A 144,179-nucleotide genomic window follows, 5' to 3' on the forward strand; every position below is an offset into this window, starting at 1 on the left:
TCACCTGAGGATATTTTTCCATTGGTTTTAGAGAGAGTATAAAGGAGGGGGAGAGACAGAGAAAGAAATATCAATGTGAGAGAGACACATTGATTAATTGCCTCCCTCACACACCCCAATCAGGGCAGGAGAATTGAGCCTGCAAATGAGGTACGTGTCCTTGACTAGAATTGAACTCTGAACCCTTCAGGCCCCAGGCCAATGCTCTATCCATTGAGCCAAACCAGCAAGGTCCTGCACTGCTTTTCTACTTGGTTTTGACTATTAAAATGATCCTCCCTATATTATGACAACTGTTGGCTTCTTAGATTTTTAGCTATTCATTCCACAGGGAGTAATTTCAGCCTCTTTAGGTATCTGAAGAAAACCTCTATTTAGTGTCAACGTCAATTCTTTCACCTAGTCCTCTTTTGTTTTACTTCTTAACTCCTTTACAATTCTGATGGCTCTCATGTGTGAACACATCCAGAAAGTGGATATTCCTCTTAAACTGCAGTAAGCAGAAATGAACTCAGCACTCCATGTGGGTCTATCAAGAAGGACAAATCTTGTACTGGTGAATATATGTGTTCGTTTTTAGACACAAGTTAAAGACTTCACATTTATCTCTGTACTTCTTCTTTTGATGTGACAGAGATGGAGATGTACCGCCCAAAGTCTTTTTAGTGCTGACTGTTCTGTCTTTGAGAGATGACCTCAGCTTCAGAGAGATACTTTGCTCAAAAGTGTGACCTACCTGGGCGTTTGCATCCCATGACTGATCATGGCAAAGCTATAAAGACCTGGCACTTCTGCTCACTAGGGGCTAACTCCAAAGGACCACATTGTCTCTGGGGTTCCTTGTGGGTTGGGCTGAAACTTTGTCAGACTGCATCACAGTTCAACTTATCCCTCGGTTCATTTGCTTTCTCATTGTTGCTTCTACAAGGTATTGATACCTAATAAATATTCTGCACATCAAACTCCATTTCAGAATCTGTTTCTAGAAAACCTAATCTGACATTTGGTACCAGGAATGGTCTAAGAAAGAAGTTAATGACATTTGGAGCTGCATTTGCATTTGCCACTTGGCTGGTAATGTGGACCCCGTGACTGATGGTATGTGGAACATAGAATTTCCTCGCCCAAGGTGGCAATCCAGTGGGGATGACAGAACTCTGAAATAATCGAGGATGGGTGGTGGCATATAACTGCTAAAAACCAAAGGATGTAATTATCATAATGAGCAGCAGAGTGGCAGCCAGAATGTCCTAACCCACAGAGATTTATGACAGTGGTTAATAGAAAGGGGTATATTTAGAGACAAAATAGATGAACAGCCAACAAGGCTACTCCTCAGTTTATACCATCACAAGAAATTAGGTTGGATGACCCGGAACCTGAAGGGAATTACCCCAATAAAATATAATATCTCTTACCCACTTTCCAGACCTGAGTTAGTTTTCAGACACAGGACCCATTAACCCAATAAGAGGCCAGGTCCTTAGGAGGAAAGACCCAGCTACAAGTAGACATGGTAGTGATTGAGCAGTGCTTCCAAAAAGGTACCTACAGCCATTTATGTGGATGACTGTGCACCAGAAAAAGGGGAATACCCAAACACTTAGAGGATGTTTGATATTGTATTAGATTTGACAATTATCTGGAAGACTGAAGCCTTATCATGAGCTCCCTGTTCAAGAGGGAATATATAAGAATCAGGTAATAAACAGAGACTTGGTCAAATCCATGGGGTTTTATACCCATTCAGCAGTCATTTATCCTATTTCCAAGTACATTATTGGGATTGAAATATTTGGTATATATGTATGTAATCCCCTCAGTCGACCTTTGACCCATGGGATAAAGACTGTAATAGTGGGGAAGTTTCTGAAACTGTTTCTGCCCCATTCCCCAGTCAATGTAAAATAAAAAAAAAAACAAGTTTGCATTTCAGGGGCAACAGGGGAAATGAGTGATACCCTTAAATACCTAAAGGATGTAGAGGTGGTGGTCCCCATTATATTCCCATTTAAGTCACCTCAGTGCAATGAGAGGCCCCTGCAGAACAAGGAAGAATTCCAGAGAATGAGTATATTATTGTCAACTCCACCAAGAGGTAGCATAGGGTGCAGTTGCTGTGCCAGATATAGTACCTTTGCTAGAGAAGGCTAACCGATATCACGGACGTGGGTGAGGCCATTGACTTGGCAAACTCATTCTTTCCTACTCCAGTTAGAAAAAAGGACCTAACGGTATGTGGAACACAGAAGTTCCTTGCCCAATCAAGGTGGCAACCGGATGCATTTACATGAGATTTTGTTATAATACATTCCAAAGAGATCCAGACTCTAGACATCCTACAGGATACCACTCCGTTTATATTATGATCCTCGGGGCAGAGGAGCAATTAAGCTGTCAGCATGCCGGAGGCCTTGGTAAAACACATGCATGCTGGAGGGTGGGAGATAAATCCTTTGAAGATTCAGGGCCTGCTACATCACGTTAATCTTTAGGGATCCCGTGGTCTGGGGCAATTCAGACATCTTCACAGTAAAGATAAATGACTGCATATTGCACCAACACAATACCTAGCAAACCTCTTCAAGTTCTGGATTTAGCACATTTCACACCTGGCCGTAAACAGGGCAACGTGAAAGACTGCCAGCTTTGAGAGGAATATGGAGCAGACAAGGTCTGGGCAGAAGGTCTTGGCTGCAGTATTCAAAGCCCTTCTGCTTGGGCCACATGACCCACAGACACTATGGTATTACAGGTACTGGTGGTGGCAAAAGATGCGGTGTGGAGGTTATGGCAAGTGCCAGTTGTAGAATGACACAGAGGCCCTGAGATCCAGGCATTGCCGTTCTTATCAGCAATGTATGTCCCTTTTGAAAAACAGCTCCTCATTATATTAGGAGGCCTCTCCCAGAGGCCTTGGAGAGACGAGGTGCCTGAATGTGGGATGCCAAGTGACCATGCCTCTGGAAGCATGCATCGTGAGCTGGGTTCTAACAGAGCCACTAAATCAGAAGAGAAGACAGGGCTAGCAGCACTGTGTTGTAAGACAGAAGTAGAAAAACTGGGATTGAGCACCAACAGGGCAGGAAGGCACAGGAAGATGCATGGACGGGTAGCCCTGACGTCCATGTCATCCACCACCCTTGGAGCGGCACCTTTCCCTCAGCTCACCTCTCACTCCACAGGAAGCATTCCCTATGGCCAGCTGATGGGGAGGAGGAAACATCAGTTTTCTTTGGTAAGTGGATGCAGTTGCAATGCAGCCAAAAATTGGTGGCTACTGCTCTGCAGCCTCACTTAGGGGTACTTTAAAAGACAGTGGCCAGGGACAACCTTTGAAATGTACAGAGTGTTGGTAGTATACCTACTCATTCTCTTTGTGTGGCTCTGTTAGAATATATATATGGACTCGTATCCAGCTGGAGTAGCTCAGTGGTTGACTGTTGGCTGATGAAGAAGGAGATCATGGTTTGATTCCTGGTCAGGTAACATCCCCGGGTTGCAGGCTCGATCCCCAGTAGGTGGCGTGTAGGAGGAAGCCAATTGATGTTTCTATCTCTCTATCTCTCACCCTTCTCTCTAAAAAAATCTATCTATCTATCTATCTATCTCTCATCTATCTGAATATATATATATATATATATATCCTATATAATAAAAGGCCAATATGGAAATAGACCAAACAGCAGAACGACCGGTCGCTATGACACACACTGACCAACAGGGGGCAGGTGCTCAATGCAGGATCTTCCCCCTGGTGGTCAATATTCTCCCACAGGGGGGAGCACTGCTTAGCTAGAAGCTGGGCTCACAGCTGGCGAGCAAAGCTGCGATGGTGGGAGCCTCTCCCACCTCTGCAGCAGTGCTAAGGATGTCCCTCTGGGGAGTGGGCCTAAGCCATCAGTCAGACATCCCCCAAGGGCTCCTGGACTGAGAGAGGGCACAGGCTGGGATGAGGGACTCCCCCTCCAAGTGCACAAATTTCGTGCACGAGGCCTCTAAAATTATGTATATATATATATATATATATACATACTCATGCACAGAGGTGAATGGTTTGGTTGACTAGTCAGGGGCCTGAAAGGTGAGATATTAGAAAATTAGGAAAAAGGAGGTCTGGGATATGATCATGTGGATAGACATATGGGAGTGCACACACAATGTGAAGATCTTAGTATCACATGTTAGCACTTACCAGAGAGCATCTACTATGAAAGGACAGCCTGGACCTTTACTCTGTCCAGTCCAAATGCTCTAAGTGTAAAATATACACTGGATTTAAAGACTCAGTGGCTCAAAAGTAATGGAAATAAAATAACAATTTTTTTTATTGATAACATCTATACTAATAAAAGCATAATATGCTAATTAGACCAGAGAGCCAAACGACCTTCTGGACATCCTTCTGAACAAAGCTACAGGGGAGGAGGCTGAGGCCAAAGCAGTTAGGGGCAATCAGGCAGGCAGTGGAGCAGTTAGGGGTGATCAGGCCAGCAGGGGAGCAGCTAGGGGGTGATCAGGCTGGCAGGCAGAGGCAGTTAGGCACAATCAGGCCAACAGGCAGAGGCAGTTAGGGGCAATCAGGCAGGCAGACAGAGGGGTTAGTGGCGATATGGCAGGCAGGCAGGTGAGCAGTTAGGAGCCAGTGGTCCCAGATTGTGAAAGGGACCAGAGTTGGACATCCCCTGAGGGGCCCCAGATTGGAGAGGGTGCAGGCCAGGCTGAGGGGAGACCCCCCCCCCCCCAATGCATGAATTTCGTGCACCGGGCCTCTAGTGTTAAAATAATATTTTTATATTAGGTTAAATAAAATATATTGAAATTAATTTCATCTCTTTTTTTCTCCCCCCTATTTTTAAATATGTTCTTATTGATTTTAGAAAGAGAAAGGGAGGAGAGATAGAAACATTGAATTGAGAAGAACATGGATCAGCTGTCTCTTGCACGCCCCCTACTGGGGGCTGGGCACACAACTCAGGCATGTGCCCTGACCAGGAATTGAACCAGTGACCTCTTGATGCGTAGGTCAATGCTTAATCCATTGAGCCACATAGCAGGACTTTTCTACTATTTTTAATATGTCTACTAGAAAATGCAGCTCACCCTTGTGGCTCACACTGTATTCGGTTTGGAAAGTATTGATACAGACAGAATATCTTGGCAAACAGCAGCAGCCAGTCTCAGCCATTGGCTATTCCAGTGCTGCCATGATAGACACATGAATAGGTGGTAGTGGGAGACATAAAGACTGTGCCTGGCCCATGAGCATGGCCTCCCAGTTACCAAGGTTAATAAAGCTACTGCTTCTGCCAAATTCATAGATTGCCAGCAACAGAGACTGATGCTGAGCTCTCAATATGGCACTGCTCTTCTGGATTCTGACCAGACACTTGCTGGCAGGTTAGTTACATTAGACTTCTATCCTTGAAGGACAAATGGATGTATGTATAGGATTGGGCAAAAGTTGTTCAGATGGAAAATACAATAATTCAAATAATACAAGAATATATATATATATATATATATATATATATATATATATGCATCCCAAGTATGATTTTGTCTTTCTTTCTTAGTTGCAGGGCTTACAGTGTATTTGATCTATCCATATGGGACCTCACATAATAACATCATATCAGAGCAGGTAAGTTAACTTACAGGAAAAAGGTATGGGAATGAGCCCATGTCTCAGAAGCTGGTGGCTGTTACACTGCAAGTTTGGAGGTGGGACTCTGCAGGATGGGTACCATGTTTCAGGATGCAGTATGTAGTTTTATTTTTCCAATAGGAACTCATGAGTTCCTTCCCTGGGGGTGAAAGCAGGAGTGGCCCCATTTAACATAAACCACTGGGGAAAATTGTGTCTTCTATCCCACAACAATATTGGCTCTGCTGGGTTAAAAGTCCTAGTTCCCAAAGCAGGAATACTGTTATCAGGGGATTAAAGATCCCCATGAACTTAAGCTACTGCTGCTACCTGGGCATTTTAGGCAGGGAGAAGAGTCGCCATTTTGGTAGAGGTAACTAACCTTGAGGTAATTAAAGAGATGGATCTACTGTTGGACAATGGGAATGGGAAGAAATATCCACTTAGATGCCTCTTGGGTCTGGGCCATACCACAATGTAAAGCCACTGAGATGAGCAAAGCCATTGCTGAGGCTGAGAAGAATGTAGAATTTATAGTGAAAGATGAGATGATGAGTATTCATTGTGGTTCTAAGACTGGCTGGAGTGGCAGCCGTTATAGTTTGTTCTACTAACCAAGCTTTTCTAAGTTTTCCCGAACCCTGGAGGGCCTTCTCCATGAGATTTAGATGAAGTGGATTGAGGGGTGGGCTGTGGAAGTCACAGAGTGGTGCCACCTGTCAGAGTTCCCTTCAAGGAAGGACTTTCCTGGCTTCTGAGAGCGTTGTCAGCAGCCTCCAGCTCTCAGCTTTGTCCAGGCATCTCCTCTACTGCAGGTCCCCAACTCCCCCCCGGAGCACTCCCTTCCTGGGGTGGATGGCATCCAAGGACTGACTGATGGTGGGGCGATTATTAAGGCCCAGCATGTTCAGCCCACCAGCTCTGAAGAGCCCTTTATGCCCCAGGGCACCCAAGTGGGGATGGCCTGGTGTGGCTTGTTGGGTCTGCATCACAGTATGATTTCTCCCTTCCCCAGCTTCCACAGTATTGATTCCTAATCAATATTCTGCTTGCTAAACTCCATCTCAGCATCTTCTTCTGCGGAAGACAGGTTTCAAAGATTCAGTTCTCTCCATTATGCTCTCTGTCTCTATAGTCTCCTCTTAAAACATTCACTCACTGCAAGTCTTATATCCTTACCTAAGCTCCTCATATTTCTTTTTTTTTTTAAATATATTTTTACTAATTTCAGAGAGAAAGGGAGACAGAGATAGAAACATCAATGATGAGAGAGAATCATTCATTGGCCGCCTCCTGCATGCCCCATACTGGGGATCGAGCCCACAACCTGGGCATGTACGCTTGAGGAATCGAACCCGGAGCACCTTAGTCCACAGGCCGATGCTCTATCCACCGAGCCAAAGAAGCTAAGGCTCACATTTCTTTCTGTCCATTATTTTTATTGTGTATTCCAGCATCAATTCTAATGCTATATCTGTTATGTTAACTCCTTCCCCATACTCCACCCACAGTAATTTAAGCGCATAATCTTGTTACCTTTCATCTCTCCCACTCAAGTAGGCCTTCTGATAACTGACCCTTTCTTTGCCATAGTCACCCAGACCCCTACACTTGCTTATCTGGGAGGACCCTGTCTGTTTTGCTCACTGCAGCCCTCTGGTTCTCTAGCACAGTGTCCTAAACAGAGTAGGACCTGGACAATTAGTTTCTCATGAATAGTGATTGCAATCAGAGGACTTTTACTTTGGAAGTCCCATCTTCCCAAATTGTCTGTGTACTGCAATCAGATTCCACACGGCTAAACATCACTCTTGTTTGGTTGAACTTCCTCTTCTAATACTTTCAGGATATTTGTAGGTCTCTAAGGATACAAGGCAGACTCTTTGGACTGGTTCTTTAAAGCTCTGCAATATTTGAAAAGATTCTACTCAGCTGATGGCTCATTTGTTCCCAAAGGTAAATCGTCTGCTCTTAGCAACCCCCTCTTGCCCCACACAGAAGGGGGTGACTTAATCGTGACTCAGCCTTTCCTCACACCATCCCATCATGTCGAATATGAATGTCCCCTGCCAGCTGAAACTCTCCCTCCTTCTGCCAGCCAGCCATCCATCCTTCATCTGCACGCCTGCAAACACACCTCTCATTTCTGCACTGCACATGTATCAGTAAACATGTTTTAAGCACCTACCATGTTCCAGGCACTAAGCTGGAGGACAATAGAGAGAGTAACAAGACACATTTTCTGTTCTCAGGAGTCCTGCGGAGGGAGTAGACACATACATAAGTGTATGCAGTGAGACCTAGAGAGGCTCTAATAAATGTCTTCAGATGGGGCATAAAAGAGCAGGTAATCAATTCTCAGGAGAATTAGAAGGGAACCTAAAAGGACATTTGAGTTTTCTTTTGAAAGATAAGTAGCTGATCATTAGAATTGTGCTGTCAGAACAGAGTTGTGTGGTGTGTACTCTGAGCAAAGGGGACATGCTGAACAGAAGCAGAGAAAAATGGAGCAGCAGGCAAAGTCTAAACAGTCTTTTCTGTGGGTAAGGAAGGCCATGGGAGGCAGTGAGAGTTTGATAAGCAAAACTAGGCTACAGAGGTTTGCTGTACCCAGAGCTGGTGGGGCATTCCAAAGAGTTTGAATTTTATCTTATTGGCAATAAGGAAGGAACACTACTGAAGATTTTGTAAGTAAGTGATTGGATCAACATGATCAAATTTGAGTTTTGGGATAATCACACAATCACACATTACTATTTAACTGTCAAAATATAGATCCAGTGTCCAGATGTAAGATGTAAGTTATTTGAGGACAGTGACTTGCATATAATAGATTGGGAAATATACATTTTCTTTTTTCTTCATTCTACTGCTAATAAAAGTACTAGTAAGTTTGGTTACCTTCAATCAGTATTGCTAAACAGATAGGCATATGTATGTCCCTATCTGTACACATGTATTCTAAATGCCAAATCACACAGATCTTGCTTTAAGCAAGGCAAAACTCAAATACTACTGAGCAGGTGAATTACAGGATGCAACTTAAAAGGGGTTGGAGTTGTCTTTGTAAAAATATCATCCTCTATTTAATTTGAATAGGGGGCTTCCTCTCTGGCCCCTGTATTTATGTATACATCATTTCTTGATGAAGGAGTTGAATAGCTGAGGAAGAAAAATGTTATTAAGCACCTCCACTTAGAGATCAAACATCATAAAGTTAACACATCTTTGAGGTGATAATATAATGAGCCATTTCACAGGAACTGGATTCACTCACAACTTTTCAAGAATGTCTCTGTTACACAGAGGGAGGGAGGTTTTCTTGAGTATGTGTGTGTGTGACAGCTCAGAATGTAAGAACAAAGGGCTTACACAAAATGCAACAGTAGATACAACTTAGAAACCAGTTTTACTCTGCTGCAAACAAATGGACAAGATATTATACAATATATAATAAAAAGTACAGCATAATACAAGTGCCACTAATAAAAGAAACTTAAGGATAAGACTTAAAAATGCTTGTTTGTGATATATGTATATATATATACACACATTGCCATAAAAAGCCACAATAAATACACAAATTTCCATGTCATTCATAATAAATACTGAAAATATAAATACAGAAGATTATAGCTAATATGAATAAATTATTACAACATAAGGTCCAGGTTAAGTTTTATTGAATAATATTGTAGCTTATTTTATATACCCTTTGGCATCTTTGATGTTATAACTTATACACAAGAGAAATCAGTCTAGAAACTGTGACATATAACATGACATCTTAGAGTATAGTGATTGTGTGTGTGAACTGTAAGTTTGATTTTTCCCCCTTCTGACCTTTCCATTTGATTAGATTGCTATTTAAATTGAGTAAAAATAATAACAGAAATCAACAAAAAGATAAAACCAGTCAAATGTTAAAAAATTGTTACAGTTTATCTCACTGAGTTTTTAAATTACTCCCCCTCCCCTGAAGTGAAAACAAACAAAAGCAAAACAAAATACTCTCAAAAGACTTCCCTTGTGTAAAGCCTATTCCCAATGTCCTACAGTTTAACGTAGACTGAAGGATAACGCCCGGGTGCTCTAGAGCATTCGATCCACCATCTCATTCAGCTCACTAGGTTTCACTAGAATCTGCAAATGTACCAAATTTCTATGGCAGCTGGAAAGTGGAGACACAGTTGATGTCTAAGACTATGATCAAGGTCAAGATACTGCAAAAGGTGACATCTGTCTATGCAATGGATTATACAAATATATTTTAAATGGGGAAAATGCATTTTTGACCAATGTCAAATGATCTTTTCCTATCAAATTGATATACCCTGTGACATTGAGGGAAACACACCGAAATAACAAAGTGCCATTTTCTGCATTAACAGGCATTAACCAGTACAAATGTATTAATAGTTCTACCTCAAGAGGCTATTATTACACCAGAAATGCAATAAACTAAATGAAAGCAGATCAACTTTACTAAGACACAATAAAGGCTGAGGTTCTCAGGAACAGAGTCATCATCTACAGGTTTTTAATTTTTAAAAACTATTTCTGCACTGTAAATGTCTAGCATTTATTTTACAGCAAACACTTTTGAAACGTTTCACAAACTACGCCTCAGACTTACTTCCATAGAGGTGCCTAAAGTCAATTAAAACATGGGCCAAATCATTCAACCTTCTTTACATAAGATTCTATAACTTTCTTTCTTTCTTTCTTTCTTTCTTTCTTTCTTTCTTTATTTATTTATTTAGTAAAAGGGTTATTTCCCCTGGTGGTGTTGGTGGGGAACAGCCACACTGATGTGGCTGGCGTTTCACAAGGGCATCCTAGTCGGGGAGATTTTAAAAATCCCATGGAGAAAGGAGACTTTTTGGGGGTGCTCCTCATCATAGGCTAGTTCTGACTCCTAGTAGGAAGCAATTAAGCAAACAGAAAAACAAAAACAACATTCTGAAAGCTGGCTGCAGGGGGTGATTGGGTCAAGCGATGCAATCAGAAAAAAGTCACCATCCTACAGGACTCCTCCCTTGGTTTTCAGGCTTTGTCAGGATGATAAATTTTTAAATCATTTTGCTGATCCCTGGGAAGGCGAGCATCTATTGTTTATAGAACATGGGAAGACAGGCTGGGATCAAATGGAGGGTGAGCAATTCTTTGGAGTAATTTTATTCCACATCAGACTCTCCCAAGCTAGTCCCAACTTCCCCAGAAGAAGTGGAAAACCATGAGATTCTCACTTGTCATTTTAGGGTAAAGGGAGTTTAATGAGAAGGTATTTATTTAGAAGCAAGAAGGTAAAAAAAAATGCTCATTTTTTGTAATTGTAACTTCTCAGAAACAGTCACTTTTCCTGAAATTGTCTCCTGACATCTCAGTGATGAAAAACAAAACACACACACACAAAAACTAACTAAAGTCATTATTTTCCAGGGCAGGTCATAATTTTTGACCTGACATAATTGTTTCAATACCCACATCTTTATTTTAAAAAATCTAGTTTCTTAGGAGACTTGTGGAATCATCAAATATAATAATTATCAAAGGATGGAGAAATCCAACTTTCTTTAAGTCTCCCAGTACAATGGCCCAAATCACCACAACTGTTGCCAAGTGCCTAGCTCACAACGACTGGCCAAGATATTTTCTTATTGTGAGAAAAACCTAAGAGATCTGGATTGTGTTGCCAAGGAAACTGCATTCCCTGGAGATGTGAAGAATAGATGGGTATCTCTCTCCTGTTGTGCATGCCTGAGTGACAGTCCTCCCTGGAAGTAGATGGATGAGCCAGATGACCCCTGGAGATCTCTTCTGGTCTTAGGACTATAAAATTTAAAGAATATAGAAGAACCTCAAACTTTCCATTGTTCACACACAGTTGGCCATTGTGAGTATCTTTGAAAAGATTAAACTATTTTGAGATACCCCTTCGGCATGACTAGCACTGATGAATCAAGATTCAGACAGTAAACTTTGACAGTGGACCCCATTTGATTATGGTACAAAGGAAATGACTTTGCCAACTGCCAACATTTAAAGTCTGTCAAGTTCAGATATCATTTTGGTATTATTAAATCACCCAAGGATCAACAACACTAAGCAAGCAAAAAACAAACAAAACAAACAAACAAAAAACAAAACAAAACCAAAAACAAACAAACAAAAAAACTAACCTCAGGCAAAAATAGATATTTAGGTTTTCCTGTATAGGAAAATTCAGATTTGGGTGGATTTTTGTTTGTTTGTTTAATTTCTTTTACTTTTTCCTTCTCTTTCATATTTAAGTAAAATTTCAAAGTAATATATAGATCTTTGAATTTGTTTTAAAGATGGTTGGCTTTATTTATGGCTAAGGAGACTAGCTTAGTTGTCAACATAAAAGGAGCCAAACAAAATTGGATAAATCATGCTATAAAGTTAGAAATTTTATTCTCTTTTAAAATAAGGAAGCTAGACCTCTGAGAAGGGGGTTTCTGATTTTACCTAGAGTGGCACTAAGTCTTGATGAAAATCTCTGGTGATAGAAATTCCTAAATAATTTTTAAAGAGATATTTTCCAATCCAATTTTCTTTCAAATATTCATTAATAAATAACTTTAAAGATACTCCCAACCCAGGTAAAAAATATTGGAAGAAAGCCAAAAGAGAAAAAGAGAGGGGTACCTAACAAAAAAGCCATTCCAAAATTACAACTGAAACCATTCTATGAGGTCACATAAATTAACGTAAACAAAGGCAAGGCTGATTTCTACTATAAATTTGTCTTCTCCTGAATCCTTCTGATCAATATACATTACCTTAAAAATATTTAACTGGCCTCACACATCACAAAAATGAGTTATTGAACTGACATGACTATTACCATGGTAATGAGTAACACAAGGAAAGGAATGGCATCATTAGCATGTTGAATACAAATATTGTCCAAAATATAACTTATATTCCTTTGAAAACTTTAGTTCTGCCAGAAACTTATGAGATGTAATAAAATGACACACTAGAGCTGGCTTTTCTTGAATTATAAATGTCAAGTATCAAATTAAAAAAAGATTACCCTGTAGAGTGATATATTTATCACAAGTGAAAGTAGTCAACAACATGATTTAAGTCCTTGAAATTACCTCATTTTCTATGAATGTAACAAGCACCTGTATTTACTGAAATTCCAAGCCACCTGTTAATTAGATTACAAAAAACTGCACACAGAAAATGAACTCGTTTAGGCTTTGACTCTGTATAATCCTGCTTCCCATCCTTCTGTCCGAGTCACCACTGTCAGGATACAAAGCTCAAGACATGACATTTCTTATCCAGACAGTACAGTTAGACTAACCCCAGGACTGCTCACCAGTAACACCCAGCTTTTGAGTTTGAATTTCTGACAAGAAAAACAAAACACAAGACCTGTATTGGTTAGGAAGGGGGAATCTCATGGTCTCGATTGAAAGATAGGAAAAGAGTTAAAGTAAAATTTAGAAAAGTGACTGTTTTATAGAGTCACACTGAATATGCAGATTGGCAAGTAAAATATTAAAGAGCCCCTTTATTTCCATATTTACCATTTGTTTCCATACTACTTCTGACAAATAGTCTGTCATTGGAATATAAAATGTGTTTAAATCTTAAAAATGGTTTCTTTAGCATGTTCCAGCTGTTTTTATCTTTTAAAACATCAAATGATTGTTGGATAGGAAGATGGGATTGGTACGAACGGTGGGCAGCAGGCTGAGCACCACCAGGGCTGTTCAGTGTCCACACTGTGGCTGCCCTTCTAGAATCTGGGCTGCCATGTGTGAATCTACTTTTTTTCTATTATAGTAACATTTTAGTTTTTCATCTCTGCTGAAACTTGTGGTTTCAAGGACACACCATCACTTATTACGTTTATATTCCATCCTCACCCCACCCTGACACTTCCATAATTCTAGTGAGGTTTCCAAATGCAGATGATTCAGTTAAATTTAGTCAATTAAATTATCCAATGCTACATAACACATCTGATGAGCTGTGCTATTTGTGCAAAGCTGGAGCATTTGGCTTAGGCATTTAGGTTTCCCTTGCACACGTTAGTAGATCTCAGAAAGAATAATGTAATCAGAAGTCATAATTTGTGTTAGAAGCAGGAGTAGTGATTAAGGCTTTAAACTTTTGGCGCTGGTTGTGGTCAGGATCTATGGAGAGTTCCGGTTTCAAATGGCAGTACAATCTTGCCTTTGAAAGCACGCCAGTACACCCCGTTTGAGTTTGGTATTTTATACACTGACTACAATAATGAGTCTCTAAACTCTCTGAGAGAGAAGGAGCAGATGCCATTTGAAAGAGGAAGATTAAGTCATATTTGGAGAAATGGAAGGCTTTGTGGCACCTTCTAAATAGGCAGTCTCCTGTTGACTTCTGACGATGTCAATTCTCCACCGGCTGATTTGATGGTTTGTAACCCCAGCGAAGGTGAGAGGGCAGAATGACCTTTCTGTTTTCTAGGGGCTGCAAGGCAATGCCTTTGAAACTTGGAACTAGGGCTTTGCTATTTTGATAGGCTGTTTATAAACAGAAGTGTGATTGCGTTCCTTATTGCTGTTTCAAAGGTTTCCTGAAATGCTTCCTGCCTCATGCATGAGTCAACCCGCCTTTGTAATTGTCTAGTAGGAGCTTGCTGGTATAAATTTAGCATCACTTATATGGGTCTCACACTGAAAAAGCAATTAGCTGAAAAATCTCTTTTTCATTCGATTCAGTTATTCTCACTGGGTCCAGATTTAATTCATAAATGTCAGATAAGAGGAAAGGAGGAGGATACAGGAAGTCTCATTAATTTAGAAAATAAGAAGTTTCCTTTTAGCTGCAGTTTGCATATAACTAGACAAGAACTGATGTCCCACTGTCTATCACTTTATAAAATCACAAATTAAAAAGATTATAAGGATTATTTCATGCTACTCTTTATCATCATAACCTTTAGAAATTGTAACGGTTTCCCCTGTTTTTTACCATCTCTAACACAATAGATGTTCAATAAATATTTGTTGAAAGAAAGAATTGTTACTTAATAAATTCTAAATATCACGACCAAAGGGTTATATAAACCTGTACAACAATATCAGAACTTTAATTAAAGACCCAGTGATATATCATATGCTCTTCTGCTTAATGGTAACCAAACCAGATTTTTGCCCAGAAGTCAGCTGAGTATAAAAATTTAAAGAACATAATCGCTTATAATCTCTTTGCTTCTGGATTAACTTGTGGCCTGTGTGTCTGTAACTCATAGTTGTATATGTGTGTGTGTGTGTGGGGGGGGGTGTGTGGAGGGGGGATGTGGCTATTGCTGAGTTATATATGGTTGTGAAGATTTTATCACTTTAATAAGTATTAATTTCGCATTTTATATGTGGCTCACACAATAAGAAAAATATAGTTTTATCACAAAGAAAAGATTGCCTTTTGAAAAGTAAGTATATTATTCAATTAACCAAAAGACATGAGACAAGCAGATTTTACTTATGTCTTAATAATCAATGTTCAAGAGATGGGGAGACCTTAAATGAATCTCTTTCATTGACTTCTTTCTCTCATAAAAGAACCCTAGAATGTCAAAGAAAATGAAAGCTGCTCCAAGTCACTTGACTTGCAAATCAGTTTGGCCTGGATTCTAACTGGGAATTAAGCTCCAATAAAAGGTAGAGGGCTGGTGCTAAAACAACAGGGACCAAAGCAGGAGGCTTTGCCCTTGACAGTGAATGACTAAAGAGCTGTGTGTCAAAAAAAGGCTGTAATTTGGTTAGATAATGCTATGGGAGCAATGAAAGAGCTGCTGGTCTGGTTAACGTGGCTTGGTATAATGATCTTAAGTATCCCCACTGTCTGTGTCTAGCTTGATCCCCATTTTAAAAAGCTTTCCTGGTATGTGGGCAGTATTTGTTGAATAGAAGGGCTATTAATGGGGAAAAAAGTCAGAACACTGTGCTCTCTCAGCTTTTCTGGGAAAGGAAGTAACAATGAAATGATTCCGTCAATAACATTATTTGCAACTTTGAGTCAATCTTTTCAAACTATAGCTTCAGAAATTATACTTTTTCCAATCACATTTTTAGATCATAAAACCCAACCAGATTCTAGGGTAGGGAAAATTCAGATCTCATTGGCCATTGCCTAAAATCTACTGTTCTCCAGTGAGAGAGAGAGAGAGAGAGAGAGAGAGAGAGAGAGAGAGAGAGAGAGAGATATGAGGGTGTTTTAATAGGCAATCTGTGTAGGCAGCTTATGGGAGATGTTTAGGGGTTAGGTTATGTACATAAAAACTTGGAATGGTTGGAAGGCTAATCCTTCTGTGTAGCAGTGACTTTTATCCCCAATTGGACAGATAGGGAAATACGCTCTGGTGTGTGTGTTTGTCTGTTTGCTTGTTTCTAGGTTAAGCATCCTTTTGGAAACGAAACTACAAAACAGAGACCAATGAAACATAACCAAGTAGGCATCAGCCTTCTTGGGAAAAATGAAGCTGAACGGAATTAAATATCTATCCTTTCAGGAAGTGAACTGACATTCTATACCCTTCAACTCTGCCCAGCCAGAGGCGCCTCTTCCCCACTCTGCCGCACTCCGTGTCCCAAGAATAAGCTGAGTGCTTCCCACGTAAACACTGCAAGGACTTGCAACTGGTCCAGCAAATATGGCACATGTGATTCTTTTACGTGCTTGAATAAGGAACAATAGCCTTTCGTCAGTATCTCTTTGGGTCTGTGCTCTTTGCATTGTATTGGTAGGGGGGTAAATTTGAAGATCAAACACGAAAAACGGTAACTTTGTAGACATACCCTATATGCTACTGATCAAGCAAAACCTCAGTCAGATTACCAAGGGGCTTATCACTCAAAAGGAATATCCCTGCCTTCCTTACTTTACCTCCATAAAGAATAAACCCAAAGATCCTTTAACGTTAATATTAATGGTTATAAATTTGGCCCATTGGTGGGTAGAGAAGGGGCAGGTACCAACCGCACAGCGGAGAGCTGCAAGTAAACACATTTTCCCCAAGTCAAGTTTTAGTAGAAACTTTTCCATTGGAGGACTTTAGATCAAACATTTCCAAGTTCAGTGAAGTAAGATGGTATTTTTTAAGGAACTGAGATCTACGACCTAGTTATGTCCATATTTCTAAACATCCACGTCTAAAAGACAGAAAAAATAAGTAGCAATGCAGTCACTGAATAGCAAGGCATGTCCACATTTCAAAGAGGCAGAAACTGTGAAATGAGATCACAATAGGTCCAGAATCTGAAACGGGTTTAGCATAGCCATAGTGTATTGAAAAAAAGAAGGGAAGACGCGCTACCTAGCTACCTAAAGTAATTTACAGGAAAACAGGATCTTAGAAGTCCTCCGACGAGCCATGTACAGATAATCTAAAGGTGGGGAGTGCTTGTTTTATTTCTAACTGTCCCCTTTAACAAGAGAACGTGAGGTAATTAGAAAGTATTCAACGCTTTCTGGACTGTTCTGTTAAATGTCCCAGGCAAGATAAATCAAAACGCTGCAGAAAAGTAAGGCCCAGTTGAGTATTTGGGTAGAGGCCCCCGCTTCGATCAGCTAGTCACTAAATGGCAATCTCATTATACACTCATCCTGTAGAGATGGATGGGTCTCGCTGTAGAAAAGGCTGGTTGCTGAGGGTGTGTCTCTTCCATGGTCCTCAGCCTCTTCTGCGTTTACAGAGTTAGGTCTTCAGAGCGGCGAAGGAAAACAGGTCATTTTTCCTTCACAGAGTACCATTGGATGATTCCTCTATATTAAGTATGTGAACCTTATCAGAGTTACAGATTTAAAAAAAATTGTTTTAAAATTTGTCATCTCAAAGAGTCCTCAGTCCCCACCCCTCACAAGTTACCATGAAGGGGCACTAAAGTGCATTTTGATGTAGGGGAGTAGAGTTTAAAAGTGCTGTCCAAGGTAAGAACCAAGATGATGCTGCTTAAAAAAGAAAGGCAATTCCTTCTACCTCCATCTCTGGAGTCAACTGAGGGAGGGCAATGAACGAGACCCTCCCCAAAGGATTGTCCTAACTCTTAACTGGAGAGAAAACTGTGTAAGGACCTGCACATATAGACTCATTTATTTGTCCAAAATAGCAAAAATAGGCCTATTTCACCCTTAAGAAAGTATTTGCAAATTTGATCAGTTATGATCGTAAAAACGTGAATGGATTCCAGATGCAATCCATGTGGGCATGCTCGGTGGTACTAACTATGCATCTTCAGCTTAAAAGAACATGCGGCTGCTCATTTTCATCAAAACATGACTTCGAACTACCATAAATAAAATACACATGGGACAATTAAATCTTTTTCTTACAATAATTATGTTTACATTAAAAAGTCACCATCATCTTCAGATAATATCGAAAAGTAGGACTCTAAATCTTATTCTCTCCCAGTCTTAGTTAACAATTTTGCACAGGCCCGATAATCCAAAACTTGGAGCTCTGGTCTACACAACTTGGCAGGTTTCACACAGTTTGACAGGTAGGCAATTGTGATCTATGCTTTTTTAAAATTAGCATTTTCTATCAAAACAGTCTGAAATCGTTTAAAATCCTCACAGAGACTGTATTTGTGCAATGCCACAGACACACAGCTAGAAAGGGGGAAACAAAGTACAGTCTGGAAGATTCATCACAGTCCAAGTTTTCTTGGTCCTCAGTTTAAACAACCACGAGCCCAGGAAATCCAATTAAATACAGTGCTCTAAATAGAAGACTTGGTCCTAGAATAACTTAGGCGACTAGACAGGGACGGTCTCCACCACGGGTGATTTGATGCACTCTTCGTGCAGTCTGCTCTTTTCTGCAAGGCTCAAAGGATTTTCAGCAGAATGCTCTGAAATGTGGCTGCCATTCAATGTAGAGACAAACCCCTCCTGGGAGGGGCCTTTCAAGTATGAGTGAAATTCCATTTGAGGGTGATTGGCCCTGTGTTCGGGATATAAGCTATTGCAGGCCACACCGCTGTCATTTTCCGAGGACGAGCAGCAAACGATGACAGAGGGGTTGGCAGCTGGGTAGTGGGAGGTGCCGTAGGCCTCTTCTGCGTGTCGGGCGTAGTCAACGAACTGCTCTGGGGTCATGGTGTAAGGCACCAGCGAGAGGGTACCATTTTTGACAGTATCTCTTTCAGCATAGTTCTCAGAGATCTGGTTAGGAGTTCCTGGAATGTGGCTATCTATTTGGTAATACAGAGTTGAAGAGTTGGCATAAAAAGAAGCATTTTTCGCGTGGCTTTCGTGCACGGCGGTGCCATCAGAATAACACAGGACGGAAGGGAGAGGGACCACTTCAGCATGGGTACCCAAACCTTCCATGAAACTGTCTCCTTTCTCCTCCTCCTCCTCCTCCTCTTCCTCCTCCTCTTCCTCTTCCTCCTCCTCATCTGACTCACTGGGTGCCAAGCTCTGTGTACTGGAATCGGTGACCCCGCTGCAGAAGCTGCTCCCATCCTCCTCCTCCTCCTCCTCTTCCTCCTCCTCTCCTTGGCAATCTAATTCCTCAGCGGACTGCAAGTGCAGTACTGCAGCCTGGGGGTCAGTTTCAATCTCAAAATTGTCTGTGATAGAATATTCTACGGAGTGAGCGACAGGGCCCATGGAACTACTGTGAGCACTTATCTCCCCATGGCAGCCGTTCAGCGTGGGGAGCTGCTGCTCTCGGTTTTTCTCCAGTTCAAGTTTCATGATTGTGTGCAAAAAGTGAGTCCGGACACGGATAGGATTAAATTCAATTCTACCTGCTGTGTTACTACATCCTTCTTTAGTGCAGCCACACGGGAAAGACATTCGATCCACCTTGGAAGGAAGGACACAGATTAGCCCCATGGAACTCTTACAAACCAAATACAAGTCCAGTACCTTCCAACGACCCCTCTGAATCTGCGATTACTTAATTCCACTTTGGCTAGACCAAATGACAATCAAATCGCAAACAGAAATGAAAAGGGAAATGGAGGCTTAAAACATAAGCGTCAACCCAGTTTTAAAACCTACCTTTAAAATCAAAGTGAGTTACAGTATTATACTGAAAATATACTGCATATTTTGAGTTTGCTGACCCCTCCTTGTACTTTCTCTACTTCTTCCTCCATTCTTCCTTTTTCCCTTCTCTTCATCCCATTCTCTTTGCTCCCTTTCTAAAAATGTTTCTTCCTGTCCTTTCCCCAAGATGCCTTTCTTTGCATGCCAGCTCATGCGTCCAATTTTAAACAAACTTGCCACCCTCATCTCCACCTGCTATTTTTTAATCTAAATTTTATGACATTCTCCATATTAGTCATCTATTTTTTTCTTGGCTTATTATAAGATGAACTTCTCTGTCCAAGGTGTCCAGATTGACACCACTCAGTATATTGTGTAGCCTGATGATTTGTTTCCATTGGTTTGCCTCTGTGCTCGGAGCATGTATGCTGACTGCAGGGCTGCGATGGATATGCACATTCATGACTTTGACTGGTGGACCCCTGTGCTTAGGTCCTGGCTCCCTCCTTCCCCACTCCACTCCAGTAGACTACAAGTTCCTCAAGTAAAGGGGATGCTCATTTCATCAATATCTTAAAATCATTCAAGTGATTGGATCCTGTGGATAGAGTAGTGGGTTTCGGCAAGTGTTGTTGGACTGAATGCTTAAATAAGCGATATGTGGAATTCTGGGCAATCCAAGGGTACTCCTAAGATATTTGCTAATTGTCCCAGATTCCTCCAATTAGCCTATATGTAGACCAGAGCACAGGCCACCAGAAAGAACTTGCCCTGTTAGCACCTTATCCAAATGTGGGGAATTTCCTATGCAACAGAGGAGAAGGCAGACTCTCATGCAGTCATCTGGGCCCAATAAAAATTAGTAGCAGATGTCAGAACCAGAATCGACAGCTGTTTTCTTACTCATGAATCCCTTTTCTGTGAATCTACCTCAAACAACTATTCAGCTGATGAGAACTAGTCTCTCCTTCTGCCTGTCTGAGGAGCTCTCCTTATTAAAAAAGCCAAGTTTCTGCCTAAAATAATGACACCTAACTAATCATGGAGCATCCGTGCTGTTATAGATGAATGGGGACCTGAGAATCATCTAATCCAGGGGTTGGCAAACTCTTTTGGTAAAGGATCCAAAGAGGAAATACTTTAGGCTTTATGGGTCATAGGTCTCTGTGGCAACGAGTTGGCTCTGCTGTGGAAGGGTGAAAGCTGTCACAGACAGCATACACACGGTGTGTCCACAAAACTTTATTTACAAAAAAAACAGGCGACAGTCCAGATTGGGCCTGTGAGTTACAGAGTTTGCCAACACCTGATCAAGTTCAGCCCTTTCACTTTAGAGGTGGGGAGACTGAGCCCAGAAAGTTGACCTGCCCTGCCAATTTCACGTAGCTGGCAACAAGCAGAGCCAGGAGTAGGACTCAGTTTTCTCCGAGTCAGTCTAGTGATTTTTCCACTCGTCTATACCACCTCTCCCCAATCATCATTTTAAACCCCTGGATGGATCCGAAAATAGACACTCAAATATTAGGGAAGTGATGATCTGCCTGAGTGCTTGTAAAAAGCCTAAGTAAACTAGTCTAATCAACGGGTCCAAGAGCAAATAATGTCAGTTAACTCAGCTACAGCTTGGGTTGCCTTTCATAAAGGCAATAAAGATGCGCAGCATTGCGCGACTGGGGTTATATCTGAGATGATGAGCATGTTATGTGTGCCCATACATGTCCTTGGATGGGGATTTCTTCTTTTCTTGGATCAGGTGTCTTGCCTCACCCAACGTTTTCTTCCACCCGTGGGAAACTTCATTACATGGAACACGACGGTCTCTTTAGGGGGTGGTGTGCTACCCCCTGCCTTTGGATTCCCCGAGATGCAAATCCTTACCTGACACTTAATGCCTGCCAGGCTGCAGGTGCAGGTTTCTGGGTCACAGAACACGCGGCAGTCACAGCCGCAGTCCTCGCGCGACAGGCGGATGGCTCGCAGCTCGTGCTTTTCTTCCACATCGATCTTTTTCACTCCGGACGCCCGCAGCAGTGCTCGTCGCTTTTTTGTTGGCAGGGGTTGTAGGAAGAAGTATTCGTCTACCTCTGTGTTGTCTAAATCAATATCATCATCAGAGATGTCATCCACGGTCAGAGTGCTAGCTTCTTCAGACTCCACCGTGCCGTTCTTCGTCATCTAGAAGCACAACGCAGCAGATAAGAGACCGCGAGGGCAGAGGCTACAATCCTAACGTCCACAGTTCAGAACAATGAGACTACTCCATCGCACCAGCTCCCCATAATCAATAAGTGTTTGTGGGTCCAATCACTTCCATTTATATTCCTCTTTAGAGAAGTCACAGGGAGGAAAATGAAGGCATCAACATGACAGGCTTTTAAATGCACAGAGGACTGTTAATTGGGTCTCTTAACCTCCTAATGGGAGAGCTGGAGTTGTTAGAGCTTTTAGCCAGGGCAATGTGAAAAGGACCAAAGGTTACAGATGCCCATCAATGAAAGCTATCTTTAGACTTGGTTCGTGATGGGCGGCTCTGAGGTTGGAATAAATTCACCCTTGTTCAGAGATGGTAACACCTTCGTGGGAGCCACTGCCACCAAAGTCAGCAAACACGCTGTCCTTGAAATGACCACCCTGTCTTTGGGAGTCCAGCAACAGCACGTACTAGGCAATAAACACGTGCAGCACTGCGCTACTGGGATTAGGAACGCGGTTACCCTACAGAGCATTCCAACAATGAGCCCTTGATATGAAGCAATCAGTCGGGTCGCTGTGACCGCAGTAAGACAAGGAGCAGAGGGAGGGCAGTGCTGGCAGGAGCTGGCCAGTGGGCACTGAGACAATAACCTCGCCCTCAAAGGAGGTCCCACGAACCTGTGCCCAAAGCAAGCGCTTCCTCATTACAGCCCCTGTGGACAACTGTCTCCTCTCCCCATAACTGTTCTGCTGCTATTTATGTTTCTTCTCTAATTAATTCCATCCATCAGTAAACCCTGTATCAGTATTTCACTTGTGACTGTCCTATCACCACATATTGTTTCCTTCTTAAAAAAGCATTTAGAAAGAGACGTTTTCTCGGATTATGAGCAAAAATGTATTCTGAGGGGTAGCACAGGAATACATGCCAAAGCTCTGTAAGGGATTATTCAAAAAAAGTTTTAAATATGGAAGCTTTTTTGATCCTTTAATTCTAAAATTTATTCATAAATGTCACTAATTGTAATCATTACCATGCTATTTGATCTTAACAATGGCTCAATCATGACACAGTTAAAATGCTCTGGTGACATCAAACATCAATCTCTCAACTTCATAGAAAAGGTCCGACATTTAGATTTGAGTATTAATTACTGACCCCAAATCCCAAACTGGATTACTCTGAATGTACTGGAAAATGAATAGAAGACTGGTCTTTGTCTTCAAGTAGAGGAAACAATACAGTAGCAAGTGTATATTAAAATGTATTTCAAAGGGTCCCTGAAATGCATTTAAAAAAACTACTACATTGTACTTTTTGAATATTTTAGAACTTAAATCTATTTTCTTGCAAAGGTGTGCATTCCCCTTCATTGGGTTTTGTTTCTTGGCATGATCTGCAGTTTTTTCCTTCCTTGGCGTTTCTTTATAAAGGTATTGGTTCAGCTGTTTTCATGTTTCCGGATGTCCACTATTAGGATGTTATTTTGAGTGGTTTCTGTTACCATTTGTGTTAATTCTTATTTGCAAACAGAAGCATCTTTCTGTCTGTAAGGATCTGATTTGCTAAGGAATTCAAGTGTGTAATTGCCTAACATCTACTCAATTCTCTGTGATAGGAAAAGCTGCATTACCACACAGGAAGAGTTACCTTTCTCATCTTGTCACCTCTGTGGCACTTAGATGTGTTTCCATTGATTCTTGGCTTGCCTAAGTGAACCTCATCAAACTTCTGACTCCACGGCACATGAATACCAGAAATATTCTGGAAGAACATATTCCTTTTTTTTTTTTTCAAAATGCTTGTTTTTTTTCATTTTTTTAAAATTTTGAATTATTGTTTAAAGTATTACAAATAGTAGTATACATGTCCACCCAAGCCTGGAGCACTGATCTGGCCCCCGCAGGTGACGCTGATGCAGATGCCCATGGTGGCCCTCCAGCAGCCTCAAAAGTGCGAAGAACATATTCTTAAAGGTATTACATTTGCCCAGGGCTGAAGGCCAGTCTCCCGGTCTCCATCACTTTGGTTAGGCATATTTTCTCTGTACTTGTCAAAATAGGTTGTGCATATGACATGGCAAGTATTTGGAATATTAAAGTTTTCCATTTGGTGTTGGAGCAGGCCTCCGTTTGGGGATGTATTCCGGGGAGGCAAAGCAGGAAGTATGCCCTTGAGTAATCTCTGTAGTGTTTAACAGCGAAGTTCGGTAGGGATAAGTGGAGTTAAAAAAATACCAAGGTATTAGAGAAAACTGAGAAAAGTGTATAACCCTGGGAAGACATTGGAAATGGTACCAGAGAGGAGATAGGCCTAATCTCAGGAAGAAGAGGAAGAACAATCAAAGGTTGAAAAAACATTGAGAAAAAGAGGCCAGTCAAAGCTGTGAAAGCTAAATTAAATTTCCTAGAACAAGGTAGTAGAATCCAGTAAGATATAACCCAGAGGCAACTGGAATGCCAAGGCTCTTTGAAATGTTCAAATAGCTGCCTACTGCATTTTACAGATACATGTGAAACGGGAATAAAGGCTAATGTAATTGTTCAACAGTGTGGTGCTGATGATGAAATCTAAGCACTTAATTTGGAAAAGAGTATAGTATCAAGATGACTGCATTGATTACTGTGAAGAGTATGACATGTTTGAATGCGCTTGACAGAGAAAAAGAACTGTGCTCTGTAATTTAGAAATCTAAAGGTAGTTATTTCTTCTGGGACCATGCATTTTATTTAATCAGCTTTCTCTATTGTTTTTAGACAATGTTTGGAACATCAACAACAAAAAGGACACACTTGAACCCTTAAAATAAAATTGTTTTTTTTTCTACAAATCTAATTATACATATTATTACTCAATATATCTATGTCATAATTTGATTGAGATGAATTACTAAATTAGAAGAAATTTTATAATGAAAAACGAATCTCTATTCTTAATTTGTCCTCAACATATTTATTATAAGGAAGCACTAAGAAGTGTGGATGTTTCTTTTCACTACTTCTCCACTATGAAGGCCCCACTGGAAGAGGTGCTATGGAATACGCTGGGTTGGGGGCACAGAGGAAAGAGAAAATGTCTCTTTACTGCTTTGGGGCTGTTGGTTCTCCAATAAGTAGGAGGGAAACTGCCTGGTTCCAAGTCAAGTGGGTTTCCTGTGGTGCTTATCTGGTCTCTGTAGTGAGAGCTTTGGAAAGTGTTTGTCTTGTCAGATGCTGCCTTCTCTCTGCTTTACTCAACAGGCGTTTCACTGCCTCTCACAGAGGACCACCTCCAGGCAAAACCAAAGTGGCAAAATTTGTTTGCTGCAATCCTGGCTTTCTTCTTTGGACCCTTTCTGTGCTGTAAACCTTCCTGCTGCCTCAATGAAAATAATAAAATCACTTTAGCTACATTTGTTTTGCTACTTACCTCAGAGGGATTTTTATTTCAAAACAAATGTTGCTAATATTAAAGGTAAAATTTCAAGTATCAGAGAGAAATTTTTGGACAGTTAATGTTTTGTTTTTTCCCCAGTTAATGTTTTTCAATAGCTAATTTTAGATTTTGAATAGGTAAACCTTATCCCAGTAGAGTCAGTGATATGTCAAAACCATAAACGTTAGTATGCTAGAGGAATCACAATGAAAATATACAAGCTTTCCTCCATTAATTCTCCTCAGTTGTTTTCGGTTTTTTTAGCAAACTGGTCCACATTGCTGTGATCTCTTATTAGGTTCATGTGATCATGTGATGTGTGTTTCTGAGCTTCTGAACACTTTCCGTGTAGTGAGGCTAAAATCAGGCCATCTTAGAATCCCATTATCGTTTTTGCTTGGTATTCATTTGGAAGAAGCTATGCTACCCAAATGATTTTTGTTTGCATCGTCACCAAAAGAAAAGGCTGCATGTTTTCACCTCTCTGCTTATCAATGACAAGCCAAGACTTGCCACCTACTCATGATTGCCTCTCCAACTTCCAACACAAAGCACAATGAATAAAGTGAATCAATAATAGAATGCTCTTTTTGTTTCTTCTTCAGCTTGTTAAAAAAGGCATAGAACTAGCTGAATACAAATGACAGGGTCAGAATATATCACTGCCTGATGTGGAGGAAGGTTCCTGTAGTTGTGTGGCTCCCCCTGATATCCATCACATGCACAATCTGCTTCAAAGTTCACAATAAATCTTCTGGTTTTCAGATAAAATTATAGTTCCCCAGCTGTTAAAAACCACTGCACACAGTACTAAACCTCAGAAAGAGACGGCTCCCTATAGGTACACAGATTGTCTTTCCCAAGGTCTATAGGGGATAATCAATTAATTTTAGAAGAGGAAGTAACAAGATCATATGACCAGTTTCCTGCCGAGTGAGCCAGCTATATCACATCTTGGTGGTGCTTCTCCTTAGATGTACACACGGTCTCATAATTTACCTATTCCACTGGGTCTTTGTTAATATTAACGTAAGTAATGCTTATAAAATGTCTGACAAATAAAAAGCACTGAATGAATGGCAACCATTACTACTGAGTTTGAGGAATGACTTCACTCTTTTGAGTAGGATTTAGAGTCGGTTTGTAGTGGGTTAGAAAGGCAGAGGGTGGATTTCACCAGCAAATCTGCATATTATTATTAAGTTAAACAACATGCAAAGCAGTCACGAACAACAATAACAATAATGGATTGCCACCAAAAAATCTTAAGGGACATTTATTGAAAGATGGCAAAAGCACCTCCACAGGAAATATGAAACATGCTCTATGCTGACTGTGCCCAGCTTAATTTAAGTACCTGCCTTCTTGTGCAGTTGGTAGCAAAGCACATATATAAATAGCAAAATGCATAGAAACAAGGGATTTGGAAGCACACATCATATCTCTGCCAACTTTATACTAGAACAGCCGTGGGCAAACTACGGCCCGCGGGCCGGATTCGGCCCGTTTGAAATGAATAAAACTAAAAAAAAAAAAAGACCGTACCTTTTTATGTAATGATGTTTACTTTGAATTTATATTAGTTCACACAAACACTCCATCCATGCTTTTGTTCCGGCCCTCCGGTCCAGTTTAAGAACCCATTGTGGCCCTCGAGTCAAAAAGTTTGCCCACCCCTGTACTAGAAACTAAAAACTAAAGATATAGGTAATAATGGTATGCTTATGGTGCTTCAGCTATTTCATGAATAACCCTTTATATTAAGTACTCTGGATTACCTGGATTTTTTTTTTTTTTTGTCATTAGATAATGATGGGAGAGCATTTCATATATATTGGTAGGTTGATGAATCATTGCAGATATAAAAAGAGCCTCTGGTCTATGAAAGAAGTTTTCTGAGCTGTGTTTCTCTCCAGTTAATCTCTAATGTGGCAGAACAATGGGTATCTCCACCTGGACACCTCCCTGACATGTCTTAAATAACTCAAAAGCCTCTGAAAATTAGTATGTCCAAAAAATATCTCATTATTTACACCCCCCCCCCCACACACACCCACCCAGCCCCAATCTGTACCTCTTCCTGGATTCCTTGTCATATCCTTGTCATAGAGGAAGATACTATCATCCACAACTTACTCACTTTTGTAAGCCAGAAATTCAGGAGTCGTTCTTTTCCTTCCAAATCCACCCATTATCAAGGACTGTTGATTTTACTCCCTAAATTTCTCCCTCTGTCTATCTCTTTTCATCTTCCTCACAATCAATCTAATCTAGCTCACCCTCATCTTTCTCCTGGACTGTTGCAATAGCCTCTTACCTGGTCTAACTCCATATACCACAACCCCTCACATGGCTGTCCCCACTCCCTACCCCTAAAATATTCTCACATCAGAGCATGACCAGATCACATTACCCCACCAACCCAAACCCATGCTGGGAACTGCTGGATGACTTCTGATGGCCTTAGGATGAAGAGACAAAGGAAAAATCTCTAACAGGGTCTACAAGGCCCTGTCCCAACTCCTTCATGTCACTCCACTCTTCCTGTCCCTGCTGTAGCCACACCTGTCTCTGTGTGCCCACCCAGCTTCTTCCTGCTACAGGGCAGCTCCGGGCCTTCCTGCTGCCTGAGCCAATGTTGCCACCCCTTTCGCCTAGTTATCTGCGCAGTTTTCAGTTCAGTTGTCATTCCCTTGAAGAAACCTTCTGTGACCTTCAGATCACAATTCTCTATTATGTACTTTTACAGCACCTTGCAACTCTCCTTCATAGCACTTAATACAGCTGTGACTCTATTTTGTCTACATGATTAAAATTTTCCTTTCCTATTAATATATTAATATGTAAATTCCAGGAGAAAAGGGACCATATCTACTTTTGATACCAGTTAGCCCCAGCCAAAACACAGGGTCTATGATCTAGAATTACTCAATAATACACCTTTTCAAAGTGTATTTTTTTTTTAAATAAACCTTTTCAAAAAAAGGTTTCATTATATCTCACTACCAATTTTACACACACACACACACACACACACACACACATTGAGCATCCCCACCCTCCTTGCCCTCAGGGGCAGATTTCTGAAGCACTTTTCCCCCTTTTATTCTTAAGCCCAGAGTTTGAAGCCCAGAGAGGGATCAGCCTTCCCCCAAGCTCACACAGCGAGGGAGGGAGATGGATAGAGGAAGGGGACCTAGATGGGCAGGCAGCCCTGCACTGTCTCCTTGGAATCCTAGGGAGTCTGGGCCCCGGTTGCGGTTGTGGGGGAGAACTGCTCCTCACTTCTGGGCCAGTAGATGCCTTCCACCTGGTGCTTCTCCCGCAGTTCCCGCACCTGCAGCAGCAGCCCCACGGCCAGAAGCAGGGCAGCCAAGGGGGAGAAGACCACAGTGACAACAGCGGTGGCCTCCCTATAGAATGAATTATGCATAAACAACATCAGGTAAATTTTCCACATTACTTCATTACTTTCAGCGAAGACACTATACCGTTTTTTACTTTAAAAAAAAAATAAAAAAACAGCCGTAGCAGGCAGTCTGTTATACGAAATGCCCAGTTTGGCCTGTGGATATAAATATGAAAATGCTTAACTCAACTAAATCGAAGAAAAGACACGGGGTTTTGCAAAAAGTGAGTTTCAAATGCTGTTTACCTTTAGTTTTAAAGAGTTCAGTTTTTCCTCCCTGAGGTGTTCTCTTAACATCTCCCGGTGGATCCGCTCCTGCTCCCGGGCGAATTCGCCCAGCGTGTACTGGCGCACGCTGTTGTGGCGGCTGGACATGCCCAGCGTGCTGCCCCCCTGGCTGGGCACGCTGGTGAAGCCCTGCCTCCTGGTGAAGTAGTAAACGGTGACGCAGCTGAAATGCACATTCTTCGTCCGCAAACGCTTCTCCCTTTTGAGGATGGAGGACGCTGAAAGAGAAAAGAGCGAGACAGTGAACACTCGGGGCAGCAGTTTTAGGTGAGGCCAAGGATTAGAAGCTGTCACCTGAATCTTTTGGTCAATCTTTTTTGGCGGGGAGACACAAAAAAAGGTCATATCTCAGGATTAGCGCCCATTTCTATGTCCTTTCTTTAATCTTTCTCTAGCTGTGGTGGAGTAGACTTTTAAGTTCCATAAATAGCAGTAGTCTAAACAAAACTTTAGGAAAGTTGCCAATAGTCTGTGAATCTGTAGCAGAATTTAATTTTTCACTTCCCCAAACCTCTGAAGTTTCTGTTTTATGGTTTTCACATGAGTTGCATCAAACTTTAATCAGAAAAGACATACTACAAACCTTCACACTTTGGGTCTCATTTTGATATAGAGGGCATTTCTGCTGTTCTAAGTCCCTTGGCATAAAAATATGTCTACTTAAAAATTTCAGAAAATTCTAAAAAGCAATAAAAATCCACAAAAAAGGCTCACTGGCAATATTTAGGTATTTTTATAAGAAAAATTTAACAAAGCTTTTATTTGATATGACTCTCACTAAATAGCATCACAGACAGGGGGATTTTAATCTAAGTGTATGCTGAGACCATTGAAAATGCCATGAGACGTTTTATTATTAGTTACTAGAGGTCCAGTGCACGAAATTTGTGCATTTTGGGGGTGGAAGGGGGAGGGAGGGTGAGGTCCCTCAGCCAGGTCTGTGACCTCTCATAGTCCAGGAGCCCTTGGGGGATGTCCCTCAGTAGGACAAACAGTGCTGCAGTGGAGGTGGGAGAGGCTCCTGCCACCGCTGCTGCACTCACCAGCTGTGAGCCCGGCTTCTGACTGAGTGGTGCCCCCCCGTGGGAGCACACTGACCACCAGGGGGCAGCTCCTGCATTGAGCATCTGCCCCCTGGTGGTCAGTGTGCATCATAGCGACCCGTCATTCCACAGTTCAGTTGATTTGCATATTAGCCTTTTATTATATAGGATAGGGACTCAAGATGCACAGAGCATCATGGAGGGTTGAGACACATACTGTAGTCGACAGAAAGAAAGTCACATTCTAATCAGGACCTTTTAGAGTTGAAAGACATGCTAGACATCATCTAGCCCATTCTTTTTATTTTATAGTGAAGTGACTCAGGCTTGCAGAATTTGAGTGGCTTCTTTAAGTGTAGACAGTTAGTCGCAAAACTAATCTTAAACCCCAAAGCACCGGGTCTGTTGCTATATTATATGACACTTCTCCATTGGGTAAGGAAAGGTACAATGAATTGAAGAGACAGATATAGAATAATGCTGCTATGGATTAAACTGTGCCTCCTCACGCCCAAAATATATTGAAGTTCTCTCTCTCAATACCCTGGATGTAACCTTATCAAGGAAAAGTGATCACGTTACGGTAAGGTCTTTAGGGCGGGTCTTAATCCAATATGACTGTGTCCACATAAAAAAGGGAACAATTGGGCACAGACATGCACAGAGGGGTGATGTACAGACACAGGGAGAAGCCCACGTGAAGATGGAGAAAGATGGGGATTTTGCTGCCAAAGCCAAGGAATGCTTGGTGCCACCAGAAACCAGAAAAGGCCAAGAAAGGCCGTTCCCCTGCAGCTGTCAGAGGAGCATGGCCCTGCCAGCACCTTGAGTCTCCAGAACTGTGAGACAGGAACTTCTGTTCTAAGCCACTGAGTTGGTGGCATTTTTGTTTTTTACAGCAGCTTTAGGAAACTAAACACACATGCCGAAGTAGAACGACAGACAGGAAGAAACAATGTACTGAGAATAAATCCTTGAATAGCAAAAATTAATAAAAACTAACATTTGCGAAGTGCTTCCTAAGTTCTGTATTATGCAAAGAACTTTACATGAATTATTTTATCTTCACAACTCCTTGGATTGATATTGCCCTTGTCTCCATCTCCATTTTGAGGAAAGCAAGTCATCAAAAGTTACATAACATGGCCAAGGTCATACAACCAGTGGCGAAGCTGGGATTCATTATTCCTGAGCCCAGGGTTTTAAGCATCATGTCACAGCCAGAGCTGAAGTCACCCAGGAAGTTGCACAAGGCTGAGAGATGTCAACTGCTACTGTCCTCCAAGATGATTTTAATTTGGAAGGCTGCATAAGCAATGTAAAAGAAAGACTACAGAATCACTTTGGATTTATATAGAATCTTCTTCCATGTGGGTTCAAGTTTTTTTGTGTGTGTCTCATTCCCCACCTCACTCAATAACATATTAAGAGGCCAAATATAAAGAGGCTGCTATGATTAATCTCATTTCATAGATTTATGTATTCAATAGTATTAACCAAGGACCTAGTATGTACGAGGAAACGCTCTAGATGATTGGATACATTGGTGAATAAACCAGATGGTGATCCCTGACCGTGAAGCTTTCATTTTCAGTGATGAGCTCAGACAGAATGAACAGATTCAGAAGAATATAGAGTATGAGAAATAGGACATGTGGGCAAGAATTTAGCTTCCCCAACCTCCCCTCTTCCCTACTGTTATACTTCTCCAAGATTGCCAGAAAGCAAATGCTTTCAAACGCGTACATAATTTCCCCATTTATTTATGTGTATGTTCACTGCAACATATACTCCTGGCTGCAGAGACAATTTTCAGCTTTGATTTAAAAGCTCTGATCTGCTTCATAACTGTATGTTTAAATCACCTCAAAAAAGAGAAGCATTTGTAAAAATGTAAAAGATCACCATAGAAAGCAAAATTCAACAATCTGCCTGGTGATCTGACAACCTCATCTGTCACCCCTTACAGCAGGCTAGAGCTTCTGATTTTGGGGTGATAATCTTCAACCTTTTTCACCCTTGATATCATAAAAATGATGCCCTTAAATCATTATCATTTAAGGTCATACATTTATAGGTAAGAAAAAATATTAATGTAGTAATTTAAGATAATTATTATAAGCACCTCTGACAACTTTATTACTTGTTTCTTCTTAGACAATTCTGGTACTCTAGACCAATTTCCTTCTTAAAAATTTATTTAGATCGTAAATCTGTATTTTTAGATTATAAGAAGGACTCTTCAATCTTCTGCATGAATATATTGTACCACCATTTCCTAAAAAAACAGATAATCCTTTCCAGAAAGACAGTCCAGAAAGGACTTTCTAACAGAGAGCAGGGTCCCTTCACCTGGGCTCTTGGCATCCCTAGCATTGTCAGATTGTGCTAGGATTCGCGATGCTTCTGTCCCACAAGCCTTCACAAGTCGAACCTGTGCATATGGTTGTTTTAGCATTTGCATATTATAAAAAGCACTGAGAAAAGAATGATTGGAACGCCTACAAAGTATATTTAAAGGAAGGCTTTGAAATACTATAAGATCAGCTGTATGAGGGATGTTTTAAGTGTGGGTTTCCTGAACTTAGGAGCCACCCGCGTCTCTTCTGATTGCATCGGAGCACTAGCATGGGCGTTTATGGGCTATCTCCTGCCTCCAGGCCCCAGTTTGACTAACATCACAAAATGAAGTCATAAAAAAAGAGTCTGTTTTTCAAGCCTGGGAAAAAACAGACAAATTCACTCAACACATCTGCCTTAGGGAATCTAAAACCTCCCTGATATACCTACCTGGTAATCTGTGCCCTTTGCAGAATGCCCGAACTCAGCTTTGTGTCACTACAGAGTTTCGTGTTCAGTTTACTATTGTGAGGTCAAGAGCAAGAAAAAGGCAGGAAAAGCTGTCTTTCATTACTGTTTTAAAAAGAATTAGTCTGTTTTCATGCACAATTCTAATTTTTTGGTGTCTTTCAGCTCCTTTTCTTTTATCCCATTTACAATTAACTCCCGCCCAATCCCCTTTACCCCCACCTCCCAAAGCAGAAGTGTCTGAATGCAACAATACTGCACATGCTGCCTAGGACACAGCTCTTGGGAACACCACTATGGTAACCACATCATAATGTGCATATTGGTGTTACTATAAAATGATCACATATTATGGAGATAATGTTGATTTCTATAAATTAAAGAAATAAACAGCTCAGGGAGAATGATATTAGCTATCAGCAGGTTATTCTTCCTAAAAAATGCTTTAGAAATGAATGGTAAATAAAAACGAGAAAGTCACTCATTCACAATGCCAGGGTAAGAATTTAATTAGATAAAGTAAAATAAACTGTATCACAAAATATATAATTAGTTCATGGGCAGAGTGGATTAAAAATGGAAGTCAAAACTACATTTGGGGAAGTGTGTTTCCAGGGTGAGGCAGTATTCCGATAAGACCAATATTCTGGATATTCTGATCCCACAGAGGAGTTGAATATATCAGGTTTCAGAGTTGAATCACATCAATCTCTAAGAAAATTCAACTGGCTTTGCTTAATTTCCACACTCATAAACCAACCTGTTCATATAAATTTGGATACACCTTCAAGACTAATGAGTTGACACATCAATTTTGTTTCTTACTGCAAATGACTTGTTTCAAATTTATACTTTAGCCATTAGTGAATGTGATTAGCGCATACCACGCCATCTGAAATTGCCTTCTCCGCACGCACAGAGACCATCATACGGAGACAGAGGGAAGCTGGATAGACAGGGATAGGAACCATGATGGGGGGTGGGAAATAGAACCGGGAAACCCAGCTGGGCAGGGAAGGAAGGGCACACACAGCAGACAAACTTTAAAATGTATGGATGTTGCTAAGACAGGCAGCTTGCAAATAACCAATCACAAGGCAGCGAGGTGTATAAACCAACCCCAAGGATGTGGCCAAGGCAGAATTCTTTGACAGGACCAATCAGAAACTAGCAAGATATGCATCTGCCCCTAGATTAAAAAGCACACATGCTTCCTCTCTCCTCTCTGCTCTCCCTGCTGTGCTAGATTCTTGGGTTGATGGCAGGGTTGATGGCTCCCCTGCACCCATGTGGTTTATGGCCATGTGGGACTCTACACATGGACTAATGAGACTTTAACATCTGACTGTAACATGGGAAGAAAGCTCTGAACACACTGGCCTGCTCCTAGCACTCCTACACCTTTTCCGGGACTGGCTTCTCTCAATAAACTTTGCTTCTGCTGACCGTTTTGGTCCATGACTTCATGCTTCAATTTCACGAGAGAATGAACTGACTCAAACACCCCGCATTTGGGTTTCAATCATGGATCTGGGCCTGCAAAGCGGAAGACAAGATTCCGGACCATGGACACCACCATAGTGCTGCCATCCTGGAGCTCATGCTGGCACAGCAGGCCGGTCACCCTCTCAATGCAGGCTTGTTCCTTGTGCCAGCAACTACCAGCAAAGCCTGGGCATAGCTGGAAAGGCAGGAAGCAGTAAACAGAGCTAAGTATTTTGCCACTAAATCTGGCACATGCAAGTTGAAAGTTCATGGCCCAGTGTGATGTTAAACAAGGGGTAAACCCTGGAAAATATTAGTTCTGCTGTTTGGGTCTGAAGTCATTAGCTCACTTCTCTCTCCTGTGCACTATGCTCAGAAGGAAAACATCAGGTGATTTGAAAGTCTATACTTTGGGTTTATTTTTCATTTATCTGGGGGAAATTTAGTAGAAGCAAAGTGAAATTGCTGAAGTTAACTTGTTTATTTTGGTAAATCTTGGGCAATTAAAGGCAAGTTTTTAAAGCATACAGACCAAATGAATCGGGGGCTCTGAAAGTGTGCATGTTGCTTTGTAACTTTTGAAAAACAAATTAAGATCAAATCAGACTTAGGAAGTTAGGAAGCCTAGCTTACAAACCCCAAATCTTGTTTCATCAGGAAATACTTTATGTAGAAATTAGCCTAATAGCTTGGATATTAAATCAATTTTCAATGGTTAAAGTGATTAAGATTTTTTAATAAGTCCTAATCTTTACAAGTGACTTCTGCAAATTTCCTGTGATCATATTCTCACATTTTTATCCATCTTGACATGACTATCAAGGTTGGTTCCTCTTCATGAGAGTGTTGCCCACATGTTCTTAAATCTTAACCATAAGTAAGGAGCAAAAATCAATCGAGCAACCAAGAAATATAGGAATAGTTTCTTTGAAAATAAAGTGTAGTCTGCTATAGAAAGCAATTCATACTTATTTTAATTGTCCTCCTTTATTCCTTTAAGTTACGTTCTCAAGTTTTCTGAATATAGTTGCTCTAGTTTTGTCTTTTGTTATTTTGCTCAAATAAGGCTTTTAGGGCAGTTGTAAATCATTCAAGTGGGAGAAACTCCAAAAAATTGATATTCTTGGGTCCCTGGGTGAATGAGAGGAAAAATGAAAGTAAAGATTAATTGGGAATATTTTCTTTCCAACCACGCACAAAATACAAATTACCTAAAGTGAGTAATGTAAAGTGATCTATGGCAAATATTACATTATTTTACACTCAGTTATGAAGAGCATAAAACATACACAATCACAAACAAAGGAGACGCTCCCAAATGCTGTACATATTACAAGCAATATTTTGTATATCCAATATTTTGGAATTAAAGTGCTTTGCATTTCCAAAAAGGTACTGAGACAGAGTCAGCAAATGTGAGAAAATGTCAGAATCCAGATAATAGGAAACTAATCAGGAACCATTTTTTTCTTCTCTTACTGCCCCTATTACTATGAAAGTAGCATTGAAAAACAAAAGACCAAAGAAAAACAGGTCCCACCCATAGTGCTACTCGAGATGCCTTGTCCACATTTGTATTTGGTTCCCTATAGTGAGAATGATAGCTCTAAATGCTTTTAAAATTGCAGCACATCTCTCTCCTCAGTCCCTAAATGGCACTCTTCTCCATCTCAAACCAACCAGCCAACTTATGTACTAGTTAGCAAAGCAGAAGTAAACAGAACCATATAAAATACGATAAACAGACATAAGAACCAGTCATCATTCTGATTTCAGTCCTTCTGTAGAGGAGGAATAGTTTTATAATTCCTAGACAAAATTAGGTAGTTTAACCATTTAGCTGCATTTTCCATTCCAATATTAAGTTAGAAATATTCACAGTGAATTGCCCCCAAGGCTAATAATATATTTCGTGCATCGCAGCTTCTGAGTGAAATAATTTAAGATGAGACGCTTTGAAGTCATTAGTGTATCAAATCAAAACCAAAAATAAGACCTTCTCATATAAGACTATGTAAAATAATAAGTATCCTATCAAGAGGTGTACAAGTACCGCATCATGCATTTAAACAAAAAATATTAGCGAGACTAGAAATAACATGAAAAGATGACCCTTGAGGCTGGATGACTAAAGCTTTGTTTTGTATCATAAACATGCAAGTCACGTCGTCATCCATTCAGTCTGTCGGCTACATCCACACAAGGGAGAGATCTGCATGGAGGAAACCAGCTTTCTCGCCAGTCTCTCCACACAGCTACACCCCGGCTGCCCAGCACACTGCTAGCTGCATTTGACATTACAGGGGTCGTTTAATAGCATAATCGTCGATTTGCAATTCTCAGCTTGGAAAAATGTAAGGTTGACCACCCAGGGTTTTGATGTACATTCGGAAACCTGCCTATAAAAATAAGTGTAAACTCTGACCTTCCAGCTTTGATGTCATAGATAATTAAAATGATTAAATATCAAAGAGTAATCATCTTTCAGAACTAGCTATTTTTCATCCACACATTCTCCTGATTAAAGATGCTCCCTGCACTTTCTAATGCTTGTGAGTAATCTTTAAAAAAGGGGGGGGGGCGGGAGTGAAGGGGGTTGTTTTATTCTCATACTTGTAAGATACAAGGAATAAATGTTACATTTTAATGTGATAAAGTTGAAACAGCAAAAGTTAAAAGAAAACACGTTCTCTTTTATATATAATCTTAACATATAATTGACTTAGCACTGATCCTTGTCCCTCTTACATTAAATTGACGTTCCCTTGAAAATGTGATATGACTGCAGAATGTCCTAGCCACCAACACAAAATGCCATTGACTTGGGGGATGGTGACTTGTTAAACTAAAACAAATTTAGATGAAACTATAGATTAAAATAGTACCAGTAGCTGAGCAATCTACTGATTGTCATTCTAATTTTCCTTTTGCATCAATTTAGCCATCAAATTTATAGTATTTAGGCATCATGAATTTTGGTGTTCCAATTCTATGTTTTGAACAGTCTTCCTTCTGGCTCAATTTTGTCTTTGCATGACACACCACTTAAAGTCTATACATTAAGATCCTTGAGCAAAATTATTTGAAACACAATGTGACATTAAAATATTTTGCTAAATTTAGGCCCTGCATTCTGATCAGTTCTGCCCAAAGGAGATTGGATGTTGGAATTTTTTTTTTTCCTGTTCCATACAGTCAGCTAACCATTCTAAATTATTATTGGTAAAATCATTTTATAGAATTTTGATCAATGTTACCAGCTCTTTTCTCTTTTCACACAATGTACATTCCTTTAGGAAACATTAAACTTTTCCAAGGAATCTTTGAGGTTTCTACAGTTAATTGTTATAGTCATATGGAACATACATAATTATTGAGGTACCTAAATATCTTTTCACTTTTTAAAAAATAAAATGTTTCTTTATTGGAAGCATATCCTGGTATTAATAATGAATTAGAGAAAATATTGTTCTGTCCTGAGAAAATGATAAATCGTGAAATAATAAAATCAATAAAAAATCTGAATTCTAATACTTACTAAAATCCATTATACAGATTATATTAATGAGCAGCTGCATTCCTCAGTTCCTGCACTAATATTTTCAGAATTATGTTTATCTACCTCATAGTTATGTTATCAAAAATAATTACCTTTGTGAAATGCCTTAAGAATCACATATGGAAAGCATTACATATGCAGAGTACTATCTTGGTGACACTGTTAAACCAAATAAAAATCATGAGAAAATAAGTACCACCTACTTCCCAGCTTGTTTCCTTAATCTCTCATATGTGCAATTAAACCCTAAAACTTCATGCTAAAGAACCATGTCTCACTGCTACTAAAGTAACAGCTATTTCCAAAATATATAAACCTATACTCTCATTTTATGAAAATCTCAATATGGATATCATTTTAAGACCATACCGCTTCTTATTGGGGAAAAAGGTAGTCGTTACTAAACATAAATAGTTGCAGTCCTGGCTGCAGTCCAAGGTGTAAGCACTTCCCTCTGCTGTCTCAGCAATTCTCCTGATGTCAAAGACACATTAAAATAAATGGGAACCATATGGCTTCTCAGCAGAGCACCCGCGCTCTTACAACCGAGAGGGCAATGCAATTCATTACCACCATCGGAGAAATATTGGAGGGACATGGAATATCTCAATGCAAAATAAAGCTGCATGAGGCAGGCCATTTGATTAAAAGGCTCACACAATGACAGAAGGAGACATTTGCTATTCTTCAGCTCTCCCAACCTGTTTTGCTGCTTTTGACATTTTCTCAATACCACCAGGAGCCTTTCCTGTTAGAAGAATTACACAGCACTTTCCACCTGCTCAGTGACTTTGCCAAACATTATTTCATCTGGGGCCACAACATAGCCCCATTAAGCCTAACACATCATAATAACCCAGGTCAGAACATCACTGAACAGCAGCAACAAAACAAAATCCTCAACAATAAGAGCAACACAACTCTCCTAAGATCAAGTCATCCTGGAGAGCAACAGCAGGCCAAAGATTATACACTTGAATTTTGAACTTTGCCCGGAAGGATGAAATCTGGATGCTTGATTTCTGTTTTTGTCCTTAAGCTTGAAACACCTTTACTATACTTATCCCAAATAAAAATACAAATCATTGAACAAATACGGAAGGAAGAAATTAATCAATGTTGGCTCCGTATGTCAGAAATTCTACATTTTAAAAAAGGATCCAGGGCTTCAGAGTTGGGATTAAAGCAGAGGCTGGGAAGGCTGGTGGGTGAGGGGCAGCTAGATTACTCAGGTGCTTTCTTTTTTTTGGCTGCCAATGAATAATTGAATGAATATTCATTGAATATTCAATGAATAGTCAAAACCCAAAAGACGCACTTTTAGCTATGATTTTTCTATAAACACACCCATTTTTTGGTTGACCTTATGTGCAGTTTTCATAATATTTGTTTGTTTTTAATCCTTTTTAAAATGATGAATAAAAAAGTTATTTATACACAATGTCTAGTATGGAATTGTTACCCAATATCTACTAGAAAAATAAAATTGTCACTCAGCTCAAGTGTCAACTCCAGAAAGCCTTTCATAGAACTCTTAGGATAAGGTGAGAGCTCGGTCTGCACATTTCCAGAGCATCCTTGCCTTGATATTGATCACATTAGTGTGTGTCTCTCCTCTACTAGTGTTCAATCAAGACCTAGGGTGGAGGACCGAATTTTACTCCCTGGAGAACCCTCAGCAAATGGCATACTGCTGGGCATCTAGAACTCACTGGATAGGAGTTGAACTAAGTTCCGTGAATGAGTATATGAAGTATGGGGTAAATCAATAAACATTTGCTAAATATATTTTTCTTAATTTTAAGTGATAAAATGACATATGACAGCTTTTCCCTGAAGCCTCATGGTCAACATAGCTTCCTTCCTCACTAATTTCTAGACACTTTATTTTCCTGGGGTGCTTTTCGATGGAAAAAAAATGTATTGAAAAGAGGACATATCACCCTCATGGCTAGTGGGCACACATGACTTTTGTATTAGAAACCATTTGAAAAATGCTATAATTTACATGCCAGAAGATCTCACACAACCAACCAACCATGGCATCATAATAAACCACAGTCCGTCAACAATGAGCCTGTAAATCCATCTCTAAAAATCAAGTAGCGGTTGGGGGGAACAGTTACCTGAATATTATAAAATGATTTTGAAAGAGAAATCCTGCCTATAAAATATCACTAATTGGTTTTGACTGACAGCAAAAACATGACTGAAATGCTTGCCTGTAGCAATTCATTGGTGATGGATCTACAAAATGATTCTGTCTCTTAGTATTTAAATTGTCATCTTTGCCTTAGAGCAGTGACTGTCCCGTAAAAATAAAATCATACTGCTGAAGAATTAATTTCCGATGAAATATAACATACAGGCATGCTCTACGACAGACGACTTTCTCCTTTTGGTGATGAGACATAAGAACAAGGCCCAGTTGATGAGACCCTGAGACAAGGTACAGGAATAAGCAAAGGGGATTTTACATTTCTACTGAAATATGAAAATAGGACAGAACTGAAACAATGTGGGCTGGAATGAAAATTGAATGAGGGCAGAGATTTGTCATGTCTGGGACTGAATTTACCCTAAAGCTAAAAAGTTGTCCTGTTCATGTTTCATGAATGAGGGCAAAGACAGGAGACTCCTGGGTCAGAACAAACTGCTTTATTATTCCCAGCATATCAAGTGTCATGAACATCATGTGTCCGTTGATATTTCTTGTCCCCCAAGTTTTACAGGGGCGATGTGTGTGTGTGTGTGTATGTGTGTGTGCAAACAGATATTACACACACAGTAGGTTTGCATTGGATCCAAGGCATAATGAGTATAGGAAACCACAGTTTTCAGTGAGCAAGTAAGTAAGCCTGTTTTGTTTTGTTTTTGTCCCAGAAGGAGACATTACCTCATCCATCAAGGTTGCTTGCTACAAACACAACCCTGAGAACTGGCTCAGGTAGAGAGGGCCAACGTCAGTGCATTCTTGGCACCCTCAGAAAAACAGCTAGGAGGATGAAAAGCCATGCAGGAGTGTCTCCCAATGGAATTTTTATTTTATTTTGTACTATCATATACCCCAGGAATCTGAAATAGAATGTTGTGTAATATTCAATTCATAGTTTAATAAGTGAGTGATTTATTGATATGTTTCTACTCTTATTAAACACTGCAATTCTTATAAAATTCTAATTTTACAAGCACATATGCATAACTATTATTTAGTATGTGAAAGCAATATTCAAAAAACGCATAAAGAAATAGTCTTTCTTTACAAGGAGACTATGAACTAAAACAGTTCCTAAAGAATGCTTAATGAGGTATTTTTATTACTGTGAGGTATAGCATCTTTCATCTTCATAGCTCAGGGATATTTCCCTTTGCAGATGTGTTGCCAAAAGAGAAAACCAATTCAAAGACCTTTGGAATGATTTCAGCAGCTCCAAGGAGTGGTATCAGCTACAGCTCTCCTATCACCTCTGTGATCTATGGATATTTTTTCCCCTCATGTACCTCCTGGATACATATAAACAGTCCCAAAAGGATATATGTTTGCCCTTTTCTATGCTACTCTTCTGATATATGGGTTGTTACAAACATATTTTTTTCCCAAAGCTAAAGTAACCCTGGGTTTGGACTGTATAAAGGAGAGGGTTTCTTTTCCTTCCTGCCCCTACATTGAAGGAGTTTCTATTCCTTGGGACAGAAGAGGAAAACATAAGCAGAAGAATGAGTATACTATATTTTACAAAAGCAGGATTCAACTTCTTCCATCTTTAAGAGCATCATTTCTCAAGATTTCTGTTCTATCATCTAGAGCAAATCAGACTTCTGAATTTTGGCTCACAGCAGTCTCCATTAACCAGTTTCTCTGCCCTCCTTTTCGTGTACACAGTCTTCAATGCCTCTAAATTTGATTTTTCAGTGACTTCCACAAGCGAAATATTCATCTCTGATCCAATTTATTCACCACAGAGTTGGAAAAAGGCAAAGAGTGAAAAGCAGAATCAACTTAAGATAAACTTGGCCTTGGCCCCCAGACTTCTGGCCTTTGATAAAGGACTCAGTAGAGATAACACAGAATGTTGAATATGTGAATACTATTGAGGGAATGAAGAAACTGTTGTTCTCAGATGGTAATGGAGATAATTGCTTTTCTTCAGCAGTTGCCCTTTTTCTTTAGTATGTCATTGGAGGAGGCCACAGGTACCGTTGAGCAAAGAACTCTTTACGGAGCGGGGATGCAATGATCCAGCTTGTCTAGGGAAGCTCCTGGCACTGGGGAAAGATAAACTAGGACTTGGTGAACCGTTTCTGTAGTCTAGTTTAAACCTGTATGGAATCTATTACTATAGCAATCCATTTCCATAATTTATACATAAAATAAGGATACTGGTATGCTTGCTAATTTTAATGATAGAGATGTGTGGCCACAAAAATTTTGAAGGTACTGGTACACAAGAGGTGAGACTGAGTAAAGGACAAATTTGGATAATTTTAAAGTATGTATTAGTGAAGGTTTTATTAGTGAAGTTTTATTTGTATGTTTACTATGTGCCAACGACCTTTCTTAGTGTCCTCTAAGTATTAACTTATTGAATCCTCACATCAGTACAATCATGGTGTGAAGAGGTAGAACTGTATCAATTTACAAATGAAACTGAGGTCTAGAGAGGTGAAGTCATTTACCAAAACCTCACAGCTGGTAACAGAGCAGCCCGATTTGAATGCAGACAGTGGCAGTCCAGAGATCAAGCCATTCATCTTGACAACATACTGCCTGCCTTTCTGAGATCTGGAATGGCCTGATACTCTGCTTCTTTCTGATATTCCATGAGCACCTGCTTCCAGGACCCTAACACAATCTAGAATTATGGCAACGATAATCTAGCTGCACTATTAAAACAGGAAGCGATAAAGCAAGTAGCCTTATTCTTAGAAGCAGCTTAGGAAACCACTGTAAGCCTCTGCTGTTTTATTACCAAACCGCTGGTGACCTGGAGCTATAAATCGTGATGACACAGGCTTTGGAGTCAGACACACCAGAATGTTCATCGCTGCCTTAGGTCAGTTACTTAAGCCCTGTTCCTTTATCTGGAATCTCCTAGGAATGTTGTGATGAAATGTAATTTATAAACGTGAACTCTGGGGCCAAAGCACTTAGTTCAAATCCTGAGTCTACCATTTACTTGCTGTGACTTTGGACAATTTACTTTCTTTATGCCTCATGCATAAAATGGTTTTAATAATAATACCTACTATGCAGTATTGTTACAAGGATTAAATAAATTCGTATTTGTAAAGCATTAAACAACGCTTGGAGCATAGTAAGTACTATATAAGTGTTTGTTAAGTAAAAATAAAGAAATCAATAACTCATTCATATAATTGAGTCCACATAAGTCATTTATATAAAGCAGCCAAATGTTTGAAATAGAGAGATCGATAGGTGTTAACTATTTATTGGCAGTGTCTAGTCCTATATGACATGGGTTTTACAATTAAAATGCTTTATTCTGCACTTTAAATGTACAGTACTCTGTACTTTACTTTTTTTGTTCTGACATTTATTTTTGGTATATTTTGGGCATTGAGTATCTGACATATATATCTGATAGATAATTGGCAAAACATATTGGGAATTATGCAAAGTCCTAGGGCTATAATTGTGGATGAGAGACAAAATGTAACTGTAAGAACCATTTAGTCTAAGGAGAGTATCTTAACTTTGATGCTGTGGCAGAGCATCAAAGTGGGTCTCATCCAATGTCACAAGTGGGCAAATGAGACTCACAGTCATCCACCTCTATTCCGCGTCACCTGGTGGCCCTTCCATTTCCTGTCGCTGCTTCTCCTCAGGTGTCAGCATACTGGCTACGTCATTCTCAGTTTTGCACTTTCCTTGCTGTAGTTAGTTATGCCAACTCCTACCTATTTTTTAAAATGATAGGTTTTAAAGAACATTTTTCATTTTGCTGGTTCCCTTTAAAATGGATTAATTTATCTTTATCTGTCTATTCCTTCCTTTCTTTACTCATCCATATTTATCCCCATTCACCTGTAGCCAGATCACTGAAGTATGAAGATCTAGTCAATCTTCACTATTCATGGATTTTGTATTTCTGAATTCCCCTCCTCTCTTAAACTACTGGTAACCCCAAATCCACACTCATGGCATTTTCATAGTGTCTCACAGACATGGGCAGGGTTAGGAGACATTTGAGTGGCCTCCCACTCCCAGCCCGGGCTGAGCACGGTGGCTGCCTGCCCTCTTGTTTGAGCTCTCCCCCTGTAAAAAGCATCCTTAGCGTGGTAGGTGCAGCGCCACATGATTTGCTCTTTTGTAGGTCATTTTGCTGTTTAAAATGGTCCCAAAGCGCAGGGCTGGAGTGCTGGTTAGTGATGTGAAGGACAAGAAGGCTGTGATGGGCTTTACAGAGAAAATTCATGCAGCAGTCAGATCAGCTTTGTTCAGGCAGGAGTTACAGTGCTGTTGGCCATGAGTTTAATGTTAATTGATCAATAATATATTAAATAAGGTGTCTTTAAACAGAAACACACTAAACAAGGTCTGTATTGATCGGTGAATGAAAATGTTATGAGCAGAGGCTCCCAGACATCTAACCCTATATTTTTCTAGGAACAATGGTTTGGTATTTGCTAATTTAGTGTTCACTGAGACCTTATGGAAAATAACTGCCATGAATAATGAGAATCAGCTATACTTTTTCTCTGTACATGGGATATTTTTCTAACAATTAACTGATGATCAAAGTTTAAAGAAATAGAAAGCTGACAAGAAATGATGTTAGAATGTTTGAAGTAGGTAAAAAGGTGTTTGACCTCACTAATAATCAAAGAAAGCAAAACCAAAACAATAGCAAAATACAATTTTCTCCCATCTAATTAGCAAATAATACAAATTATTATAATCTTAAATTGTGACAACAGTACAAAGAGATGAGTTCTTTTCTATACTACTAATTGTTATATAAATAATAACATTTCCAGAAAGCAACTTCTTAATGTATACCAATAACCTATAAAATATTTATCTTTTTGAATAAAAATAATTCTGAATCTAGGATTATATAATCAGAAATTTAGAAAATTATAGATGTCCAAACCTGTTCCTCATTAAGTGATGTTGGCAAATTGACAACTACCTAAATGCTGGGCACTGTAAAAATGGGTGAGTAAAATGGGGCTCTGTCTATATGAAGGGGTATTTTTGTAGCCAATAAAATTAATAAGATTTTATAGATGTTTTTAATAATTAGAAAATGCCCGATATAGTGTTCAGTGAAAAAAAGAACAGATTCAAAAAAAAGTTTAACTATATGTGGCAACTATACAATAAGACACACAAAAATAGTAGGACAAAAACCATAATGCTAATAGTGGTTGTCTTGATGGTGATAGCATTACAATTTGAAAAACATTTCTTTATACCCTTTTGAACTTTCCAACTTTTATGCAATGAACATCACAAGAAGCAAAACACTTATAAAGATGGCAAATTCTCTATTTTTTACTTTAAGAAACACTTCTATAGCTTTCTGAACACAAGACAATAAAAATGTTTAATACATCATGAAGTGGCATTACTATAAATGAGTCATCTTATACCCTAGCACTTATGGCCATATGTTTCACATTTTCAAAAATTTTATTAAACATAAGCACAAGTACTTATTCATAGGATTCCATAAAGTAGGTTTAAGAGCATAAACCACTCCACAGTGGTTATGAATCTGTCATTCCTTGCTGGTCCCGTCACAATCTGCTGTGAGTACTACTCCCACCTAATTCTAAGCCAATGAAAATGAGCCTGGAAATATATTAATGGCACCATCTCCACTAGCACGCCAACTATACACTTAGTTTGTTTTTTTTTTTCCTTCCAGGTAGATTCAAATCCACTGGATAGTAGTGTTTCTGCCAAATCTCCATGTAAAGACCCAGACAGTGTGAAGCAGCCTGATTCTCGGTTCTAGATTTGATTCCATTTTCCTGTGAGAATTCAAGCTTTCCTAGCAGAGTCTTAATCTTGTTAGCTCTTTCATCCTACTCAGGACTTGGTCTTGTTCCTTTAATTCCAAACTATTGTATGAGTTCCTGCTGTAGGCTTGTTTAATTAACCTAGAATCACAGCTCTGTGGCCTGCCTATTTGATGCAGCAATGTTTTCTGCCACACTTATTTCCACCTTATCACATATTTTAGCTGAAAATAAAAGACTGACTTGGTCAGAATTGCATATGCTATGATAGCCGCAGTGTTGTGAATAGAACTGCTGGTCGTCTTACATAAAGACAATCCTACTTCCCAGGGACTGCCCTGAGTCTCGGTTAACCAGTCATAAATCCAGTCTCGCTGTGCTCTGCTTTAGCACTGGTAAAAACCAAACAAATTTAAAGCCAGTGATCCAGCCAAGGTTTAATACTGTAGTTACTTAAAAAACAATAAAAGTGTAGCAGCATTAGCATGGTGAAACTTTGGAATGGATAGAGAAATATCCATAGAAATTAAGTTGTGCTAGAATTTAAATACACATGTGATTTACATATACAAGTATCATATACTAGTATATATCATGTTTTCACAGGCATACACCCATTCGTGATAAATATGGTATCTGGTTGATTTGCTAATTGGGTTCTAGTGATGCCAAGGTCACACACGGTAATCTTGCACATTGGTGCTATTAGAGATGAGAACCAAATGGGAGAGATGTATTTGAATAACACAAACACATCAATGTTGCCGGGAAAGCTTCTCAAGACACGGCTCCTAACTAGTATTGGTGAAGTTAGAACTGTTATCCTCACTCACAGATCTCTAAAATCACATAGTTCATCTTCCTATATTATTCACTTCTTCAAAGAATTCCTCACCTATCCACTCCTAATTTATCCATGGATTCATGCATAAAATTACACACGCATGCATTCATATTTATTCACTCACTGAATAAATATATATTAAGCACCTGTAACCCAGGCAATTCCTAAGTGGCTTTGCATAAAACACTAATCTGCTTATAAATGGTTTGTCACCAGCCACAGCTGAAAAGAACAAGTAAGTTGAAAGACACTGTTCCTCTCAATGTTAGTAGGAATATTATTAAAACACAGTGCCATGTGTTGACATAGATTTAGAAGACTGGGTTACAACAAAGAACAGGTTTCTTTACCCTTGGGTCTGCTACTCCCATGCTGTGTTTGGATAGGTGAGTTTAGGAGTAGAATCTGGAGGAAGCTAAAGGGCTCTGCATAATGGAAGGAGATGACTTACAGCTCTCAGGGGAGCAATTCATGAGAAAAGGAGAGACTGTGGAAGTAGAGAGGAAGAGTGGAGTCAGGGGCTGGAGGGAGGTTATGTATTTTGTTGTATAATGACTACCCGTGGCTCTGAACTAGATTTTCAATTCTACAGAATCATGTAATTCTGGGCGTGGCCTTGATGAGCTGCACTAGACCATGATCACAACACCCAGATGCTGATTGTCATCTAACACAAAATCCAGACCAGTCCAGAATAATCTTACCATTAGGTAAGATACTGAATGTAGACAATGTCGTCGCCCTAGCTGGTTTGGCTCAGTGGATAGAATGTTGGCCTGTGGACTGAAGGGTGGAAGATTTGATTCCGGTCAAGGGCATGTGCCTCGGTTGCAGGCTCCCTCCCTGGCCCCAACAGTGTGGGAGGCAACCAATCAATGTGTCTCTCTCACATCGATGTTTTTCTCTGTCTGTCTCTCCCTCTCCCTTCCAGTCTCTCTAAGAATCAATGGAAAAAATATCTTCGGGTGAGAATTAGCCAAAAAAAAAAAAAAAAAAAAAAAAGACAATATTGTCTCCTATGCAAATAATATAATAAAATTAGGGTTTAAAAATAGGTATCTGTCCTGTGTATGCCGTGCATGTCCCTCCAGGAGCACAGATTATCCTGTTTCTTACTCACTGCTCTTTCTTTCTGCCTCACTGAACACCAACGTCCTTATCAAAACAGCTGATTATCTCAGAGACCATGTCTCAGATATGCCTCTGAGAATGAGAATAAGGGTCCCTAAAGACTCTGGAATTTCAACTTTCCACTTAAAAATGCCTCTTTTCCTGGGAGTAAAACAGGGACAAGCTTTTGTTAACCAAGATGAATCAAGCTGTCCTGTGTGGTCTTGGGTACATTTTTTATGATTCAGGGAGAAAACAATAAAAGATTCTCCAGGTTCCACCAGTTCATTTCCACTTTCACAGTAAACTTCCCAAACAGAAGGAAGAGGATGACCGCACAGGAGCCCCAGGGGTCCCGCCTGGCTGTACTGCTTTGGCAGCTCTCCCACTCATGGCGGCTCTCTGTGTGAACAGTAATTCACAGGGGAGAGCAATCAGCTCCCTCTGCTGAGATCCAAGATGGGAGCTCCAGGTGGCTCCTCTCCCAGCTCCAGCTGAAGTGCTGGATGTCTCCCCTCCAGACCCAGAAGCAGCCGCTGGGTCTGGAATACACTGGGCCTAAGCACCCTGGAGCATTCCAGGATGAACACATGGTTCCTTCCTGGGTGAGACGACAATAGAGGAAGGCACACAGAAGCACATGAAAGAGCAAGGCAACCACACCAGTGTTAGAATGGCTCGCCCCCATAGGTTGTATCATGCACTTTCCACACCCGAGAGTGCAATTATTGTCACCTGACAGGTAGGTCTCTTCATGATGTGAGTGAGCAAGGAGAGTGTTTCATGGATCTTTATATTCTTAGCCCCTAGCACAAGGCCTATCATATTTCTTTGAGTAATCCAGCTTTCTACTCACATGCCTTCTACTCTCACTTCCCTGTGTAGAAGAGCCACCCATCCATCATTCTTCATTTCCTTTTCCTCCTTTGTTTTTGTCTGCATCTGTATCATTGCCTGATGTTATGTATCTGTCTGTATTACCCATCTTGACCATCAGAATATAAGCTTTGTAAGAAGGGGCCTTTGTCAGTCTTGTTCACCACTGTATTCTCCGTGCCCAGAATATTGCAGAATAGGTGTCCAATACATCTTTTACAGATGATATTTTATAACAACAAATATTTATTGAATGAGTGAATGGCTTTAATACTGTAATGGATCTAAGGAGTGCTATGAAAATTCAATAAAGAAATTAATATTGGTTACAGAAGGATCAGGAAAGGTTTCACAGAGCAGGGCTTTGAAAGTATGGGTAGCATTTCAATAGTTCTAAAAAGTACCCCCAAGTTGTAAGGGGCAGAACACATTCAGAGAGCCATGAATAGTGGGTGGTGTGGAGGAGGTTCTGTTCATACTTCAGTTATTAAATTTAACAGATATTTTGTGAGCATCTACTATAGGCCAGGCACTGTTCTCTGCACTGAGGAAATGAACAAAGGAATCAGACCTAGCATTCAACAAGAAATAGGGGAATAGGCTAGCTTAATTTTAAGCTTAAATCCTGTGATCAGGAAACGAAATTTTATTCTGTACTCAGTGGGGAGTCTTGGAAAGCTTGTGAGCTGGAGGATTCAAGTTATTATGTAGAAAACAAAGGAAGACATTAGAATGTTGAATAGAGAAAGATAAAGAAACTGCAATTTCTTAGGAGTTTGCTTTCTTTTTGCAATTAAAAAAAAATGTCCAAATACTTCCATGCACATTCACAAGAAATCCTAGAAAAATAACAAGATAAAGATATTATTAATGCCAGAATTTGAGGCCTCATGACAGTCATTTCATTCTTTCTTAAAGACAGAGACCCAAAATCTGCAGACTCCAGGAGGTTAATGTTTCACATTTCAACATAGTTCCAGGTGATAGAAGAATGAAAGAAGTCCTGGCTGCCTTCCTATAACAATATTATTGTATTATCAGCCATTTGGAGTAGAGCATCCCTAGGTCTAAATATCTTGAAATGGTATCATCCGGTAATGATTGGGATGAATGCTTTAAAGGCATTAAACAAGCTTAACCACACAACCAGTGTGTGCTTCACTCAGGTGGTCCTTTTGCTAAGTTTAGGATGACAGGAACGTTTGCATTGAGTAGGACATGAAAGATGTTCAAATGCTACAGAATGTATCAAAAAGGGAAGAAAACGAATACTTTCCACATGTGTACCACAGTGCTAAGTGCTTTCCAGGTTTTATCTCATTCACTCTTGGCACAGCTCTACAGAGGAGATAAAGGGCTTTTATTTTGTAGATAGGAAACAGAATTGACAGCTGATAAGTCTCTGAGTCCAGGCTGCTCGACCAAATTAGAGAGTGCAAAGTAATGATAAAGCAGCAGCAAAATAAAGAATCGTGGGGCATGTCATGATCATACTTATCGGAAATATCCCATGAAGAAATATTCATTTAATCAGAGTTATTTTTTATGAATTAAAAGGGAGTATTCTAATGGAGAATTTATCTAAAATATGAACACATTGAGATTTGTTGATGTCTAGACTTGAAACTTTTTAAATGTAAATGTAAGGTTCTAGAGTCCAAATGCAGGGACAGACTGTGAATGAAAAAAGAGAGAGAACATTTGGTTTCTCTTATTTCACTTTTTTGTTCATAATAGGATGATAAATTTGTGGCATTGATAAGAAAATAAGAAGAATTTCTTACTAAATTCAGAATTAATACCTAGGCTATATTCTAAGCACTTACAAAATGCTTAATGGTTTTCTATTATCATCGGTGTGATGATGGTCATATTTCATTATCATTTCTAGGCCTGGCCACACAGCACAGATATTGTGAAAATACTACAAGCAAGTCTCGAGTGGATACTTTCAATGGCAATAGTGCTTGAACTCATCCCTTTAATATAGGTTTATACATATTTTATCACAGAGGTCAACCAACCTTTTCTGTCAAGAGCCAGAGAGTAAACATCCTGGCTTTGTGGGCCATTTGGTCTCTTGCAACTATTTAACTCTGTCACAGTGCAAAAGAAGCCCCAGACACTGTGCAAAATGTGAATGAATGAGCATGGCTGTGCTCCAATCAAGCTTATGAAAACTGGCAACAGCATGGGTTTGGCCTGCCATGGCTGTAGTTTACTGAAATCTGATATGGTAAAATTCATTATTGTTATAAAACTATTTAAACACAAGGATGTAGTCTGATTGTCTAATCACTCAGGTGTGTAATTCACCTGTTTCCATGTCTGTCTCATCTGCTAGATGAAGGTCTTCTGGGGCATGGCGTGCATCCTGCTTTTCCTTAAAACTTCTAATACATCATGGGGCAGGATAGCTGAGCAATTGCCAAGGGCTCCTCTAAGTAACTCCATAACGGGTTACTTAATATCCCTGGAATAAATAAAAGATGTGTGCCAGGAAGGCTGACTTCCACAGGAGACTGGCAGCTTGTAAATTGGACTAGTTCCCACCAAAGTAAACAGCTCCCATGGGCAAGAATATAAAAAAGCCTTCACTGACACCACTCATCTGCTGAGGAGATGCATGGTGTGCACACAAGCTGCTCCGTGCAGTGGCAGGAAGAGCCACTTGCCTGCACAGACGCTGCCCCAGCCCCTAGTCAGTTGCTTGAAATCACTGAGAGCTGAAATTCTGAAAGTGCGGGATGCGCGGCATTGCTGCTGTTTACTGGGAACATGTGATTTATTGTATCATTTAAATTTAAAACCCTCTTATAGGCCTCCTCAGAAGTTATCTGGTTCAGAAATTTGCAATAGCAAGGCAATTACGATTAAGTTAGAATGTTACATGATATTTAGTGCAGGTAATAAATCTCTCATTTTGAACATAATGAAAAAGGTATACAATAATTGAAAACCCTGGCCTTAATAAGAAAACGTTGAGCAAACAATTAGCCTCCCTAGGGTAGCCACATGTCCCTGGGTATGCCTGGGCGGTCTTTTGATAAATGTTGAATGAATGAGGGCAACAGGCCTTGGTTCCACCAGTTCTGAAGAATCAAAGAGCTGACTTTGGACATGTTGAATATTAGCAATTTTATGATATGAGAAATAAAATAATTTCTGATAAAGTTACCAATAGGGGATAGCTGTACAAGGTCAGTGTTTCCTAAAATGGTGTTGAAATTCACAGTGAGTGACTTATATCCATGCACACAGTAAATGTGAAATGTCGACTTTGTCTTTCCCCTGCCATCTGGGTGAGAAAGAGATGCACTGTGAGAGCAGTTTTGGGGGAGACCAGTGGGAAAGTTGCTGGTATCCAGCTGAAGGGACAAGCTTGTGGCAGGCCCTCACGAGCACCCAAAATGTCTCCACCACGCACGCACCGCAGTTAATGCCTGGGGAAGGTTGGGGGTTAACAAATAGGAGAAACTATGGTGGATTTCAAAATGTTGAAGAAGAAGGCATTACAAATGGGAAAAGCAGAAAAGGCAATAAAGCAGGGCGAACAAACACTTGGAGAAAAGGAAGTCAGATCTAGGTATAGAAGAAATAAAACTCACAATTCTAAATGCTGTCTCAGTAGAAAATGAAAAGACTATTTCAAAATGCATGTGCATAATTTTAGAATTAATTCATTGCTCACCAAGAACACCAGAGTTTAATTTGTCAGACCGAAAAGGAGACAAAAGGAGCTTTTAGCCCTTCAAAAATCAAAGAACAGGCACCCTTGTATGGTGCACCCTAGGTCTTATTTTAGTCTACACATAGATACAATGATTAAGCTTTTGTATAGTCTGTGAGAGTCTTTGAAAGAAAGCTTGTTTTAAACAATCAAATCCACCTGACTACAAAGGAAAACGCTGCAAGCTTTCTTTTAAGTGGTTGAGCACTGAACCACAGGAAATCAGCTTGGAGTCATCTAGATCCAAGAGAAGAAATAGCTTGCTGAATGCAGCACGCAGGGCACCTGGGAATTAAAAAGGGAATCGATGAAAGGTAGAGTGAAAAATGAAGATAAATAAAGATGAAAACTTTTAAAGGGAGAAAAAGAGTGTGATCACATAGGATTTATGTTAGGCGGCTAGATTTTCACAAACATAGTCATTTGATGATTCTGGAATTTAACGCTTACTAACCTGATTTCTGAATCACACATGCCTACAGGTATCTTCATGTCTCACTTGGTAGACTATTTCACAAGTGATCCTGGAGGAGGAAGATTACACGTTGCTTCTACTTTACTCTCTCTCCTGTCTTGACAAGTAACCAGATGACCTTAGACAAGTCACATACCTGTGATTTTTGACCCACTTCATAGATGGGGGGATCCTAAGTGCACTCTGGACTTGATAGCATTTTGGAGAAAAATCATGGTAGCTTTACCTGTGTGAATAAAGTGCATGGACCAGGAAATGAAGAAGTATGACTATTACAAGTACAATGGATCTGGGAGAGTTTAAGGGCTGTAGAATTTGCAGTTGTTGCATATTATTTACTGGGACAAGAGGAGGCAAATAGTGAGCACACATGGCAATCCTTCCTCTGTCCCTGGAACCTGAAACTTGAAGGTGAAAGAAATGTCAGGAGAACAACATGGTAAGAGTCTGAAGAAGCAGAGCATAGACTAATCCTCCTGAGCAGGGTATAAAATATAACCTATGAAAATGTTCTCAAACTTTAGTGTGTGCCAGAATCACCTAGAGGCAGCAATGAGCTGAAAAATGTTTAACAAATGTTTGCTAGGATAAAAAGCTCTGATTTGTAGTGTTTGCCAATTTCTGTTGTGTAAATATTCCTGACATGGCCAATTTTGAGCTACAAAGGTAGCATCACTAGTATGGACACAGGAAGAGATGCTAAGGTGCCTGTACCAGCTCCCATTGGCTCAAATATGCTCCCCGCAACCCCCCGCCCAAGGGCTTGCTAAAACACAGCTTGCTGGGCCTTTACTCAGTGTTTCTGATTTGGTAGTTCCCCCATGATGCTGATGCTTCTATCTCAGGGACCACAGTTTGAGAGCCACTGGTCACCCAAGAGAAACTTTGCAGACAGCATGTACAGAAAGAAATTGAGAAGCAGTACCACACAGGTAAGCAAAGAGGACAAGAGAAGCAGAATTTGGGAGGGGGAGTGTTGTAAGGGCATAAAATGGCATAACAAGAATAGAGTAGATCTGAAATAACAGTCTGTTTGTGGTTGTGGTAGGGAAGATCCTGGAGTGCACCCCTCAGGGTTGACTTGGGATATGAACCTACTGAATAAGAATAGGAGAAATCACCCAGAAATCAAATGCCAGGCTTATATATAAAATGACACCAGAGTAGGGCTGCTAGAAACCATTTTTGAGGCAATTCCACTGTATACGCATAGGCTAAAACTACCCATTCATTCTCTTTAGGAATTCAACAAAGGCTCCAAGAGAATTTGTGTCTTCAAGCATTGCAAGGCATTAACAGCTCCAGTAAAATAGGCTGGGCCATGTGTTGTAGGGCCTTGGAGAGACAAGGAGTCTTACAGAAGAAAGGGTCCAAGTAGCAACTCTCTGTTCACTGGCTGTGGGCTGGAGGTAGGGGTATTGCAAGACTTCTCTGATCATAGTTTTTCATCTATGAAAGAACAAAAGCCATACCCTGACTACTCCCCTGTGTGGAGAGGATTGTATAAAGGCATTTGTTCAATCACATATACCAATATTAGGTGGGGCATCATTTGTGAAAAGTAAGGTGCAAGGTCATGTGTCAAGAGGAAGAAAGTGTTACTGACTTGGCAGAGTTTTCTTTTAGGTAGAGAGTGTTTATAAGTAACAGAGGAGGGCACCAAAAACATGGGTCGGTATGTGGTTCAAGCAATCAGTGCAGTGTGAAGGGATAAGAGGGGCTTCAATAAGAAGAGACTGTGAGTGTGTTCTTTCAAAAGAGATAGAAAAGGCTATTTTGAGTAGACGGCCACAAATCATTTCTCAGTAAAGATAAGTTACGCCCACTTCAAGGGCCCAGAAGGAAGGAGGAAAGAACTCAGAAAAGCTACGTGTGGCTATAATAGGCAGAGCATCTCATGCAAAAAAGCTTACAGGGAAAATGGCAAAGGATTTCAGTTGCTGGAAAGACAAACTGGCTCAGAATGGACAATAGAGAAATCAAGAAAAATGGCAGGAAAAGTATTGCACGTGCTGAAGAGAGGAGATGGGCAACTTGAGCCAGAGGTAGATGCCTTCTCAGGCCAGGAGTAGGAGGGGAACACGGAGGGGAAATATCCAGGCCAGGTAAATGGCCCCTGCCAGGGATCACTGTAGTCAGATACCGGGCAGGAAGAAGACTCATTCATAGTTCTGACAGAACCAGCAGAAGGTGAAGGAGTTCAAAGGAAGCCACGACAATGTCATCTCTAAGTTGCATATAAGCATAAAGCCAGAAAAGACATCACCTGAGACGGAGGCTGGCAACACAGGCCACACAATGGTGAAGGAAGTGCCACGGAAAAAGGAAAGAAGTTTTCATCGTGTTTTTGGGGAAATGGGATGTAACTGAGGGAACGGAAACCTGATTTGGAATGATTATAAGTAACTTTATCATTTTGTCGAAAAGTGTGGATCAAGAGCTGTGGGAGAGACTGGTCCACTTTGAGGTGAAGGCACGTGGCCACTGGGTACAAGGAGGAGAGAGCAGTGGCAGTGGAAGGTGGCAGAGGCTCTCTGGGCGGACTTATGTGGAGGGTGGCAACAGGAACCACATCATAGCAAGTTTTCAGATGTGCTCAGCTCTCAGATATGCTTTACACAAGGAATAATGCATGTAAGAAATACATGGAAACTTTAAAGGGGGAACAAAGACATTTATGTACCTGAAATATACCAATATATGATGTGATGAAGATTCACTTAATCATTACAAGATTTTGGGTTCATTACTACTAAATCCAGCTTTGCACTTTCCTTTTGCCTGGAATATTCTTATACCAGAAACCCATGTGCCTCCTTCCCTTACTCTGCAACTCTGCTGAAATTGCACCTTCTTGGAAAAGCCTTTTATCCCCCGCCTCCCTTTTTTTCCTTTTCTCATCTTCCTTGTTCTTCTTTTTTTTCTTTAGAGCACTTACAACTAGATGATATGTATATTTATCATCTGTCTCCCCACTAAAATGTTGGTTCCTTGGGAGAGTGGGTCATAAAGGTCTTATTCACTGCCATAACCTAAATGTCTAGAACTGTGGCTGGCACACACAAAATGCGTAGGCTTGGCTGGCATGGCTCCCGGGTGGAGCATTGGCCTATGAACCAGGAGGTCACGGTTCCATTCCCGATCAGGGAACATGCTTGGGTTACGGGCTCAATCTCCAGTGTGGGGCATGCAGGAGGCAGGCAATCAATGATTCTCTTTCATCACTGATGTTTCTCTCTCTCTCCCTCTCCCTTCCTCTCTGAAATCAATAAAAATATATTTTTAAAAAAGAAAATGCTTAGAAAATATTTAGTGAATGAAAGAATGAATCACTGCCTCAAATGTACTGGTGAGGAAATTAACTAGGAAGGTTAGTGACTTACCTAGGATACAACCAATAAGGTGGAGGCAGGATTTGAAATGGGATCTTTTGGACTGTCACACTGTTTCAGTTATTCTCCATGACACCTTTAAAAACAGCAAACCTGGCTGAAAGGCAGTGGGACATAGTGTTGGCTTCAAGTCAGAATGGATTTCCATCCTGGCTCAGCCACTCTTTAGTTTCCCACCTTCTCCAAGGCTTCCTGGCCTCTCCATGCCTGCTTCCTCTTTGTAAAATGAGACTGTGGGGTTGTGGAGATTAACAAGTATAACTTCTGGCACCTAAGCGAATCCTAGTGAATGGTAGGTGAGACTACTGGAGCGGACAGAATAAATACAGGAACGAGGTGACTGGAAGAAGGAGGAAATGAAGAGAGGCAAGGGAATGAAAGGTGAGGTCTCTGGCTTTCCTCGAGGGCTGTCGGATGAACAGAAGGCTTCTTAGTGCAGAGGAGAAAACTCGACAGCTTTTGTGGAGAGGGAGGGCCTGTATGAGGAAATTTATGAGGTGCCCAGTTAACAATGGATGCGAGCAGCTGGCCAGCAAGGGCTCTGTAGGTACCATGTACTCCAAGAGGGATCCCTTACAAAGCTGCAGTATTGTAGGGTGACTAGGTCTAGAGACATAATGTACAGCATGATGACTCTAGTTCAGTGACTTTCAACCGGTGTGCCGCAAGAATTTTTAAAATTCGCAATACCTGCTATTTAGTCAGGGGACTGACCTCTTTCCCCTTACATTGTCAAATTTTAAAAAAAGACAACAGACAACATAACAATAGTTGTCAAAGGTGAATAAATCAAAATTATACCTATTTTTTTGTTAGGTCAGCAAAAAATATATTTTTCAGTGTGTTGCAGATTTTTAGTGATTAGTTTATGTGTGCCATCGAGAAAGGTTGAAAATTGCTGCTTTAGTTAATAATACTGTCTTTTAGACAGGAATTTACTGAGAGAGTGGATTTCTGGTGCTCTCTCTCTCCCTCACACAAACAAAGAGTAACTATGTGAGGAGATGGAAACATTCATTAGCTTGATGGTAGTAATCATTTCACTATGTGTATGTATAGCAAACATCATGTTTTATGCCATATATATATATATATATATATATATATATATATTAATATATATTAAAAATAAAGCATGTATCGTGATTCTTCATGGCAAAATGAAGAAAATCAAAGTAAAAATTTTAAAATATCCTACATTGAATTAAATAAACACTTTTAAAATGCTGATTTTATTTTATGTGAATTTCACCTCAATGAAAAAAAAACACATGGAGAAAAAGCAAATGAACCTACAGACATCTATAGTAATTTAACTCCATAAAATGAGGTAACCATGAGCTTACATCAAAGAGAAAAAAAAAAAAAAAGACTGACTTTGGAGAACATTTCAGGACGAAGAAAGGACTGGCCTCATGAAGGCCCTCCGTGGTGGTGCTATAGAGCAGGCACGGAGCCCTTTGCTCATTCCATCATGGAACCAGGGTGGGGCATATACTCACAATCCAAAAGCTGGACCTGTGTTTTGAGAAAGACTATTTTACTCTCTAGCTCCTGAATATATATATATATATATATATATATATATATATGCTTAAAAGAAGTAAAAATATTTCATAAAATTTCTCTATTAAAAGGACAAAATTATGTAAAATAAGGACTATTGTCCTTCTTTCCCCACAAAATTCCAGAATGGTGTTCTTGAATCTTCTTTAGGGCACAGGATGACAGAAGACACAAGGTACGCGAGCTACAGCAGCAACGCAGGGTAGCTGGGACGCTTTTCGTACTGTTTTTAGGGTATATAGCGAGCTTAAGCTCTATTCTACATCTATCTATCTATCTATCTATCTATCTATCTATCTATCTATATAGATATATCTATCTATCTATCTATCTATCTATCTATCTATCTATCTATCCCATGTTCAAAGTCTGTTAAATCGCATTGTTTACCCATATCTTCAGAAAAAAATCACTTCTACTGTCATGGTAAACAACCTTCTTCCCTATTTATAATGGTCTGGCCCTCTAGCAACTTCAGCATGAAATTATAGCTAATTTGACTACAAACGTCAGGTGGTCATAATAATATGGCCACTCAGTGTATACTGTAGCTAAAGCTACTATTATTTTGTTATAGCAGTCAAATTAATACTTTCATACCAAAGAAAAAGTTATTTAGCCCTGGCCGGCATGGCTCAGTGGTTACAGCATCAGTCTGTGCACCGGAGGGTCACTGGTTAGATTCATGGTCAAGGGCACATACCTGGATTGCAGGTCCTATTGCTGCCCCTAGTCAGGGCTTGTGCTGGAGGCAACCAATGGGTGATTCTCTCTTATCACTGATGTTTATCTCTCCTTCTCCCTTCCTATCTCTGAAATCAATAAAAAACATTTAAAAAGATCCTTGTGTGAAGATTAACAACAACAAAAAACTATTCAAATATATGCTTCTCTTTAATGTTATTTATAAAGAGTACATATTTTGACTCTTAAAAAAATGTACAGACCCAGAACTAACCCATATAGAGATCTATAAAGCCAAAAGAGAATTAGGAAGGCTTAGCTGGGCAACAACATGGTGGAAAATATGTGTATAAAAGAAGGAAAATGGGTGCTAGAACATATATATATATATATAAACTTTTTGTTCAATTTGAGCCATACTCTCTTTTCTGACTGTCACAGTAACTTCAGACAGTATTTTTTAATATGGAAACTATGGTAGAGGTATAGTCAGATGGCTATTAGAAAGGAGACATTTCAAGATAGACGAGAAAGACCAGCAGAGAGTAGTTCTGCCTGCCTTTCAAGATTTGTAAGAGCAGGGGGACGTGTTAAATGATCTGAAGAAAATTCTCTAAGTGGTAAAGCTAAGGGCTCTGAAGAGCAAAATAAACATTCTTCTTTGTAGAAACATTTACTAGCACACATAGAAATAGCAAGTGGGATGTCACAATAACAAGAGCAGAGAGTAAATGAGGCCAAGGCAGGAGAGGCACACACACACACACACACACGTGCACACAAGTATGAGGCTAAAATGTGGTGAGACTTTAAAAGAGATGAATTTTTTTCCCCAATGGTACAAACTGTGCAAGAACAAGAAAAAATAGAAAATATTGTAAGACATTGTTCTAAATTCTCTTTAATAAAGAAATGTTATTTGCAATTAAAAACAAAACAGCTCAAACATCTCATCTGTAAGACTTTCTTGGTCCAAATCCTTTTTAAACAGTAAACTTCTGCCTCTGTGCTGCTTAGCACATTGTTCCTGATTTCTACCAACTCACTTTATGCTCTACTACACATTGTTTGCCTCTTCCTTTCCCATCAGTAAACCTGGGAGTTCCTTAAGGGCCAGACCATGTTTTATTTTTTGTGTGTCTTCTATTTTTAGCATATCAAATGGAAGAATACTTGAAGAATATTGTGCCTGCTAGGAGGAAAGTGAGATGAAAAGCCAGAAAAGAAAGCCAGACTTGGCATCGATGGTATTTCAATGAAAAGATTGAAGGAGGCAGGCAGAGCACAAATAATAATATTTTGGTGGGGCGCCTGCAGTGAGAGCTGCCAAGAACAGCTGTGGTTGAACAAGACTCAGCACAGTACCCAGGACTACAATGATCCAAGACTGCTTACCAAGAACTGATAGTCATTTAGTTTGGCTTTTGATTTCCAGCTTAAGATGTGTCATAATGGTCATACTCTTTAGTTCTTTTACAACCGAGAAAGAAATAAAAATAGAATAAGAGAAGTGAGATAACAATATGGTGGTAATTTCTCTCCTAAAGTATAAATTTGAAGATAAGTATACTAGAAAGAGGTCAGCTAAAGAACTGATTATTATGTATATGATCATATATGTCATACGCAAATATATATGAAAGAGAGGATAAAAATGCAGGGTGGTAAACAAAGTTTGAGGCCATCTAATCCATAGACAATATTAACATTTGATTGTAGAAAAGGAATTATAATGTAATATCCTTCAGATAAACTCCTTTTCTGAAAATATGTGAGCATCCTTTGAATGAGGAGGCACTTTACAAATATCAGATGTAAGATTTCAGCCACTGCAATTATGGGATACCAGTATTATTCTACCCACTATGGGCTAACATTGCAAAATACAATGGAAAGTTATAAGGATGTGCTTACAATATTTCATGAATTCTATGGTAATATTTAAAAAAGATCTTTTCTGTTTTATTAACCTGCTGAACAATTTGTAAACAAAATGACCATTTATGTAGTTTTGATTTGAACAAAAGTAATCTATTTGGAAGTGACAGAGACATCTGAGACACTAAGTGCTGAAAGATGTACCATATCAACCCCATTGGGCATATCCTTCTTTCTGAGTAAATCATATTTTAGTATTTAGAGCAATGGGCTTTCAATTGTATGACTTAGGTTCTCTTTATAATATCATTTTTACCATTCCCTACATGACCTTTTAATTGGGTAATATATGGCAAAAAGCCACTTTGGACTTGTAATTATTGTTAAGTAAATATGCTTTATTTAATTATAACAGCATCTGCATAGATTTCCAAAAACTAAAAAAATTAAAAATATTTATTCACTCTAAAATGCTTCTTTTTAAAAATTCTTTATTGTTTAAAGTATTACATAAGTCTCCTTTTCCCCCATTGACCTCTCCCCAGCCACTCCCCCCCCACCCCCAGCACATACCCTAACCCACCTACTGTCTGTGTCCATTGGTAAAATGTTTCTTTTTTTCTATTTTTGAACAGTAGAGGATCAAATACTTTAGATAATTTTTAGAAGGTTTATACAGGCATAAGCTCCAGTTGGATCAAATTGATTAAAAAACACACTTGTAAAATGTATAAGTGTTTATATGCTTTATGCTGTGACAGTTATAGAAAACCATGTAACAAGTAATTACTAACCACCAAGCTGCCCTTAATTCTACTTAAAAAAACTTTTTAAATTAACTTTGTTTATGTGACTTATAAAATCCTGAAAAACAAGAGAAAAAAGGGGATTGCATTTCTTTGGGTACCCACTTCATATAGATACACCTTCATCTGAGAATTTTTCTTTGATTTCCAAGCCTTATTCTTATTAAGAGTTTATTCCTCCAACTAGAGTAATAAGCATAGCCCAATTCATAATTCACTAGTAATTTTGAAAGAACTCTTGAAACTCTTTAGCCTTGTAATTTCTAAGTCCTTCTGATTTAGGTGGTTGTATAAGCAATTCAATAACTTTTATCAGATTGAACTACTAGGGAAATAACCCAGGTCAAAATTACCTACACTAGGATATGTGCCAATGAATAAACTCTAGGATAGAAGACAAGAATTTCTGAGCCTCCAATTCTTCTCTTTTTTATAGTTTTTCATCGTGTATGTAGAACTTCATAATTGATTCAGAAATATATGTTCTCTCTCGATATATCTGCCATCTTCTTGATTTTGCCAGTAGCTATGAGGTACAATGTTGAGGGCAGAAATCATGTGGTCCCCAAACCTAACTCACCAATGAGCACTGTTTGCTTCCCAGGCTCACAACTAGTGTAATGAAATATTGTGTGGTTCAATGTGATTCCATAGTTGTGTGAATTTGACTCATAAGGAGCTTAGGTAAGAGGAAAAAAATACCTTGTGATTTTTAAATTCACAATTCAATAAATGAAAAATTAGGACACAGAAGAAGGGATTATCTTATAATAAATCCCTTATCTACTCTATCTTTCTAGGACCAATTTCAGATAAAATTATAAGTTAGAAGGCATTTGGCTTTAATTCTCTATTTTGTTGTTCTTTTCCTTGATTTTATTGTAACAGTTCTGTAATTCAGACAATGCAGAGCACTACGGGGGCCCTAGGTCCCTTCTGTTAAAGACAAAGTCATTCCCACTATCTTGGGTGTAACTGATAGTTTTATGATTTTAAGGCCCGAATAGTAATCATTCCAAAAGAAGGAATGGGAAGTGGGGGTCTAAATGAAAAAAAAAAAAATGTTACAGTACTTTTGAACAGCCTCCCGAGCTCATACCACATAAACAACATTCATAAGGGTAATTCAGCATAACCTTGATATATACTTCTTTTTCCATCCTCTAATACAACAATTTTCAATATTTTTCATCTCAAGGCACACGCAAGCTAAGTATAAAACTCTGCAGCATACCAAAATATATATTTTTGCCAATCTGACAAAAAAAAGTATAATTTTGATTCATTCACACTGTATGGCTATTGTTATGTTGGCTGCTGTTATTTTATTTGACAATCTAAGGGAAAAGAGGTCAGTGCCCCTGACTAAATAGTCATATATTGCATGTTTTAAAAGTTCTTGTGGCACACTGGTTAAAAATCGCTCCTCTAAATCATCCTGTAAGCCCAACTCAGAATTTGGTTCTCTGGATAAACCCATTATAATTAATCTCAGAGCATTTTCCATCCCCATGAAGGTTATTATTTCTAGAACCCCCTAATCCTCCCACATATATAATTTGCTCTGTGTGGGCTGTAGACAGGAAGAAGAGATGAAGGGACAGCAAAGATCTCCTAATAGTGGCTACGCAATTATATGAAATAGTATAATCTGTGTATATCGTCAATTTGTTTAGTTCTTGGTTCATATTGTCTTTCTACTGCTATTGCTCCTGAACAGTGCAGTGGCCTAGCTTTGTGAATTTCATGGAGCCCAATTAAATGACCGTCCTATTTGGGTGTTAAATGTTAGCTAACGTTAATGACAGTGACAGCTATGTTAATGAGATAATACACTTCTATTTTCAAGAGGTAAAACAAAAAGGATACTTATAGTTTTTCAAGCAACTGCTTGAAGACAACACAGCAAAAAGCCCTATCACCACTGTGCTGAAAAATCACAGATGGGATATTTTTGTTGGTATATCATATGTGACTATGGTCTGCGTACAAAGATCATTGAGCATCACACACTTTGAACGGTGTTTTTTCTGTTCCTGTGATCTGTTTTCATTTACTTATTGCATCTAACATTTTGGCAAGCACCTCGTGGTTTTGTAAATATCACCTAGACAATATAAAAGTAATCTTTATAAGAAATAAAGAGTTCAAGGCAAGAGCAATGATCAATGTTCTTACTTTTTAGGCAATACAAATAAAATCTGTACAATGAAGACTTTGATTAAATCATATGACCATGATCTGATTTTATACTTAGACAACTAAATCACACCCACAAAGATTTCTGCAAGTATTAAAATCAAGCCTAGACTAAACATTACACATCAGAGAAGAAAAAGGAGGTTTCATTGAGCAGGTCCTTCGAGGCTTCAAGCGAAAGGTGCATGGATAAAAGTGCAAACGCTGGCCTGAGGATGACCAGAGTTTGAAGCTGGTTCTGCCACTTATACTACCCTGGAAAAGTCAGCAACCGCCTCGGAAACCCAGTTTCATTATCTGTAAAATTAAAAGTAATGCCCATTTCCTAGGGTTGCTATGAGAATTGTGTGCTAACACACGTAGCGTGTAGTAGTAAACATTTTTAAAATCTCACATTTCTTTCACCGTTTGAAAAGAAAGCCTTTTTTTATGATGTTGCAATAGATTCCATTTCTTAACTGGAAACTTTAAGAGATGCTAACTGGAACAGTAGCAATTGATTTTCTAACACCTATTTTTATCACTCGCTTGTTGTCTGTGCTTTGTGCCGGAGCCAAGCACAGGCCTTCGCCCTGCAATGCGTTTCCTGCTTGCTACCCCTTTTCCTTTCCTAATTCCATATTCTGAGTATATATGTATATACTCTCAGTCCAATCGACCTGCATTATCTTCTCTTCCCCACTTCCTTACCCTCCCTCTCTTAGACTTTTAAGCTTCAAGTTACTATTTCTTCTAGTAAATTGTCCTTGATAAATGTTATACAAAAATTTCCAGAAATACCTGTGCCAGCATTTATTTCTCTGTCCTGGTATTTACATAAAAGTCACATTATTGATGTTCTGATAATGCCTAGAATTCAGGAGAATAAGCCCAAAAGACATCAAACATTTGCTGTGACTATTTCCCATAAATCTTATCTTGGAGTGCACTCTTAAAAGCTCTCCCATGCTTCCATTAAGATGGTCTACAAGACAGCTCTCTGCAAATGGCTCACGCTAATGAGCCCATGGATATTTTTAAAGCCTGATGTGGTCAATCAAAGGGGAGGCAGCTGCCAAGACACTCCCTTCTCCGCAGCTCTGAAGCACTTCCTGCAGAAACCTGGGCCTGGCTGAGAGATGCCACAAGGCCCAGTCCTACCTCCTCAGTCATAACATGTCAGCAGCTCTTCTTTCCTGCTCCTTTTACTCTCAAAAGAAAAATGCCACTCAGAAAAAGACTAAGTGTTCAGCTTTAGAAAAAAATCTAAGAGAACAAAGTTCTGACATCAACCATAGATTTTTAATACTAAGGTTTATGACTCCAATACAAAAAGCTGTGTGCATGAAAGAGCTAGTGAGCAAATACAGCGTATTCACTGTGAACCCAAGTCATTTAATATTTATCAAGTTTCTCTCATTTAAAATGGAATCTATGTGTCTTTTTGTTTTTGTTTTTGTTTTTTTTTTTTTTTAGCAGTAGACTTTACTATATTTTCCAAATTGGATGCAAACTGTGAGGGGATGTTTTCAGAATTCTGAAAAGTGATGCTAGAATGAAAATAGGTGATGTTGCTGTTTTCAACAATAATTATGGGAAACAATATAATGTAAAAATACAGGTTCCAGTCAGACTAACATAAAGATCTAAAGCTGGCCCCACTACTTATTAGCTTTGGGATTCTGGGCAGCTTCTTAAAATCAGCATCAGGTGCTTCCTAGCCTGTGCTAAGTAAGATAACGCATAGAATATAAGTGCAGTACTGAGCATTGAATGTTTAATGAAAGGTCGATAAATGACAGTTATAACTGCTATGGCTATTATTCTCAACCCTTATTATTTTTTTGTAGAAATAATTCCAGCAAGACTGGAGAGTATAAGCTGGAAATGTTTATTTCCATAGCAACTGTGACTGAATCTCAGAATGTTCCCGAATAAGTTTCCACTACCTACACCAGGAGCAACAAAGAGATATTTGGTAAATTGAATATAGACTCAAAAAGAATGCCACTGGATTAGGTAGGCTTATTATTATTATCACTATTACTAGTGAATAGAAAGTCTTTGGGAAGGTGCACCCTAGATCCACTATACCTTCTTGTCATACACCTGGCAACTTTCTCACAGTTATGACTTGAAGATACTTGAATTTGCATCCCTAATCTTGATCTTTTCCAGACTTCTCTCCCACTCTACCAAAAGCAGACCTACTCTCTGTACATGTATTTTGCAGAATAACTATTAATAAAATGTGTGTTGCCCCTCATTGAAAACATCATCATCATCATCATCATCATAGCTAACACTTTTTGGGCTTTTACTAAATATCCAGCACAATGTAAATCATTTTGCCTGTATTCACTCTTTAAAGCCGACATCACACTTATAATACAGGTACTATTTTTTAATCAATATTATAGATGAGGAAATGAATGTCAGAGATACTACTTGGCTCTGAGTTGACAATCTTTGATGAGAATTTGAGAAATTACGCATTTGGAGTCCAGATATTACATTTTTAACTAATAGAGAGAACTAGATAGGCCACCTATATGTGGATTGTTTTAATAATCATCCCAAAGGAATCATCCCAAAGGGATTTACATTAATGGTGGGAATTTCAGTCATGGGGTTGAAAAAATATTTTAGGACAGAAAAGCCTCTGAAAATATACTGTCTCAAAGCCTGCACATTCTGTTGACAAGTAGGGTTGACCTCACGAACATTAAAAAACAATCAGCACAGAAATACCACAAATGTAGACATTTAGTTTTATAAATAACATTTCATGATATCAAATGGCTACCTAGTATGCATTTTAAAAATGTTTCCGATAAATCATTCCTTCTAATTTTTCATTCTTTTGTGACTTTATTTTGAAATTTTAAGTTAGAATATCCCTTTTGTAATGAGATTTTCTAGAGTGCTCATGTTCACATTTTAAAGTCAGCTTTGAATATAACTTTTTAAAATCATTAAGTAAATAAATATTCTATTTATTTTTCCAATATTTTACTGCCAATGAACCAACATACACAACTCCTTACTTTAACCATCATCACTTATTTTTACTTAGTCCCACATTATTAAACTGCATTTTTTACAGATCTAATGTACTATACTTTGAATGCTTTATCTGCTTAATCAAGACATCCCAAAATAACATTAATTGAAATAATTCACATGATTTCCTTTTTTGTTTTGTTTGGTTAAATCTACAAGCTAAAAGTATACTATTGGACTTTGGTACACCAATGGTAGTACACAAGCATAAATACTGAAAACACAAAGATGTCCTCAAGTATAAAACTATAAATAACTCAAGCAAAATAGGACTACCAGAGGCATGTTGTATTTGGAGGGAAGAAGGATTACTTGAATCTCATGCAAATTATAATACCTATTCTCACGTTTTCCAAATGAAGAAACAGTTTGAATGATGTAACCATGGTCAGAGCTACTTAGAACTAAAACTAGATTGAGGATCTATGGCTCCTCGATTGGGGCTTTTGCAGTTATTATAAACTGAAGGGATTTGCAGTAGAGCCCCATTCTCAGAAATTTAGCTGATGCACTTGGGAAAGAAAAATCATAGCAAATCTAAATATTTTTTCCCCCCGATGTCTCCTAAACACAGGCAACTACTTCACCGATGATCCACTGGAGAAACAATATTCCATTCTAACACCACTGGGGGGAAACGGTTATGTGGGACTTGCTATATGTTGTATTTTATAAGCACAAGAAGCAATTTCCATTGCTGATTTTCCTAAATGTCATTGTGCAGCCTTAGCCTAATGCTAGGAAGATATGTCTCCCTACATTTTAGGACTTAGGTAATAAATCTGTGTGAAAGGTTTTATACATAGCAGAGCAGCTCCCTCCTTGCGATGTATTGAAAGTCAGCCCTCAACACAAGGGTTTGTAATATTCTTTTTTTTATATACAAATAAAATAAATTAAAAAAGGAAAGAGAAAAAAAAGAAAAACAAAAGAAAGAAATTTGTGTGAAAGGAGTTGAGGAAAACAGTTGACAATGTTGGTTGGCTATCATTGTGGACAAGATGAAGGCCCTGAATGACTATATTAAATTTTGTTCTACTTAATGACTAAAATTGGCCTGAGAGTTTCTAACATGCTACGGCCCTCTGCTGCCTTTCTCTATTAAGAATACAGTGGTATACAAAACAAACACAGAAACATGAACAAATATACTATAAAATAGCTGTAAACTGTGGTATGTATTATGAAAGAAAAGAATGGGTGGGCGTGGTGGGGGGGACACACAGACTTTTATCCCAAGTGTGAGGTATGTGAAACTTGTTAAAAATTATAAAACATTTCAAACCTCCAGATAAAACATGCACTTACTACCCATACTTAATGGATACTAATACTTTGCCATATTCACCTCTTATTGCTCCTTTAAAAATACATATAAAAGTGAGAAAGTACAGCTAAAGCATGCACCACCCATTCTTAACACCCTTATCTCTAGAGATACCAGTCTTCACATTTGAATAAGAAAGTGATGTGATCCATGAACTCCTGCAGAGGGAAGAGCCTGTGATCCCCGAGAGAGAAAGCAGAGAGAACAGCTGGAGGCTCCTGTACCCGTGCAGGGGAGATGAAAGTTACATGTGATTGGGAGGTACAAAGCAAATGGAGAGAGGTAGACAGACTCGAGACATATTTATATAACACATGAGTGTGGGAGAAAAAACAAATACATAAGAAGACAAAAAGAACTTTAAAAAAAAAGTCTAAGCAGGTTGAAATAGATAAATCTAGTAAGTTCCCTTTTATAAGGTCCTGATCATGAATTTAAACAAAACCAAATGACAACTACATGAACTATACTTACATAATGTTAGTGATCTGACTTGGTAATGCCTTTTTCCCTAGCTGATTCAAAGGATGGTGAAGGTGAAAGCAACCTGGATTGCTTCAAGTGCGTTATACAGCTACTGCATAAAGAGTGCACAGCATCCAATTAAACAGTGATGCTTCTGCCTGGGAAAGCTACATATACAAGCAAATGAAATCTTAAAGGAACATGTTCAGAATACATAATTGCAGTGGGGCCTTATTTAAAACACAGTTCAGCATTACATGTATGGAAATATAATAATCAATAAATGAGGATTCTGATATATCACAATCATAAATTAAAAAGTTAGCTTGTAAATTGGTATTTATTTCCACTAATGTTGATGCCATTATAAAGTCCTACACTAAATGTGTCTTTTTTCACTTATATCATTTAGATGTACTAAACAAAGGACAATCCTCTACATAGCTAAGTGTTATATGTCAAGTATTTAATAGTAATTGAACAACACCAGTTTAAGTACTGAGAAGAACATGAGCTTAAGCTCTATAAATCTCCAAAAAGATAAGGTATGTATGCAAATAACAATGTAAAACAGAATACAGTAAGCATTGGTGAATGCTAAAGATTATTAGGCTGTGAGTTTCTATAGGAACTGGATCATGTCTCATCCTATCTAATAAAAGAGAAACATGGTAATTAGCCATACCTCCGCTACCCTTCCCATTGGCTAATCAGGGCGATATGCAAATTAACTGCCAGCCAAGATGGCGGCCGGCAGCCAGGCAGCTTGAAGTGAACATGAGGCTTGCTTGCTTCAGTGATGGAGGAAGCGAACGTTCCCCGCATGCCGCTGCCGGCCTCTGAGCTTGCAGTTTGAAACATTGTTACAAATATAGAAGCTAAACAAACTCCAGAAACCTGCTTTCAGCCAGCCGGGATCTCAGAGCTGGAGTTGAAACAGTGTTTCGATTATAGAAGCCAAACAAACCAGAGACCTGCTTTCAGCAGCCGAGGCCTCAGCGCTGGAGCCAAGCCTCAGAGCTAAAGCTGGCCCAGAATAAAAAAAAAAAAAAGGAAAAAAGGAGCAGTTGGGAGCTTCAGTCACCCGCCAGCCTGAAGACAGCCCTCAGCCCCTCACCCAGACTGGCCAGGCACCCCAGTGGGGACCCCCACCCTGAAGGGTGTGTGACCAGCTGCAAACAGCCATCATCCCCTCACCCAGGCTGGCCAGGCACCCCAGTGGGGATCCCCACCCTGTTCCTGGACACCCTTCAGGGCAAACCAGCTGGCCCCCACCCGTGCACCAGGCCTCTATCCTATATAGTAAAAGGGTAATATGCCTCTCAGCACCGGGATCAGCGGAGCCGCGAGGCCTCCCTGCGCCGGAATCAGCATGACAGGGGGCAGCGCCCAAACCCCCTGATCGCCCTTTGGCTCTGTGTGTGACAGGGGGCGGGGCCACAACTGCCCTATCCGCCCTGCTCTGTTCATGACAGGGGAAGGCGCCCCAACCCCCTGATCAGCCCTGCTCTGTGCCTGATAGGGGGGAGCTCCCCAACCCCCTGATGGGCCCTGCTCTGTGCGTGACAGGGGGCAGCGCCCCAATCCCCGGATTGGCCTTACTCTATGCATGACGGGGTGGTGCCGCAACCTCCCCATCGACCCTGCCTTGAGTGTGACAGGGGACGGTGCCGGGAGCTGGTCCATCCTTGCTGTTTCAAGGGACCTGGCATATATGGCATACTGTTCTTAATATGTTTGCTCACCTTCTTGGCACTATGTGTTTTAACCAAGGTCTCTGAGAAAGGTTGTTTCCCCAGGTAGGGATTTTCCCCTGAAGTTAGGGAGGGAATAAAACCTCTTAACTAAATGCCAGGCGGGTAATTAATCACTTTAACTATGAACAATCATGCTTAAGCTACATAATCTTTACTCCCTGGAATGGAGATAAGAAACACCCTAACCTTTGTAATAGAGATTGATAGGATTGGAATCAACTGGTATAAATACAGATGTAAGAACACAGAACTTAGAACACAGAACTTAGGAGACAGAAAGAAGACAGAACCTACACAGAACATTCTCTAGAGACAGAAGAACTTCGCTGGAGAGAACATGGCAAAAGATCCTGGACTGAACCTGACTACAGAAATTGGCAAGAGAACCTGACTAGAACCTGGTGACTGAACCTGGCTGGAGAACCTGGACAGAACCTGGCTGGAGAACCTAGCGAGGGAACATGGCTACAGAACCTAGCTGGAGAACCTGGAGAACCTGGCTGGAGAACCTAGCAAGAGACCATGGACACAGAACCTGGCTGGAGATCCTAAACAGAACTTCGCTGGAGATCGAGACCAGAACTTGGCTGGAGATCCTGGCTAGGCTGCTGATCAACTGAACGCTGTCTCCGTGTCATTCCTTCTTCGCCGACTCCGTCCACACCTTTGGGGACCCCTGGACCCGCTGGGGTTGGACCCCGGCAGGACGGCGCCCCAACCCCCCAATCAGCCCTACCCTGAGCGTGACTGAGGGTGGCATCGCAACCTCCCGATCCGCCCTGCTCTGTGCATGACTGGAGGCGGCGCCCCAACTCCCTAATCGGCCCTGCTCTGAGCCCGACCAGGGGCTGCACCTAGGGAATTGGCTTGCCCTCTGCCACCTGGGAGCAGGCCTAAGCCAGCAGGTCGTTATCTCCCGAGGGGTCCCAGACTGCGAGAGGGCACAGGCTGGGCTGAGTGACCCCCCTCCTCCCCAAGTGCACAAATTTTTGTGCATCGGGCCTCTAGTCTTATATGTAAAAACCTAATATGCTAAGTGTCCAGTTGACTGGTCAGCCATTCAACTAATCAAAGCAAAATATGCTAATGATATGCTAAGGCCACTCAACAGATCACTATGACTTGCACTGACCACCAGGGGGCAGACACTCTGACCAGTAGGTTAGCTTGCTGCTGGGGTCTGGCCTATCAGGACTAGGGGAGAAGGGGCTGGAGCCCTCCCGCAGCCCCTCCCCGGACCTGATCATGCACCAGTGGGGTCCCTTGGCCTGGCCTGCACCCTCTCACAATCTGGGACCCCTCAGGGGATGTCGGAGAGCTGGTTTCATTTTCTCCAAAACTTCTTTAAGTTTTCAGGTATTTTGAATAAAAAAGAAATACGGACTGAAGAATTTGGGAGAAAAATGGTTAAGAGTCTGGCCTTGCATATATGCATAACCCATGGACACAGACAATAATGCAGTGAAGGCCCAGGAGAGGGGGAGAGAGCAGGATGGAGGGGAGTCAGTGAAGGAAAAATGGGGACATCTGTAATACTTCCAACAATCAAGATAAATAAATAAAATAATTCTGAGAGGGAAAAATAAACCAAGCTAATAAAGTTAAAACAAAACAACAACATACAAGAGTCTGGCCTTCAGATAAAATTAAAACAAAACAAAACAAAACAAAAATACCTGAAATAATGGAGCAAATGGTGAAGGGTAGAAAAAGATGTAAAGACAAGAAGTGGGTGCTATGTTTGGGAAAACAAGAGGAGGAGGTAAAAAATTAAAGTACATAAGGGGAGGAAGAAAGTGGAAGAAAAAGGGGTATGGCCTGAGTTTGGAATTTGACATTTAGGAGTTGTAGTACTCTTCTAGTTTATGAAAATATTCTGGATAAGGCTGTGGACATTAGCAGCTGAGTGAAGTGGCGGTCAAGAACTTGAATGGAATAGGTAGAGGTGATCAAGTAAGTATGAGACTGATGGTCCAATGAGCCATGACATGGTTGCTGACATCATGATTTTGTGGGGAATACTAAGATGGAAGGAGATAGAAAACTATCACCAAATTATCTGAATGTTGGTGAAATACCAGAGGATTCTGAGAAAATGGCAAAGAGGGTGACTAGAATGAGAGACTTGGTGAATATTTCATGGGGCAAGAAATACTTGATATGAACCTTGTAGTACATATAGAAGTTCACAGTCAGAGGGATTGGGAGGCAGAGGAGAAGACTTTCAAGCCTGAAGGATGGTCTAAGTAACGTCAGGGGAGGCAGGAATGGTTAACTTTCTGATTCATCATTAATGGATCTCTCGCATGAAATGATCTGAAACAATTACATGGTTCCAGTCAATGGGCTTTACAGTATTTTCTAAAAGGACCACCAGCTCATATCTATCTCCCTTCACTCATAATTATCTGAACTCCCGAACTCCCTTATCCCCAGCAAAGCAAACTCAACACCTAATGATTCAACTGGTCCATGTCTGGTATTTATATTTGTGACCTGGTGTAGAAGATCTCCAACTGGTTCCATCTGATCTGACAAGGCCTGGCTAATTGGGCTCTTTTCAACATAAGGGGCTGCAGAAAGTCTAATTTCTTAATTTAATAGTAGCTTTTCAGAGGTGTTTTAAACTTGCTTATCTTTCCCTATTTGGACATGACTCTAACTTAAGATGGTATTTGATCCTTGTTCTGAGAATTATACTTTCACAGAGTAGAAAGGAGCTTTGGAGGGTCATGTGGTCCCACCTCCTCTCAATCAAAGACTTTCCCTAAAAATACTGTGCTCAGTTTCAGCCTGAACACTCCTCACATATTGAAAAATCACTAATTCAAGGGTAGATCGCTACATTTGTCTTTGCTGTAGTAAATTCTTAAATTAATACCACAATGCTGGGTAGACTTCATCTGTTACTGTTATCGCCAAGTTGTATTTACTATTTGTAGTTTATCATTTTGACCTGACTGAAAGCACCTACACTGAGCCTGTAACAGACACACTATATTTGTTGAAACCAAATCTAAATCTTCAAGGCATCTTAACTGCTCAGTAGAGAAGAGATATATTTCAGACATACTTCCAGTACAGTATAGTTTCACGTCAAAATCTGTTTTCTATCGATTATTTATTTCCAAATCCATTATGAAATGTGTAACCAGAGGAAGACTCTGACTTGGGTGCACATGGTAGCATATTTATGCTCAGCGTATTTAGAGAGAAAAGAGAAGAAAGGAAGCAGGGAGAGAGGGAGTGAGGTAAAAATAGGTTATAATCTCAGCCCTTGGGTATATTACAAATACACCTGAATGTTAATTCCTACTTTTATAAAATGAGTACAATATTGTCTCCTAATTCACAACAATTTTTGGATATCAAATGAGCTCAAGATAATAAAAGTATTTATAAATTTGAAAATCTTATCCCTTTGTAAGACATCCATACTTGCTTTTAGGTGCAATTTAGAATATCTGTCCTTTTACTTCTTGATATTGTCACTTCCTAAATACTATACATTTATTTGTAGAAGCACTCCATTTCAGGAAAAATAATGTGTTCCTCTGGAAGGATGTTTCATCACACAGCTTCTCATTATTCGTGTGAAGTGCCAAGAACCTCGAGAAGACAGGAGAAAATATCAGTCCTCTCTAGCTTCTCTGTAGCTCTCCTTTCGACAGTGCTCAAGTACAGGCTGACTGGCTATAGCTCCACAGGGATTTGATGAAGCAAAGCGTTCCACAGCAATACAGAATCCAGCCGCTTCTGTCTCAAGGGAAGTATAAGATACGACCTTGGTTGATCGCTCTTAGGTATGCTGGTTGTCTGGCAAATCTCAGAAATCCAAGGAAAAAGGCATAAACCTTTATTGGTTTGCATTTTGAAGCTTTCATTATCATAATGTGATGTGCTGAAAATTGAATATCTTTACAGAAAGCTTAGAACAGCATGGCATTTCCTACTAAGATAGCCTACTGACATGTTCCAAATAATCTTATCAATTCCTGTATCTGTGATGATAACAAAATGTCATTATGCAATATGTTAGTACTTATAAAGCACCAAGTACATAGAATATTTTAAACCTGAAAGATGAGTTCATGATGAGTGAGATTTAAATAACCATATTTTTAATACTCTCAATGTGAAAGTAAATTTGATTTCTTCATGCTACACACATTTCATAGCCATCAAAAATCCTTCTTTCCTCTAAGATCATCATTTTATTTCTGAAAGTAGGGAAATATATTAAACAAAGAGGATTCCTTAATAATAACACTTCCAAAAGTGTATGTTCATAGATTTATATATAGATAAGACCACTGCAGGTAAGTACACATTTTACCTAGATAGAAAAATAAATGAAACATTTTCTAAAAATGTGTGCAAAAATCGTTGCACTAGCAATAATATGAATAGATTTCTAGAAACAAAAACCCTCTTAACTGCTCTTGTCACATTGGTTAGTTAACATGCTTAGATCTTTTTAAAAAATATATTTTTATTGATTTCAGAGAGGAAGGGAGAGGGAGACTCTGGGGATTGAGCCTGCAACCTGGGCATGTGCCCTCACTAGGAATCGAACCGTGAACTCCTACTTCTTAGGCCCATGCTTAACCATTGAGCAACGCTGGCCAGGCCATGCTTAGATCTTTTATACAGAAAATATTCTAGGTAGATTTTTTTATATTTTCATTCTTAGCAGACTATTAAATAAAAATCATATTCTTAATTAAATCAGTCATTTAATTATCTTTAAAAATCATGAAAAATCTCGTTGGATTTTATTTAATACAAAGTTAAATCAGCAAAGGTGGAGGTGGAGGTGGAAGAGGTTATAGGGGTCTAAATGGTGATGGGAAAAAAGAAAAGAAAGAAAACAAAAACAAAGCTAAATCAGCAATTTAGTAAGCTCATCATTACTAACTGCCACTGATAATAAATAATGAGCTCAAACATTTCAAAAACTTTTTGGACATCTTAAAGTATATCTATTTTCTTCAATGGAAAAGATAATTTCTGTTGGCCATAACACAAAAGTCTTTATTAGTTACGTGGTTACATGCAGTAATCATAAAGTGCTGCATGATTGAGCTGATCATGACATTTCAATCTGCTGTTTGCATACGTACACAATCTAAACTAATTTCAGTTTAAACTTAAAACTTATTTGCTGTGGGATGCACAGAATAGTAACAGAAATGAAAATTAATAAATATGAAAATTAATCCATAATTCTAATACTTTAACAAATCAAATCAATTTCAGTTTTTAGGGCATCTTAGCATTCTTTGTTCTTATGCATACATAGACTTTTTCTGACAGTATAGGTAAGTTTTGGTTTTTAAATAGTCATAAAGTTTTCATAAATATAATGAAAATAAATAAATTATATATGTTACCATAACTTAATGTATTACTTCCCCACTCTTAAATGCTACCTTTTTCATCCCCACCTTCAACCCATGATTTTTGGTACTACCATCAAGCACCAACATTTTCATTTATGAGTCTTTCCCCTTTATTTGTGATGTTTCCTCCTTCAGGTAAGTTAGTTTAAATATAGACTTACAGACATGAATATTTTGGCTTTTATATTTTCAGGTGCTTTCTAAATTTCACTACCACCAATAGCAACGATATATGTACCTATGATTTGCACTGCTACCTTCACCAGCACTTAAGTATTAGTATTTTTCATTGAATAAAGGAGCACTAATTTCATAGAGATGAAATTTCCATGATTATTGAGTTGTATTGATTTTACAGAGAGGAAGGGAGAGTGAGAAAGAGAAACACTGATCAGTTGCCTCCAGAACATGCCCTGACCGGGAATCAAACTTGCAACCTTTCAGTGTATGGGACGGCACTCCAACCAAATGAGCCACATGGACAGGGCTCATAATTATTGTTTTAATCTGTATTATTACCATTGTTATGAGATGCTTAAAATATTTTCTAATCATATTTTCCATTGTATAGGTCAGTGATGGTGAACCTATGACACACACCTATGAGAGGTGACACGCAAACTCATTTTTTTGGTTGATTTTTCTTTGTTAAATGGCATTTAAATATATAAAATAAATATCAAAAATATAAATCTTTGTTTTACTATGGTTGCAAATATCAAACAATTTCTATATGTGACACGGCACCAGAGTTAAGTTAGGGTTTTTCAAAATGCTGGCACGCCGAGCTCAAAAGGTTCGCCATCACGGATACAGATTATCTTTAGAGTGTGTGTCTTAATATTTATTGAAAAAATGTATTTTTTAAAACTCTATCTAGAAAGTAACTTATATCATATTAACTGCAAATATTTTTTTCCAATATGGATTGTTTTACTTTTAAGCTGTTTTTGTAGTTGATAAGTTTAATATTTTTGTATTATTAAATGTGTTAAGTATATTGCAATGTGAGATTTTTCTGTTACTTCAAGGCTCATATAATGATTTATTAAATGTCTGGAAAATATGCACCTTCCCCCATGATTTTTTTTTTTTAAGAAAATTTATCTAATTAATCCATCTGGAATGTATTTTGGTATATGTTGTGAGATGTGTATCTAAGTTACTTTATTTTAAAACTCTATTAAATTTATTAAATACTCCTTTCCCTTCCCATCCTATCTAATAAAAGAGAAACTTGGTAATTGGTGTACGACCGCTACCCTTCCCATTGGCTAATCAGGGAGATATGCAAATTAACTGTCAGCCAAGATGGCGGCCGGCAGCCAGGCAGCTTGAAACTAACATGAGGCTGGCTTGCTTCAGTGACGGAGGAAACCAACGTTTCCTGCCTGCCTTGCAGGCCTCTGAGCCTGCAGTTTGAAACATTTTAACAAATATAGAAGCTAAAAAAAGCACACCCAGAAACCAGCTTTCAGCGAGCTGGGATCTCAGAGCTGGAGTCAGAGCTGGAGTTATACATTGTTTCGAACTGAAACAAACCAGATACCTACTTTCAGCAGCGGAGGCCTAAGAGCTGGAGCCTCAGAGCTAAAGCTGGCCAAGAGTTAAAAAAAAAAGAAAAGGAAAAAAGGAGCGGTTGGGAGCTTCCATCACCCACCAGCCTGAAAACAGCCCTCAGCCCCTCACCAGACTGGCCAGGCACCCCAGTGGGGACCCCAACCCTGAAGGGTGTGTGACCAGCAGCAAACATCCCTCAGCCCCTCACCCAGGCTTGCCAGGCACCCCAGTGGGGACCCTCACCCTGAAGGGTGTGTGACCAGCTGCAAACAGCCATCATCCCCTCATCCAGGCTGGCCAGGCACCCCAGTGGGGACCCCCACCCTGATCCAGGACACCCTTCAGGGCAAACCAGCGGCCCCCACACGTGCACCAGGACTCTATCCTATATAGTAAAAGGGTAATATGCCTCTCAGCACCGGGATCAGCGGAGCCGTGAGGCCTCCCGGCACCAGGATCAGCGTGACGGGGGCAGCGCCCAAACCCCCTGATCGCCCTGCAGCTCTGTGTGTGACAGGGGGCGGGGCCACAACCTCCCTATCCGCCCTGCTCTGTTTGTGACAGGGGAAGGCGCCCCAACCCCCTGATTGGCCCTACTCTGTGTGTGACAGGGTGCGGCGCCCCAACCCGCCCCCACCCCCCCGCCCACGGGCCCTGCTCTGTGTGTGACGGGGTAGAGCCATAACTTTCCCATCAGCCCTGCCCTGAGTGTGACAGTGGTGGCGCCCCAACCCCCTGATCAGCCCTGCTCTGTGGGTGATAGAGGGCAGCGCCACAACCCACCCCCCCACCCCCCACAGCCCCTGCTCTGTGTGTGATGGGGTAGAGCCATAACCTCCTCATTGGCCCTGCCCTAAGTGTGACAGTGGCGGCGTTCCAACCCACTGATCTGCCCTGCTCTGTGTGTGACAGGGGGCGGCGCCCCAACTCCCTTATTGGCCCTACTCTCTGAGTGACAGGGGGAGCTCCTCAACCCCCTGATGGGCCCTGCTCTGTGTGTGACAGGGGGGAGCTCCCCAACCCCCTGATCAACCCTGCTCCGTGTGTGACAGGGTAAGGAGCCCCAACCCCTCTGATGGGCCCTGCTCTGTGTGTGACAGAGGGCAGTGCCCCAACCCCCGGATTGGCCCTGCTCTGTGTGTGACAGGGGGTGGCGCCGCAACCTCCCCATCGACCCTGCCTTGAGTGTGACAGGGGGCAGTGCCCCAACCCCCCAATCGGCCCTACTCTGAGCATGACTGGGGGTGGCATCGCAACCTCCTGATCCGCCCTGCTCTGTGCATGACAGGGGGTGGCGCCCCAACACCCCAATCGGCCCTGCTCTGAGCCTGACCAGGGGCTGCACCTAGGGATTGGGGCTGCCCTCTGCCACCCGGGAGCAGGCCTAAGCCTGCAGGTCGTTATCTCCCAAGGAGTCCCAGGCTGCGAGAGGCCACAGGCCAGGCTGAAGGACCCCCCCCCCCCTTCCCCCTGAGTGCACAAATTTTTGTGCACTGGGCCTATAGTTGTTTTATAATGCTCTATTTTTATATATTAAATTCTTTTATATAACATGTTGAGATTTTCCATACTTTCTTAGATCTAGCCAGTATCAAAAAAGTTAAATTATATAATTTTCTCCTATGATTTGATGTCTAGAATGGCTTTTCAACATTTATGGATTCTTTAAAAAATATCCCTTTATTCTTATTAGCTTATTTTTCCAAATAGATTTTATCATTCTATCAATTTCTAAGAAAATCCAGTTGAGAATTTTATTGAGATCATAATCTTACATTTATAAATTAATGTGAAAAGCTTTACTTATCATAATAACCAGAAAGGTAACCTCTCTTTACTAATTCAAGCATTCTTTTATAACTCACTAGAGGCCTGATGCATGAAGATTCATGCAAGAATGGGCCTTCCTTCGCCTGGCTGCCATCACCGCCTTCGCTGCTGCCAGAGTTGCCTTTCAGCCTTCCCACGCTGCACAGAGGCCTGGAGCGGTGCTGAAGGCCTGCGCGATGATGTCAGCATCCCGCCTGCCCCCAGCCACTGGCACCTGCATATGCAATTTAACCCGCCATCTTTTTTGGGGATTAATTTGCATATTCACTCCTGATTGGCTGGTGGGTGTCATAAAGGTAGGGTCAATTTGCATCTTTCTCTTTTTTAGTGTAGATAATGAATATTTTAAAGATATGTTCAATATTATATAATTAAGGGGCAGAATGGGATAATGAAAAAGTTGAAGACTATGGAGTGGGCCAAATATATGTATCTCTAGGTTCAAATCCTGTGTGATTTGGGGCAAGATGTTTAGCTTCTTTGAGCCTCAGATGTATCCTATGTACACTGAAGGGAGTGGTACTTCTAGGATGGCTATATAAAGCCATTGGAGCATAACATATATACGATAAATGTTAGCTATGATTTTTTATTATAGCATGTGTTTAGAATTTGACATTTTACAAAGTTCTTTCATGTATTTTTATCTCATCTGCTCTGTTGATCTTCACAAAACCGTGTTAGTTGATAATGTCATTGTTATTATCACTATTGATAATAAGACAAAATTGGTAAATTCTTTTGAATCAGAAATATAAGATCATATCCTCATAACATATGTAAATGCATTTAAATCACCTACATCACACAATAACCTTGTCTCTAAATATTTTGTGATTCTTCCCATTATAATAGTTGAAATTGTTCTTTCACTATAATTTCTTTTTTATTATTATTTTTTTCTTTCACTATAATTTCTATTAGTTTTGTTTATTTAAAGGAACAATGTTGATTTTAGTATATTTGTTTCATGTTCAACAGTTTTATTGAATCCCTTATCACCTCTTAAAAATATGGTTAATTCTTTCGGTTTTCTGGGTTGTCCTATTTCCAAAATAAATTCTATATTATAGAATCATATTAACATACTCATCCACTTAATTGAAAAATGGAAAAAAAACTAAGACTAGTTATCTATCATGATATGGTATATTACAATCTGCCTGTTAGAAACAAAAATTCTATTTATGAGATTATTTATCTGTTACTAGTAAGTTTCCTTTAGCTTGTAGGTTGTATTACTTTATGAATATGCAGTGTGGAAGAAAAGGAATGAAAGAGAAACCAAACATTTTTTTTCTTCTTAGTGGTTTTTAAATATTATTCTTGGTGATGAGAGAATAAAGGGATGAGTAGGAAAGAGGACTAAACTGCATGTACTTGCACACTTGGGAGATTTTTGCTGTTTTTTTGTTCTCTTAATGCATAGCTAGCTGAGCTCTTTTTCATCCTAACCTAGAGTTTCAGTTCCCCAGAATATTGTCAGGTATAGGAGGATAAATTATTTTGTGCCTTTACTTGTCTTTTCCCATCTACTCCCAGAGTAGAGTGCTTCCTTCAAAAAGTAATAATAAAATGTCTTTTTTTTTCCATTGAATCAGTTGGTCAACAAAACCAAATAATCCACTGCCAACAGCAACCTAAAGGAATCCACTGTTGCCGCCGACATATTTCATTTTTACTTAATCATGATCTGTTTTTAGATCAGTTATAAAAAAATGGTAATGAAGGCTAAAAGAAATGACCAAGTTGATACAATTATTTTCACTGCAGACCCAGACAATTGGCTTCAGGTACGGATTCTGTACTCACGGGGGAAATGATTAGAGGTGGATGGATTGACACTGTCCCCACTGTCAGCACTTTCACTGCTGGAAACTTCATCATCAGATTCCCGCACGGAGGAGCAGGGTGAGGAGCCGTCAACTTCTTCAAACTTCCTCTTTAAAATTCCACTCATAGCTGCAGCGCTGTCACATGTACCTGGAACAGGAATGGGAGCAATGAAGCGTTGAAATATGTGACTGCTGGATGTGCAGCCAAGGTCCCCAGAGTCATGTCCAAGTGGCTTTTTATACATGAGCTTTACCTTGGAAAGATCACCAAGCAAGTTTTCTCAAAAAATATCTTCAAATTAACAAAAATGACTTTACATTAAATATGGGCATTTGACCATTTGCTTACCAAAATGTACCATTTTGGGGGGGACATAGTTCCTCTTATTGGAATACCTCTATTCCCTTTTGTTGGCAAATTAAGAAAATCCACCGGAGTCCATGAAATTCTGTAATGAAAATAAATGCCAGTGTCCCCCAAAGTCTTAAATGATTACTGCTTGTAAAAAATTGATCTGGAAGAAACACAGATAAGTATGCACAAATGCCATGCTCAAGTTTTGAAATGAAAGAACCTAATTAGCTGAGTACAGTGAAGCATATGAAACCAGTTCTAAATTTTAGGTAGTTTCCATTTCAATACTGCAATAAGGTGCAATGTGTCCCCATGATACCTGCTTGCTGAAGCTGTTGCCACTGTTTCAGGAACTATCTAAGGCTGTTTACCTGGGAGATGGCACTAATTGGTGATGGGTGAGGTGAGGGCATGGTTTCTCATAAGTCCTTTCTCTAGGATGAATGGGCTTTCCCTTCCTCCTGGGGCTTTCTGCACCTTCCCCATTTACCTTGATGTATGTACAGTCAGCTAAAGGACAGAAACTTTCCTTGCAGTGAAAGGATATTTTGGAGAAAATCTATGTATAAAGTAGCTTAGACGTATGTACTTGGCTTTACATTGCTAAATTAGATTAACTTATCTGAAAGTGTTATTAAGTCAATCCCATGCATTCTATCTTCCATCCCATATGTCAGCTCATTTGAATTCTCATTTGAGTTCTTGAAGCCATTCTCTCCTTCTCCTGCCAGAGCGTAGCCATCAGCCCTTTGATCAGGAGGAAGCAAGACCCTTAAAGCTATTCTGAAGCCCACTTAGTTACATTATCCAGCTATTGCTCTCAGAAATCTCTGAACTTACCCCTCCTCTGCACAGATCACAGAGTAAGCAGCTTACCTAGATCCCCTTAGCTAGGCCAGCTCTTCAACACCTAATTCAGTAGTTTTCTTTCACGGAGGGCTACTTGGATTAGCAGCCTCAGCATCACCCAGGAGGGAGACTGTTAGAATGCAAATTCTCAGGCCCCTCTCCAGCTCATCTGAATCAGAAACTCCCAGAGGGCGGGGCCTAGCACTCTGTGCTTCAGGAAGGCTTCCAGGTGATCTTGATGAGCACTCAAAGTGGAGGACCACTTGTCTCATTCTAGTCTGCTCTCCAGCAGCTTCTCCCTGAACTTGTCCTTTCTTGGGTATGTCCACACACCAGCCCTAGAGAGTCACATAACCCTGCACTCAATTCTTAGTCAAAAGGCCATCCGTGATGTGATTTCTAGTGAAATTATTAGACATGTATGAGATGTCTCCTAAGTCTATCACTGATTTCAATGTACTCCACTCACCTACACACGTGTTGAGGAACTGGTATGAATATGTTTGACTCCTTGGGTGGAGTAGGGGATATAAAAGGGAGTAGAATATGTTACTTGCCCATCTGCTATGCTGAGCTCCATCGAATTGTGAACACTCCCAAATTCACCTTCTGCAGCCTGTTCTAGTAATCCATGTCTTTTTGCACTTACATTAACAATGGAGAAAACTGATTGCAATAAGACGATATTGCATTGTCCACACTTTTGAGAATAAAATCTTTATTCTTACTCTTATTTTACCACTATTCAGATTAGTATATTATTTTCTCCAGCTAAAAGAGTGTGAAATGAATAAAGTGTTTATGCAAATCTGAGCATGGAAAAGAGAAAGATATTTTAAGTAAGTTCTTAAAAGTAGGACGGGATATAAATTTTAAAATGGTTCACTTCAAACAAGATGCAAAGAAATTCATGAGGGAGAAACTCCAAGACACAAAGCAATACAAGATGAAAACCTATTTTTAAGTACATTTTTATAATAAAATATTGCAATGGGAACAGTTAAAAACCACATCATTAAGCTTCCCCCGCTTCCTTATAAAGGCAGGGTCCTCAAGACACTAAATTGGGCCACAGGGAAGCATGTTCCAATATGGTGAGATGAGTACCTTTGTCACTTCCTCAAGAATGAGAGGGCGAATCTTGGGAGGGGTGATAAGAGAATTAAAAGTCATTTCCCCCTTTGTTATTACGTTTGGAACCTGCAAGACTTTAAAGTTTAAACCATGGAGTTGAAGGTTGGATATCACTTCTATACACATTTTCAGGAGTGAAAAAAGCCTAAGCCAGACCCATGTCAAAGAAAAAAAAAAAAAAAGGCACTGCCTGCTTAGAGTAGAATTAGTGCCTATGCTTAAAATAAAAATGTTAAGTAATTACAGGAGGGCATAACCTTATACCCATGAAATTGGTTTAAGTGCTAAATTACTTGTGCAACAACCAAGCATAATATCTATCTGGTTTCACTGCCTTTTAAAAAAAATGTGAGTGTAACAAGATGTCATCACAAATTGTGAGGGTCAAATGACCTACTGCTTACCAGGATCTTAACCTTGGTTTAGGCCTAATCGTGGAGCGGTTTCCTGCTACATCATCTATACTATCTCACTAGGGAAGAAAAGAATACAAGAATTTAGGCAGAACATAAAGCTGGGTAGGTATTCATTTATTTTAAATGTGAGCAGCTGAAAATCTAAACCCCGATAACGGCCATTTTTGACACAGCTACTGTTTTCCAATTCAAAAAACACATGCTAGTCAAGGGCATCACCATTCTCACTTGGACTAGGACAAAAGCCTCCTAATTATTTTTTTTCCCCCATCCACTACTGTTTGCTTTCAATGTGTTTTCCAGGTTGCTGGCAGAAAGATAAATTTAACATGCAAATCTGATCATGTCAGTCTGTAGTTTAAAACTCTTAAGTGGCTTTGGATTGCCTTAGGATCAAGTCCGAATCCTCAAATGGCTTATAAAGTCCCTAACAGTCTATTTTGGCTAATCTCTTCATCTTCATTTTGAGCCACTGACCCTGTTGTCAATATTTTGGCTCGAATGATCTCTCAGTTTCTCCACCCTGCCATTTCTCTCTGGCAGCTAGGCCTTTTTCTTGGTTCATTTTAAAAATATTTTCCCATGGCAGTCACCACTTTCTAAATCCATGTTATTTATTTATGTGTTTCTGCATAAAAAAACAATGTTTATTGTGTATTATTTTTGTCTTTAGCTAAAATATTTAAGGGCAAAGATCTTTGTTTTCTTTACTAGTGTTCCAGGGGTCACAGCCAATGCCTTATATATAATAGCAGATTAATAAATATGTGTTTGATGAATGAATGAAACCTTTCCATTTCCACACTTCAATTTCTCTATCAGTGTCTCATTTCTTCGCTGGACTGAAAGCTCCATGAAGCAGAAATCATGTTCATCTCATTCACCACTCTCTCCTGACTAACAATATATCTGGGTATATTTGATTGAATGAGAATCAAAATGAGAGATAACATTGACCTCAAAACGTCATATATATATATTTTGCTTGCAAGCAACCTAAAAGCCAATTCTAGCTAGCTTATGCACAAAGACATCTGTTGAAAAGATACTAAACTAGTTCATGCAATCTGAGACAGAGATAAAACCTAAATGCATTTCCTCTGAGGAAATGTAGGAATAAGGACAGCTTCTAGGATTCTGACTAGAAATTCCTTGATCTTTTCTCTAAAATGCTACTATTACCGAGTTTAAGCCCAACAACTGTTCTCTATGTCTTGCCTTTCAAGTTTAATGTTTCAAGGGGTGCAGAACGTTTTAGCCCACCTTGGGTCAGGTGCCAGGCTTTGATCGTTCAACTACATGACCAGTAGGCAGGGAGCCACCCAATTAGGTAATACTCCAGAGACTCACTCAGAGGCTTCAATAAGTTCAATTGCATTTCAAAGTCACTAGTCTCTCCTTGGCTAACACAGATTTATCTTATTTTTTCATTTATTAATATGGTCCCTGATTTCACCACTTGGACAGCTTCCTCTTTTCCTGTGCCCACATGCCCTTTCTATTGTCAAATTTAATCAATAACTACTTTATGTTAAAACTCTGTGATCTTGGATATCTGTTGTTGTTGATTAACATATAGACTTATTTCATATTTGTATTAGATGTAACCATTGCTCAGGGGCCTCTCAGCACATTTAATGAAAAAGTAGTAAAGAAGTATAAACGTTTCAAAATCAAGAAGTTAGATAAAAATGGACATTTCAATGCCTTTGGAAGAAGAATGGAAGCTAAACTTTGGGTAGCACTCTTTTGATATCCCAAATATTTCATAGCTTCCATAGGTAACACATTGAACTCTTACTATCCCATTTATAGTCATCTAGTGTTTAATACTTTTTTCTTCTGACATTTGCCCCTATTTCCTGATGCTTTGCTATGTATTTTAACAAAATGACCACAGGAAAAATGCCTTAAGAATATCACGGATCCCTCAATTCTGAGGAGCAAGTCATCTGATTTGCAGAAAAACCACTTTAGGGTTGCCAGACTTAGCAAATAAAAATATGACACCCAGACAAATTTGAGTTTGAGGTTAAAAAATACCATTTGGGATATATTTATACTTATTATTTGTTGTTTATCTGAAATTCAGATTTAATTGGGCATCCTGCATTTCTTTTGACAACACTAACTGGTGCTCTTGGTTCTTGGTGAGAAAATAGAATGACTATGAAATCAACAAATACAGTTACATAAGAAATGCCACCTACCAACTGACTACCATACAAGAATATTTGTCCCTAACCAATCAGATTAAACACAGTAAATGAAACATTTACAATCATTAGGGTAAATTATAAATTTATCAAAGAATTTACAAAAAAGGTGACAGGTGGGTGGTGGTTAATAGGTAGTGGTCAGGCTTGGCCTATCACTGATGCAGAAAATATATATTTAAAAGGAGGTAATTTTGTCATGGCGAGAATTTCCTTGTATAGTAATGGGGATGTCTTTTTAGGAAGATGCCGTCTCTTCCCAGGCTTGATGAAAAAACAGGTGGTGAGCTGTGAGTTCCCAGGTCATTTTACCCGGTAGGTCCTTATTCCATGGAGGCTGCCCAACCAGGAGCTTTCCCTGCTCCTCTCTCCGGAACAAAGGGAGGCAGGTAGAGCCCTGGGTTCACCTTCATTCTCTTGTATTGCTTCCTTGCTAATTTTGTTGTTAATCAACATGAGAGTGACCTTTAGCTGCAAGGTCATTAACAAAGACCCTTCTGCCTGGTGAGATGGCTCGTTAAACAACCTGACACGGGAGTATTTCTTCACAACTTGTCAAAGAACAAAATATTCATTTTGTGTTCTCATCAAATTCTTCCAGCAAATACAAAACGCTAACAAACTATGATAAATTTCTATTCTAACTACTTTGATAAGGTAAGGCTGACTGCTTCAATCACCAAGGAGCTGGGATGTCACCAAATGCAAATGATGAGATGAAAGGCATTGCCAACAGGTTGATGAAAATACTGGTGTGTGGTTCATCTGTGGTAGCAGGTGGGAAGAGCTTAGCTGGCAAAAGCAAGATTATTTACAATGTCACACTTCATCAACCAGATTATCTACTGGGCCAGGTAGAGGATGAAGAGGACAGCTGCTCAATCAATGGTGTATAGGTTTTATTCTAATATTTAAGAAAGGAGAGCTCAGTTAAAAAAAAAAAGTGTTATTTTTATTCTTTGGTATGATATCTTTAGTTATCCAGATGTGTCCCTAAGTATCAGGATACAATTTTACCTGTTAGTTTGTATTAAATCCTTTCATCCTTAATTTTTCTAAACCATGATTTTAAGTAATCGGTGATGTTCTTCCCTAATACTGACACTATTACTGATCTTACACTATTATCAAACACTGACTATAAGATGTAGCCCCTGCTAAAATAAGATAACCATTATTTTAAGAAGTTGGCATTAGATTTTAATGCCTTGAACACTTATGAGTTCACACATTCTCAGAATGCTTATGCATTTCTCTAAACAACAATAGGATATATTTTTCCACAATACTAGGGCCATTTTTACTAGAACCCATTTGGCAAGAAATTAACATAATTGCCACCAAGAGGAAAAGATTTGGCAATGATTTCACAAAGTAAAATCCCGCAAGGTGTTGCAATGGGGAACCACCAATGTGAAAAATGCTGCTGATCGCTTGCCAATGTGAGAAGCAAAGCACAAGTTGGCCAAATACACTTCTCTTGTCCAGGTGTCTGCTTAAGCCAAGAACCCTAGGAGCACTCGTACCTAATGAGCATTTTTATTTGAGAAATAATTGCAGGGTTCCCCAATTATGTATGTGTTCCTTGTGCTGGAATTGCCTGTGACCTTGAGTTAAAGTTCTGAATTACTTTATGTGCTTAGGATTTCATTATTTTGCACCTTGATGATTTGTAGTTGGAGAATTTGATGAAAGAAATGAATGTTTTGCCCTAACTGGTTTGGCTCAGTGGATAGAGAGTCAGCCTGCGGTCTGAAGGGTCCCTAGTTCAATTCTGGTCAGGGGCACATGCCCAGGTTGTGGGTTCGATCCCCAGTGTGGATCATGCAGGAGGCAGCCAGTCAATGATTCTTTCTCATCATTGATGTTTCTCTCTCCCACCCCCCTCTGAAATCAATAAAAATATATTTTGAAAACTGAATGTTTTCTCCAGAAAAAAAGTGCAGAAAAGCACAAATGCAAGCCATCTATCCATATACTCTCAGTTTAGAACCTCTGCTCTGGTGACTTGTACCACTGCCCCAGCTTGGGTGGCTATCCAGAACTTGGAGAAATTATTCATTGTGACCATGTTAGTTCAAAGCACGACAGAAGTTTGGACATCTGTAGCCTCCTGTTCCCTTTACTACCAGGGTTACCCACTTCCTAGGGAAGGCTTCTTTCTGGCTCCCTCAGTTTCTTCTGCCATGTGTGCCAAAGGGCCTTACTGCATCTTATGGGAACATCCCAATCATGTTTAAGGGTTTCTTTCTTCAGTGCTCACTCGGCTGCCCTAAATGCCTTGTCTGTAACTCTGTGGCTTGGTGAAGGCTGGACTAGAATGGTTCTAGGTTGAGTACATTTTCCTCAAAACAGTGTCTGTCTTTCCTAAAACATAGCTTAGGTTCCTTGTTCCATTTATAATAAAATAGTCAGCCTTTAAGTGAGTACCCATCAGGGCCGGATACTTTGTACCTATTCTCTGTCATCTTTTCCCAAACCCTATAAGGTAGTTTTTACAAAGAAATGGAAGTTTCAGAAATCTAGGTAATTTGCCCAAGAGGCCTGACTGACCCAAACTTTCTCCAAAAAATATTCTCTGACCAGCACCACACTGGATTAAGTGACCCCTCTCCAGTCATAGCACCTGCTTGATGCGTTTAGCAGTACTTCTTACACTGCATCACAACTGCTAATTTCAGTGACATTTTCTCACCCTTTACTGTGAGATTCTTCATGGACTGACTATGTACTCCAGTGCTTGCTCAGTGAATGAATGGTCATCAATCTGGAGTCTAATTTTGGATCAGCTCCTAACGAGTAGCCTAATTTTAAGTAAGAGGAATACCTCTCTTCTTTATCTACTTATCAAAATATGAGAACAGGTTCTGATGTAATGCAGTCCCAAGTACCTGGAGTAATGATAAACGCAGTGGCCTCCTGGGGCCTCTAATGCCCAACCTTCTTCTCTGACTGTGTACAAATTGCAAAGGCTAAACTAATTTATGCCCTGCTGATAGAGGGATGGGTGGCTACTCTACTTACTAATGGTAAATGGGTTCTTTATGACTCTTTCTGGCTGGGGGTACCCCAAGAAATTTTCTGTTACCTCTCTGGGGATTAATATCCATTAAAAACAGACAACTGTGTTTTTTTTTTTAAATGCTACTTAACTCTAAACATTGATCACTGGTTGGTATTTGGCAACATAGTGTAATAAAATACATATGGACTGGAGTCCAAAGTCCTTCCCTAAAGTAACTTTCAGGAAGCACTTTTAATTAGCAAGAGTGGAGAAAGTCAACCGAGAACATAATAAGGCTTTTAAAACTGTTGAAAATTGATCAAGTGCCTGTTGTAAGCCTATTTTTCCCACTCTAACAACAAAAGTACCAATAAAAAATTTATTTTATATGCTTGCTATTAAGACTAAAGAACAGTACTTAGACTGATTCCTTGGATGACTGGCAAGACTTACCACATTAAGAGAATAAAAGACCACACAGACGTGAAGAATTTAGAATTATTACTGCAGCATTGGAGGATTACACTTTTTTTTTTCCTTCTTAGCTCTTAAGAAGTTTCACTTCAGTCTTTTATGAAGTTTCTGACTGAATAATAAAGTAGACTAGCAAGTGTTATTTAAGAGATATGATATCCTTTTCCTTCGGAAGAATCATCAGAATGGTCTGAAGGGAAAGGAACGTTTGCAAACATTTGTCTTATAAAGTATTCTAAAATGGACATCAGAATAAAATATGGCCACGCTTTAGGGCCATTCCCGTTTAAGCACTGGGATCCTGCCAAAAATACTGTGCAGAAAATAAAGATTTTAGAATTAGAATAAGTAGAAAACAGTACTTTGGATATTCTTTAAAATAAATCACCACCTTAAGCAAGGTATAGATTTTTTACTACCTAAGGCAGAGGACAATACATAGTTGCCTGACATTGCATTAAGCAGCAATTAGTAAAATAATAAAGAGTAAGATTAGATATCTAGATTTTCAAGTTTCAGTGATGGTTCTGCTTGCAAAGATTAAAATGGGTTTACATAGAAATAAGTCACACCAAACTCATATAATCTTTTAAAGGTCAGAAACCCACTATTTAGAGAAGTTTCTCCATTCAAATTGAATTTCACAAAAGCAAAGAGTCATGACATTCCTCCACACCAATTTATCCAACTTGTTACCAATGTAAATTAATAAAAAACAACAACTAAGTATGCTACTATTAAAACAATTTAAACAAAATATATTTTTAAGTTCATTTTGAAAATCCTTATCAAATTAATTAATGCAATATTTCTAAACATCATTCTGATACAGAGAAATTTAAAAATAGCAATATATCTGTGACATAGAGATTGTTTCACGATTCAGACAAATTAGCACTAAGTCATTAGGTAAAATTATACTCATTATGCTCTATAACAGCATTGGCTCAGAAAACATTTTTTGGGGCCAGGCTCTCTCTATATCAAAAAGTCCATAGTCTATGGATGAGACAGGAACTCTAGATAGAGCAGAGATGAATGACTAATGCCTTAATTATACAAAGTCAACATGGAAATAGAAAAATAGTAGAACAAAAGCACAAGGATGAAAAATTTCAAAGCAAGAAAAGATATAAAATAAGAGCTCAGTAAAGTACACTTTACCACATATGTGAGGAGCCTGTGGACATTGTTCTTCCATTTGGAAAAATTAAAGGCATGTAGGGAGCTACATATAGTTTGAACCTTGGTGACTACATGGTGACTGCCTTCTCTATGTGTCCCATGGAATAGAAGGTATCAGCTACTCAGTACTACCTAAGTAGGACCTCCAATAAACTCCTCCTGTGTTTCTATTTTTGGAAAACATGTCCCTTTCTCATCCATTCAAATCTAAGCTGTTTCATCAAGATTCTCTAACCCTAGGCTTTAGCTGAACTTGCCTTATCAACACCAGGGGATCAATTCCTATGGTTTAAAAAAATAATAGCTATTGTTTATAATGCTGTTATTATGTGCCAGGCATGCATTATGCCATTTCATTTTCATAAAAATAATCTTTGATATATACACAATTATCTCCACTTTGCATATGAAAACATTGAGGCTTACAGACTTAAGTACCATGTCCAAGGCCACATGGATTGTTCAGAGGCAAACCATATCTTGGAAGTGACAACAGGTTTACAACTTGAACTTGAACCTAAGTTCCTCACTGCTATCCTATTAAGCCTCTTCATACTTCATTATATAGCGTGAACTCACATACCCAACACATAATAAAAGCACTTACCTATTAAGAAAACACTATACAATATTTTCCTGGATTTTTAGTTGTTCATGAGTTGCCCGAAATTTATACGGTTTTAATGTATTTGACAGTATAACCCAGCTTTGTAAAATGCTATTGGACAAAAGAAGTCCAGAATAAGCAGCTTTTCCCCAATACTTTGGACTAGTTCTCATTCTTACAGAATAACTTTTGACACTAAGTTCATGGAACCAACATTCCTTCAGATCTTCAAAGTTCTCCAGAATGGATGCGTACACCTACTAGTTAGTGGGTATGATATTAGATGCCTTGTTTATCTTCCCACAATTGAATTAGTAAATTTTCAAAGCAATAGGGATTGATAACTCAGTGTGATTTGGGGGGGATTTAAAGTGTGTGCACGTGTGTGCATATACACACATGACTACATGCATTTCTAAATGAATACGCTTACATGGAGCTGAAGGTTTGTCTAAGTAATAACTCTTACTAGTTAGCATGGTGGTGAGAGGTGATGAATCTCAAAGCCCCAGGATCTGACAATGAAATAGACCACAACTCCCAAAATTGGTAAGAATAGGTATATGACACCAATGATACATCAATTACTACAAATAAAAATTTGATCTATATGGGTTTTTTGGGGGTATTTTTTTCGTATACCTGTTAGCAATTCCTCATTTCCCTATTATACAAAATAATGTCAAATTCCTGTTGATGGTTTAATATGACAGATTCTTACTGTAGCAACCAGAACAACTTCTAATTTATGTAGAGCTCAGACATGATTTTTCAAAATTCTGAACATAAGAACTCAGATGCATTTTGTTTATCTTCCATGTTCTTATGCTCAATATACTAATTATGTGTCTGCATTAGGAGTTCAGTGCATAGAAGAACGGAGGGATGTTTATTTCTTTCCCTTTCCCCATTATGCAATTTAGAATTAATGTAAAATGTAGTGCATAAACTTAATATTTGAGTTGTTCCCAGAAAAGGAGAAATTATTAACTGTATTAAAAAATAAATATTAACATGAGAAAACAGAGTAAAATTATAAAAAGTATATACCTGGTACATATATAAAACATAAAAAATTGTATACAAAAAGCATATACTAGCATCACCACTTGGTGTTAGAGAACAGTTTTATCTTTTGCACTAAGTCAGTGTAATGGTGGGAATGGTGATTCTTATGCCATGAGAAAAAGCCTAAACTGATTTCCATTTTGTTCAGCAATGCAGAATCATAGGAGAGCAATTAACATTAAAAAAAAAAAACCTAGACATTAAAATTTACATTTTAGTTATCTGAATAGGTTTATTTAACACAGATTATTTTCCAACTGCTCTAGACAAAGTAGTATTATAGCATTGCTATGTGTCTAATAATATGGAGTAAAAATAAAAATTTAAAAACAATTTTACACTTTTTTGAGCTTATACTTTTCAATAAAACTGATACAATTCTATGTAAATTCCAGAATAAATGATACAAAAGGCAATCAATGTTTTGCCAGGTTAAAATAAATAAATGTGATTGCTTTGAATACTCAATTATCTTGAGCATTTTCTTTTTAATATAAGTAATGTGTCATTCTTTCTATTTCATAGACAACAAAGTTCAAGAGAAGGACACATATAATGATAGTACAGCTTAAAACATACGCTTTCAAGTTTGAGATGACAACAGTTATTTGTAGAGTTTAGACTCTCCTCCATCCTGCTAGACTGGGTACAACATGTTTGCCCTAAACTCTTTTGCAAGCTTACAATATGGTCTCCAGTTTCAAGTGATGAAAGAGATAGACTGGTAATCAGAATGCAGGAAATTAATTTTTGAAAAGTCCTTAATGATTCCTTTGAAGTCTGAGATAATACCATTTCTTGGTATACTAACTGCATATGCTTCAATGCTTTGTTTTTACAGCTTTACCTTCCAATTTGGTTTTAAGTGCATTTATACAAATACATTTTATATACATTTAAATATCCAGACCACGAACTTAGTATGTACATGCTGCTGAGATTTGTATGGCAGTATGGCTCCAGCAAATGCAAAAAAGACTTCCCAGTTTTGAGTGAATTTGCATAGAGACATAAATTATCCACAGTAGTCAAAGCCATAAATTTGCTGCAGGACATATAAAACTCTCTCCTGGCTCACAGAAGCACAATTCTCTTTATTTAACGTGTGTCTATTAATCATGTTTTCTCTAAGAATCTTTGCAGGCCCTCCTTCTTTGTCCACACTGCTTTTATGTCCATATTCAGAATGTGCTAACTGGTAGTGGTTGCATTTACAAAATTACTAATATTGAACTATCTAAATAAATTTCAACTTGGTTCTTTCCTCCTTCCTGTGCTCTGCCTAGAACACACACAGTGGTTATTATATAAAAACCATGGGCAAGACTTAAGTAAAAGTAAAATTTAAATTTTTTTTTTCAAATTGTTGAATTAAATATGATTGACCTTTAGAAAAAAAAAATATATATATATACATGCATAGATGGTATATACAAAATATATATAATATAATACAGATGTATAAAATGTATATATATTTCATTATAAATTATATATACATGTATATAAGACAATTGTTTACAAATATGTTATTTAAAATAGAGGACAGGATATTGCAATCAACATAAGAAAAAAACAATTTATTTGAAATATATCCCCTTTAGCTGCAGTCATTATTGAAAGTTTCAAAAGAGAAAGTTTAGAAAAAATTGGCAGTTTTTGCATTTTTAAAAACCACACAGAACATGAATTCCTTTTCCTAAATTAATCTCAGGATCCTGGATAAATGTCATAATATGCCCATAGAGTGACAAAGGGTGAGAATCTGGACCTGCATGACTACAGCAAAGTGATTTCATAGACAGTTGAAATAATTGCCCTTCACTGTTTCATTGGTCAACCCCCTGTTTTGATCCACCATACACACCCCCTTCCTAATTTAAAATAAAAGGTATCGTTGCCAAACTACCGAGTCTTAATCATTGTAATAAATTAACACTCTTCAGTGCAAAGAAAGTAATTAAGTTTATCTAAACATGTGCTAGCTCTTCGTATGTAAGCTTCATAAAATTCATTTTAAAATGTCTTATGCAAATATAAAAACATAAAACAGTAATTTCATGACTAAACATTATTTTGCCTCTTTATTTTTCCAAAATATTTTCATACACATACAACCTGTGATGTAGACAGATGCTGACTTGGGGCAATACTTCCCATCAACATTGTAACTGCTGAATTAATAAATTTTAAAATTTTAATGATATGGATAAACATGTTTTAATCATGCTTTAAATTTATTTAAAATATAAAAAAAAAAGAAATAAAAAAGCAATATCAACAATAAAAGTGAGTACACATTTGTTTGGCACAGGTCAGATCCTACCATGATGTAATCACACATTTTACAAAAGTGGGATATTTAGTGCATAAAAAAAAAAAAAGACTTGTCCTGTCTGTAACATTTATGGGGATCACTTTACTATCCGAGTTAACTAAAAGAAAATGTCATGGGAAGTTAAACATGTTGAATTCAAAATAGTATAGTCTAAAAAGCCCCCTCGCCAAAATAATAATTTGGAAAATTAGAGAGGCACTTAAAAGATGAAACACCAAAATAAGAAATTATTTCTCTGATAAGGCATTTATGTAGAATAAAATGTAGAATAAAGACTCTCGAAACTGACACCCTCTCCTAAAATGAAATGAAAATATAACTTATTAAAACTGTCACGATGTTGTCTGGGATAGGAACAAAAGAGCTCAGTTATTTAATTCCAGATACCTCACAAGAACAGGAGGCTAGGAACCCAGTTCTTCCTTAAAATACATTTCTTACAAGTGTGAAAATCCTCTAAAGTTGTAAGTCCGAGATGTTTCAACCCAGGTATCTCTCTGCAATCAAAAACTTTCCCCCCAAATGTAATTATTTAACGCCCAAACCCAATCTTTTCTCCCATGAAATTATTCCATTTGAACAAAACACCCCTGTTTCAAATCCAGAAAACATCAAGATCTAAAGAATAAACTAGTTAAGGGAACCCTTCAAGGGGGAAGGCACTGCTAATCTCCGCAATGAATGAAAATAGCCAATCCGCATGCAGTGTCTTCCATAGAAATAAAATCAGGCGCATCGGGAAATCTGTCACCGTACCTGCGTGCACTTTAAACGACTACTGGCACACGCTGTAAAATCTTCGCTCTGAGAAATAAAGCACACTTCATTTAACTGCTGCAAAACACTGCTGCAGAGCAGCCCGGTGCATTTTTTTTCCTTTCAGCCGGCGGATCCAGCTCTCCACCAGCCCTGTGACCTTTGAACTCCCTCTCCCCCCTCCTCTGCTTCTGCAGTCAAAGCCTCCGAGCTGGCTCATTTGCATAAGGCTCGGGCAGTCCTCCAGCGGCTGAAACGGAATGCTGGGTAAGGGCTGGAGCTGCAGCTCTGCCAGAATACCTGAATCACCGGCGGGAGGGCTGGAGCGGGCGAGGGGCAGTGGGCACGGGCTTCACCGGGCTGGCAGCATCACAGCCCCCCAGGCCTATTAATGGATAAGTGTTTGTTTTTGACTCTGTTTTAGAGTCCTGCTTTTCCCTGCTCCCCACCAAAAGAAGGTGTCACATCAACTATGGTAACTAAGGAAACCCACATAAGTCAAATACTTCATTGCAATACATGTGGAAGGCCAATTTAAATTTTTCATGGACTTCCCTTGTTTTTGAAACATAGCTGATTCCCCCCCCCCCCCCGCCCCCCACTGGAATACATAGTATTGCACGCATAATCAAGAGACATTGGGTATTTCTTTTGGTTGTGGGTTTAAACAGCATTTTGCAGGCATACATTTATTTTAGTCATTATACAAATACATTATGTCACCACAATAATTCTATAAAATAGTAAATGTGCCCCAGTGCCTTGAAGACAATCATCCTAAATGGTGTCTAAGAAATTAATTATAAAGGATTTAGATTCCGGGCTGTCTTTAAAATAATACCGCAGTGAAAATGTAGAGCAAAGTTAAACTATGTGTTTCAGTCTAAAGATTCATGTAGCAGTAATGCTTGTCTTTGGCAAAGATGTTCAGTGTTGTGCTATTATTTGTTAGAGTTATTTCTTCCCCTGTCTTCCTACACACAGCAATCTCTCTATTTAAAACACAAACTTCTCTATTTCTCATAAACCTAAGAAGTGATTATTTTCTAGATACAGGAGGTCATGTGTGTGCATATTTTTATAAATACACATGAAGGCACATCTTTTTTAAATGGTGAGCCAATGGAATTATGCATCATTACATAATTAATCTATTCTTTTTACAATTAAGCTAATTTGTTTTTTCCATTAGTGAGTGAATAATATCTATGAAATAAAAGGTTTTATGCAATAAGATTTCACATTTGTCAAAGGAAATATAACATGAAAAATAAAAGGCACACAAGAGAATAATATAGATATATAATATATTGTTATATTTGAATATAAAATACATTGTTCTGATAGATAGCATTACTAACATTTCAAAATTCTTATTTAAAACATTTTTATTGAAATAATTAAATATTCCAAACCTTCCTCTTGCAGTATACCGAAAGACATTAATGAATTCTGAATGATATTTCATCCAATTAATAAGACGTGTAAAGTATTTCAATATAACATTTTTAATACTGGAAAAATAAATTTGAAGCTTTTTATTTGAGCTATTTATTAGTAGTACTCTGCTTTATATTATTCCTGCATATATAAGAGATTAGAAATTATTGGAGGAATTTTTCTCTTACCCATAAATTTTTAAATAGGATAAATAACTTTCCAGTTTACTACAATCATATAAACATTTCTCTATCACATCTGACTATATCAACAATTTAATCACATTGGGTCAATTCAAGTGCATCCTTCATATGACACACTGCAAATATCTTGCAAAGTTTTTGTTTCAGGCAAAGCACACATCAGCCCATTCTAATTTAAATCCAATCAAACACAAGGAAGTGCTGGAGTAATTTAGAAAATCACTGACCTGTTCAAATAGCTGTAGTCTTAGTCCTTGCAGTCTTTATTCATTAGAATCCCAAAGAAATTGATTATCATTTTATAATATGTGTCAGCATCACCAAAGGCACTGTTCTTCCTGGTTCAGCGGAATCTTCTTAAATTTGCCAGCCCTGTGTTTTATTGCTGGTACCGTATGCTTTATTGTTCAGCGACCAGAGCTTCACTCTGCACAAAGACTCATTACCTACTGCTAGCTGCACGGCATCAGCCTCACTGAGGCTGCCTATATGTGATCACATGGGAGTTTTGTCTGAGAAAGCCAGGCATGCCACTGACTTCACTGTGTCTATGGATATTTTTATCAGCTGAGGTCTGCTAGGAGGAAGGAATAGCAGACTATGAAGCTGCTCTAAGTCATTAATGCAACACAACTTATGGAAATCCCTTTACAAGATTTTTTTTCATGATAGAAAACGTTTGAGCCAGCATTCAAAAGAAGTTAACTAGATTTTATTTTAATAAGAGGCTGAATAATTATTTAAGGAAGGGGAACTAGCAAAAAGCTGTTTCCTACCTTCTGCTTTCTGAAAGTACTTTTGTACAAATGTTATTAAAGAGCCCTGCTCAACTGAATGCTTTGACAGTATGTTTTAACCGTTAGATTGCTGGTGTTTCTTTTCCTTGGCAGGGGTTATTTTCAAAAGGATAAGTGGCCGTTTCCCTCAAAATCTCCTCTATGAAAATCTCAGTCACTAATAGATACTATATGTGAACAAAAATAGAGATCTTCTAATTATTTTTGACAAAGTAGATGAGAGGGTGAATCTCTTTTATTGATGTATATAAATGAGGCAGATGATTAATTTATCTTCTCAAAAGATGACACATCCTTAGAACAGCTGACTTAAAAGAACAATGAAGATTTCAATTTAAAGATCTAAAGAACATGTGGTTCATATTAATTCTTAAAATCGCAGGAACTTATTTTAGACAGCTTACCTCCATAAAGCATATGGTTTACCTTATCTGATTTCAATGTTAACAAGTAGTTTCAGAGCTGACTATTCAACATATACAGGAATTTTCTGCTGTGTAGATATTAAATTCATATATAGATACACACAAACATGTATGTGTATAATCAGATTACCTTTCTAAAATACTTTAAAAAATAAACACCTAAAATTATTTCTCAAAATTTGAAAAGGAATTGTGGTTTTCCAAATAAAAAAAAAATTAGCTATTGGAATTTAGTTTTAAAAATATTTCTTACATTTTTAATAATTTATCTAAATTGAATTGGTAATTGAAAGCTTGTTGCTTGCTAATCCCAATGGAAATCTTATGACAAATAATGCAAAATGCAACAAAGAACACACAAAGAAAAGTAAGAAGCACCATAAATGAAGACAAAAAACAAATATTCTGTATAGTTAGATATACAGTACATTTTAATCGTGGTTATAAATAATTCAATAATTTCAAAAATAGCAAATTTATATACCTGCGTTAGCCTTCCAATAACAAACTATTTTTGGAAATATTTATAACAATTGAAGATTTTAAAAATAATTTTAAGCCAGAGTAGGCAAGTATGGCTAAAATGTCCAGTCTCTAAATACAATGATTTAATATCATTCTTTACAACAATTTTTGCTGGGTTAGATATTGATTTAGAATGTTTCATAACTTGAGTAAATGCTTTTTGGTGGTTTGTTCTTAACATGTAACATATTCAGATATGTTTTAAATGCCACAATGGTAATGTATCTGTTCCCAAATGTCCATGTTCATTTTTCCCTCTGCGTCAAAAGCTACGCCAAAGCTACAAAACCTTGGGGGCATTGAAACAAAAAAGACCAGACTGTTTCTGACTTGCTGTGCACCTCTGGGTTTTTAAAGATATGTACATTCTAGCTAATATCTTTGATGATGTCATCATGTTAACGTACAAGGAAATAAACAAAAGGCAGCCATTTTTCCTCTTACTGCATCACTTCAAAAACAATGAAATAAAATGGTTGCCAAATGGAAGACAAGCATCAGCAGAAAACTAAGTTACTTCCAAGTTCTAGGGAGAAGGAGGGGCCAGGAGTGTAATATTGGAAATAAAAACCACATATATTTAGAGTTTGTATGAATGCATGTGAAGAAATAATTTACAATGAGAAAAGACTATAAATGCAAAGAATATAGAAATCGCTAGCAATTAAAACAAATTTTCAGTAAAATAATGAGTCTACACTGAAAAGCTTATAGACTACAAATTTAATGTAGTAAATGTAAGAGCCTATTAAGTTCATTAATGTTGAAAAAGGTATTTAAAGGTGGACAAGAGAACTAGAGAAATTAGGAAGAGACAGAATGATCATGAAATGGTAATAATCTTTCCCGGTCTACTGTTGTTTAAATGACCTTGGTGAGTTATTCTAGCATCTTATGCCTTAGTTTTCAAGTCAGCAAAACTGGAACAGAAAAGTCTTCGGAAAACATGTCATGGAAATATATAGCACTATATGTACTTTTTTAATTTCAGTTCTCTAAATTGGCTTTAACCAAGCATTGCCAGTAATATTAGTAAAATGAGAAGAAATTATGTAAATCATAATGATTGTTTAAAATAATTTTAAGTGCATTATCCTAATAGTAGAGACAAACTGATGTAATAATTAGGACTTCTGGAAACAAGAATTGATTTTTTTCTAATACATACAAAAAAAAAAAGAAATAAACTTAAGACATATCTCATGAAATTGCTTCAGGATTAAAACAAATTACAAAATATAGCCATCCTTCCAAGAGAATTGCAGCAGAGTTTCTGATTCTAACATTACACATTGAACAACAGTGCCTGTGCTTATATAACAGTTTCATCAGCCAAGAGTTCTTTAAATTTGAAATTAACAGAGAAACACAAGATCACAGCTTAAAAAGCAAATTTCAGCCAAGATTAAAAGGCTATTTTAATTTACTTTGTTATATTAAAAGTTGTGAATTGAACAAAAAATATTTTGATTCCTACTGTTGATTCTATTAACTTATTTTTCCTCTAATGACAAAGATCCATAATAGAATCATTTTGTTTGCTCCTCTTTTCTACAAAATAACAAATACTTGTCAGAATATAAAATGTTTGTTATTTAGCTCATGTAGTAATTTAGGCATAGATATGCTCAATAGATAATCCCTTGAACATTCTATTGCATGAAGGAAGATGAAGATGATTTACTGATACCATGACCTGTGTTTCCTGGAACTATATTAATTGGCATATGTGCTAGTACCTCCTATTGGATTTATCCTTGATCAGGCTGGATTTTCTCTCTACATATCATTCTATCTTACAACATATTCATAGAAGTCAGTAAGTTGGCCATGACAGCCTCAAAATCTAGGACTAATTCAATTCAATAAATATTTACTGAGAAGTTGCCATGTGCCAAGCTCCAAGACAGTTGCTAGGGATATAAAAATGAAATATATACTGTTTCCAAGAAGATTACAGTCTATCTAGCTAAAAAAAAAATTGCTGAGAATGTTATGAGAGGGTGGTAAAAGTAGGGACATGTTTTAAAAGTTTGAATATTTTATTGACTTAACATGCATTTTATGTACAATCAATTACAGTTTCCTTATTTTCAATATTGTTTCCTAAAATCAGGAAATTATTATAAAAATCATATTAAAAATCATATATTAAAAATCATATACACATATCAAAATGTTAAATATATATATATCAGGATGGCTGCTAATTTTATGCTATCCTTCTCATGAAAAGGTTGAATCTAATTTCCCTCACCTTTATTTGAACCTAGACTTAATAATTTGCTTAACCAATAGAGGCTATAGAAGTATTGTTCTAGAAATTCCAAGACTAGGTCCTAAGAAACTTTGTAGCTTCTAACTGAGCCTCTTGTAATGCTCTCTCCAGAAGCCTGGAGCTGCCACATCAGAGGATTATCCACTCTAAAACTACCATGATGAAGCCACATATAGGCATTCCAGTCAACAGTCCCAACTGGGCCCAGTGTTATACCCATTCCTGATGCCTAACATGTTGGTAAAGCCGTCTTGGACTCCCCAAACCTACCCACTCACCAGATGGACACCATGAAGTAATCCTGGCTGTCACTATGGGAAGAAGAACCGCTTAGTTGACCTTTTCTCAAATTCTTGTCCTATAGAATGTATTACAGTAAAACGGTTGCTGTCTTAAGCCACTAGTTGTTGTGTTAGTTACTAAGCAATTGATAACTGGAAAATATTTACATGTGTATGACAGAGACAACACAATAAACTTAAAAGTACATGAAAGGACAGTCTTATATGCAGATTCAGTAAATCACTGAATATTATTTAATGAGTGCATTAAAAGAAAATACAACTTTGGAGATTGAAAAAGAGATGCAAAATAATTTAGGCAGTATCCAAAGTAAAGAAGGATTATCTGAGAAAACTATTGCAGCAATGGAGTCTCTGAATGAATAGTTAAGAGTTTGCATAATTAGCTGGGAGAAAAGGGGATTCCCAATTGCAAAATAATACTTTGGGAAAAGCTCAGAATCAAGGGCACGAGCTTTACTAACTAATGAGAGAAACTGAGGAAATTTGGGTGACAGGGATTTAGGCATGTATTGGGTTGGTGAAGGAGAAACAAAGATGTGTGGTTCTCCTTGAAGTGCTCTGAAGCCTGAGGTGAGGAGATTTTTGCAACATATAAGACATTACGAAGCCACCAAAGGATAAAAAAGAGGAGTGGTCAAAGCGATGATTAAAGACAACCATGACAGCTGAGGAGCGACAAGACCGGTGGAGCCCTGAGGCAGCAGCAGAGAGTCTGATGAAGGGGAGATGGGAAGAAATAGGAGGGATTGAATTCAAGGCAGTGACAGGATTGAGGAGAAAGGAATCTGTCATAAAGAAAGAAAGAAAATTTAAATGTGGTTGGATAAATAGGTCTGTGATCTGTTATAACCTTAAAAGTCAATGGTTCTGTGATTCACTTACCAATTATATATGACAAGTAGAGAGCATTAAACTAGTTTTATTGGACATTTTAGTAAGTTCGCAGGTATTTTGATTTGTATTGTCAACTTTCAAATATGGTGACAAATTATTGATGTCAAATATTGTTTTGTTTGGGAGGCTGTGAAAGACTAAACAACAGGACCTTCCTTAAATAAAGCACATATAGGAGAGTATTTCTATTTCTTCCTGTTATCTTATTTCAGTAAGAAAAATGTAGGAGAAAGACAATTATGTCCTCTTTCTACAAAGATAAAAAACAACAACACAGATAATGCAAACACAATATGTACAAACACAATCTGCACACAGCTGTAAAGAAAGGAACGTGACCCAGAAAGGAAAGTACCCAGATTTTCCCACCACCTTTCAGCCTCTTTATCACCACAAAGGCATTAGAAAACAGCATCGATCAAGGGAAAAGAGTAAATGAAGCAGGCCTCCCCTCTGAGAACACAAAGAATACATTTATTTCTTAGTGACCATGAAAGTTGATTCATAATGATTTCTTCTTATCCAAATTAGCTTTCTAACCTGGGACAAAAATATGGAGTCAAATAGCATATGCAAAAAAAACATGAACTGAGCAGGCAATAATAATAATAATTAATAATAAGAATAATAATATAGTAATTTAATAGGACCAGTGGCTTTTCCATGTGAATGAGAATATTGTACCATAACTAAAAGGCCTATGAGACACAAAGCACAAGAAAAAGAGTTTCCTATATTTTATTTCACCAGCCACAGTCTACAAATACTTGGCTAATATATTGAATCTACTTTGATATGTATAACAGAGACATACAGAAACAGCCTAAGTTTATTCATTCATTCACTCATGCGTTTATTCATTTTACACTCACTGAGTACATGTGTTCAGAACTGGCTCAGTGTTCTTATAGGTTAAAGAGGTGAATAAGTCAGTCTGCAAGCTAAGTGGCTCCCCACCAAGAAGGAGAGACAGATATAAGAAGATCTATGCTTATCTCAGCACAATAGATTGAGATAAGAATATAGAAGAACATAAAGACAGGAGTGAATAATCCTATATAATAAATGACTAATATGCAAATCAACCAAGCTGCTGAATGACCGGTTGCTATGATGTGCACTGACCACCAGGTGGCAGACGCTCAATGCAGGAGCTGCCCGCTGGTGGTCAGTGCGTTCCCACAGGGGGAGCGCCACTCAGCCAGAAGCCAGGCTCATGGCTGGCGAGCGCAGCAGTGGTGGTGGGAGCCTCTCCTGCCTCCGCAGGAGGAGCAGGCCTAAGCTGTCAGTCAGACATCTCCCGAGGGCTCCTGGAATGTGAGAGGGTGCAGACAGGGCTGAGGGACCCCCTCCCGCCCCCCTGTCCTCTCCCCCCGCCCCCTGCACCAGTGCACCAATTTCGGGCACTGGGCCTCTAGTGTTATATAAAATAGAAAATAGTTATCAAACAGTTAGTAAGACTGAGATGTTTTACAGGTATTAATTAACTCATATAACCACAGCAACAAGCATATGAGGTAGCTATTTTCACCATCTCCATTTCATAGATGAGACAACTGAGGGACAAATTAGTTAAGTGATTTGTCAACAACAGTCAATATCCAAACTTAGGTACTATGGCTTTAATGCAGGGCAGCTCTACTGGCAGCATATTATCTAAGGCAGTCATGGTGGACTTCACAGAAGAGGTGATGTGGGAAATAAATCTTAAGGGATGTATAGGCGTTCTTTTGTGGAAAAGGAGAAAACTATTTTAGCAGAAGGGTTGGCATATGTACAGATTGTGAAGCTTGGCTAATGTATGTGTGTAGGAAATGAAAATTTCGCTGTGGAAACGATGAGGTTATTTAATGTTAATGGAATTATGCATTTGTATGAGTCTGTTTGTACTCATTGCAGGTGTTTAAGTGACTTGATTACAACTGTGTTTTATTAGGTAACTCTGGAGAATGAGTTGGAGGGAAGACCAAGAAGGGAGACCAAAGAAAACTGTTGAAATATCCCAGAAAAAAAGTTATAAAGATCTGAATGAAGACAGTGGCAGCCATGGGGATGGAGAAGAAAGATATTGAGGAAATGAATCAACAGGTGCTTAGCCCGAGAGGAAAAACCCTGAATCTAGGATTTTTAATTTGGGAGACAGCATGGATGATACCATTAACCAAAGTTAGAAATACAAGAGGAAGCTTAGATATGGAACCATTCAATGGTAAATATTGAATCCCTACCATGCACCAGGTAAGAGTATAAGATTCTAAGGATATAAAGATATCATCTTGGCATCTGAATGTTCAATGCCTGGTAGAGGAGCTTATAGTCAAAATCTGCATGCAGATACACAATTCCCTTCATCAAAGCTACTTTTAAGAGTATAGAATTTCTCTCAGTGACCTGATTAAAGGTTAAGAAAGAACAAAGAGTGACTACCTTTTTCACAATAAAGTTTCAAATCAGGAATACTATCAATTGAAGTTGTGATACTCAGATATGAAAATTATATGAAAGTGTTCTGTGCAGACTAAAATCATGATCCAGATCACAAAATCCACCTCCATGCTTTATCTGAATCATACAACATGAAGAAATACAAAAAATAAATTTGATTTCTCCTTTAGGCAAATGTTTTAATGAGCTTAGTCTCATGGCTTGATTCTAATGCTAGTGACTGGCTTCTTTGAAATGAGGCATGCATTTTCTTTCTTGTTCATGTAGTCAGCTTCCTATTTAGTATTCATTATTCATGTCTATTTTTATCAAAGAGCACTATTACATGAAACCATGATCCAAGCATGTTGTGTTCTAATTTTTACCTACAGAAGGAAGGAAATTATACATCATTATTACACTGATATGATCATTACGTATACTTATGATTATAGTACATATGTGTTCCTTCATATAAGAATGTGGTGCTATTTAATTCAGGTGGTCAGGTGGTTACACCTGCTTTAGTTTAGAATATCAACATTCCATTGAAGAAAAGCCCTTAGTCTTGTAAATCAACTAGTAAAAACTAGTTTTTTTATCACAGTCTCAATAAACTCTATCTAAATATTCTAAGAATTTCTTTTTAAAAAAAATATATTTTATTGATTTCTCACAGAGAGGAAGGGAGAGGAACAGAGAGCTAGAAACATCGATGAGAGAGAAACATCGATCAGCCGCCTCCTGCACACTCCCCACCGGGGATGTGCCCGCAACCAAGGTCCACAGGCCGATGCTCTATCCACTGAGCCAAACCAGTCATGGCAGAATTTCTTATGTGAATAGCAAACCATATGGAATTAAGAATAGAGAGAAGTGCAAACACATTTTATCGGAATATTATGACCCTTAATAACTTTAGCTGACAATTGTGAATACTACAGCAATTGCTACTCTTTGGAGGCCATAGCATGCTTTGGATCTTTGCCTCTTTACATACTGATAGTTATCCATGGAATGTTAGTCAAGATGGCTGAGAGAAAAAATGGACCTTATATTACTACTGTTTTCCAGCTATTCACAGTAAAGGGACTTTAACATTGTCTACATGTGCTTGTTACATTTTATTTATACAGTATTTTTTTTTTTTTTTTTTACCTAGGAAAGCATGGCTACATTACTCTATTTCCTCATTACTCTAATTTACTATATTCTATGGTTATTGTGGAATTAGATAGCAGCAATAAATTTATGGTTTAATGGACTACAAAAAGAATGAGGCCTTTAAATACAAAGGTATTTCAAGAACCACACTTAAAATAATTAAAACTTAAAATCACCCAAATATATTTAATATATTTATCAGTGTGGTGGACTATCAGACAGCCATTACAATCAGAATCATTACAAGTGTATTAAAACAATAAAAATGTTCACAAAATTAGTGAGAAACTTCACCAAAAACATAAACAATATAATTACAACTAATATGTACAGAAGAAGACTGGAGAGGAACTAAAGAAAATAAGGGATTATGTGTGAGTGTAAAGCAACATACACATTGTGATCTCAATATTTTAAATATATATAAATATAAAACAATAGGAAATATAGTATCAAAATTATTAAGATCATCATCGTTTAGACATTAAGTAATAGGTGACTTTGACTTTTGACTTTGAATTTTTATACATTTTGCAAGTGTTCTGTTTCCTGTTACTAATATATATATATATATATATATATATATATATATATATATATATATCTAAGTGACCGTCCGACTGGCATTTAAAAATAAGAATATTATTTAAATAATTCCAACTGCTGTGAGCTCAAGCTTTTAGAAATCAAGGAAGTTGAACTCTGCCTTCACACTCCACCCTTCAGCTGGATTTATTGCTTGGTGCCAGGCTCCCTAAAGACATGTTTGCTTTTGATTGATGAACAGACACCTTTTCAACTTTTTTTTCAAGCAACCACACACTATGATGTTCTTCTAATTTGCTTTCGAGGTGCTAAAAGGAGATTCCATATACTCTCATTCTTTCTCTAAATGGCAGTGGACCAAAAAGGGTGATTGGATGTGGCACAATAAGGTGTCAGTAAGCAATACGACTCTGACCCAGCTGCTGAGCCCTACATTACCATTAATTATTTTGCTTGCCTGGAGGACAGAGATTGTATTTTTACAAAAAAAAAAAAAATTGTGAGAACACTAGAGGAATGTAATACATGTTAAAATTGGAGGAAGAACTTGAGAGTTAAAAAAACAACAACCAGGAGCCAGACATTATATGGTCCCAGCTGAAATTTAACAGCAGAAAACCCTGAGGTGAAAGCATCTAATTGGGAAAATATTAGTGTCTTCATACTAAGTCTTCCTTTGCTGTAGGGTGCCTGCGATGCACACACCCAGCTATTGAACTCTTGCTTTCTTGCTATTCCAGAGAGATGTGATGTTGAAGACTTCTGAACCTAAACACACTACAGTGAGTTTTGTTCGAGTTATTAATTGTATATTGGAAAAGAACCAAACACAACATAGCTGGAGAGCATTTCGTAGGCAACAATTTGAGGGCAACTTTCAATATGTATTGACCAATAAATCCTTGACTAGAAATAGGAGAGATTGGAATAGAAGCCCATTCTCTATCCATAACACAGTATTAACTCTAAGATGGTTTTCTGATTTCTTACACTCACTTCTTCCCTTCATCAAGTAAACTCTTGCTCCCTAGTTAAGTCTCAGCTCAAAATCTCCTTCCCCCCCTTTCAAGCCTATTCATATCCTTTACACATGGGCAGGAAAAGGTCATTCTTTCTCTCTCTTCCATGTTTTTGTTTTGTTTTTTACTCTACTATACATTATACATCAAACTGTATTAAGGTGTTTGCATTTCTAGAAAGATACCAGTAAGCTGAGATCACACACATAAAGCCTCTACCTTATTCATATTTATATCCTTAAAAGCTACGACAAGCCTTTCACATGAGAGATGCTCAATGTTGTTGAACAAGTTCTTGAGAAAGTGTTTTTTAAAATATAGACATAAAGTGACACAAGCTTTCGACAGTGTCTTCAGAATGTTCGATAATGCTGGTAGCATGTAGATTGCTATTCAGAGGACAGGGTTATTGTTTAACACTGCTTCCAGCTTGTGCTTTTTGAGCTTGTCCAAATAACAAACAGATGAAAAGCTAGCAGCACTGCACACCCTTCCTCCACCCACCGCTCACAACAGGGTTATGAGAATTGGACCAGACAGGGTATCTTGAAATTTTCTCTGCTCCACAACGAGTAACACATTTTCAGTCTTGTTAAAAATTCCTCCAATTTATAAAACTTCTCGGGCCTTTTCCTCAAGCACCAATCACCATTACTACCATCTTTGACAACACTTTTTCCCCTTTTCCTCCTTTTCTTTCAAATACAGAAAATATGTGATTCAACTGTTTCACATTCAAGCGCAGTCCCTGTGATTTTGCATGTAGTATTCAATTATCTAACAGTCCCTGTGAAGTCACAGGTAGATTTCTTTTAAAGAACAGACACTTGCACATCCAGGAGAATTGTGTTTAGGCTTCACTAATAGTCTTTCACAAGCATTTTCACATTCTGGATCAGCACATCTGCTAATATGCAAGCCATTCTACAAATACTCTTTCTATCAACAGAAGCTTCCTGTCAATTAATGGCATGTTAAACGAAACTGGGTAAAGATAGACTAAAATGTCCATGTGTTAATATTACACATAGAAGAGCTTTTTATTTATATTCAGTCAGCATTAATTTCACTGGACTTTAATAGTCATTAGCATAAGACATGCTTATTGAGACATTGATTGATAATGTGAACCTTTTACCCCCTCCGATAAACCTGCAACAGATGGACCTGAAAGAAAAGGGGTTTACAAAGTAGAAATTCTTTTCGAAGTTTTGGCCCATCACATTTGTCTATTCTTTCCACTTTAGCAAAGGACATAAGCTGCTGTAGAAAATAGTAATATTTCAGTGTAGTTGTGGAGAATTTCCTAGGACAAAAGAGATTATAATGTAGCCTGTATTTTATAAACATTGGCATTAAATTTAAACAAGAGAGAGTAAATATAATTTTATAATATTTGCAGAGAGGAGAAAACCCAAATGAACAGTTCATTTTTGAACTTAGTGAATATATTGCCAAAATGAAAATGACATTTTGGAGACTATCAAGAACAAAGAACAATCAGAAGAATCATTACTGAATTGGAAAAGTAAGTAATTACGATTGGAAATAAAGGAAAAAGGATCTCAAACATTCTCTCTTTATGAGTCCTATTTCATATGGCCTTTTAAAAGGGGTTTGTGCTGCCTAATTTGAATTTATTCAACCTTTCGATGGACTTGAATTTTCTCCTGAGATGTTTGAAACCTTTTCTTCCATCCTTAAATAACCATGCAAGGTAGAAGGACCACTTATAACTTCACCCCATTTTACTAATGGGGAAACTAAGGCATAAATATTTCAAGTGGCCACTTTCTCAGCTTAAACTAATGTTCTTTTCACTCAAGTATTTTGGCTTTTTATTATTTTAGCGCAGAAATGTATTTGACAAGTAGTAGTTCTTAGTAACTAATATGAGAAATCAAATTTTTCCTTTTATATATTAGGTAAATAGTGTTTAAAGGAATGTTAAGTGGACAGCTATAACTAAATATAAAAAATAGCAATTTTAATCTCTTAATTGTTTAAGCTTCAGTGAGCCAAACCACATCATGAACACTAGTGCAACAGTTTAGAGATTACAGACAGATGACTGATAGAGTACATATGACAGTCAAGTGCATAAAGGGGAAAAGTTCAACATATGGACCTGCATTTCATATCTGATCAAGTAGTCAACAAAATTACACATAGATACTCTGAGCTCTGCTTTTAGATAGTACTTTATCACCTGTGTTGCATTTTTTTTCGTGTCAAAAACAGAGTGACTTGAAAAACGCAAGCAAGCTCAGTTTGGTAGCCAATGCTGCAACATGGCCGTCAAGCTCTCGGTGGTTTGTCTGGACAATGTCAGAGGAGACGAGAAGGCTGTGGGCGTAGATGGAATCACTCAGTGAGAACCACATGTCTTAAGGGTAGAAAGAAAAGATAGTGTAAAGCTTGGGTTGGCTCTGTAGAGTAACATGATAGAAGAGGATTCGGGAAAAGAGATGGACAGGTAAGGATTGTTCACGAACAATTATAAAAAGCTTGGTCAAGGTGAGTGCTATCAAGGGCTTTTAACTACCTAATCCTCTTACTACACAAATGAGCACCATGGGTCATTTTCAAAAAGGCTCTACAGAAGTCACTGAGCAATTTCCTCTGCCTCTAGTAGTATATCTATGCTATTTAAAATTGATATTCCAACTTTCTAAATATTTCTGGAAAGAGTCTATTAATTCCACCATTTAACAAGAGGGAAATTTCCACGTGAAATAATAAAAGGGTTTGTGAGCTTCCTAAGAAAATAATAGAACCTAACTGTAACTTTTTGTCCTTGGATTAAGGACGGATAAAAAATTGGTTGTCAGTTTTTAAAAAGTATTACGTACAGAATAATTAAATAATATGAGAGCAATATGATACTAGGAAGATGAGTTAAATATGAATTTAATATTTTTCTTATTTGTTCTTATAGATCTATTAATTTACATTGTCAAATTCTAATGTATTAAAGCTAGATGGTGACAATAGAACCTAATTTCCCTCATTAGGATAATTATTGGTTCCATTACACATCCCTTCTTTTTACTGGTGGGTGACTCTGGGACACCTTTCAAGGAATAGTCTGCTAATAAATTCCATTTTGTTCATTTAAAAAAAAAAGTCAGCTTACCACCAGTTATCTTGATCTAATGCATTTCAATGTTGTTCAGTTAGAAAGGCTAAAATAAGATACTTAGTAGAAAGCATGTTTAACTGTCAACCATATCCTGTTTCCCCCAGCCTTTATCTGTGAGAAGTTTTTTTTTTAAGTGTCACTTTCATTTTTTTTTACATATTTTTATTGATTCAGAGAGGAAGGGAGAGGGAGAGAGGGATAGAAACATCAGTTATGAGAGAGAAAATTCCTTTGGCTGCCTCCTGCACATCCCACACCAGGGATCGAGCCTGCAACCCAGGCATGTGCTCCTGACTGGATTTGAACCTGGGACACTTCAGTCTGCAGGTCGACACTCTATCCACTGAGCCAAACTGGCTAGGGCTATCTGTGAGAAGTTTAATACTATTTAGAACAAGGAACCTTAAAGGTACACCTCCACCAGTAAAGATCAGCATTGGCAGACTATTTTTACTGCTGTCTTTCTCACCTTCTCAGACAGAGCACTGCTTTTTTTCTGGTATCAGAATGATTTATTAAAGAAAGTGGCAAAGAACCCAAATTTTGTGTCTGTTGGAAAATGCAATCAGAAAGAAGAATCTAAAACTCCCATATTCCCATAGGACAAAATATTTTGCTTTTTTTTTCTTTGCACATTTTCTTCTTTCTCTCTCAACAGCTTCTGACACATCACTTTACTGTAAGTTTGTGCTATACTATAGCTGAATTAGACTAGGTTGTAGATTCGAGGTTGCCAAATACTGTTATGTTGCTTGTATAGACATATTCTCTGTCGTTGGTCACTATAACACTATCATCAGTCACTTTGGAGCAGTGGTCGGCAAACTCATTAGTCAACAGAGCCAAATATCAACAGTACAACGATTGAAATTCCTTTTGAGAGCCAAATTTTTTACGCTTAAACTATATAGGTAGGTACATTGTTAGTAACTTAATTAGGGTACTCCTAAGGCTTAGGAAGAGCCACACTGAAGGGGCCAAAGAGCCGCATGTGGCTTGCGAGCCACAGTTTGCCGACCACGGCTTTGGAGTATTCTTCTCAGCAATCTATGCCTTACTAGAAGACTAATGGTAAGGATGATCATGCCAAGATGAATATCTTTATAGTCATCACATGTACAGCTCCCTTTGAGATGCAAAGATTTATTGGGGGGACTAAAGAATACCAGATCATTGAGTGCTTGCAAAATTAATTTTTGCATTCACAATAGATTAGTAGGTAAGATCACTGACACTTTCACAGACATGCTGTTACTTTTTTAAAAATTAGGGCTTATTTTAGATACAATTGACATATAATATTGTGTAACTTTAAGGTGTACAACCTGTGGGTTTGATATATTTATGTACTGCAATATGATTATCACTGCCATGCTATTACTTTTTAAGTAAACAAGAAATACCCTGTGATTTGAGTAATCTGGGTGAATATATGTATATTTCTGTAAATTTTCATGCATGAGCACATATATATTTAAGCCATGCTAAAAGTAGACCTAAAGTTGATCATCTGGACTGTTCTTATGCTTTCAGATAATTCGTTAGAAATTACAAATTTAATACTGTTCAGGTCCAGGTTGGCAATATATATTTATTTGCAAATATAGATAGTAGAAATTGTGACAAAGGCAGTTAAAAAGTAGTGTTTATATATCCAAGCATGTCAAATTCACATGCTTAAAACTCGCCATGATGGCAAAATAAAATAATAGTTTCTATATATGCTACTCTATAGTCATTTTTCTTTGTTAAATTTCCAACTTTCTTTGTTTTCATTTTTTCTTTACATTGTTAGTAGCTTTAAAAAACAATATTCATGCCTTTTATTTGTATAGTGATTATTCTCAAAACCCCTTTGTGACTTATAGAGTTATTCAGGGTGAAACAAAAGAGAAAAACAGGCAAATTTTAATAAGAATATAAGCTCTGACTACGGTGACTCCATTTAGTGAACTGAAAATTAACTAAATAAGAAGCCAGTTTCCATTTCCGTTACACCTCTAAACATAACATCAAACTTTAATAAATGTGGGCCCAGGTAGTAAGAGAATTAAATGCAAGGCCCTAAGGGCAGAGGTTTCTAGGAATGTGCTTATAATAGAGTTTCACCTGGGATTCAATTAAATATTTAGTGAGAAAGGCTGAAAGAAAGGCGCCGTGCTGAAAGCTGTTGGGGAGATGGAGATGAATACGACACAGGTTTTGTCCTCTAGAATGTCACGATCGGTGGCAGCCAACACATTTTACTTTGAGTGTGGAGTGCATGCGGTGAGGGCCGAGCTCCCTGCTCTTTCTCCTCCAGCATCGACAAAGCTGTTTATATTTGCACAGTCCCATCACCTTTTCCTCCGGTTTTATAGGATGAAGTACCCTTTTGTTGTTGTTGTTGGAGGCCACTGCCTCTGCATGTGCCCTTGATCCCGTCTTCTCCTTCTCTCTTCTCAGAAATTGTACTATAAATCGGTGGTCAACAAGCTTCTTCTGTAATAGTCCAGTTAGTAAATATTTTGGACTTTTGCAAGACACGTGGTAGCTGTCACAGCTACTCAACTTTCTTGTAATATGAAAGCAACTGTTGACAACATGTCAACAAACAGATGTGTCTGTTCCAATAAAACTTTATATATGGGCCCTGAAATTTGAATTTCATAAAATTGTTATGTGTCATGAAATGTTCTTCCTATTTGAACTTTTTTTAAAGTTATTTAAGTCATAAAACCATTCTGTGTTTGAGGGCCATAACAAAGAGGCAGTGAGCCAAATTAGACTCTTCTGCCAATTTACTGACCTCTGTCACTCTTCCATGTCTTCAAACATCCCTGCTCTACTTTCTTTCTCCTTGGCCTATAATCACACTGAGGAGACTATAACAATTATTTGGCAATGACTCTACACTGCCTAATGACTGGATTCTGACTATTCAGAATAGATACATCTGCCAATCAACAAACTAGTGGACAATGTTGGTATGTACAGGTTAACTATCAGCCCAGATCACATCTTCTCATCTCATTTGAAAAACAAAGCAATTGCACTGACATCTTGATATTGCTTATCTTATCTTCTCTTTTTGTCTTTCTTTTTTGGAAAATTATTCTAATTTGTCATCTTTCATCCATTCTTCACTAAGGCATTTATTTAGTCTCACCATTACTTTAAAACTGACCTCTTTAGAAGAAATTTTCAATCCTTTTTAAAATCTTCTATTTCTGTCACTTGCATTAAATTCTCCTAATTATCTTCCACCTCTCTGCCTTTTGACTCTTGTTTCCCATGGTAGGTTTTTCTTCACTGGTTCCTCCCTCCTGCAAGTATTCTTATGTGGTATTGCCCAGCGTTCTCAACGCACTACCTCCTGTCCCCTGTTCTTGCCTTGGCAGTCTGATCCATCCTAAGGGTTTGATTTTAACTTTTATGTAGATGATTTTCGTGCCTACATCTCCACTATAGCATCTCCCTAGACCAGTGGTTCTCAACCTTCCTAATGCCCTTTAATACAGTTCTTCATGTTGTGGTGACCCCCAATTTCGTTGTTACAAATTGAACATAATTAAAGCATAGTGATCAATCACAAAAACAATATGTAATTATATATGTGTTTTCCGATGGTCTTAGGCGACCCCTGTGAAACGGTCGTTCGACCCCAAAGGGGTCGTGACCCACAGGTTGAGAACTGCTGCTCAACCAGCGGGTCCAGGGGTCCCCAAAGGTGTGGATGGAGTCGCCGAAGAAGGAAGGACACGGAGACAGTGTTCAGTTGATCAGCAGCCTAGCCAGGATCTCCAGCCAAGTTCTGGTCTGGATCTCCAGAGAGATTCTGCTGTTTATTGTCTTGTTACATCTGTATTTATACCAGTTGATTTTAATCCTGTCAATTTCTATTACAAAGGTTAGGGTGTTTCTTATCTCCATTCCAGGGAGTAAAGATTATGTAGCTTAAGCATGATTGTTTGTAGTTAAAGTGATTAACTACCCGCCTGGCACTTAGTTAAGGAGTTTCATCCCCTCCCTAACTTCAGGGAGAAATCCCTACCTGGGGAAACAACCTTTCTCGGAGAGGTGACCTTGGTTAAAACACACAGTGCTAACGGGAGCAAACATATTAAGAACAGCATGCTATATACGCCAGGTCCCTTGAAACATATGCTGTGCAGATGTTTCTATTCTGCAGCGACTGTGTCAAGCAGCAAGGATGGACCGGCTTCTGGCACTTGGAACGATTGCAAAAGTTCAGGAAAGGTCAAATTACTAGTAGCTTTGAGATGTCTATTCAAATGGAGATGGCGAATAGGTAGTTCTATCTATCTATGTGGATGAAGTTCATGGAGGGGTTTTAAGTTAACAGTAAATATTTTCCATTAAAAAGAACATTTAAAGCCTCTAGGCTGGAGATAGAGAACAGAGGCAGTCCTGTGTACTTCAGCATCTAATGACTGGGGAGATGAGGAAGAATGAGCAAAGAACTCAGAGAAGAGGCAGCAAACCCTGTAAGAGGTGCTAAAATAAAAAAAACAAACAGAGACCAACTTTAAAAATTCTCAGCAGGCAAATTCAGTTTAGTCATATAAGCAAAGCTTAATTTAGCTTACTTGGCAAGGTTACCTTGACCTGGGTCTTTTCTTGCTTATGCCTCTGGAAATCATAAGCAAATCTTGCACTGTTTCCAAGGTTAATATGAGGAAACCACTGAAAATTCTAATGTTATAACCAATCACTGTGAAGAGAATACTCACTGTGTTCTCACTGTAGAAGCTGCTTTATAACAATTTACCCCCAAGCCTCATGCCATTTGGTCTGAGAGCTTCCAGTTTACAAACTGTCCTTTTGATGTGGGTACAATAAACTTTTACTAATTACTACACTTCGGTGATTCATTGGCTTTACTTCTGTTATTTCGGAATTTTTGACAGAGGTAAACCAGAAGAGTGCATTTTTTTTTTTTCTGGCAGCAAAGTAAAAACAAACAGAAAATACACAAATAGGGAAACACGCAGTGGATTGCGATCAACTGTCTCAAAAGCTACTGATGGGTCAAGTTAGTGGAAGACTGAGAATTTGTAATTCCGCTTAGAAACACAGAGGGCACTGTGACCTTGATGAACAGTTTTGATGAAGTGGTGGGGGCAATGCTTGATCTGAATGCTTGTAGCTCTTTCAAAGAGTTTTGCTAAGGAGGTGGATAGAAATAGTATAGTAAATGGAAGGCAGTGTGGGGGAAAAAGAATTTCACTTTAAAGGCAAAAAAAGAGTGTACTTATATGCTGATAGAAATGATATAGTAGAGTGAAATATTAATGATATAGGAGCAGGATATATACTGGAGCAATATCTTTGGGTAGGCAATAAGGAATGAGATTAAATGCATAAGTTTAGTATCTGGCCTTGAATAGGAACATAAGCAGTTTATCATGACAAATAGAAGGCAGAGATATAGGGGGGGGGGGAACCTCTGAAAATTCTCTTCTGCTATTATTTGCTCAGTGAATTAGAAAACAAGATCGTAAATTGATTATGAAGATGTTGAGAAGAGGTGTTGGAGTTTTGTCGTAAGAAGAGAAAGAATGTTTTCTGGATAGGGAGAGACTCAGTGGACCAGGGGAATAAGAAAGAATTACTGGCTACCACCAAGGCTCATTTGAGATTAGTGGCTATGAATTCAAATAGGAAAACATCGGCATAGTTGTATTTTTTTTCCACAGTCATGTTCAGCTGGAACTCAGTGTAAAATAGGCAGAGTGTTAGACTGAACCTGGGCTGGGGTCATGCCAGGCATGTCCTACGGAGCAGGAAAGATGGACAAAGGGAGTTGAGGGTAAATTTAAGGAAGTGATTACAGTGATGAACATGGAAACTAGTTTATTTCCAGAAGAAAAGAAAACATGAGTGAAAAGGTGGTGATAGCAATACATCATAGGTCCCAGTGGGGGTGAAGAATGACAGGAATCAGATTACTAGGGGGAGGGAGCTAGAAAGATAGAAGGCAGTGGTTTGAGAATGGACTCCCTGAGAATGAAATTATGGAAAGGTTACAATTATTAGTTTGAAAGTTATTTTGTTTGTGCACCAAAGGAAAGTGAAAAATAACACTGTTAGAAAAAGTAGTCATAAAACTACGACTGGAAGAATCATCTACATGAACGTTCAAGAATTGTGAAGGTGTGGTATTAGGGAGAGTAACAGTGAGACACAAACGAAATCATCAAGGAAGGAGAGGGTGATATGTGGTCTGTAGATGAATATACAGGGAAACAATGATAATTTGTACCTTTCAGGTTGCTAAGAATTAAATTAGATATGAATATGAAGCGATTACCAGAGTACGCACTCCATGGTGAACTCAATAAACATCATTTATTATCCTACCATGTCTATAGCTGGCAACTATCTTGACAACATCAAAGAATAACTGACCTTAATAATGTGACTGAGAATGAGCTTTGTGTTGGAATGGATGTTTGTTTTTCTATCCAGACTACTGGTTGAAATGGCTACAGGGGCTCGAAGGGGTGGGCTTAAGAGGACCAGAAGTGTAATTCCTGTGATGAGACTATTTTAATATATAATCCACTCATATTAACAAGGAATTCCATAAAATTATGATCTATCTATTTGCAGAAAAACAAATAGCTCTTTTCTCTTTTAAATTTCCACTTGAACCATCCTACCTAACAGGCTTATACATGAAAGATCTGAGCCAAGGGAAGTGATTTTATGTCAGAACACTGGCCTTCCCACCAATGCGTTTTCTCCAAACTTTGGAGTATGGTATTTTTCTTGAAGTCTTTGTAAACCAAGGATGTAGGCTACCTGGTTGATTTACTATCATGTCATGAAAATTAATGTTAGACTCTTCATTGAAAATAAATATTAATGCTTTTTTACATGTTTATATTTATTGAATTTTTGTATTTCTTTAGTGATTCTTAAAATGCTTTCTGAAGGTTTCTTTCTATGAATCTGGCTCATTTGAGAACAGGTTGACATTACATCCTAAACTTAGAGTTCTGAACTTGTATTTTTTTAAAATGTATTTTATTGATTTTTTTATAGAAAGTTAGAAACACCAATGAGAGAGAAACATGGATCAGCTGCCTCCTGCACACCCCCTACTGGGGATATGCCCGCAACCGAGGTACATGCCCTTGACTGGAATTGAACCTGGGACCCTTCAGTCCACAGGCCGATGCTCTATCCACTGAGCCAAACCAGTTAGGGCTTGTATGTTCTTTTTGAAATAATCTATATTTCTGTTTTTCTCTCAGATCCACTCTGCTTGTATGTTCTTTTGAAATAATCTATATTCCTGTTTTTCTCTCAGATCCAGAGTGGTATAGCCATAGAGCTTGCATGTCAGCACTTCAGTAAACACGTGTTTTTCTTTGTTGTGAAGTACCACTGGTTAGATTCCTCTGGGAGTACAACTTTGTTCTGCTCACAGTTTTCTATTTTAGCAATGAATAGCTAGAATTAGAAAGGAATAGTTATTATCAAGATCTGCAGGGGCTTTTGGAACTGACTTCTGTCATTGCTGGATACATGTGAAAGTTTTCAATATACAACTTCTTCATCTCCACTTATGGTTTAGCACTTAGGGACAACAGAGAAAGAAAAATATGAGAGGCAGACAGACAGTGAGAATTCCTACTATTCATTTTGGTCTTGGAGGAAACTAAAAGATTTTGGGGAAGATAAGGCAGGATGGAATTAAGGTGTGAAGGATACTTTATTTTATCTCTGTGGTAACTTTTTATATGTCTGATTTAATACTCTTGTACAGCGTTCATTTTGGGTGCCAAGAACGCATAGTAGTATGTCTATCCTAGGGCTCTGAATAGACACGAAATGACTAGGGGTATTAGCTTGATTTAGCACGTGTAAAACACGAGTTCAACACTTCATGTGGGAATGACCTTGGAATTACATGTAAAGCTCAGGTAGATTCGGAATAAAAGAATGGTAGGAGAGGAAGGACTATTAAAGCTGTCTAGGTCTGGAAGCAGATGATAGAAAAAGGTAAGCAAAGGTGAGTCTGGAAGAGTGACTTCAGATGTGGAAGAAAATAAATCATTAGGACGTGAAGGGGAGAGAGCAAGGTTATGTGACAAAACTAAAAATATAAAGAAACTCTGAGGAAAAGCTGACCACTGTCATTTTATCAAACAACTGTTCTTGTCAGCACCTTAAATCCAGTGCAGAGAACTGATGAGAAAACATTATTCACCTACAGAGTGACGATGGCCTCCTAAGGCACCGCCAGTGACTGTGTACTGGAGATGGAGGAGAAAGTAGGGCAGCAGGGAATGGGAAACATTCAGAAGAGACCAGCCAAATTTCTCTAGTGAGCATTTATCTACATTCGTCTAAATATAGAAACTTAAAAAGAAGTTGTGCCTTGACTGTGTTCTAGAAAACAAGGAATGGGTAAATTTAATTTCTACTCAGCAAGTGAAGCCTTTTTTGATTTGTTCTGTTGGCATCAGGAACAATGAAAGCACACATTATGTGAAACATAAAATATGTTAGAATAGCTGGAATTTATTTGTCCCAGGAAGACAATGACTCAGCTAATTCTGCACTGTTGGTACTTACCTGAGTTGTTAATACCATTCCCACTTTATTCAAAATCAACTATTCTGTTCCTCCTTGATTTTCTTTCTCCCACAGAACCACATCATAATTCATCTACAGGATTAATGATATATTTAATTGCTCTTTAAAATAAGGTCTTATTTATAGTCATATTCTATACTATCAAAGTAACCTTTTGCTTTTTTGTTTATGCATTGCCGGTGACACTTGAAAATTTGGTGGGTTTTCATTGATGTCTTTGTTTTTGCCCTCACATCATTAGCAATAATCAGCATGGCCTGGGAATAATATTTATTACTTTACTACATCTTGAATTCCTTGCTAAGGCCAGAGTTATTTAGCTAGATCTTAAATTATTCAAGGTCCTATATATACAATGGCAATTTAACTGCTAAGGACTGGATATGCTTCCCACTCTAAAATGTTATGATTCTGAGGAGCCATAGATACAAGAAAGACAGGGGTTGGTCTGATCGTTTTTTATTTCCTCTGAACATTTCCAAGGTCATTTTGATGATTATCTCTACACATCAATACAGATGTGAAAGGACACATCATCTGTACCATATGGTCTACAGAAAGACTGAATACTCCTCCAGGCTGCCATAACAATGAATCTTCATTGTACTCTAGAGTTTGTGTGGCCTTGTAGGGGGGTTACAATGGGTAGGAAAAAATACTCCATCTCCTTGTCATGCTAAATTGTGTCATATTCCCCACCCCTTCAATTCTTTCCAATTTGAGTCCTAGTGAAAAGATGTCTTTCAGCAATTTTGTAAAGATTTAACTGAAATAACATAGAAGAAAAATATAACAGCTCATTGAGAACAATAATGCTACATGTAATTGAGAGACACCACATTTAAGCTTAAATTAAGCTTGAGCAAGTAGTGAGGGTATTTTGCTTAAACAAAGCACAAGTCTGACCGAACCCCAGCACTTTCCATGCTAGAGAGCCCAAGTTCTGTATCAGCCTAGTTTCATAACCAGTACTTGCTATTAACTTAGATTAATTGACTATAGGTATCAACTTTTAAGTGGGTATCTTAAATTAAAATTTATATTTCTACCCTGATATTCAATTCTCTGAATTGAATGAATAGATTTCAATTGTAAATTTGGTAAAGCTATATTTTCATATTGAAAAATAACAACCATTTCTGGTATTTACCAGATTTAATCAGATTCTAAGATGCAGACTTTGTAACAATGCAGTCTTTATTAGCACAGATTATAAACAGTATCATCTTCATAATATGAAACACCAGCTCAAGTTCCTTCCTGGCCTTGCAGGCAATCTCAGCATAACTGAAAGTACATTAAGCAGCCAGGTTCAAAGAATTCAAAAGTGGTTTTCCTTCAGTAAGCCATAAAAGTCGTTACTACTTAAAATTTAAAAATTCAGACATTACCTCAGTAAAACAAATTTTTAAAATATTAAAAGAATAGAAAAATAAGCAGTGAAAAATATTTTTAAAAGCTAATTTCCTTTCTATTTACACTGGAATAGAAATTCTTAAAAGAGTCGTTCTGAAAAATGCCACGAATATGGATTGCATTAATTTTTAAAATAATTCTGGCTAAACTTTCTTTTTAAAAACTATCTTATACCCAATAGGCTCTTCACAGAAGTATTGAGATACCATAATTAATTATGTCACTGTAATGGCTCTAAAAAACAAAAAACCCAGAGGCCTCTGGTAGGTTTTATGTGCTTGCTCATGTTTATCCTTTCCTTAAATTTTAGACCATAATGATTTCCAACAATTTAGATTCCCTTGTTTCAAAATAATAAATGTTATGACCCAGTAAAACTGTTATGTTTTATGTCTAAACATTTAAAAAAATCTTATTTGTGATTAGACTAAGATTTTTGGTTATAAATAATTAAGGAAAAATAATGTTTTTCCCATATAAATCTATTTATAAGATATAGTTAAATGGAATAGTTTGGATAATTCAAATTCAAATTATATTTATTGGACACTGTCCCACGTGACAGGCTCTATTGTTATTTAACCCTCAGAGTATTTTACAGAGTTATATGTGACTGATCCCAATTGCAGCTGAGGAGGAGTGAAGTAGTTTTTTCTTAATAGTGTTCTTAATGTTTGTTTAAATAGTTTTCTGCATACCGCCATCTTTTTCTCTTACCATTATCATGTTTTACTTTTATAGTCAGGAAAACATACCCACAAAAAGAAATACTTTCCATTTGGAAAATAATAACCTGCAAATACAGTGCTATTTCCTCATTAGAATTCAGGTACCCTGTAGAATATTTCAGTAAAATTTAAAATATTGAGAACTGGGAATATTTTAAATTCTATGCAAATACTTAATAGAAAAAAGAAATTCCAACTGCCAATATACAACTGAAAAAATCCTCAACCCTCTAATAATCAGGGAAATGCAAATTAAAACCCAGAGACACCAGTAGAACACACACACACACACACACACACACACACACACACAACACAGATTGGCAGAATTTAGGACAGATAATATCCAGTATTGACAAAGGGCTGTGATGGCAGGCTTTTGCTGACATCACTAGAGAGAGAGCTTTTCGTTGTTGTTGTTGTTCAGTAATTTGGCATTATCTGTCAAAATTATCAAGTGCCCCAATTTTTTTTTTATCAGCGATTCAATGTCTAGGAAGATATTTCATGGAAAAACATAGATGTTTGCTGTAGCACTATTTGCGATTTGAAAAGACTCTCAAATGCCCTTCCATATGGAAATAGTTAAATGAGTAATGACACATGCACACAACTGCAGATGTGAAAATGAGTATGATTCATCAGTATGTCCCAAATTGGAGAACAGCAAGATAACATTTTTACTGTACATGGAAAAAGGCTTGAAAGGAGACACAGTCAGCAGTGACTGTGCTTAACAATTAGGACGGGAGTCAATCAAAGGGAGATATAGAGGAAACATCACTTTTTGTTAAGTACATTTAATATTACTTGAAAAGATTTTTACAGTGCTAATTAATATACTTCATTTTTTAAAAAATCAGAACAAAGCTAAAGCGAAATTTTGTACTTTTCTCAAAGACAATTGGATTTCATTTTTCAAAAAAGCACAAGGAATTCAGTTTCTGCTTTGTAAAGTTTTCCAGTGTCCCAAGTTATGAATGGATTTCAATATTGGAAGCTCCTGCTCTTCCCACTGGGTTAAAAAGGTAGGAACTTATTATAAAAAGTAACCTGGCTACACATTAGGTTATTGGAGGAAGTTCTTCTACTAATACTAATTCAAATGTATTTCTATATTTCTTAAAAGGCTACTAATTAGAAATACTCTTTGAGACAAGATAAGACTTTTATAAAACAGCTCTAAATATATGTGGCGAAGAAACTGTTTAGGAAGACTCTGATTCAAAGAAAATATTGATTTGAGGCAATATTTTTATGCAGGCTACCAGGACTGTAAAATTGAGATGTGTGAAGTACGGAAATAAATGGGAGTGGGGATTGAGGGATTCAGACAGACAGCCCCAGGCTGAGTTCAGGCCTTTCATTTCATATTGTGATTTCATCTCTGAGCCTCAATTTTCTAATCTATAAAATGGGGCTAATTATAATATCTTACTATATAAATGTGAAACCATACCGCATTCCTGGCACCCAATACATACTATTTTTATTTTGATTCAGAATTATACAGTATTTAGCAAATTACCCAAGGTAGACCATTTTCTCTAATATTGTATTTCACCAGTTCTAGACTCCTGGATCCACTTAGCTCTTTCAGACTAAAAGTTAGTAAATATTCATTATGTTAAATTTAATAAATACAGGTAAAAGAGAAGAAAATAAAATATTTCATTCATCTAATCAGTCAATTTGAAAATATTTCTTTTGTATTGATTTATTGTGCCATGACCCATCCTAGGCACCAGGCACACAGGGTAGATAAGATTGCTCTGGTTGCTATCCTCATGAACTCGAGTTAATAATTAATAACCTGGAAAGAAGTAACAAAAACCTACCCACACCTGCAATCTGAATCTTATGCTCCTTGAACTATTTATAATGACCCTACCATGATAGTGTCAAGACATATTAAAATCTCCAAGATGCTCCTTTTCATTTATGCACTCCATCCCAGCCCATCTTGATTGTTCAAGATCACTGAAGCAGAATTCTTTTCTATTCCCACATCTTTAGTTTTTCACTCTCCATTGGATCATTTTCATATAAATATGCTGTTATTTCTCACATTTAAAAAAAGACAGCCTTCTCCTGACACTATTTCCCCTCCAGTTACTGCTTCCTTTCTCTTCTCCCCTTTGTAGCAAAACTTCTTGAAGTAATTATTTACTCATACACGCTAAATTTCCATCCATTCACTCTTGAACCCACTTAAAATGTGGTTTAATCCTACTGGTTCACGTAAACTGCTCTCATCAAGGCCATCAGTGGGCTGCATAGTGGTAAATACAATGGGCAATTCTCAGTCTGCCTTTTACTTGATCCATCAGAAACAAGTGACAACAGATGACTTCTCATTGATAAGCATTCTGCACTTGGTACCATGTCTTTTGGATTTCCTCCTACTTTTATTGATTGGTCCTTCCCAGTCTCCTGAGCTGGTTACTCTTCCTCAACAACCTAATTAAATTGGAGAAGGTCCAGTCTCAGTTCTTAACTCTGCTCTGCATTTACATTTATTGCCTTTTTTTTTTAATCTCCTGCTCTACCATGGTTTACTAGTATATGCCATCTATATTCTGAAGATTCCACAACTTTATATTTTGCCCAGATTGTTTTCCTGAACTCCATTCCCCACTATCTAACTGCCTCTTCATTATCTCCACTTGAATGAACAATGGATAGTATAAATTATATCCTCACCTGAACTGATTTTCCACTGAGTCCTGCTATCCGGAGCTTTCTCCATCTCTACTGATAATATTTTGACCCCAGCTGCTCCATTTTTCATCTTTTCTCTTTTGTAGCTCACAACCTGACAATAAATCCCACTGGTACTACTTTCAAAACATATCCAAAAATAGGCCACTTTTTACACCTCCATTGCATAACCCTGGTTCAAGGCTCCTAAAAGGTCTTCCCTTCTTCCTTTCTTTTTTGCATTCAATTTTTAAGAAGCAACTTGGCAGGTCCTTTTAAATATATGTCAGATGTCACCCTCTTCTCAAAGTGGTCAAAGGCTTGCTTCTCTATTTACTCGGACTAATAAAGTCTTTGATTAGCCAAAAGGGCCTACATAAACAGTCCCCTTCACTTCTGTGAGTTTATCTCTGACAACTCTTCCCTTAGCCCATTCTTCTAACCATTCCAGACACGCATGGCTCCATTGCTGTGCTTTGATCATCGGAGCTTGCTCTGCCTGAGGGCCTCTGTTCTGCTCCTTCCCTCTGCCTGGAACACTATTGACTCAAGTAACCCTTGGCTCCGTCCTCTGTCTATTTCATTTAATTTCTCTTTCTGTAAATCCTAAACTGTCTACTTTATTTAATACCACAATCTTCCTCCTACTCTGTATTATAGACCACACAACCAAGTTCTGTTTTTCTTTTTTCCATATAACTTTCTAAAACCCTAAAATAAGCTGTACATATGATATACTAGTATATAATAGACAAGCATAACATAGCATTAAATTAATTGCTAACAATATATCTTCTTTCACTAGAAAGTAAGCCCCGGGAGGGCAGGTACTTTCATCTCTTTGGTTTACTGATGCATACTAGAATAGTAACTTGCACATAGTAGAAGCTCAATCAATATTTATTGAATTAATGATTTAAAACCACTGATATTCACTGCAACTTCAAAAAAAGATAAATGCTATTATTTAAATCAACTTCTACCTTCACCAGGAGAACATCAACATAATTCTGAATAGGAAGAAAAGAATTGAGTTTTATGCCTGAGAAGTTTCCACCCCTTTCCCGAGTAAATCAGATATTTAAAAAAATATTTAGAAAATAATATATTTGACCTTTTTAGATGTAACTAAGTGATATTGAAGATATTGTAATAATCACATATCCAGTTTCAAATTCTGACTGAAACACAATTTAAATGTTCACAAGATCTCAGGTAAATTATTTAAAAAAAATATTTATTTCTATCTCTACTAGCTAAATATACTTTTAACCTGAATATCTTTTGTTATAAGCATTATATTCTATGAATAAAACAAGCAGAACAATTAAATAAAAATTCTATTAATGAAAATGATAACAAATATAAGAATCCAGGATGACCTTAGAGATAAGGGCAACGATAGCTCTGTGATCTAGGTAGATGTCTGGCATAGTTAAGGAAGATGGATGAGGCAAACTGGTCTAGTAAAGGTAGGGGAAAATCCCAAGGCCTCAAAGTGAATGTGAGTCAGTTGATGTTTCAGCTATCCCAGGAAGCCAGAGAGCTGTCACCCTCAGCCCCTTCAGAAGACAGCCCCATGACATATTTCAACTGCTAATAAGAACTGACTGTTGTTTGATCTATTTCAGAGGAGTTGAGGGTCCACTGCTGCTTACTAAAGCACAGGCTCTTGGTAAATTCAGAAAAATGTCATTCAGATTTACTCTTGGGTGCTCACTCTATAAAAACTTGTCACCAGAGATCTTAAAGAGTATTAATATTCCTAACTAATAATGTCTATTCCAATGTAAAAAACAATTCCTAAGAAAGAATACTATAATTCTTTGCAACTAGAATATGCAAGGTAAATGTCAATTGATTTGGCATTACTTGACAAAGGTCTTAAAATTAATTTCTAGGTATTTATGCAGAGAGAATAATCACACACACACACATATATAACTTTAATTCTAAGGATCAATATAAATAGTAGAAAAATATAAACAATCTCACTGTTTAGAAATAGGGGATTTATCGTATCATTTGATACATCCATACATGTAGACTCATATTTTTATGAGGTTATTCAATATCTGATGACATGAAAAAAAGTTCATAATATATTAACAACTGAAATAAGCAGCTAATATTATATTATGAATTGTTGGACTTTTTTGAGCATTGAATTTTTATATACATACATACTTATGTGCATATATCCACATTATATGTCACAGCATATACATCTTATGTAATATATATGTGTGTCTGTATGTGCTTATATATTTATTTATTTATAGTGACAGGATCAATAGTAATAGTGAGTTTTAAGAGACTTATGAGTCCAAGAAAATTATATGCAACCATTTGTGCCTATTGGGCTTCTCCCCCCACCCCCTAGAAAGCTTCATCTAATTCTCAAAGGGCTGGTTATGAACCCTTTTTGCTTTCTCTATACCACTCACTTGTACAGAACAACCCCATCAGTGATATTCTGCATTAGGTGAACCAATGTTCCAGAGGAGGGAACAGAATGCCAGGAGTGTTAGGATGATGTACCAAAAGTTCTGGAAAGGAATGGAAAATGTGAAATGTAGTCCTCAAAAATTCCAATCACTGCTTTTAGCTGTGATAGCTGCATTTAAAAACTCTCAGCAAGGACACTGCGGTAGTGAACAGATTTTCAAGTTCTAGACCTGGCCAAGACTTTGGACAAATCACTTGACCACACAAAGTCTCAGTTTCCTCTTTGGTAAGAAGGCAGTATTGCCCACTTCCCAAGAGACCTTGCTTTTATGACACTATATAAAGACTTTGAAAAATACAAAATCTGTAGAAGAGACTAATTGACTCTATACTCCACAACCTTGGCAACTATAAGCATTAACCTTATATCTGGGATGTTCGGAGACCTGTGCCGTCCCTGAGTGCACAATGGAAGGAATGGATATGGCTGCTCAGGTTATGACCCACGTACTTGGAGTAGAAAAAGCTGCTGAGTGGTATGAGATCTATATTGCAAACATGAGAGTTCAGACACTGCATCTAGATGATCTAATTCATCTTTGCATCCCATGGTGGGTGTCGCTTGGGCTGGATTCCTCCCAGTGCTTTAGATGTGTGAGGAGAGGAGTCTGTGCCATAAAGTGCACAGAAAACTTTGGTGGCAGGTACAACCCATTATGTGGTAGGCAGACCTCCAAGTTCAGGACATCCCGAAGTAGCTAAAGACAGAGGAGAGAGGCCTTGGGACAATGAGCGTCCCACTGGGCCACCTCTACAGTGCTCATAAAAACTGAGAGCCCAATTTCTGCAAGTGATGTGAAAAACCATCAGGTAGAGAAGAATAAGGCAAAAGGGCTTTTGTCTGTAGTCCATACTTTTCTCTGAAAAGTATGCCTTTCCAAAGAAAATGTTTCATTATAATACCTTGTATAGTCCTGACGGCTAGAATTTAAAGTCAGTATTTTATATTCCATCACCCAATCAACCGCTTTTAGCCCATCATAAAGATTATAAACATGGAGAATATCTAGTATGTGAGTTACACAATAAGAAATAAACCTCACAGGCCTTCTGCACTGTCTGAAACATCCAGTTGGTGGAGAGTTTGTGAAAACTTGTCAGTTGATGAGCTAAAGGCCAGAAGCTCTAGATACTGATTGCCGTAGAATTTCAACTCTGAAAAGTAACTAACCCTTCAGATGCATATAAAATACCGACTTTGAATTTAAGCCATCAGGGTGATACAAGATGTTATAATGAAACATTTTCTTTGGAAAGGCATACTTTTCAGAGAAAACCCTGCCAGACAAAAATATTTGATTTTTTTCAAATATATGCAAAATGTTCCTGTGATGTTATTTCTAGATGCATAAATTACACAAATTATCTAGAAACTATGTTAAAATAAATACTGAGAAACTACCAAACTACCAACCAAAGAAAATAGATTGTCCCTCCCAGGCAGGGCCCGGCAGCTGAGCTCTCCTCTACATTACTTGAATCCAGAGTTCAGGCTTCAGAGGTTTAGACTAAGGAGGTAATTGGGAATGCAGCCAGCATACTGTAGGGACCAGCCAGCAGGGATTCCTGTGGAAAACAATGAACTGGTGCAATAAAGCTGGAAAGATCAATGAGGTGTCTTATGGAATGGAGGAGGAAAGTCTGCATGTGTCTCCAGGGCTTAGCGATCACAGGATGGTGAGAAAGCTGACTGCACAGTTAAGCATTGCAAGGAGATAAAGAGAATGCCTTGCCCAGAAGTAGAGCAAAGAATGAGAACATAGGTATTAATTATGCTTCCCACAGAATTAAGATCATGCAAAAATGAAGTTTTCTAAGTAAAAGACTTCTAACTAGAGAATGCGATGGGCATTATAAGCTTCTGTCTTGGAGAGAATATCAACGTATCCAGTGTTGTTTACACGAATGGAAATGTTAAACACTGGCCTACAAACTAAAAATTAGCCGAAACCGGTTTGGCTCAGTGGATAGAGCGTCGGCCTGCGGACTGAAAGGTCCCAGGTTCGATTCCGGTCAAGGGCATGTACCTGGGTTGCGGGCACATCCCCAGTGGGAGATGTGCAGGAGGCAGCTGATCGATGTTTCTCTCTCATCGATGTTTCTAACTCTCTATCTCTCTCCCTTCCTCTCTGTAAAAAATCAATAAAATATATTTAAAAAAAAATAAAATAAAAATTAAAACACTACTAGTACACTGAATTTAACAATAAAGACAGGGAGTAATTTGCCAGGGCAAGCCACTGAAGCAAATAATATAAACGAGTTCAACAGCTTATTCAATGCTGTTTAGAACAAAAAGAGAAAGGGAACTGGTTGCCAGCCAACACCTGACCTCAGTGAGACAATGCACTTGCTCTCCAGGAATAGCAATAGGTGGAGGCTGGAACAGGAGAGTATTGTAATGTAACGTTGTTTTGGAGGATGGTCTACAGGTCAGTTACTTCCGGCATTTCATCCTTTGGGTTGACTGGCATATCACCAGCAGCTCTGATCTCTTTAAGTTTAAGAATGAGGCTTTACCTGTGGATTTAGTCTGATTCCCAGCACTTCTAGTTTCAAGACAAGAAAGTTTCTTATCATTTGCTCCGGCATAAACTCTAACAGACATTCCTAACCAGGAATCAGTCTCACATAAAAACCAAAAGAGCCCAGGTACATATTAAATTCATGTTTAAAATTTATGCCATTTTTATACCAACTATTACCATTGCGACTGCCTACTTCTTTCTTACAGTCAACCAAATTGCTAGGAGGCAACCACTTGGAGTGCCATATAAATTCACAATAGTTCAAGCAAGAAGGTCATATAAATACAGGTGTCAAAAATATTAAAATTATCATCAAAATGCCATTATTAAACATCTGATTATACGTTAGCTCTGTAAGTCATGCTGTAACTTATACTATAGAGCAACGTTTTTGTCTACTTGGAGTTCTCATTGAAAGACGAGCTATGAAAAATGCTCAAAATGCACAAGCCTTTGGGGAAAATAATCAGATCTTGAACAAACAGGCGAGGCTTTTGTATAATGTCAGGTGAAATGTCAGCTTACTCAGGAGTGAGAGAGAAGTGGGTATGTACATGATGAGGGAAAAAATCAAGTAGGTTATCCATGAAAATTCAGTGTCCTAGTAGAACAGGGTGAAAGAAAAACGAATTCTTGTCTATTTCTGCTTCTCTATCAAGGAAGGCATGTTGGACTTAACATCAAGCCAGAGTAAAAACTGCATATTGATCTGTCAGTTTTACTGAAAATACTTGGAGAAAATGCTTTAAGTAATCAAAACATTCTATCATAGCAAAATAAATGTAAATATATTATGGAGTTAAATGCAAAAATTTCATAAATTTTATTTTTTTCTCTCTTTTTTTAAAAAATTTACCTTTATTGTTGTAAGATACTCCCTGTTTCCCCCATTGACACCCTCCACCCCACTGTCATGCTCCTCCCTCTGCCCCCAGCCTTCACTGCACTATGGCCTGTGTCCATATGCATATAAATTATTTGGTTAAACACGCACCCCCCCCTGCTTCCCTCTGAGATTCATTAGTCTGTTCAATGCTTCCATGTCTGAAAATGGATAAGACTCCAAAAAAAATGCATTTTGTCATGGTTGCTTAAATAACACCTCACCTTGCTCATGATCATGTTTGCTGCAGTCCATCATTAAGAACATTTTTTTAAAATAAATTTTTATTGATTTCAGAGAGCAAGGGAGAGGGAGTGAGAGATAGAAATATCAATGATGAGAGAGAATCATTAATTAGCTGCCTCCTGCACGCCCCACTCTCGTGACCGAGCCCTCAATTTTGGCATGTGCCCTTGATCGGAATGGAACCTGGGACTCTTCAGTCTGCAGGCTGATGCTCTATCCACTGAGCCAAACCAGCTAGGGCAAGAACATTTCTTCACCAAATTTGGGGAAAACCCTAAATATATTTGGGGTGATTATAAAGTAAGAAGTGATAGAAATGTTATACAGAGCAGTTTCTGCTGTTTCATAAACTAGCAAGGCAGGTACCTAGCAATGGTGACAAACACCAGATCCTTCACAAATGAGGAGTATGTCCCTAAAATAATATTCACAATTGTATTGTCACATTCCAGAAAATGTGTCAAGACGCAATGCAAAGAGAAACCACTTCATTATTCTTTAATCAAAGGGAGGGGGACACTTCAACTGAAGCATAAGCATTGGATTATCTATTTCTATCCATGGAGATAATTATAAAAAAAATGAGAACAATGTCAAGACAAGATATTAAAGAGGATGCCACTGAAAATGTCAATGATCCATTTCAAAAGCAATTTCACAAACTGGCTCTTTACGACTATATGGGTTCTTGAGTTCTTTCTCTTTTTCTATTCTTTTTGGTTCAGCCTTTCCCTTCCCCCCTTCCTCCAACATGTGTGATTGCAGAGGAGAGGAGGGTGGGTGAGGTGGATGAATGGTGATGGGGAAAAAAGAAAAGAAAAGAAAAGAAAAGAAAAGAAAAGAAAAGAAAAGAAAAGAAAAGAAGCAAAAAAAAATATGGAAATAATGAATGCCTAGGTATGTCCTTTCTTCCTTAAGAGTCATGAAAGAAGAGATAGAATGGAAATGGGGACAGTGGGCAAGTGGCAGAGAACACAGACATAACTATTTTATGAATATGGGAAAATAGAGGCAGCTAACACCATCTTCAAAGAAGCAAGAATACTAGTTGGAATCCAAGAGCCTTAAAATGGCCTGTCCCACTTTTCTCCTACTAGTTTTGGGTGAAATTGCACAATTAGAGGCAGGATGGTATATGATGATAATAATAATAGAAGAAATTAAACAATGCACCATGGGACTCCAAAATAGGAAGAGCTTAATTAACTAGATGTCTCTCAGGGGTGTTTGTATTTATAGACATTCCTATAGTAGCGAATGAAAGTTTCTGTCTTCTGAAGGAATTGTAGCCACCATGACAGCTGGGAATATTGCTAGGGCAGTAGGTCCTTGCTAATAACGCTAAAGATAAAGGTCAACTCCATCCTCTTCCTTTATCCTCAAACATTCTAGTTCTGCTTTTCTTACTCCTTTTCAGGAGCTGAAGGGAGGGAAAAAAGATCCATAGTTTCCTCAAGGCAGAAGCTATTTCTTCTTCACTTAGAATTCTCAGTGCCTGTGCCCATGGGAGGTAATAAGTGCTTTCTGAATTGAATGTATCAAAAATAAGAATGGGAGGCAAACAGCAGTTCTAGGTCATAAATTTAATTAAGGTGAGGGAAGGAAACTCCAACATCAATCGGAAGAGAAGAAAACAGAAAGGAGTGGGCGGGGAAAAGGAAAAGCAAAAGAAAGAAGTGAGGAAACATTAAGAGGCCACAGAAAAGGGAGTTCTGAGTGAATAACATCATGATTATTGCTTTTGAGGCACCATAAGTGAAATGTTAAAAAAACAAAACAAAACAGCAACCTATGAGCTCCCTAAGAGGAAGTGTTGCATGCTGAATAATTGCAAAGACTTCATAACAAATGAGTTTAAAGTTAGTAATAATTTTTTTCCTCACATTTACACTTTTAATGCTGACAGAAAGTATTGATTGTTGATAATAAAAGTCTTTCTTACAGCTACTCATAAAACAACCTTGATATGAAAGAGCAGATAAATGCCATTCATTATATATCTAGGATCCAGGGATACTCTCACTGGGGAAAATGCAAGGTGAGGTTCCTGGCATTAGGGCCTTGGGGTCCCCTGTTGTTTAGTCTCTGAATGTATTTGCCATGTGGCCAACAAATCCCTAAAGCTGAGTGTTCCTGGGGTAGGGTCTGTAGAACCTCAGTGAGTAGCTTCTTTCCCCCTTGCCTGTTCCCTTCGCCACACACATGACAGAGCAGCATGGCATTGAATGGGTCAGTTGCATTGAGCTTGTTAGTCCCATCCTTCTCTCCTGACATTTGAAGCAGTTGATTTATCTTCTGCCGTGGGCAGCAGAGACAGCAACGCCACGTGAAAAATAGAGATAGAGCCTGCCGTGGATGGTTCTTTGGGAGAGTCCATTGAGACAGAGGGAGGAAAGGGAAGGCAGAGTTCCCTGTTTGGTTGTCTGGGTTATATATCCTGTTTCCAATCTCCCTTCTGGGGCTACCATACAACATGGAAACAAAAACAATGGCTATAACCAGTGTAGCAACACATGGTCCTATAGCAAATCTTCATACAGATTGCTTAAAATTGTCATACTATTTATTCGCTCTGTCATTGAAAAACTATTTAAAATCCTGTACTCTGGTAACTGAACATTTAATGTGTCGGTCCAATCACTGTCATACATGAAAGCACTATCTATCTGTAGCGGATCATGGTTAAATGTAACTTTCCGAGGAATGAGCCGATGCTGCCAGAATCTACGTCTGTAGCTGTGCTTCTGTGGCAATGGCCGAGCTCAAATAATCTCACCCATGGTTCTGTTCACTGAACTGACCTGAAGGGCTTAATGCATGTTGAACATTAAATACTCTACAAGTGTTAAGTGTAATTTCATAAACACCTAGAAAAAACAATGAAGTCTTAAAGGCGGTTATTATCTGTTTTTCACCTGATGAAACTAATACTTTAGGTGACAAGTATAGTTTTCATGTGTTCATTGGATGCTGGCAGGCTCCCTGTCAGATGGAATCATGTGAAACCATACTCAGCTGAAACTTAGGGAGACATTGTGGAAATCAGCATCAATTGACTCTTAGGGAAGAAGTAAAATGCATATTCAGATGCACTTTGAAGGAAACTGTTTAATCATGATTACTAATGAACATGAGTAATTTGAGGTCAAATGAATTTGCATTCTAAAACTTTGAAGCTGTCTGCCCTAAACTAACATTAGAACAACAATACCACCACCATTTAACAGGCTAGATTCTAGAATATATGACACTTTGCATTTAAATGGACAAATGCTCAGAAAGGTTGCTGACATACTTGGTTAAGATTTAATTAAAACGAATTTTGGAAGCATACTATTGGCACACACATGTGCGGATACCCTGGAGTTCCAAACTAGATTGCCATTTTTGTCGCCATTGTTAACATGAGAAAATCAATTTAAAGTAAAGCCAGGGGCCTGTGGATGAATGAACCTCTGATTTAACATACAAACTTTTGTGTGCATTTTTCTGAGGAGTCATAGTTTCATAGGAAACAGAAACTTTCAAATGTTACCAATTCTGGTGATGTCTAGACTGACTAAATATATCATTAAATCAACTGCCTAAATATATGCCATTCTGTCAGCTTCTCATGTGGGTTTATAACATCAGCCTCACCACACTCAATTCAAAGCCTCTCATCTGGTGGGTGCTTCGTATATGTTTGCTATTGATAATAATGACAATAGTCCAAGCCATGATCTCATTTTCTAGACTATGGTCCTTTCTTTACTGTCAAGTTTGTCTGTAAGCCAGCAAGGTTTTAATTCTCTCTCATCTTGGCAATAAACCTGTCATTGTAATCAGGTCAGACATAAACATTTCCAAGGCTAGCATACAAATGTCTTCTCTTGCATGCAAGCTTGCCTCATTCTTGATTCTCTCCATCATGACAGGAAGACCATCTTGTATATCATCTGTCCATTTGCAGACCAAATGGTCTACAAGGACAGGGCATCTACATTTTGCCAAGTTTACTTTGCAAACCAGTGTCTGGTTCAAGATTAAGGCAGAGATAACAAATTTTTCTTCTCAACAGCAAGAGAAATATACTTTTTCTTACTTTTCAAACAGATTATTATAGATTTTTAAAATGTGCATCAGAACAATAGATATCTAAAGCATTTAGAATAGACCTGATCCCCAGAGTAAAACTATCCAAACATGTTTCTCTGCTTATGTCTATGTAAAATATGTTCCTAAATATTTAAGTGTTTTTCTTCTTCCTAAGAATGTATATTTTTAAAAATTTACTTATATTTCTAAAAATGAGTTTTTTCATTTAAATTAAAAAAACCCTCAAAAATACCAAAGAGACATAATCCAATGAGTGCTTACAATTTGAACCATATTATATACCATTATTCTTACTGTATCAATAGCCAAACTATGCCTTAGGTGTAAATATAGAAAAATGGTGTCTTAACCAATATTTTTAATAGAATATTTTAGTGTTTTGGGTGTCTACAGTTTAGCTTTTAACTATGTGTCATATATGCTTGCTCTAATAATTTAAATGTTATGAAAATATGGGTTTAGAATATTAGAAACACACCATAATCCCACCCCAAAATGGATAGTTACCCTTACCAGCTTGGTATACATTAGCAATATACTAATGTATTATTATTTTAACTAGTGGCCTGGTGCACAAATTTGTGCACATTAAAAGGAAATTAATTAGCAGAAATATTTTAATATCGCTATTTGCCCTTTCTCTATAATAGAAGTGTCAACCAAGTTCACAATTGGCAATGACAGATCGAAACACATGCGTGCGATTGGCACCAGCGAGAACTTTCTATGTAGAGCAATTGCATGAGTCAACTTAGCCTTTTATATATATAGAATAAACTTGCTTAATTAGACCTGCTTTCTGATTTAGCAAAACTTTCTCCAGCCCAGTGAAGCACCCCAACTTCTCTTTCAGGTAATTGTCAGCAACACAGCAGTAAATATCAACACAAAGCAGATTATTATTGTAGAGCACGCAGGGAGAACAAAGGGTAAAATATTCAACTGCAGCAGTGTTTGACTATATTCTGTGCAGTGAGAAAACCTGAAGTCATTTTCAAGTTCCACCATTTCTTACTTCTTTTCAGTCAGGTCAAGTTTCTAAGCTTTCTAAATCTCTATTTTCCAGCTAATGAAAAGAAAATAGGGTTCCACTGAGTCTCCTCTCTACTTACTCTAGGACTTCTGTGAGGATCAAATGAGATGAGGCATGGGAAAAGACTTCACAGACATTTGGTTAAAGTGTAAAATGTTTCTACCTGGCTATAAAGCAAGTTGTGTTCCTGGGCTGAAGAAACTCCAAGGAGGCTAGTCGCTAAGGAGAAGAAGCTGGATGTTACTATGTGATGTCATTACCTGGCGCCAACAGAAACCATTTCCGGGCTGGGCTGGGCTGGACTGTGGGCTGCATTTTGTGCTATGGGGTCTCAGCAGCGTTGGCTGCGATTTGGTGGGCTGTTGCTTTGTGGTGTTGGCAGGGCTTGTGTCCACTTGGGGGAAGTTGGGTGCTGCTTTGTGGGTGTCAGTTCCATGGTGCCATTTCTCTGTAAATGGCCAGTGTGTCACAGAAGCTCCTGAGGTGAGCTTCTGCCCTCTGGTGGTCAGGGTGCATTATAGCAACCAGTTGGATGGACACTTAGAATATTAGCCTTTTATATATATAGATAATATGCGACAGTTATTAACAGAAAAATAAAAATATTTTGTCACCTTCTTTTTCATTTGATATTTATTTGATGCCTTTCCATGTCAGTGCATGTTAGAACTATCTTATTCCAGATTGCCTTTTTCATCATTAAAGAGCATTATGATGTTCCATTATATGGATTTACTATAAGTTATTAAACTAATTCCTACTGACATAGTCTTTGGAAGGCTTCTGATTTTTCTTTACTCTCAATTTATCAGGGAACATCCTTTATTCAACTATATCAGTGTTTCTGTAGAACAGCTTCAGAGAGATAGAAGATTCAAAGGAATTAATACTTTAATAAATATTGCCAAGTACCACCCTTAAAGCATTGCAAAGAATTTACATGTCTATAATATATAAGAAAATAATATATAGGAAAATCTGCCCTATATACTTGTCAAGGTTTTTAAAATCATGCAAAAACAACTTTTTAAAGCTGGGGCAACAAACTCAGATGCCTTCAGGGCCAGACAGATGATAAAATAAGTTAAATAGGCTAGAGTAAGAAAGTGAGCAGTAGAAATTCAGCAAATGTAATTTAAAAAAAAGAAACAACTATGATATCTAAACAAAATATATCTTCAGCTTTCAGGCAGCCAGTTTTCAGGCCTTGTCTAAATGTAAAACATCCTTCAATTTTAAAGCACAGATGTTCCTTTACCAGGAAAAGCAGTAAAACCTTTGATGAGATACTTATTTTTATTACATACATCTTATTATCACCTTATTTTCTTACTTTATATATTTTTCAAATTCTGCAGTTATGAGAAGAATCATTCTTGCCTAGATTTAGGATGCATTGTATGTTGTATTGATTTTATTAACACAAATCTATAATAGGTATGTTGAAAACAACAAAAATGTTGTCTAGTATTTTACCTATTTATAAACACAAATTTCTAACTTGTCTTTAGTGTAAAGCCTTTTATTTTAAACACTAGTGGCCTGGTGCATGGATTCGTGCACATTGAAAGGGAATCTGGTGCATGTGAACCAGATTCGGGGCTGACAGGGCCCCAGCAGCAAGCTAACCTACCAGTCGGAGCATCTGCTCCCTGGTAGTCATTGCATGTCATAGCTATCGTTCAAACAGTTGAATCGTCGCACGGGTGGGGTGGGGGGTGTGTGTGTCCCTCAGCCTAGCCTGCACCCTCTCCAATCTGGGAACCCTCTCAAAATCCAGGACTTCTGGCTCCCAACTGCTTGCCTGCCTGCCTGTCTGATTACCCCTAACTGCTTCTGCATGCCAGCCTGATCACCCCCTAACCACTCCTCTGCTGGCCTGATCGATGCCTAACTGCTCCCCTGCCGGCCTGATTGCCTCTAACTGCCCTCCCCTCCAGGCTTGGTCATCCCCAACTGCCCTCCCTGCAGGCCCAGTTACCCCTAACTACCTTCCCCTGCAGGACTGGCTTCCCCCAGCTGCCCTCCCCTGCTGGCCTGATAGCCCACAACTGCCCTCCCCTGCAGGCCATCTTGTGTCCACATGGAGGTGGCCATCTTTGACCACATGGGGGCAGCCATCTTGTGTGTTGGAGTGATGGTCAATTTGCATATTGCTCTTTTTTATTAGATAGGATAGATAATATTATTTAATACTCTTATTATTCACATATCAGTAACAGAGAAATAGAAACGGAATATTACCTGTTCTGAATAGAAGCGATAACCTGCTAAACTTTATATTTAACCTGGTAAGACAGACTTGAGAAGAAAAAAGAAATTCCATTATTTTAGCTTGACAAAAAACAGAAGAGGCAAATTCTAGTTTCTTTTTGGTAACTGTGGCTATCATGTGTCTGTGAGAAAGGATGAAGGCCATGGAGAAAATTGGTGCAGCTCTTATTTTTCTAGTCCCACTGCATCGATAAACCTCTAGAAGTTTCAATACACGGAACACAATGTGAGTGTGAGGCAGCTTGGTTCCTGTTAGCACTCGCTGTGCCCTTTAACCTCTGAGACTGTCAAGTGGAGATGGCTAAGTAAGGGATTCCCGTTGCTATGGACAGCACTGAAAAAATCTAGTTTAAAGAAGAATAGTTCCTCAGTCAGCCTTAGACGAGGGCGATGATAATTAAGAAGGAGAGTTTGGAAATGAGCCAAACTATGATGGCCAAATAAAATATATCTTTTCTTATGTTATATTATTCATATATTGTACTTTTGTATTGTTGACTGTTTTTTATGCCATATTTCTGTCTATAAAGGACTAAAAAATAAAATATCTAGAAATAAAATAATGCATAAAATAGCAGCCAATTTTTAAACAATTAATAATTTATATTGTATTTAACAAAAAGATAAAGTCACCACCACTGCTGGATGTAGAAGAAATGGTTATATGAATATTGACAATTGGAAATCAAACCTATGTTAAAGACAATTCCTAAGTGTTTGTGCTCAAATCATATCATATTATCCTGTTTTGAAAAATCATTTTGATAAATACAATAACTTTAATACTAAGAGATAGTTAAAGGTGTTCTGAAATAGGTTCTATCTGTTAGTTTTATTTTTTCTTAATATATCAGGCCATATGAGAAATATCTCATAGCATATATTCATTTCTTTAGATTCTTAAAAGCAATCATGAGAAAAATAACATTGTTCAGGAAACGTATGCTTTAGAGTAGGACAAAATTGTCCAAAAGTAACACAAATTTTTAGATGCTTATATTTGGCTTGATATTAAAAGCCTAAAGAAACAGCTAAATTAAAATACGCTCTGCTTAAAATAAAGGGCAGAAAAATATTGAGCTATAATAATTTATATGCAAAGAAATCCAAAAGAGCCTCCTAATTCATCATGCTCGTAACATTAAAAAAAACTAATTAGAAAAGGAAAATGTTTTCCATCATCTGGTGATATTTTTAGCTATATACTTTCAACTTTACCCTAAAAACAACACAAAAACAGCTTGGAAATATTTTATTTATTCCATTTGTATATCTATCTTTCCTTATTAAAATCATAAATATGACTTTTTTATATTTTTTCTATATTCTTTGTCTGAAATTATAGATGACTGGAACCCACTATAATTTTATTAAAATTAGAAGAGTCATTCTCTATAAGATAATCCAACTTATTTGAATGGAATTCTACTGGTTTAGACCTCTGGCCCTTCTATCAGATTGGTAGTGGAACTAATTGACAGATATCCCAAAGCTATATAAATTGGGCAGCTTCTTGTAAAGAGAATTTTTAGAGGACTTTCAAGTTATGAGCTTTTAGAATTGAGGTCAACAAACATACTCTATCATCAAAATTTCACTAGCTTTGAAAATGTATACTCCCTTTTGTGAATCCTCATAGATCTTCTACTTTATGACAATGTTGCATTTTTAGCTACCTTTGGGAAACTATAAGTATGCATCTGTTCTTATTCCTCAACATTTAAAACCATTAGTAATCATGAATGTTACTTTAGTATAAACTTCTTCTCCATTCCTTTCTCTCAAATTCCGTCTAACTCTCATACACATTGAGTTTAATAAATGGGAGAAAGGTAATTTTTCACCATAATTCAAATTTTAAATCATTTCACAACTAACTTCATAAAGGTGGGTAGGAGTTTAATAAAATTTAATCTCAGTTAAGTTCAGCAAAGTGATATGCCATATTCTTGCTCTTTTGAAACCTCAGTGTGATGGTCTTCACCTATTTTAAATTATACATTTCACCAGTAACAAAGTGATTTTGCACGCACATCACTACTACATATGTGTATATATATATATATATATAACTGTACAAATTATCTAAATTATGAGAACACTTAAACATAGAAGTTAGAAATGATGAAGAAATATAGATATAAATACTATGCTTCTCAAAAGATATCTTTGCTTATCCCACAGGTTTTATGCATTATATTTTGGAGGTCTCTGGTCTTAAGGGAAGGTTAACATGCAAATAGATAATTTGAATAAAGTGATCAATTATCTCATAGATAGTAAATACAAGATGCTAAAATCTGAAAAAAGCTCAGAAAAGACTTTCTGGAGGGGGCTCTAAACCGTTAAATATAAAGAGAGATTTGATTTTGGGTGGTGAACACAATACAATACACAGATGATGTATTACAGAATTGTATACTTGAAACCTGTTTAATTTTATTATTTATCAATGTCATCCCAATAAATTTAATATTTTTTTTAAAAAATTAAAAATAAAGAGGGTTTAATGAAGCAAATAAAAGGTAGGGAAGGATGAAAAGAAGAGCATTTCAACCAGAAAAAACATCTATGTAAAAGCACAAAGTTATGAAACCAAGATGTGTTTTCAGGAAATTTAGAGACTACTTGAAAACACCAAGAAGGCAATAAATTAAATCTACACCTTACTACTCAGGCTTAACCACTTTTTTATGCATATACACATACACATATTCATTTAAATAATCACCCCTTCCTTCTATACATATACATGATTTAATAGCATCACACTGTGAAAACTGTTCTGTAAGTAAAAAGGGAGGCTATAAAATAGCTTTGAGAGTATGCTGCTGGAATTCCCTTATTTTAACTATCTCATATTGTTACTTTGAATAGATTTTATTGTTGTTGTTAATCCTCACTTGAGGATGTTTTCCCCATTGATTTAGAAAGAGTGGAAGGGAGGGTGTGGGTGGGGAGAGAGGGAGAAACATCAATGTGAGAGAGACACATCGATTGGTTGCCTCCTGCAAGGCACCAGGACGGAGCTGGGGATTGAACCTGCAACCTGTAACCCAGGTACATGCCCTTGTCCAGGAGTCAAACCTGCGACTCTTCAGAGTGGGCTGACATTCTATCCACTGAGCAACACTGGCCAGGGCCTGAATAGATTTCTAATGACTTATTTTTTATGCCATAGTCATGCAGAAGTTTCCCATTTTCATTGTTTTACATTTCAAATAAACATCTTTGTACACATAGCTTTGTGTTCATTAACTGATTATTTCATTAAGGTTTTAAAGATTTGGAACCCTTAGGTCAAAGGATATACAAAAAGTAAGGTTATTTGATACACAATGACAAATGGTTTTCTAGAAAAGTTAAACCAAATTACCTGCATATCCTTAGAGTATGACATGTTTTATCTTCCCACATCTTCATCAACATTGAACATCTATACTAATAAAAGGTTAATATGCTAATTAGACCAGACATCCTTCCGGACAAAGCCACGGTGGCAGGGGCTGAGGCAGAGGTGGTTAGATGCGATCAGGCCGTGAGGGGGGAGCAGTTAGGGGGCGATCAGGCCAGCAGAGGTGGTTAGGGGAGATCTGGCCAGCAGGGGAGCAGTTAGGGGCATCAGGCTGGCAGGCAGAGGTGGTTAGGAGTGACCAGGCAGGCAGGCAGGTGAGCAGTTAGGAGCCAGCGGTTCCGGATTGTGAGAGGGCCTAAACCGGCAGTTGGACAGCCCCCAAGGGGTCCTGGATTGGAGATGGTGCAGGATGGATTGAGGGACCCCCACCCCATGCACAAATTTTGTGCACCGGGCCTCTAGTATTTATGATAATAATCCACATGTGAGTGTTGACAGTGGGCCAGCCTCTGTGTCTACTTTATTAATAAAGCATCTCAATATTAGAGAGTTTAAACCAGGGCTGGGCAAACTACGGCCCGCGGGCCGGATCCGGCCCTTTTGAAATGAATAAAACTAAAAAAAAAATAAGACTGCACCCTTTTATGTAATGATGTTTACTTTGAATTTATATTAGTTCACACAAACACTCCATCCATGCTTTTGTTCCGGCCCTCCGGTCCAGTTTAAGAACCCATTGTGGCCCTCGAGTCAAAAAGTTTGCCCACCCCTGGTTTAAACAGTTTGTCTAAATCCTCATGGAGAATTGGAGAATTGGAGAATTGGAGTCTAACCTTAAAAATGATGCTCTTTGTCAGTATGCTATTTCCCCAAGTTTTATATGTTTATATGACTAATAGAGGCCCGATGCACGAAATTCGTCCATTGGGCCTGGCCCTCACAGCCACGGTGGCTTGCCTCCATCCTCGCAGCCCCAGCTTCATCCGGAAGGTCATCCAGAAGGTTGTTTGGCTGTCTGGTCTAATTAGCATATTGTGCTTTTATTATTATAGATTACATATCAAACATTTTTGATTACTAGTTATGTTGAGTATTTTCTTTCAGGTTTAGAGGTCACCAGAAACTCTTTCATAAGAAGTTACCATAAGGCCTAACCACAGAAGTGTATATTTTCTTAGTGATATCTAATATTCTATATTTTAATAATCTTGACCACTTTTATCTTACATATGCAATGAATATTTTCTCAAGTGTCTTTTCTTATTTAAGTTGAATTTGGAGCATTTTTAATATACATCAATTTTCCAATCAAAATCTTAACAAGATTTTTTGGAGATATCACCAAGCTGATTCTAAAATTTATAAGACAAGGCAAAGGAATTAGAATACCAAAGCAATTTTTTAAAAGAAGAGGATGCACACAATTATCTCAAAACTTACTCTAAAGCTATAGTAATCAAGGCAGTGTGATAATGGGAAGAAGTAGAGGCCAGAAATAGACCACATCAATATGACTCATTTTTGACAAAGGTGCAGAGGCAATTTTATGAAGAGAAGATAATCTTTTAAAAATAGTGATGGAACAATTGGATGTCTGTATGCAAAATATTGAACTTCATTCTCTTACCTTATACAAAGATGTACTCAAAATGAATCATATACCTAAATGTAAAATATAAATTAAACATGTAGAAGAAAAATAGGTGAAAAATTTGTGCCCTTGAGGAGTTAAGCAAAAAGCTGTTAGATACAACATGAAAACCAATAGCCATCAGAGAAATAATTTGATAAATATGACTTCATCTTACTCTGTGAAAATGGCCAAGAGGACAAAAAACAAGCCACAGATGGGAAAGAAAATGTTTGCAAATTGCACATCTCCCAAAAGATTTTTATCCAGAATATTTATAAAGAACTCATAAAACTCAACAATGTAAAACAACTCAGTAAAAAATTTGGAAAAATAAAATACACAAAGAATAGCTCTTAAAACTCAACAAAAATTTAAAAATGGGTGAAAGGCACCTCATCAAAGAACATACACAGATGGAAAATGAGCATAAGTAAAGACATTCCACATCATACGTCATCTGGAAAATGAAAATTAAACAATGAGATGCTACTACATACTGATTACAATGGCCCAAATCCAAAACACTGGTAACACCACAGGCTGGAGAGAAGGTGGAGCAAGAGGAACTCCTATTCATTGCCAGTGGGAATGCAAAATGGTACAGGCACTGTGGAAGACATTTGGTGATTTTTTTACAAAACTAAAAATAATCTGACAATATGACTTACCAATGGCACTCTTTGGTAGTCACTAAAAGGAATTGAACACTTATCTCCATGGGAAAACTGTACATAAATGTTTCTAGAATTTTTATTCATAATTGCCAAGACTTAAAGCAACCAAGATGTTCTTCAGTAGATGAATGGATAAATAAAGTGTGGTACATCCAGACAATGAAATATTTTTCAGCACTACACAAAATGGACTATCAACCCACAAAAAGACATGGAGCAACCAATGCATATAACTAATTGAAAGAAGCCAATCTGAGAAGGTTATCCTATATAATAAAGAGCTAATGTGCAAATGGTCATCACGCCTTGCACCCTCACGCCAGGGCCGGGGGACCTAAGGCCATGCCCCCCACCCTGGTGTCAGGGCCAGCGGACCTGAGGCTGGACTGGGGGACCTGTGGCCATGCCCCCCACCTGGCGCCAGAGCGGGGGCCTTGAGGCTGTGCCCCCTGCCCGGCCGGGCTTGATGGGGGTGGGGCCAGCTGGGTCTGTGTCTCGTGCAATTTCGAGGCACACGTGGGTGGGTGGGGACTTGACTCCGGGTCTCATGGCATGCCCCAGACTCTGACAGGAAGGAGACTTTCATAAGCATTTTACTAATTTTCTTTCATCCCTGACACTTCTATTATAGAGAAAGGGCAAATAGCAATATTAAAATGTTTCCTCTAATTAATTCCTTTTTAATGTGCACGAATTTCGTGCACTGGGCCACTAGTATACTATATGGTTCTAAGTATATAACATTCTGGAAAAGGCAACACTAGAGAAACAATAAAAAGAGCAGTGGTTGCCAGCACTTAGGGTGTATAAAGGAGGGTTGAATAGGTAGAGCACAAAGGATTTTTAGGGCAGTCTAAATACTCTGTATAATATACTACAATGATGGATACATGTCATTATACATTTGTCTAAACCCACAGAATGTACAACACCAAGAGTGAATCCTCAGTAAACTCTGATGTGTCACTGTATGTCATACATTGTAACAAATGTACTCCTCTGGTGGGGGATATTGGTAATGAGGGAAGATATGCATATGTGTGGGTGGGGAATGGATATCTGCACTTCTCACTTTTGTACTGTAATATGTACATCTTAGCTTAATTGAAGAACAGGGTTGGAGTCATTCCATCTATGTTAACAATAAAGTCATAAGAGTGGCTCTACTTGACAAGGAAGAGCAGGGAAAATAGATGAGCAATAAGCTTAGGGTAGATCTCTCAGAAGTCGTTTGAGTAAAAGAACTTTTGTGGGCACATTATTTGGCCTACAGAGTATTGTTTTCAA

At 38.2% G+C, this 144,179-nt stretch overlaps 1 protein-coding gene across 1 annotated transcript; it reads right to left on the minus strand.

Annotated features, from left to right (window-relative positions):
* Positions 1–16,940: 16,940 nt before the first annotated feature.
* On the minus strand, positions 16,941–97,170 carry CSRNP3 (cysteine and serine rich nuclear protein 3). The gene is made up of 5 exons (XM_081096282.1): positions 96,915–97,170; positions 80,620–80,790; positions 28,939–29,198; positions 21,554–21,850; positions 16,941–19,489 (listed from the first exon to the last, which is right to left on the minus strand). The coding sequence occupies exons 2-5, from the start codon at positions 80,765–80,767 to the stop codon at positions 18,434–18,436; spliced, it is 1,761 nt and encodes a 586-aa protein (XP_080952408.1). The 5' UTR covers positions 80,768–80,790; positions 96,915–97,170; the 3' UTR covers positions 16,941–18,433.
* Positions 97,171–144,179: the final 47,009 nt, after the last annotated feature.

This window comes from Myotis nattereri, assembly GCF_964212035.1.
Source record: "Myotis nattereri genome assembly, chromosome: 7".
Taxonomy (NCBI): domain Eukaryota; kingdom Metazoa; phylum Chordata; class Mammalia; order Chiroptera; family Vespertilionidae; genus Myotis; species Myotis nattereri.

Bases quoted from the DNA above. Each gene is read 5' to 3' on its own strand.
- CSRNP3 (XM_081096282.1), bottom strand. From the start codon at position 80,767: ATGAGTGGAATTTTAAAGAGGAAGTTTGAAGAAGTTGACGGCTCCTCA. The intron at 29,199-80,619 runs GTGAGTACAGAA...TTTCTCTTTCAG, and splicing joins CACCTCTAATCATTTCCCCC to CGTCCTCCATCCTCAAAAGG. The intron at 21,851-28,938 runs GTAAACAGCATT...TTGTGCTTCTAG, and splicing joins TGAACTCTTTAAAACTAAAG to ATGACGAAGAACGGCACGGT.